At 57.2% G+C, this 134769-nt stretch overlaps 7 protein-coding genes across 16 annotated transcripts; 5 read left to right on the forward strand and 2 right to left on the reverse strand.

Moving 5' to 3' along the window:
- The first annotated feature begins 1962 nt into the window (after nucleotides 1–1962).
- Nucleotides 1963–9583, forward strand: SPDEF (SAM pointed domain containing ETS transcription factor). Its single transcript, XM_064732894.1, has 6 exons — nucleotides 1963–2234; nucleotides 6493–6966; nucleotides 7511–7708; nucleotides 7794–7841; nucleotides 8221–8361; nucleotides 8457–9583. The coding sequence occupies exons 2-6, from the start codon at nucleotides 6519–6521 to the stop codon at nucleotides 8633–8635; spliced, it is 1014 nt and encodes a 337-aa protein (XP_064588964.1). The 5' UTR covers nucleotides 1963–2234; nucleotides 6493–6518; the 3' UTR covers nucleotides 8636–9583.
- Nucleotides 9584–10202: 619 nt separating this feature from the next.
- Nucleotides 10203–24596, reverse strand: PACSIN1 (protein kinase C and casein kinase substrate in neurons 1). Of its 2 annotated transcripts, none has more exons than XM_064732893.1 (10): nucleotides 24458–24596; nucleotides 15378–15489; nucleotides 14913–15069; nucleotides 14560–14795; nucleotides 14240–14395; nucleotides 13747–13922; nucleotides 13424–13544; nucleotides 13217–13341; nucleotides 12223–12416; nucleotides 10203–11882 (listed from the first exon to the last, which is right to left on the reverse strand). In XM_064732893.1, the coding sequence occupies exons 2-10, from the start codon at nucleotides 15438–15440 to the stop codon at nucleotides 11773–11775; spliced, it is 1338 nt and encodes a 445-aa protein (XP_064588963.1). In that variant the 5' UTR covers nucleotides 15441–15489; nucleotides 24458–24596; the 3' UTR covers nucleotides 10203–11772. The 2 variants fall into 2 exon arrangements, with proteins under 2 accessions (XP_064588963.1, XP_064588962.1); XM_064732892.1 differs by lacking the exon at nucleotides 24458–24596 and adding an exon at nucleotides 20560–20678.
- On the forward strand, nucleotides 23184–29893 carry RPS10 (ribosomal protein S10). Of its 2 annotated transcripts, none has more exons than XM_064732897.1 (6): nucleotides 23184–23312; nucleotides 26032–26181; nucleotides 26547–26718; nucleotides 28983–29060; nucleotides 29365–29420; nucleotides 29805–29893. In XM_064732897.1, exons 2-6 carry the CDS (start codon nucleotides 26032–26034, stop codon nucleotides 29844–29846), a joined length of 498 nt encoding a protein of 165 aa, XP_064588967.1. In that variant the 5' UTR covers nucleotides 23184–23312; the 3' UTR covers nucleotides 29847–29893. The 2 variants fall into 2 exon arrangements, with proteins under 2 accessions (XP_064588967.1, XP_064588966.1); XM_064732896.1 differs by lacking the exon at nucleotides 23184–23312 and adding an exon at nucleotides 25318–25452.
- Nucleotides 29894–30953: 1060 nt separating this feature from the next.
- NUDT3 (nudix hydrolase 3) lies at nucleotides 30954–52435 on the forward strand. The gene is made up of 5 exons (XM_064732895.1): nucleotides 30954–31309; nucleotides 41768–41878; nucleotides 49544–49588; nucleotides 50166–50250; nucleotides 50917–52435. The coding sequence occupies exons 1-5, from the start codon at nucleotides 31211–31213 to the stop codon at nucleotides 51084–51086; spliced, it is 510 nt and encodes a 169-aa protein (XP_064588965.1). The 5' UTR covers nucleotides 30954–31210; the 3' UTR covers nucleotides 51087–52435.
- Nucleotides 52436–58439: 6004 nt separating this feature from the next.
- SMIM29 (small integral membrane protein 29) lies at nucleotides 58440–60162 on the forward strand. Its single transcript, XM_064732980.1, has 5 exons — nucleotides 58440–58493; nucleotides 59068–59241; nucleotides 59319–59344; nucleotides 59413–59518; nucleotides 59757–60162. The coding sequence occupies exons 2-5, from the start codon at nucleotides 59131–59133 to the stop codon at nucleotides 59817–59819; spliced, it is 306 nt and encodes a 101-aa protein (XP_064589050.1). The 5' UTR covers nucleotides 58440–58493; nucleotides 59068–59130; the 3' UTR covers nucleotides 59820–60162.
- Nucleotides 60163–60183: 21 nt separating this feature from the next.
- Nucleotides 60184–67855, reverse strand: HMGA1 (high mobility group AT-hook 1). 5 transcript variants are annotated; one of them, XM_064732975.1, is made up of 6 exons: nucleotides 67695–67855; nucleotides 67349–67461; nucleotides 63885–63989; nucleotides 63159–63239; nucleotides 62513–62563; nucleotides 60184–60576 (listed from the first exon to the last, which is right to left on the reverse strand). In XM_064732975.1, exons 3-6 carry the CDS (start codon nucleotides 63984–63986, stop codon nucleotides 60337–60339), a joined length of 474 nt encoding a protein of 157 aa, XP_064589045.1. In that variant the 5' UTR covers nucleotides 63987–63989; nucleotides 67349–67461; nucleotides 67695–67855; the 3' UTR covers nucleotides 60184–60336. The 5 variants fall into 5 exon arrangements, with proteins under 5 accessions (XP_064589045.1, XP_064589044.1, XP_064589048.1 ...); XM_064732974.1 differs by having other exon boundaries at nucleotides 63159–63242; XM_064732978.1 differs by having other exon boundaries at nucleotides 60346–60582; nucleotides 63159–63242.
- Nucleotides 67856–81934: 14079 nt separating this feature from the next.
- GRM4 (glutamate metabotropic receptor 4) lies at nucleotides 81935–116650 on the forward strand. Of its 4 annotated transcripts, none has more exons than XM_064733127.1 (11): nucleotides 81935–82081; nucleotides 87998–88774; nucleotides 94699–94915; nucleotides 101050–101185; nucleotides 103219–103373; nucleotides 103760–103900; nucleotides 107181–107381; nucleotides 108090–108226; nucleotides 108677–109612; nucleotides 114061–114307; nucleotides 115837–116650. In XM_064733127.1, the coding sequence occupies exons 2-11, from the start codon at nucleotides 88256–88258 to the stop codon at nucleotides 115884–115886; spliced, it is 2739 nt and encodes a 912-aa protein (XP_064589197.1). In that variant the 5' UTR covers nucleotides 81935–82081; nucleotides 87998–88255; the 3' UTR covers nucleotides 115887–116650. The 4 variants fall into 4 exon arrangements, with proteins under 4 accessions (XP_064589197.1, XP_064589199.1, XP_064589196.1 ...); XM_064733129.1 differs by lacking the exon at nucleotides 81935–82081 and adding an exon at nucleotides 82603–83025; XM_064733126.1 differs by lacking the exon at nucleotides 81935–82081 and adding an exon at nucleotides 83892–87150.
- Nucleotides 116651–134769: the final 18119 nt, after the last annotated feature.

Genomic DNA, 134769 nt, shown 5'->3' on the forward strand with positions numbered 1-134769 from the left:
TCTGTTATCGAGATCCCACTGTTACCGATAATGGAAGTGGGTAAAGCTCTTTCAGACTGAGGTGTGAGTTTGGCAGCAGGTCCCAGACAGCCCAGCATGACCCAGGTGTGGGATGCTCAGGGGATGCTCACTCCCCACTGCTTGGTGACACCTGACACTGTCCAGTGTCCCCAGTTGTGCTCTCTGACTCCTTCTGGAGCTCTGGCCTGGTGTTTGCTCTGGTGCAAAGTTGTAAAGGAGCCAAACAAACACGGGTGACCTGGCAGTGGTGTCACAGCAGATCCAGCCTGTGCAAACCCAGCCCTGCTCCCCAGACATCCCCCAAGGCACAGCCGGGCTGTGGGGCAGGAGCAGCACAGGAAGGGCGGGATGGCCACGGTGCTTTCCCAGCGTGGCTGGTGCCAGGCTGGTGCCCGATTTACACGTGACTCCGCTCTGCATCTGCACTTCCCACAGCCCCGACACTCGTGTTCCTGTCCCGCGGGGAAGGGATCTGTGGCTGGAGGGCTGCAGCCCCAGGGCTGAGCTGGGGTGCTCCTGCTCTGGGTGCCCTCGGGGGACCCTGAGGTGTCACACGGGAGCAGCTTTGGGCGCCTGTGGGGCCTTGTCCAAGGCAGTGGATGCTCTGAGTGGGCTGAGATTTCTGCTGTGGCTGCCAGGAGTGCTGGGAGGGCACTGGGGGCCTGGACCCCCCTCCTGGCTGTGCCACATCCCAACCAAACATTGCCCAACCCTTGGCAAAGCCCAGGCAGGGCTGGCGGCTTCCCAACACAGCTGCTTGTCCCGGGGTCCCCCCACGGCCACTTCCACGTGTCCCAGGCCCAGTTGTGTTTACCAAAACAGGGGAAAAGAACTCCCCTGGGACACGGGAGCCCTGGTCCAGGGGGAGCTTTCCCCAAGATAAGATAACATTGAGGCATTTCAAAGGGAGGCAGAAACTCCTGGCGCTGCCGATAGCAGCGAAGCCCTTTCCCAGTGCTCGCTCCGGGGTCTCCTTCCTCCAGGGCTTTCATTTCCCCAGGGCAAACATTTCCGATGGATGGCTTATCAGCTGTGCCTGCCCCGGGCCAGGGCAGCCAGGGATGCCAGCTCTGTCACCCTGTGTGGGCTGGGGACAGCCACGTGCCCGGGGACGTGGTGACGTGGGGCCAGCCCGTGGCTGTTTGCAGCGGGGTTTGGTCTGACGTGGGTTTTTAGGGCACTGGGGAGTTGGGTTTTGGCAGAGCTACGTGCGCAGGAGAACTGCCTGAACTGCCCTGCCTGCTTCATGTGCTAAAAAAAAGAGACAATAAATACCAGCTCGGTGTCTGTCTCGCTCAGAACGGCTTTTTCCTGCTCGTGCCGGTGGAGACAACCTGGGCCTGGAGTGTGGCACGTTCTGGCTGTGCCCCCGTGCCCCATCCTGCAGCCACAGACCCCTGGGCAGGGGACAGAGCTGTGTCCCTATGCTGGGAGGGTTTGGGTGCTGTCAGGGGATCCCTTCACCCCCAAAGTCTCTGTGCACCCTCATTTCTAGGCTCTATCCCTGGCTGCAGCATTGGGCAGGGGGTGGTTCTGGGGTTTGGGTCAGGGATGCTCCTGGCCCCAGCATGGCCCAGCTCTGGGAGTGGTGTCATGCCATGGACCTCACACACCTGACAGGTCTCTGAGCTGCAGCTCTGACTCCAGGAGGAGCCAGGTGTCTGTCTGCCCCTGTCCCTGTCCCTGTCCCTGTCTCATCCCATGTGAGGGTTGGAAGGGGTTAACAGTGCCCGGCTTTGCCCCATTCCCCTCCCAAGGCCCGTTCTGGTCCGATCCCGCCCTGGACGCACCTGCCAAGGGTTAACCTGGCCCGGGCTGTTCAAACACCTCGGCTGAGGTAAGCGCTGCTTGTTTGTTCAGGTAAATAAGGAAGGAATCGGATATAATGGGCAAAGGAGGCTCTGCCTGAGCCCTGACACTCGCTGCCGCCGCTGGCTCCGTCCCTGCGCTGCCCGCGGAGCCCCTCGGGGTGCCCGGTTCTGCTCGCTGTGCCCTCCCCGCCGGTGCCCACCGGGGCCGATGCGGCTCAGCTGAGCGGGGCTCGGTGCTGCCGGCCGGGGCTGGGACCCTCACTGGGGCTGGGACCCCTCACCGGGGCTGGGACCCTCACCCAGGGCCATGTCCCACACACACACCGTGCCCGGTGCCGCAGGGACGGCCGTGCCCAGCCTGCGCTGGCACCCATGTGGATTCTGAGCTCGCACACCCTCCAGGTAAGGCGCCCGTGCTGCCGCGACCCCCGGCTCCCCCAGCGCCCACCCAGCCCAGGGTCCTGCTCCTGGCACCAGTCTGGGCTGTCCCGTGTCACATTCCCACCCCACAGCACCTCCAGGGGCCCTCAGGGCTGAGCAGGGACAGGCTGTCTGTCCCTCGGTGTGAGGTTCTTGGCATTTCTTTGCATGGTGTCACCCAAAATGAAACGGGATTTGCTATCCTTGTGTCTTTGCAACCTCCTGATGCTCAAGCAGGGAGGGTGGGATGGAGCCAGGACTCCTGGGGCTGCTGCTCCTGAGCCCACCTGGTGACAGCTGTGACACCCAGGGTGCCACCAGCCCCTGTGCCAGGCAGGGGACAGTGAGCTTTGGGGCACCGTGGGGCAAAGCAGCAGCTGGGACCCTTTATGGAGCACCCTGGGGGGCTGTTGAGGAGCTGCCAGCTCTGGGGTGTCTCTGTGAAGCTGAGCCCCTTGTCCCAGCTGCTTTCCTGCTGGGGTGGTTTTTGTGTCAGCCCTGAAGTCACTTTGGTTTGGTTTTCGTGGTTCTGCTCGGTTGGTGAAACACAAACACCGTGAGGGTGCCAAATCCCCACAATAGCGGTGCTCTCTGGGGCTGGGAGCACGGGGGGGATGGTGCTGCTATAAATAGGGGCTCCCTGGCCCCAAATGGGGAACACCAAGCTCTGCTGCTCACCGGGGGCACAGCGAGCACCAGCCTTTGCCCGGGTCACTGGCGGGTGCTGCCTGTCCCTGTCACTGCTGTTTGCCTCCTGTGCTGATGGAGAGGGCAGCCTGACCCAGGGCGTGGGGACCTCTGGGGACACCTGGTCCCCGTGCCAGCAGCCATGCAGGTAATGGCAGGAGGAGCCAGGGCACCTCGGTGGTGCTGGAGCTGCTGGGGAGCTGAGAGTCCAAGCCCTCAGGGGTACATCAGAGTGAGCCTGGGGCTTGTCCTGGCCCCAGCCCTGTCACCACACAGCCCCTGGGCTGTCACCTCCCCAGCCCCTGCTCTGTCACCTCCCCAGCCCCCCAGGGCTGTCCCCAGTCCCTGCCCTGGCTGTGGGGAGGCTCTGACCAATCCTCCTTCCTCCACCCAGAGATAAGGAGGGTGCGTGGCACAGGGTTTGGCAGCAGGACGTGGCACAGCTGTCACTCTGGGGCTTGCATGGGACATGCTGGCAGGATCTCAAGTTGTCAGCAGCCTCTGAGCACCCACCTGGGTGCCGGCTGCAGCCCTGGCTTTGCTCTTTTCCTGCTTCACCCAGGCTGCTCTGGGACAGCGCTGGGTGTTGCACATCCCCAGCTCCTCCTGGGACAGCCCAGCCCATCCCTGTCCCCACCTGGGGCTGGAGGTGACCCTGGAGCTGGCCCTGCTCCTTCTCCCCCTGCCTGGGAAAGGCGTTCGGAAGTGCCCGGGGGTTTGGGATCCATCCCGGGCTCTGCGGGCAGCGCCCCTCCCGCGGCGGGGCCACCCTGCCGGTCCCACAGCGCTCCGGCACAACCTGTTCCACCGCTGATTGGATTTTAATTAACGGGCCCATTGTTCCAGGGTGGGGGGTGGGTGAATTTATTTTTTGGGGTTTTTTTTTCCTCTCGCTCTCAAGGGCCCATCCCAGCCTTCCACCCTGAGCCACGGTGGGCTGCACTTGCCAGAAGAGCTGGGGGTGGCACGGGGGTCCTTGTCTCCATCGTGTCCCCCTGGGCTGTGGGGTCTGTGTGGGGCTGAGCTGTGAGCCAGCAGCACCCACAGCCCCGGGCTCGGGCTGGCTCCGTGCCCTGGGAGTGCAGGAGCCCCATCCCAGCCCCAGCTCCCCATCCCAGCCCCAGCTCCCCATCCCAGCCCCAGCTCCCCATCCCAGCCCCAGCTCCCCATCCCAGCCCCAGCTCCCCATCCCAGCTCCCCATCCCAGCCCCTATCACCCCATCCCAGCCCCAGCTCCCCATCCCAGCCCCAGTTCCCCATCCCAGCCCCAGTCCCCATCCCAGCCCCAGCTCCCCATCCCAGCCCCAGCCCCAGCTCCCCATCGCAGCCCCAGCCCCAGTTCCCCATCCCAGCCCCAGCTCCCCATCCCAGCCCCAGTTCCCATCCCAGGCAGAATTCCCCCGGAGCAGCAGCCGGGGAGCTGCCAAGGCTGATGCAATGACCGGCTCAGCCTGGCTCAGCTCGGGCAGGGTTTTGGTGCCGTGTGTGCCCGTGCACCTGGGGCTGCCCCTCCAGCTCTCCTTTTCCAGGGAAATGCACAAAGGGGAAGGGGAAGAGGGGGGAAAGGGCCGCCTGAAGTGGCTTCTCAGTGCAAACAGGTCCCACCCAGCCCGGCCGCCCGCGTGCCACAGCGGGAGAAAGTCAAACAGCGGCCCCCGCCCAGGGAGGACAGCGCCCTTGGTGGGGCACAGCTCAGCCTTTTGGGGACACTTCCCCAGAAATTGGGTCTCTCTGGTCCCTGCTGGGAGGGGGAGAACAGGATGAGGGTGAAGGTGGGGCTGGGTTTGTCCATCCTGTGGCATTCCCAGGGATGGTTCCACAGCCCTGCTCCGCCATGGGTGAGGATGAACCGTGACCTCAGAACATCCCAGAGGCTTTGGGAATGAGGCACCTGTCCCCTCCCAGACACCCCCACGGCCGGCACTGAGCAGCAGCAGGAGCTGCACAAGCTGTTACCAGTTCCCTTTTGTGCTGGGAGCAGCGTGAGGCTGGATTTAGGGCTGATCTCCTAAAGCTCTTCTTTTAATCCCGAGCAAATCAAGGAGAGGTTTGGAAGCAGGCACCATCTCTCAGGGAAACTGTTTGGGGATGGTGGGGGCAGCCCCAGACCAGAAGAGGGTTTGGGTTCCCTTTCTCCCTCCTCCTCCTTGCTGCAGTGCCACCAAAACCACTCAGGGTTGTGGGCTCCAGCTCCTGAACCCACAATATCTCCCCAGTGCTATTTAGGTGTCCCTGGCTCTTCTACAGGTTTTTCTGAGCTCTTTGGGCTATTCCAAGGATGAAGTGATGAGCGTGCCCCAAGTGCAGGCAATGCAGAACTTCAAACCCATATTCCTGGGAGCACTGAACCCTCAGGAGCTGCATTATCTCCCCCCTGAGCATGGGACACAGGGCTGGGTCCCCACTGTCCCTCCTCCACTGACCACCCCGTGCTTGGGGGCTGTGTTCTGCCTGGTGGAACCCTGTGGGATCTTTTCCTCTCATTTCTTTTAAACCTTTCCCCCAGAGCTGGGGTTTGGAGCACAGGGCACCCCCTTTCCCTGGCCACTGCTCCCCTTCAGGGCTGCCTGGTGTCCTGAGGGGTTTCAAACTTTGCACACTCCTTTCCCAGTGCCTGCTCCATTGCTAAAGCTCCCTTTTCTGCCTTTAAACCACCAATTTGGGATGGTTCTTCTTCTTCTCCTTGTAAAATGCGGTGCTGAAGGTGGAGGAGCTGGGCAGTGCCCTGGCCATGCCCATCAGCAGCTTCTCCCTGGCAGGGGCCTCCCTTTCCCAAAGTCTCAGGATGGTTTTTGGGGAGGTTTCTCCATGGATGGAGGCATTCCTTGGTGTTGCTGTGGAAATTCAGCAGGTTCATCCTGTCCTCCATGGCCTCCAGGACTCCCAGGCTGATTTGGGGTAGTTTTTCTTGCTAGAGAGTGAAGGTTATTGCAATTGTCCTGTCTTACAAGGAAAGTTCTCATCTGGGGGTTGATAACAGCGACCAAGGGCTGGGTGCTGGGCTGGGTCCCACCCAGGGATTTGGGTCTGGGGGCTGCTGTGCCTCAGGTGGAAGCAGCAGAGGATGATTTCCACCCTCAGAAAGCTGTCCCTGCAGCTCAAGCATCCATTGTCACCCCAGGGCTGTCCTGGGGGAGTCCCCCCAGTGTCCCACAGTGCCTTCCACCCCTCGGCTCCACCTGGGACTGAGCTGCTGCCAGCCTGGGGTGCAGCCCTGGGGGGACCCTAAACACCCAGACCCCAAACACCCAAACCCTAAACACCCAAACCCCAAACACCCAGACCCTAAACACCCAGACCCAAAGCAGGGGTCAGATCCTGCTCATCTCCTCAGCTCCTTCTCCCTGCTGCCTGCTGCTGCTGTCCCAACCCGGAGCCAGCCCCCCCAGCCGTGTCTGACCCCGTATTCCCCGCAGGCTGCCGGGCACAGTGGGGCTCTTTGCCGGGTTTTTCCCCTCTAACAGGCTTAGTCCGTCCCTTTGTGCCTGGCTGCGGGGCGGGAAGGCAGCAGCGGTGCCGGGCTCAGCTCTGCCCCTCTCTCATCCCCGGGCAGGTTCGGAGCCGGCGCTGAGCAGAGGGATGGGCAGTGCCAGCCCCGGGCTGCCCGCTCTGCCCCCCGGCCGCCTCTCCTGGCCGGACCCCGCGCTGCTGCCGCCCCCCCGGGACCCCGACCCCCGGCGCTGGGGCTGCCCCGAGAGCCCCAGCCCCCCCGGGACCCCCGAGCAGCCCCTGCCAGCCTTCTGCCTGCACTACTTCGACATGCTCTACCCGGAGGACACGGCCTGGGCCGCCAAGGGCAGCGGGGAACCGGCCCCGGGCAGCGGGCAGGGCGGGCGGGAGGAGGCGAGGAAGGAGCCGGAGCAATGTCCCATCATCGACAGCCAGGGGCTGGGGCTGGGCACCGAGGGGGACCTGCAGGACAGCCTGCACCTGGAGGAGCACTCGCTGGAGCAGGTGCAGAGCATGGTGGTGGGCGAGGTGCTCAAGGACATCGAGACAGCCTGCAAGCTGCTCAACATCGCCGCAGGTGCGTGTCCCCGGGGCAGGGATGGGTGTGCGGGGTGGGAGCCAAAACCACGCTGAGTTTGGGGGGCTGCAGCTGCCTCTGGGGGTCTGGGGAGTGTGGCTGCCCCACATGGGAGGAGAGGATGGAGAGGATGGTTCCTGGGGGGCTGCAGCTGCCTCTGGGGGTGTCTGGGGAGTGTGGCTGCCCTACATGGGAGGAGAGGATGGAGAGAATGGTTCCTGGGGGGCTGTAGGGAGAGAGCAGGGGGGTCTGGGGGAGAGCAGCTGCTCCACACGGGAGGAGGGGATGGTTCCTGGGGGGCTGCAGCCATGTGTGGGGGTCTAGGGGAGTGTGGCTGCCCCACATGGGAGGAGAGGATGGAGAGAATGGTTCCTGGGGGGCTGCAGCTGCCTGTGGGGGTCTGGGGAGTGTGGCTGCCCCACACAGGAGGAGGGGATGGTTCCTGGGGGGCTGCAGCCATGTGTGGGGGTCTAGGGGAGTGTGGCTGCCCCACATGGGAGGAGGGCTCGGCTCCCTGGCCACACTCACCCCCCTCGGCCCCCAGACCCCATGGACTGGAGCCCCGGCAATGTGCAGAAGTGGATCCTGTGGACGGAGCACCAGTACCGGCTGCCGCAGATCGGGAAGTCCTTCCAGGAGCTGTCGGGAAAGGACCTGTGCGCCATGTCCGAGGAGCAGTTCTGCCAGCGCTCCCCCGCCTGCGGTGACATCCTGCACGCCCACCTCGACATCTGGAAGTCCGGTGGGTGCCGGGGAGGGAGCCGGGGAGGGTGGGCGAGGCTGTGCCGCGGGAGGTGCCCCCCTGATGCCCCGCTCCTCCCTTGCAGCCGCCTGGATGAAGGAGAAGGCTGCCCCCGGAGATGTCAGATACTGCGGTGAGTGCTGCTTTGGGCAGGTCCGGGGTGCCTGGGGGATCCCTCCCTGTTTAATTGCAATTACCCGGAGCTATGGGATCTGGGCGGTTCATTCCCTCTGCCCCAGAGCAGCCCCAGGGCTCTCTGCAAAACCCAGCGAAGGGGAAACGGCTCCATCCCCTCCCTAGCGCTGTCCCACAGCCCTGCACCCCTGCGGGCTGCACAGGGACAGCACTGAGCTGCTCTCCCTGCTCCAAGATGGGGAGAGGAAAGCAAATCTTCCATACCCAGAGCCGGGCTGAGTCTGGCTGGGAGCGGGGCTCCCTGATGAGGACTCGAGCAGCTCCCTGGGGTGATGCACAGTCCCTTCCCTCCTCTCACCCGTCCCTTCCCGTGGCAGGAGGTGACACCGGCTGGGCCGACAGCGAGGTGGACTCGTCCTGCGCCGGCCAACCCATCCACCTGTGGCAGTTCCTCAAGGAGCTGCTGCTGAAGCCGCACAACTACGGCCGCTTCATCCGCTGGCTCAACAAGGACAAAGGTGGGCGATGCGCTCCAGAGGCCCCGGGGAGGGCGCTGGGGGGCTGAGGCGAGGCAGGAGATGCTGTAACCCCCCGTGCCCCCTTCCCCTGCCAGGCATCTTCAAGATCGAGGACTCGGCGCAGGTGGCGCGGCTGTGGGGCATCCGCAAGAACCGCCCGGCCATGAACTACGACAAGCTGAGCCGCTCCATCCGGCAGTACTACAAGAAAGGGATCATCCGCAAGCCCGACATCTCCCAGCGCCTCGTCTACCAGTTCGTGCACCCGGTGTGAGCGGCGGCGGGACCGGGGAACCTTGGCTGCTCCCTCTGCCCCGGCCACGGAGAGCAGCAGGACCGTGCGAGGCTTCCCCTGCCAGGACCTGCTGGCACCGGACACAGGGACCCCCTCACCTCCAGCAGGCCCTGGTGTGGGGCAAGGACCGTGCAGAGAGCCCTTGTCCCCCACGGGAAGGGTGGGCACAGTGCCTGGGCTTGTCCCCCCTCCTCCCTCCCCAGTTGTGGCTGTAGGTGGCTTCACCCAGCCATTGTTCAGGGAGGAAAAAGCCTGGGGCATGAGCTGGGACAATGGCACCCACAGGGACACCCACAGGGACAGGGACATCCACTGCTGCTCATGGTGGGCTCCTGCCCCAGTCCCTGTGGGAGCAGCCTGGCACCTGCCAAGGGTGCTGCCTGCCATGGATCTGTGCCATTGGAACTTTGGGCACTCCTTGGGACAGGTGCATCCCCCCTTTGCTGTTCACTCCAGGACATGCTCAGCTGCTCCCCTTCACAGGGACTTGGGCCTGCACATGGGAGTTCTGTATCCATGGCCCCATCCTCGTGCACGGGGCCACCAGAGTCCTCCCAAGCCCCCAGGTTCTGTGCCCTGGCTCAAAGCTCTTCCCTTGATCTGGATTTTACTTGGACTGCCTGATTCTGGAGTTTGGGGAAATGGAGATGGCAGCTTTGCCATTTCCCTCTGGACGATAAATCCAGAGTGTGATCCGTCCAGGCTGGACTGGGGCAGAGCTGGGAATTGCTTCACCTGCTCATTGCACCAGAGTCAGAGTTACCTGGCAATGTTGATCTTTTATATTATAGGCTTTTTTTTATTTGGTTATTTGCTTTTCTGTTTTGGCTGGTGATGAGTTGTGGTTTAGGTTCAAATGCCGAGGGTGGCCTGGGCTTCCAGGGATGTTCTACAGGAGCTTAAAAGGAAAAAAACACCTGATTCTTGGTCTCTTGATTTTTTTTCCTTCAAAAATCCGCCGGTGCCAGCTACTGCCTTTCCTTTCTGTTCTTGCTCCGTGCTGTTCCCATCCTGGCAGGAGGGATGGAGGGCAGTGAGGAGCAGGGGAGGGACGAACATTGCCTTTGGAAAAGGGAGTGGAAAAACAAAAAAATGGGAGGGAAAAAGAGAAGCAAACTCTTTCTTGTGATTTGCTGAGAGCACCTGATGGCAGACGGTGCGGGGGCACTGTGAGGACGGGCTGGGGGTGCCAGTGGTGCCCCAGATCCTGTGTCCCCTCACCCTGGCATGGTGAGGGAGGGCAGCAGGTGACATCCCCCTGCTTTCACAGGCTCAGGAGAGCGCTGGGTCAGGGCTGGGGCTTGGAACAGCCCCAAATCTGCATCCCCTTGAGCCTCGCTGTGAGTGTCCCAAGGCTCTGTCCTGCAGTGGCACAGGGGTCCCCAAAGGCAGCGGCTGCTCCCTTTGTCCCCCCAGCAATGCATCCCCATCCTGCTGCACCCCAAAACCTTGGGGAAGGGGTGTCACTACCTGGGGGTCCACAACCACCTCAGCCACCCCCCCAGGGGTGGGACAGACGCACAGCAAAGGAGACCCCAGAGCCAAGGACGCTGACAGAGCTCGGTTATTTTCTCTTGCTGCTTTTTGTTGTTGTATCCACGGAAATACAATCACGAGAGATATATATATTATATATATACTTCTTAAATTACACAATCAATGTACAAAAACCGGGGTGCATTGCTGAGACAGGTGGTTGGTTGGGTCTTTTCTGACTTTGTGGGTTTTTTTTTCCTGTACCTGGCAGGGGCTGGATGGCTCCCGCCCACCGTGCCCAGCACACGGTGCTTCCCCTGCATCCACGAGAACACGGGATCCCTGGGGCCAAAAAATTCACGAACCAACGGAGGGGGCAGGAAAGGAGCAGGAAGAGCGTGCGGGAAGCCCATGGCATTGATGCTGCTAAGGGTGATGGTATGGAAAGAAATGAGAGATGATCTGTAGGGAAGAGCTGGGGATGGCAAACGCACCCGAGGCAGGGGGTGGGGTGGCGGCAGCAGCCGTGAGAGCTGCGGGGTTGGGGACAGAGCCCAGGGGAGGAGGGGTAGAGCTCGGTGGGGACAAGCAAAGGGCAGAGCCTGCGGCCATTCCCCTGCCTTGGCGCGCCTTGATTTCAGCTGTCTGCCTGGGCTGTATCCTGAGCCCTCCTCCTGGGCTGCAGCTCCTGCAAGGCCGGACGATGCTCATCCCCCGTCCCTGCTCTGCTCCTGCCTCGCTTCAGGAAGGGGAGGATGGGGGCCGTCCCCAGCAGTGCCCAGTCCTCGCTATCCCAGGCCGGGCATGAAGCTGCTCCCAGCAGCACCGGGCCCTGGCGGGTCCTTCTCCGGACAGCGCTGGATTTTAGGGCCATCTCATCTGGCTCTGGTGTGCGTTGGATTCCTGCCCACCCGAAGGGCGATGCTGCTCCCTGCAGGCAGCACAGACCGGGCATCGGCTCGGGAGCCTCCGCCGGCTCCGGTGTGCTGACAGCCCAGCCGGGAGGAGGAGGAGGAGGAGGAAGCTGAGGAGATGCCAGCAAGCTCCACGGCGGGGCTGGTCCCACCTCACCTGGGCATCTCAAGGATGGCCACGGGGCTGAAGGGGACATTCACCCCCTTCCTCGGGGCGGGAGGATGAACTGGGGAGAACATGGAAACACCAAAAAAAAAAAAAATCAACGGAGTCAGACTCCAATCCCTCTTGGTTTTCTGGGATGAATTTGGTTGGTCCCAGGAGCTTCGGCGCCGTGCGTTTCGGAACAGTTCCAGCCAATCAGAAGGCGGCTCATGATTTCAGTATCTTTAAAAACCAACCAGTCAGGAGCTCTCACTGGTTGGGCTTTAAGATCTTGAGGTATCGGCTTTTCGCTCAGAAAAAAAAAATAATAATTCAACTAACGTAGACGAACGGACAACGTCATCTTTCGCTTCACGTTATCTTAGAAGAAAGCGACTATGCAAAATACTCTTCGGAGACAACTCTTAAAAAAATAAAAGCTTGGTCGGAAAATATGTCTGAATCTCTAAGGGTGAGGAGTGAAGGACCAGACGGCAGAATGGCTGGTTGGCTGGTGGAGAGATGGAGACAACGGAGGGTGGATTTATCTGCTGACGGTGACGAGGAGCACACCACAAGACTTAGATTGCCTCCACGTAGTTGGCGGGGTACAGCCCCAGCTGCCCGTTGTCCAAGCGCCCTTTGCACCACCCCTGCTCGTCTTCCTCACCGAGTTTGGTTAGTTCATCACCTGGAGAGGAAGGTGGAAGGGAAGAGCTCATTGCAGGTGCTGGAAATTTTCCCACCCCCTTTTTCTCCCTGGGATGGAGCTGCTGGGGGTTTGCAGGACTCGTCCTGGGCACACCAGTTTGTAGGATAGAAAGGCAAGGGGTGACTCCTGAGCCCTCACGTGCCCTGCCCCTTCCCATTGCTCCTGTCCCTTCTCCCTTTGGGCTCAGCTTCTGCCTTCCCCTTTCTGACACCTCAGCTCTTTGAAGGGCTGGGCCAACTCAAAAATTATGGGAGGGATTTCACCCCCAGAGCTCCAGCAGACGAGCCCCATCCTACCTGGCACTGGCAAGGGACCGTACCTGCTTTGAAGCTGAGCTCATCCTGCTCCTGCCCGTCGTAGTCGTACAGAGCCCGCACCCTCACGCCCTTCCCCGCCGACTCCTCGTCGAAGGGGTTGGCGCCACCGTTGGCCTCGCTGGTGTTGAAGGAGTTGCTGCCCTCGTCATCGGACCACTCGGCGCTGTAGGTCTGCCCGCGGTCATGGCTGCTCACGCTGGGAGGGAGAGGAGAGGGAGGGGTAGCTGTCACTGGGGACATCCCTGATCCCCAAATGCTTGCACAGGCACAATGTGTGCCCCTCACAGGCCATGCCATTCACCGGCTGTGCCTCTCACCGGCCGTGCCCCTCACAGGCCATGCCCCTCACAGGCCGTGCCATTCACAGGCCGTGCCATTCACAGGCCGTGCCCCTCACAGGCCGTGCCCCTCACAGGCCGTGCCATTCACAGGCCGTGCCATTCACAGGCCATGCCCCTCACAGTCTGTGCCCCTCACAGGCCGTGCCCCTCACAGGCCGTGCCCCTCACACTCTGTGCCCCTCACAGGTCGTGCCCCTCACAGGTCATGCCCCTCACAGTCTGTGCGCCTCACAGGCCGTGCCATTCACAGGCCGTGCCATTCACAGGCCATGCCCCTCACAGTCTGTGCCCCTCACAGGCCGTGCCCCTCACAGGCCGTGCCCCTCACCGGCCATGCCCCTCACAGGCCATGCCCCTCACACTCTGTGCCCCTCACAGGTCGTGCCCCTCACAGGCCGTGCCCCTCACAGGCCGTGCCATTCACAGGCCGTGCCATTCACAGGCCATGCCCCTCACAGGCCGTGCCCCTCACAGGCCGTGCCCCTCACAGTCTGTGCCCCTCACAGTCTGTGCCCCTCACCAGCTGTGCCATTCACAGGCCGTGCCCCTCACAGGCTGTGCCCCTCACCAGCCATGCCATTCACAGGCCGTGCCCATCACAGGCCGTGCCCCTCACAGGCTGTGCCTCTCCTCTCCCCTTCACACCATCTCTCACCTCCCACGCTCGCCTGCCTGAGCCCCCGTGTCGCCCGCGCCGCCGGCGTTGGTCAGGGCCACCCCCTCGCCCTTCTTCTGCTTCTCCTTCCGCGTTATCGTGTGCGTCAGGTCCGGGTTCCACTCCTGCAAGCACAGAGTGACCAAGCCCTGAGTGCCCGGCTGCCCTGCAGGCCTGCCAGCACCCGGCCAGGGCGCCCAGCCTCACCTCAAACTGGGGCCAGTTCATGGGCATGCCGGGGCCGCTGGTGCTGCGGAACCACCGCAGGTCCTCCTGCGCGTCCGACATGCGGATGGTCTGCTCCAGCTCCCGGTACACGTTGGCGTAGCTGTGGGGAGAAACGTGTTTGGGGGGCTGTGGGTCAGGATGGAGCCCTGGGGACAGCGTGGGACAGGGACAGGCCCAGGCTGTGTCACCTGGGGACAGGTTGTGGGTCCTCCAAGCCACCAGGGGGTGACAGGCTCCTGCACAGCCTCCTGCCACTCCGGCACCTCTTGGTGACCAGCATGGCCAGAATCTGCTGCCCCTACCTGCTGCTCTCGGCCAGGTTCAGGTGCCTCTTGATGTCCAGCAGCATCTCCTTGAGGAAGTTGAGCCTCTTCTCCTCAAACTGCTGGCACTGCTCGAAGACCTGCTCCATGCTCTCGATGTACTGTGGGGTGCACTTGTTCAGCTCATCCAGCACCTTCTCGTACTTCTCCTGAGTCTGCAAAAACACAGGAGGGACCCTGGTAGTACCTCGAGCACCTCAGAGGCTGTTTCAGGGTGCTGAGAGGTCTGGTTTGGGGTCACCAGAGCTGGGGAGCCCAAACTGAGCCAGGAGCCTCAGTGGGTGGAATCAGCCCCCAAAAGTGGGGTAAATCCCAGCCCAGCTCACACTCCCCTGACCACTGCCTGCAAGTCTTTATCCTCCAGGGACACAGGGATGGGAAAATGGGAACTGATGGTGGAGAAAGCGATGTGGTGGCCATCTCCACTGATTTCCCTTGCCCAATGCATCCAGCACAGGGCAGTGCTTCACACCTTTTGCACGTCTTGCTTGCACTTTTCCACTTTGTCCTGGAGCTTCTTCTGCTGCTCAGGAGTGTTGGACTGATCCGCCTTGCTGTTGGCTTCGCGGGTCATCGCCAGCTTCTCCTCCTTGCACGCCAGGTGATAGGCTTTCTTGGCTGTCTCCAGCTGTGGGGAGGACAAGGAAGGGACATCAGAGTAAGCAGTCACAGCCCCCTGCCAACCCCTCTGCCTGTGGGGAAGTGCCACATGTCTCTCCCAGCCTGCACTGGGCACACAGAGTTGGACCAGGGGACACAGGGTTTCCCCAGGACAATCTGTGCTTCTCTCACCTCCTTGAGCTTCTTGGCCCAGGGCTTCTGGGCTTTCCGGAAGCCATCCTCAGCCTCCTTGGCCTCCTTGAAGCCCCCCATGATCTGCTTGTGGTAGGCGTCCTTCTGCCAGTTCTTGACCTTCTCAAAGTCGTCGTTCAGGAGGCTGTTCTTCACCTCCTGGTGCAGCTCGCTCACCTTGTCCGCCTCTGTCATGATCGCGGCCCACGCCTTCTCCAGGCTGCCATACTGGGGACCTGGAGGCCGAGAGAACACCTGGGGGTCACCCCACTGCCCTCACCCCCTCCATTTCTGCCAGGTGAAGCTGTGATTGCACACCCAGGGGAAAGCCTGCTGTGGGGAAGCCATGGTACCTTTCTCGATGAGCTGCCTCCACCTCTTGGACCAGTCGGTGAGCTGCTGGGCGTAGGACTTCTCAATCTTGGCCCGCTCATGCACGCAGTTCATGAGGTCATTGCAGAGCCGGTGCCCATCGTCGATCCGCTTCACCGTGCGCTTGTAGTTCCCCACCTGGCATGGCCACGGGGACAGGCAGCTGTGGGGGCTGCGGCCACCCCGCCTGGCTCAGCCCCAGCTGCCCTGGGGTGGCTACAGGGGAAGCACCAATTGGCAATTTGGGGGTGCAGGGATGGAGCTTTGGGTTGGGGCTGCTCAAACCCAACTCCCTCCAACCCCTTTGAGACCTTGGGCAGAGCCACCACAGCAGGAATGCTCTCAGGCAGAGGAGGGAGGGCAGCCCCCAGCCCAGGGGACACCGTGGGTGCAGTGACAGTGGCGGTGGGGTCTGTGGGAGGAGAGGATGGCTGGGACTCACTCACCTCCCAGAAGCTGTCGGTTGTCTCCTCGGCGGCCGATGCCGACTCGTCATAGGAACCCGACATGGCTCCCGCAGGCGCTGGGGCTTTCCTGGGCAAACACCAGCCTCATGCACTGAGGGGACAGGAGAGGGGAGTCACAGGAGGTGCAGGGGACCCCCATTCCTCCTGCCAACAGCTCTGTGGGACAAACATCCGGGTACAGGGGACAGTGCCCACTCCAGCTCTGGACCTACAGGCTCCTCTAGTGCCCACCACCCACTTGGTGCCATCCAAACACCCCCGAGCCAGCAGTGCTGGGAGGGAATCACGGGGAGCAGCACAGTGGGCACTCACTGGGCAGAGCCTGGCTCAGCACTGGGACCTGCTGGGTGAGGGGCCATGGCAGGGTCAGGAGATGCGCCGCCCAAGAAATTCTTGTCCTGCTATTCCACCCTAATCCGTCCTGATCTTCAGAAAAACGGCATCCCCAGAGCGCCACGTGGCCCTGCAGCGTGGCTTAACCCCTGAGAGCTGGGAGGGGGTCGGTGGCTGGGGGTGGCACTGCATGGGGACAGAGCAGGGACTGTGGTGGCTGTTTCCTAAGCGTTCTCCTCATCATCCCCATCCTGACCTGGATTTGGACGGTGTTTCCACAGGAAGGCACTGGGCCTATCCTGCATGGCATCTGCCACTGGGATGGGGACAAGATGGCCATGGACAGCTCAAATTTCCTCCTGCTCTGTCCCTAAAAGGGCTGAGAGGGATGTGGCCATGAACATCACACACCATCCCTTCCTTGGGGAGGTGGGATGGGCGGAGGAAGGCCTGTGCTCTGCCCTGTGGTGGGGTGGCAGGGCACAGCTGGAAGCACAGGGTCCCGTGGGGAGCACTGGTGAGTGCCCACGCTCTCCAGCTGTGCGCACAGCTGGCCCTGAGGTGTCCCCAGGCCAGGGCAGGGCACGGCCCCAGGAGGACGGGGACCTGAAACAGTTACTGGAGCGCAGCGCAGGGCTCGCTGTGCTGGAAGTAACAGGGCCCGGCAGGGATTTAGTGATATAACCAGGGAGGCACCAATCCCCTCCACCCTCCCCAGACGGTTAAAAATAAACGCGTGACTGTCCCTCGCTCCGCCGCCGAGACGCAGATGGGTGGGGGACAGCAGGGTCCCCCTGCAGCTGGCAGCACGCAGCGCCCGCGCCTGCCTGGCACCCACGGCGCCGCCACCGCCACTGCCTGGCACCCACAGCGCTGCCACCCCTCTTCTTAGCACCCACGGCACGGCCACTGTCCCTGCCTGGCACCCACAGGAGCACTGTGCCTGGCACCCACGGCAGCACCACCGCCACTGCCTGGCACCCTGAGCGCCAACACTACTGCTGCCTGGCACCCACAGCGCTGCCACCACCGTCCCCACCCCAGCAGGCTGCCCCGGTGCACCTGCAGTGGTGACAGAGCACCTGGTGGCACAGCCCCAAGGGACCCTGCAGGTGCTGCGTGCATCATCCCCCCTGAAAGCTGCAGGCACAGGGTGTTGTGCCCTGGGTTTTGCTGCATGGCATGGCATGGCATGGGCACCCTCAGGGTGACAGCCCCCGTGTGCCAGGGCTGGGATGGGGATGGCAGAGAGGGAGCACACTCATGGCTGGGTGTACCCCAGGACCCACGGGCACAGTGCCAGCCCCTGCTGCCCCAACGAGCCACTCATGCCAGGGGGCACTGCAGACATGGCTGCTGCAGCTCCCTCTCCGAGCCACTACCTGGTCCGAGCCGCAGCCTGGGGGTTATTTTTGGCTCTGCATCACTTCCCAGCCAACGCTGCTGCCTCGGCGCCACGATCCCGCCTGTGCCCCACGCACGACCATCCTTGCACGTGAGAGTGCCCACCGTGCCAGGCCGCCTCGGCTGCCTGTGCCACACGTGCCAGCCCCCTGCCAGCCCTGCCAGCCCCCGGCCCTGCCAGCACAGCCCATCACCTCGCATCAGGGCGGCCGGCGGTGATGCCTGGCGCCTGCAGAGCCGGCGGCCGAGCTGCGGCGTGGAGAGCTGCCAGCCCCAGCCAGGCGCTGCTGCTTGGGTACCCCGGGCCTGGGGGGCTCTGCTGCAGCCCCTCGCCTCCGCAGAGCTGCCAGGGAGAAGCCACAGAGCGTTTGGCATCAAGTGACAGCAGAGTTTGTCCCAGCTCCTGCTCCACGTGCCCTTGGGCTGCTGCTCCTGCAGAAGCGGCCCCGCTGCGTCTCTGCTGTCAGCACACTCGGTGCTGGGCACTGACACAGCTCTCCTCACCCTCCAGGCAGCTCCTGCTGCTGCAGGGGGGTCTCTGCCCTCTGTGGGGGCCGGGCTGTGGCCGTGGCCCTGCACAGGCTGGAGGCTGCTGCAATGCAGAGGCTGGTGCTGCTGACACCGCGGGCACGGCATGGGCAGCTGCCCGCACCCCCTGGCAGAGCCCTGGCTGGCAGAGCCCTGTCCCCAGCGAGGTGGGACAGTCCAGTCCTGCTGTCCCCTGTCCCCAGGCTGCTCTCTTCAGGTGTGTTTGTTGTCCCAGACCCAGCATCTCTCCTGCAGCCAAGATCAGGGCATGGGGATGTCACACTCCTGCCCCTGGGCACCTTGGCTGAGCCTGGTGGGGACCAAGGGCAGGAGTGGCTGCAGAGCCTCTGGGCCAGGTTCCTCTGCTGCCAAGAGCATCCAGGGCAGGGGGGAAGCCACACTGGGAGCTGCACTGGTCTGTGGGAATCCAAGCAAGTGGGCTGGGCCTCGGGCTTTTGGCCACAGGAAAGGTCATTTGCTCTCCTTTAGCACGGGGCTGCTTGAGGGTCCATTTTGGGGTGCAGAGCCACTGCCACCATGATGCACCACTGTGGCCATTGGTGGCAAAGACAAATGGATTCAGCTAAGGAGGTCAAGAGGAGCCTGGCAGCAGCATTTCCCACCGTGTGAGACACTGGAGCTGCTGTGCTGCATCCACCGTGGGTACCAGCACCCATGTTCTGCTCTCACTGCGGCCACACACAGGGGTTGAGGTGGCAGCACATGGAGGGTGAAGTGGCCACCTTTGGGGGCTGAAGTGGCCAAGGCACAGCAGCAGGTCCCAGGGAGAACCCGTGACACTGACGTGTGTCACAAGAGGCTTTGCAGCTGCAGGAGCTGTGCCTGGTTTGCTGCTCAGTGTGACCCAGCTGAGAGGCTGTGGGATTCCCACCCCAGGGCTGGTCTGTGTGTCCCATGGGGCTCCTGGGGCTGGCAGGGGTCGGAGCTCAGGGGGCCAGGGGGTGTGCAGAGGTTTGGCTGTGGCGTGGCTGAGGCGTGGCCCCCTCCAGAGCCCACGGGGACCCTGTGAGGAAAGGGTTAAGTGGGTGCTGCTGATTCACGCTGGCAGCTCCGCATCAGCAGTGCCCAGGGCTCAGGGCTGAGCAGCCTCAGCACCCATCCTGCCCCCTCATCATCACACCAAGCCCAGTGCCAGGCAGGTGGAGAGCCTGGGCCCTTCCAGGGTGCTGTCTCATGGAGCAGGCTTGTGTAGGGTCCCTCCTGCATTCCCTGGCAAAACCCCTTTGGCTGCAACATGAGCAGGGCTGGAGCCCTTGGGCAAAGAGCCAAACCCAGAATGGTGGGTGATTCCCCATGGGATTTCAGCCAGAGCAGCACCATGGGGCTGCCCAGGACCCAGCAGGGCATGAGGTGGCTGCAAGGGCAGCAGGACCCTGGAGGGGACACGTTGGTAATGCTGGGAAACTCCTGGGAGCCACTTTTCCAAGGAACCCTGGGTGGGATGTGCCTATGGCAGCCTCCTTGCTTCCATCAGGGTCATCTGCACTGATGGGGGATCTGAGGCCTGCTGGACCCTGCAGGGTCAGGGCTTGTGGGCTCCCCCAAACCAGAGAGGAGGTTCAGTGACCCAGGAGCAGCAGCAGGAGCCTCGTGTCCTGTGCACAGACGGGAGCCTGCTGGGGGCCAGGTGCTGCCAGGTTGCAGTAGCCAGGGGAGATGCGTTTGCTCCAAGCCCTGGCAGGGATCGGCTTCACAGCTCATGTGAGCTCTGCAGAGAGCTTCCCCTTCCCCCTGAGCTCCCAAAACCTCCCTGCTCAGGGCACCCTTTAATCTTCCAGGGATTTTAGGAGCCTCGTGCAAAAAATTTGGGAAGCTTGCTTGGCGTTTGCAGATAACGCAAGTGTCTCTCCAGGGGAGGCTGCAGCCCAGCTCAGGGACAGAGGATGTGCTGGGAATGCGGATGGGGAGCGTGGATGGGGATCCCTGGAGGGGCAGCAGCAGCCGGATTGCCAACACCCTGCATGTGCTCAGGCCCGGGGAAGGGACAGGGGGCTCAGCCTCAGCTGGGGGCTGCTCTGGCTGCCCAGCTCTGCAGCTCTGCCTCATCCTGCCGTGGTAAACAAGGCTGCTCGGACAGCGTGCAGGGATTTGTGCAGTCCCGGGAGCCGGGTTCAGGCAGAAATCCAAAGATGAGGTTTGCAATTAAAGGCAGAAGTGGCGAACAGGGATGGTGGAGGATACGGCGGTGCCATCCCCCCGCAGCAGGGAGGGGACACGGAGCGTCACGCGCTGCCACGGGGGTCCTGTCCCCTGAGCCTCGGGGAGATGGACCCGGGGCTGGCGGTGACAGGAGGCAAACGGGGCTGCTGGGAGCAGGGGACATGGAGGGACAGTGGAATTTCAGCTGTCTGTGGTGGGGAAGCAGACCTGGAGCCAGAGGGGAGATGGGGGGCAGCAAGGGAGAAGCTGGGGAGACACGGCTGAAAGGAGGGAGGTCAGTGATGGGTAAGGTGTTTATTTGGGCAGGGGGACAGCAATGACAGGGACAGCACAAGTTCAACCCGTTATTTGCAGATGGGGAAACTGAGGCACAAGCCCGGGAGTGCGGCAGCATTGCAGAGGGGGTGTCCCTGTCCCCAGCACCCCACTGGACACACGGAGGGGGTGAAGGTCATATACCCCCCCAACCTCCCTGGCTTGCAGAAGGGATCAGGGGACGCTGTGTGCTGCCGGGGGGTGCAAAGCCATGCCGTACTGCTCGGTCTTTGCACAGCAAGCCCCCCGCCATCCCCCCATCCCCGCAAGGGACCCGGGCATCCCTCACCCCATCCCGGCAAGGGACCCGGGCATCCCGCACCCATCCCCGCAAGGGACCGGGCGTCCCTCTCCTCGTCGCCGCAGCGCACCCGGCTGTCCCCGCGGGGGCCGCGCTCACCTGCCGGGGGCCGGGGGGGCCGGGGGCCCGAGGCCGGGGCCGGGGCTCCGCTCGCTCCGCTCCGCTCGCTCCGCTCCCGCCGGGCAGCGGCGGCGCGCACGGCCGCGGGCACGCGCCTGCCCGAGCCGCCCGTTGCCATGGCAACCGGGATGGAGCCGCTGCTGCGAAAATCATGCGGGGGGGCGGGGGGGGAACGGACCCCCCCCATCCCCGCGTCCGCGCCCACCCCGAGGTTCCGCACTGCCGCCGGCCCCCGCAGGACCCCCCGGCCCCAGACCCCCGCCCAGGGCACCCACCGGGGCCGCCCCGCTGCGGGGCCGCGGCCCCGGGGCACAGCCCCCACGGCAGAGCGATGGCGGGGTCGGGCCCCGGGCCCCGTTAGGGCCTAATCGGACTCGTTTTCCCCGGGCCATGAGGCGGGGGGGCTCTTTGGGGACCCCTCAGTGGTTCCTGTCCTGCTACCCCGGGGGTCGCTGTCCCTCCTGCACGGGACGGGACAGAGCCATGCCCTCCCTCCGCTGCTGCCCCGGCCTCCCTGTCACCCCCGCGGATGCAGGGGGGTTTTGGGGCTGAGCCACAGCTTTTGCGGGAACAAACACCCCAAAACGCCTTCGGAGAGGCAGCCGGTGCCGCCTCCTTGCCAAATGTGCCAGCTGGGAACAGGCTGGCAAGGGAATCTGGAACAGTCTTTTCCCCCCGGCAGGGCTGGGGATGGGGGTGAGGGTGCTGCACACCCCAATGCTTCTTGGAGGGGAGCAGGGCAGCTCCCCCTCACTGCCATCTGCCCATCTGCCTCCTCCCAAGCCCCGGGGCTCATGCTCGGGGTCACCAGGCTCGTGACAGGATGGGATTCCCGGGGGCAGAGGGGGCTGGAAGCGTCGGGAGGCAGGCAGGATGCGGGTGGGGGTGATGACAGGCTCCCCGACACTGCGCCTGCATCCCCCCGCTCGCGGGGGATGTCAGGGAAATTAAAAGCCAGCAGGAGACGAGAGCGTCCAGGCGAGTAACCGAAGCCGCTGCAGAAGCCGCAGTAATGAGGCTGCCGGGGCCGCTGCCGCCGGGATCGGGTTGCCCGGAGAATGCGACCCGGTCCCGGGGGGCTCTGCCGGCCTCCGACGCCGGCTCAGCTTTCCCCTGACGAGCGCCTCGGACTGCCTAATGAAGCTCGGTGGGGCTCTCCAGCCCGCCTGCCTTCCGGCTCCCGTGCCACCCGAGCCAGCACAGCTCATGGCCAACAGAGTGTCCCCGGGAAGGCTTCACACCCTGAGACCCCGGGGGTTCAATGTCCCCAGCCCCAAACAGGAGTGGGATGGATGGTGGTTCCTTCAGGAGCAGGGGATCTTTGCCTGCTGGTGTTTAAGGGTGAGGAACCAGAGCGTGCTGAATATCTGCTCATGGTCCTTTCAAGCTGTGAGTTGGCAGTTCTCAGCACAGGGTCACCACTGGGATGTCCCAGCTGCCACTTGCCCTGAGGGGAAAATGTCCTTGGCATTAAACATGAGGTGACAAACGCTCCCCAGGATGGTGGCAGGGGGACCTCAATGACTTGGGGATGTTCCCCAGTGCAAAGAGCCATTGCCACCAGCTCTGTGGGCTGTGCAGGTGGCACCAGCTCAGGTCTCCTTCCCTGCAGCTTGGGCTGTTCCACGCAGGGAGCAGGTGGGAGCTCTGCCTCCTCAGTTCCTTCACCAAAAACTCGGTCACGACAAACTTTTCCCCGGCTCTCACCATCCCACCGTTTACTGTTTGCAGTGGTAAGTCACTTCTCCTCCTCTAAATGAGTTTCCTTGTGGGAAGCAGCAGACGGTATTGGCAGGAAATAAGCCCTGATTTATGGGGCCACTTGCCTCTCTGGAATTACAGCTCCGTGAGCGCAAACGGAGGAGTCAGAGCACATGAGCCCACACCGTGATCCCGGCGAGGCAGAGCGGGCGGGAATGAAGAGATGCCACCAGGGATCAGCCGCCTGCCCATCAGCCAGGCAGGAGCGCCGGCCCTCGCACGAACGGGGGGGTTTGAGCACAGCCAGCCCCAGCAAGGAGGGGAAATGCGTTCCCTAAATCCCGATAGATCCCCGAGTTATGGGGCTCACTGTTTATGGGAGAGCCCACGGGCCGTCCAGGGAAGGCTGGTGTGGATGGGGGCAGAGGGCATGGAGGATCCTGAGCCCATTCCTGCCCTCCAGAGCCTCTTCCCAGGGCAGGGCAGAGCAGCAGCTGCGGTTTGGGGGCCGGATGGGGCCGGTGCCCCACGCCCGCCCCATGCCCGGGCTGCGCCGCCGCTGCGGATGTGCCGCCGGTCCCAGGAGCCCTCCGGGGAGCTGGGAGAATGCAAGCGCTACTTTGCATCTCTAATTAGCCGCGGAGGATAATTGGCGGCTCTGCGGCAGACAGGCAGCCATTGTGGAGGGCCCCGCGCGGGGCAGGTGCTCCCAGAAACCCAAATCCCACCGAAACAATTCCCTTCTTGTCTGCCTGCGACCGGCCGGGGCATCCTCCAAGCCCTTCCGGGGAAGGGGCTGGGGCAGGCACATAAAGGCTCCATTTTTCCTGGGAAACAGCGTGGGGCTGGCTGCAGGCAGCTGCCCAGGAGCCCGCACAATATCCCCGGGGCACAGCGCTGCTGCCCCCGGCCCCGCCTGCTGTGCCACGCCGGGGACAGACGGACACTGCCCGGCCGCCCCTGCGAGCTGCGGGCTGGATGCGGCCTCTCCTCCTCCTCCTCCTCCAGGAGCATCCGCGGGAGCTCAGCAGGTGCGGAGTTTGCCTTCGAGGCGTTGCACAAACTCCGGCCAGGTTGGCACCCCCGGGACAAAGTCTGTGCCCGGGCAGAGCCGTGCCAGGCTCCATCCCCGTGCCCGGGCAGGGAGCAGCACGGCTGGCACGGGGCATTCCCGGCGAGGGGGATCCCACACAGAGCCCAGCCCAGGCTGCGGGCTCAGGACGTGGCCCCGGTGGGGGCTGACACGCTTTGCTGATGTCCCTTCCCTTGTGCACGTCACTGTCGGTCCCTGCCGGTGCCTGGGCTCATTTCCCTCAATCCTCGCACGGTTCAACCCCGCTCCCGTCCTGCTGCAGCCCCTCCGGCGGCCGCACACCACGGGAGGAGGAAGAGGAGGAAGAGGAGGGAGAGAAAGCGGCCAGGGGGGCACAGATCAGGGCGGACCCTGGGGCAGGGCAGCACCTCCAGCTCCGGCCGAGCCGCTGCCGGGTGAATTCCCCGGTTTTCTCTGCGCTCCTGCAAAGGGAGCACAAAACCCCAGGAGGGGGAAAGGACCCTCGGGGTTTTGGGGTCAGGGAGCCGCAGTGCCTGATCTCTGCTTGGCTTAGGGCTGTGGTTTGCCCGGGGAAGGCGACGCGGGGGCCGAGGGATGCGGGAGCAGCCGGGGAGGCTGCCGGGAGAGCTCTAATCCGTTTAGCAAGGCACTTGCTTTGCCATTTCCGAGGCGGGAGGTGCAGGAGCTGTGATCTGCTGCAGCACAGGCACGGACAGCGACAGCGACAGCGCCCGCAGCGTGTCCGGGCAGCAGGGACAGCTCCTGCCCCGCGGGACGGGCCGGGGCCATGCCGCGATTGTCGCAGCATCCTTGGGGTCACCCCGCGGAGCTTCGCCCCACCTCCGGCCATGGTGGCCCCGAAAGGAAGAACGGAGGGGGTGACACGGCAGCAAAGCCCCGGGATGGCACCGGGCAGCTCACGGCGCATCCCTCGATCCCTCCCGTTCCCCGCCCGGCACGAGTTGGGAATCACTTAAACCGGGTCGGGCGCGGAGCCGGCTCAAACAGCGGCGGGGACAGCGCTGTGACAGCGCCCCGGTGCCCGGCACCCCTGCGCCCCCCGGGACACCCCTGCGACCCCCGGGACAGCCCCGCGCCCCCGGCCCGCCCCGCCGGCCGTACCTCGGGGCCGCGGGGACAGCGGCGGAGCCTCTCCCGGGGCCGGCGCTGCGCATCGCGGGCAGGTCGCGGCAGATGGGGCGGAGGGAGGGGGTAAAGATCAGCTCGGAGATTAGGGCGGCATTTTTAGCCGACCAATCCCCGGCCCGGCGCGGCGGCTCCTCGGCCGTGCAAGGTGACAGCGCTCCTGCCGCGGGGACGGCGATGGGCACCGGGGCACCGGGGGTCCCTGCGCCCGCCAAGGGGACGGCGATGGGCACCGGGGCACCGGGGGTCCCCCCGCCCCTCCTGCTGCCCCCGGCCCTGCTCCGGGGTGCCCGGTGCCCGCCGTGTTCATTCAGGACGTGTCCCTCTCCACCGGAGCCGCTCCGTTTGCTCCCGGGGGTTCGAACCCCCAAACCAGGCGGGGCAGAACGGACCGAGAGGACACGGCTGCAGTGAAAACCTTTGGGAACGAGAGCCCCGCTCGGGGATCGGGGAAATCGCGGCTGCCGGGCCGGTGAGGGGAGCGGAGCGCTCCGGTGCTCCGGGAGCCCCGAGCCCTCAGCCCGGGGTGAGACCCGCGGCTCTCCGGGATCCCGGGCAGGGCGTCACAGCCCCGCTCCGAGGGGCACCGGGCACGGCTGGGGATGTGCGGGGATGGCACGGCTAGTGTTGACACGGGGATGTCACGGCTGGGGTTGACACGGGGATGGGGCAGGGATGTCACAGCTGGGGACATGTGGGGATGGCATGGCTAGGGGTGACACGGGGATGTCACGGCTGGGGACATGTGGGGATGTCACGGCTGGAGGTGACACGGGAGGGGAGGGAGCGGGTGTCGCCCGCTGTCCCCATCAGGCACCGCAGCGGGCCGCCCGTTCCCAGGCGGGAGGGCGCCTGCGCTCTGCACAGGCAGTGCCGAGGCCACCCTCGCCGCCGGGGGCCTTGGCGCGGCGGAAGCGGCGGTCCGGCGCACGCGCAGTCCTTTCCGGTTGGGCCCCGCCGCCGCCGCCACGGTGAGGCCGCGCTCGGGCCATCGGCCGCGCATCGCCGCCATCCCGGGGCCTGGGCCCCCTTGTGGGGCATCTCCGTGATCGGGGCTCCAGCCCGGCCGTGCGGGGAGGGAGGGATTGGGGGCGCCGTGACGCGGGGCGGTGCGGGATATCCGGCGGTGGCACCGGGGCCTCCCGGCCCGTGCGGTGCCGCGGGGGTGGTCCGTGATCCGCGGGGGGTCAGTCATGCCGAGCACGGAGAGCCCCGGGCCCGGCTGGTCTGGGAGCACCGCCCGTAGCCGATTTCCCGTGCTGGGGGCGCTGCCGGGATCGGTTCCGGCTCCCGGAGGGGCGAGAGGCTCCCACGGCTCCCGGTTCCCGCCTTCGGTTTGACTTAACGGCGGCACCAACAGCATCCATGGTGGGGCTGCCCGAACCGCGGCCCTGCCCCCGCTGTGCCCGGGATGGTTTAAGGAGCCAAAGCTGGGAGTGCTCGGTTTTCCCTCCCGGGAAGCTCCGCTCGGGGGACACCGCCATCGCTGTCCCCGGTGCAGCTGTTGGTGCCCGAATGTCAGCGAGCCCCGTTTGCTGTGCCCTGTGCAGATGTTGATGCCCAAGAAGAACCGAATCGCCATCTATGAGCTGCTGTTCAAGGAGGGCGTGATGGTGGCCAAGAAGGACGTGCACATGCCCAAGCACCCCGAGCTGGTGGACAAGAACGTGCCCAACCTGCACGTCATGAAAGCCATGCAGGTGGGAGGGCACGGGAGTGGCACAGAGCAGGGATTGTCCAGAGAATGAATCCGTTTTGGTTTAGGGGAAATGGACATCCTTGAGTTAGAAAACAGCTGTTTAGTCTGCCTGTGCCTGTTCTGGTGAAAAGCCTGTGCTCAGAGAAGCTGCTGCAGTGAAGGGTTGAGATAAGGGGGGGAGACAGGGGCGTGGGAGTGAGGGTCCCTGGGGTGGTGCTGCCTGCATGAGAATTGTCCCTGTCCCCTCTCCCTGTCCCCCTCTGCCCTGCTGACCCCGGTGTGTGTGAGGAGCTGGGAGAGGCTGGAAATGGAAGTGACTGGGATGCACTGGGATTGACTGGGAGTAACTGGGGGCTGTCCCCACAGTCCCTCAAGTCCCGGGGCTACGTGAAGGAGCAGTTTGCCTGGAGACACTTCTACTGGTACCTGACCAACGAGGGCATCCAGTACCTGCGGGATTACCTGCACCTGCCCCCCGAGATCGTCCCGGCCACGCTGCGCCGCAGCCGCCCCGAGACCGGCCGGCCCCGGCCCAAAGGTCAGCTCAGGGGGGCACGGGGGGCTGGGCAGTCAGGGCACTGCCAGATCTGTGCGATTGGGTGTGAAATTGTGAGCAGAGCAAGGAAATGTGGATTTTTCAGTTGGAAGTGGAGTGGTGCTCACTGAGAGGGATGAGGGGAGCTGGGACACACAGGGAGGTGCCCTGAGTGGGAATTGGCCATCCCCAGGGACTGGGATTGCTGGGACACACAGGGACATGCCCTGAGTGGGAATTGGCCATCCCCAGGGACTGGGATTGCTGGGACACACAGGGACATGCCCTGAGTGGGAATTGGCCACCCCCAGGGACTGGGATTGCTGGGACACACAGGGAGGTGCCCTGAGTGGGAATTGGCCATCCCCAGGGACTGGGATTGCTGGGACACACAGGGAGTGCCCTGTGGGAATGTGTCATTCCGCAGGGACTGGATTGCTGGGACACACAGGCAAAAATGCCTGAGTGGGATGGGTCATCCCCAGGGACTGGGATTGCTGGGAGCACACCTGGGAGGTGGGAGTGTGGAGGAGATGCTGTCCAGGGCTGGTGAGCCCCACCTGGCATCACCTGTGGCCAGGTTGGGTGTCACCTGTGTTGGGTGTCCCCACTCTGGGACACTGAATGTGCTTCTTCTGGAGCAGGGCTTGTTGCTAATGGTAACAGCAAACTCCTGCTGGAGGAGCAGCAGAGCCCACAAAGATGCTGAGGGGTTTGGGGCATCTCTGTGAGGAGAGACTGAGGGAGCTGGGTCTGGTTAGGATGGAGGAGAGGACACAAATACCCGCAGAAATGCCCAGGGGATGCTGCCAGACTCTGCTCACTGGTGCCCCATGGCAGGACAAGGAGCAGTGGCCAGAAACTGAAATACAGCAAGTTCCACCTCAACATGAGGAAGAACTTTCCATGTGGGTGGGAGAGCACTGGAACAGCTGCCCAGGGAGGGTGTGGGGTCTCCCTCTCCAGACCCATTCTTGTGTCACCTGCTCTCAGTGGCCCTGCCTGGAGAGGGGTTGGACTGAGTGATCTCCAGATGAGCCCCAGCTGCTCTGTGATTCTCTGTGTTGGACTTGCAGCTCTGATTTTCCCTTGGTGGGCTTTCACACCCCCAGGTGCAGGGGTGCAGCCAGATGTGCTCTGGTTTTGGAGGATCACATGGGTTGTGCTTTTTTGCTTCTGAGGCCAGGGATGCTGGCAGTTCACCCCCAGCTGCTGCAATTTGTATCTGAGCCAAACAAAACGGGAGCATCACCTGCTTCAAAGGAAGGAATTGCAGAAAAACTGGGAATTTGCTGCTTTCTTTGATCTCTGAGTTGCTTGGATGTTCCAAGATTTGTTCTTTAGATGCTGTATTTATCCAGTGAGCTTAAGGGAGCTGCATCCCTGCTGGGAGGGAGGGAGGGGTGGCAGCTTATGGCTGGGGTTTGTGCAGGAGGAGCTGTGTGTGGTGTCACAGGGTTGTCCTGCTGCTGGAAGCCTCCTCAGCCCCATCTGGGCAGGGATTTTTGGAAGGATTGCACTTGGTGCTTTTTTTTGTTGTGGATGACCTGCTTGAGGCAGCAGCAGTCTGGGAGCCACAGAGGTGGTGGAGTAAAAGAATTATTGCAAGAATTGGGTTTTTTTATGGCCAAACCAATGCATGGGGATGTGCAGGAGGGCACTGGGGTGTGCCTGGCACAGCTGGGTCCTGTCTGGGTGGGCAGACCCCAGCCTGGGCTCCAGGGACACATCCCAGCCCCTGAGACAAGGTGGTCCCACCACAGCTGGGTGTTCCTGCAGCAGTTTTGTCTGGTTTTAATCTGAGATCCCATAAATAATCTGCTTTTACTGTCCTGAACATGTTCTGTGGGGGATTTGGGGTACTGACAGTGGGTCTGTTTCAGGTTGGGGTCAGAATTCCATCCTGCAGTTTGGGACTCAGCTGTGCTCAGGCTTGTCAGCCATGGCAGATTCCCAGTATTTCTGGGATTTTTACCAACAATAACATTCAGCCCTAGCTTGATGACCAGAAGACTGTTGAGATGATGCTGTAAACCCACTTCTCACATTATTTAACTTCCACCCTGCCACAAGCTGGGACACTTGAGCAGATTTCACCCTTCAAGTGAAGTTCCCTTTAGTAAATCACCGCTCTCCTTAGGTGTATTCTCCCGAGCTGCCCCAGGTGCAGCCCTGCTGTCAGACCCAGTGCTGTTCTGCACTTTGGGCTGCAGGAGGTTTGTGTTTGAGCCCTGGCAGAGCAGGGTTTGAGCTGTGCTCTGTTGCAGGTCTGGAGGGCGAGCGGCCGGCGCGGCTGACGCGGGGCGAGGCTGACCGGGACACGTACCGCCGCAGCGCCGTGCCACGTGAGTGTGCCCCCTGTGCCCCTCCCAGGGACTATTGCCCCAGCTCCAGGGCTCCTCTCAGACAGAAAAGGGGAAGATGAGACTCTTGGCATAGTTTAGAGTCTGTATGTGAGGGTGGCTGGGAGGTGTGCTGGAGTTTTGTCCGGCTGAGCTGTTTTCCCTGGGGTTGGTTCAGTAACTCAAACACGCTCAGTTACAGCTGTTGCTTTGCTGTGTTTAGCCCCAGTTTTAGTTCTGTGGGGTGGTTAAAGCTTTGCTCCCAGTCAGGGGGTTCTGTGGGCACTGACTGCTTCTCTTTCTGCAGCTGGTGCTGACAAGAAGGCTGAGGCTGGTGCTGGAGCAGCCACGGAATTCCAGTTTGTGAGTGTTTGCATTTGAGCTTTGCTTCCTTTTTTGAAGGCTTTGGTGGGAGAAGCTGGAAGGTCCTGCCTATGGGATTCTGAGGGTGTCAGAGGGGCTGGAAACTGTCACCCTTCACAGGCAGCTTGCTTGCTGTGGGGAAAGGATGTGGTGGGACAGAGGCCAGTGACAAGTTTGAGAGCAAGCTGAGCTCTTTGGAGATCCATGGTTTTATAGTTCAAAAATAACAGTATTTTAGATGTGATCCACAGAGCAGGCTGGAGTGGGTTGATGTTGGTGGCACTCACCTGGCTAACCTGTGCCATCAGAGAGCTTTGATGATGTTTGTTTTTGCTGTCATTACTTGGCACTGTGATTTCTAACACTCTTCTTTTGCTGTTGCAGAGAGGTGGATTCGGTCGTGGACGTGGTCAGCCCCCGCAGTAGAACTTTGTGCTCATGTTTTGTGTATAATAAAAGAGGTGAAAATGCCACTGGGTTCATGCCTGTGTCTGTGTGAAGTGCACAAACAGAGCTCACGAAGCACAGAGTGACTCACATCTTTGGCATCTGGAGCAGCACTTTGGGAGTGACTAAATGCAGGTTCTAGTGCAGGAACTGTGCAGGTTTAGGGGGTGTGGAGGTGAGTCCTGCAGGAATGCAGGAGCATTTCCCATCTGCCCAGGGCCATGCTGATTTCCGGCCGTGCAGCAGCGCTGGGCTGGGGCTGAGCTGTGCTGCAGATGGAAAACTCAGCTGTGCCAGCCCGTGTCCCTCTGATGGGGACACAGCCCGCGTGGGCGGCTCCGCGTGTCCTGCCCCGCTGCGCTGTCACCTGGGCTGTCACCTGGGGGGGACCGAGGGCGGGGTTGGCGGCAGCACCGGGAGGGGGGCGAGTGGCGCTGTGGCCGCCGCCCGCCGCCAGATGTCGCTCGGCAGCCGGTGACTAATCGGTAACGGGCCCGGGATGGCCGCGGTGTCACCGGGCAGGGGAGCGACATTTGGGAACCGACTCGCGGTGTCAGCGGACACACGGACAGCGACCCGCGGTGTCACCGGCAGGGGAATGGACACCAGGCGGGTGTCACCGGAGGGGGAATGGACATCGACTCGCAGTGTCAGAGCGGGGGGATGAACAAACACACACACCCGGGATGTCACCGGGGAACGGACCCGGCCCCGCGGTGTCACCGGGGGGTGGGACTGGCGCGGTGCCTGCAGCGCCCCCGCGCGGCGCAGGGCGGGCGCTGCGCTCCCCGCGGAGCCGCTGTCACAGCGGGGCCACGTGCGCGCGGCCGGCCCGGCCCCTGCGCCGTTCGCGTAAGGCCGAGCGCCCGCCGCCGCCGCTCTGCGCCGCCCGCCCTATTCCCGAACGCGGCGTGCGCCACTGGCGCAGAGCGCGCGAGCCGGGGCGGGGGCGTGGCGGCGCCGCCGGCGAGGGGGGAGCGATTCTGGAAGCCGCGCTGCGCACTTGACGTAGCGGGCGCGCCGCGAGGCCGCAGGGGCAGCGCCGCCTCCCCGCCCGGCGGCGCTACGCCGTTTGCGTAGCGAGCCCCAAGATGGCGGCGCGGTCGTCGTCGGCGGTGGCCGGAGCGCGGGCGGTGGCGGCGGCGCGGCCGGGAGCGAGGGCAGGGGTGAGGCGGGCGAAGGGAGGCAGCGCGTAGCGAGACCCACGAAGCGAGACCCAGAAAGAGACTGTCGCGGGCAGGCGGTCCCTCCGCGCCCCCCCGTCCTTCGCCGCCCGGTGGGTCCCGCCCGCCCCCGCCCTCCGGGCCGCGCGTCCTCCGGCCCCGCCGCCCCCGGAGCGGAGGATGATGAAGCTCAAGTCCAACCAGACGCGCACCTACGACGGGGACGGCTACAAGAAGCGGGCGGCCTGCCTGTGCTTCCGCAGCGAGAGCGAGGAGGAGGTGAGGGGCGAGGCCGGGCCCGGGACCCCCGAGCGACCGGGGTGGGGGGACTCGGTGCCGGCGGTGTTTTATTTTTAACAGGCGTCTTTCAGCGCCGCTGGGAGAGTTGGTGCTTCCCACTGGGCTCCTGCTCTCCGCCGGAGCCGGGGAGATGCCCGGTGGGCGGCGGGACGGGCTGAGGGGAGCGCGGGAGGGGGTTTGGCAGTGTTGGGGACCCACCACGCTGGCAGAACTTCAGTCCAGCACATCACATGAGATGGGAGAGGAAACCTGACCTTGGATTTATAAAAAGAAACTGGGATAAAAGGGGACTGATGGAGTGCCAGAAGTTGCTGTCCAGAGAGTTTGGGAGGAAGTGGGAATTAAAGGTGGATTGGTTGGTTTGAGAGCGGCCGCGTTGCTAAGGGGCTGCATTGTCCGGGAAGTTACAGTGAGAAACTTCGCTCCGACGTGCGATTTTACACCGCTCTTTGTTGACACCTCCCGAAGGTGGGCTCGGGGTGCTCAGGGCAGCAAGGCTGCTGGTCTGCCTTCTGTGCTGCTGCTGGAGTCAGGCGTACACACTCCACTGCATTTGCTGTGCCCGGGTGGCTGTGCTAAAGTCTTTGTTCTCCTGATTATCATATTTGTAGCTACAGGAAATCGGAAGGGAATGCAGACAGTTCACTGGAGGAAAGGCAATTAGCATACATCCAGTTATTATTTAACGTGAAGGAGACTGCACAAGCCCTTTGTAGCTGTGCTGGCGTGATGAGGAGTGTCAGCATTTCAGCAGAAATGGTCTGAAATGACAGCAGTGTGGCTGGTGCAGCGTTCAGTGTAACTGATCCTTCCCACGGACTTCCAGGAATTTTATGGACTGACCGTGAAGAAGACCATCATTGTTTTGTGTGGTGATGCTGGGGATGCTCAGCATGGGTGGGTGAGGGCTTTGGAGCGCCCTGATGAATTGTACACAATTAGCGGGACACTTTGCAGGCTCTTCTCCAGCGGTAGAGGCTTGGCCATGTGTGACCGCAGGGTGGTTTAGGGTAGAAAAGTACTTTTAACAGGTGCCTGAGGCAATCAGCATGTGACTGGTTGTGAGTTTTATTTTAACACACCTCAGGCTGCAGTGTTGCACAGGCTCCAGGTGATCCTTCCAGCCTGTGGCAGAGCCCTCATGGTGCTGGGGACACCGAGGTGTGCTCATGACAGGGATCAGAGCCCTCATGGTGCTGGGGACACCGAGGTGTGTTCATGACAGGGGTCAGAGCCCTCCCTGTGCTGGGACACCAGGCTGTGTGGCAGTGTCACAGTGCTGACCCAAGAGGTCCAAGGAGGAAAATGAACTCGTTCCCGAGGCACGCAGGCGTGGGATGGATGCTTCCAGCAGGCTCAGCTGTCAGGTTGGTGTAAGGCTGAGATTTAAAACCACTTTTGTATCACTTGTGTCTCTGCTGTGGTCTCCACCTACAGTGGATTGAATTTAAATCCTTCAGGCTCTGGTTTCCAGGTAAGAGCTGGAGTAGAACGATCTGTGTGCTGCAGGTGAGGAGCGAGGCAGGGAAGGACGGGTCTGATCTCAGAGCCTTTGAGGGGCTGTGTGTGGTACCTGAGAGCTGAACCCTGGGCTGAAGCTGCATCCTCTGTTCCCACCTGTTAGAGCCCTGCTGCAGGAGCTGCCCAGGAAGGGGGCTTGGCACAAATCCATCTGGGAAAGTTCTTAGCCAATCCCATGGAATTAACCCACTGGGATGGACTCTGTGCCCAGATCCTGCACTTGGCCCTGGCCAAAAGGCATTGAAGTTAAACTTGAGTCAATGAGTGAAATCAGCAAGCAGGGCACCTTATTAACTTTCCTTTCTAATTATTTCTTGGGTTCATTCTCATTTGTTGGCTTTTAAATAAACTTTGAGAGAAGCTGACTGGTGTCTGCTCACTGCTACTTGCACTTTGTTTACAGCAAGGAAGGTGTTACCTGTACAGATTTAAGCACAGAGTATAAAATGGCTGTGATATATTTCTTGGTTTGCTCTTGGACAATAATACTTTTTAATGTTACTGACGTATTTTATTATTGATTGCTTCTATTTAAGTGCAAATTGAGATCTCTTTACAAGGTCTCTCCAGGGAGGGGAGAAAGAGCCAGAGCCAAAGTATGTACATTAAAGAGCTATTAAAAGCTTAGTGTTTGAAAAGAAGAGAGAAGAAAAGAAGCATGTTTTGATAAATAAATTAAACTTTCTGTATTAAAGTTGGATTTTTCCTCGGACTGGCTGTTTCTCATTACTGTTCCTTTTAAGTGCTTAAGAAATAGTAGAACTTTGGTCTTGCCTTTCTTCTTAATTTCCTGCTATGAATTCAAAAATCTCATTTTTTTTCCTGTTTTTAACGCCTCATTAGTTCTTGAATTAAAAAAGTTTGTCAGTGGACAAGAAGAAATAAGAGAATTCTGTTTACTCTTACAGAGGAGGCTGCTTTCTTCTGTTTAGGTGTTTCCCCTCTTCAGTTCACTGATACATTTTTCATTGAAATCTTTGCAATCCCTGGAGATTGATAAAACACCATATCCTTGGTTTGGTGTTACATTTGCAAATAAAGAGGCTTAACAGAAAAATACTTTGTTCTTTTTTAGTTTTTAAATGATTTATTTTTTCCTTATGCTGCTGGAGGTCATACATTGTCTCTGCATTGCATTTGGAGGCCGCTGCTTTTGGGCATGAAAAAAGCTCTGGAACGGTTTTTGGAAGACCAAGCATTGGCTGAAAAGATGCCTTTGTTACATATTCCTTTAAAAAGCAGCACAGGGAGAATTCATTTCCACGTGAATCTCAAATGGAGAAAAAAAATTTACATTTTTTGGGCATTGTGGAAAGCCCCCAAATTGTGTGTGGTTTCCCAAACCACCATCCACATCCTCGGGCAACAGGGAGAGCTGGGGCAGCATCAGGATTAATTCAGAGAGTGGGAACTGACTTCAAAGTTCCTTCCAGCAGCCAGACACCAGGACTTTGCTATTCCCATCTTTTCACACGGACTGAACTCCTGGAATATTTGCAGAGCTGTGGAAGGAGAGTGCAGAGGGAGAGCTCCCAAATCCTGTGGTACCTCTGGAGTCACTTCATTGCTTGGGGTGTCCCTGCCCCTCAGCATCACCACCAGGGTGTTGTTTTTACATAACACACATATTTTATGTGTGGACCAGCTGTTCCATGAGGAAACATCCGAAAAAATGTTCCTCGTGCCCCAGCAGCTGGAGCCCTGCTCGGGTGGTGTTTGACAGGACAAAGAGGCACCGCTGGGCCCTGGGTCTGTGCTGGGACAGCAGCAGGTTTCAACATGCCCACATTGTGTCTGTGAAAGGACAAGCTGCTCGTTAACCACGGGCGTTTTTAAAGACTTTATTTTTTTTTTTTTTTTGAGAAAATGCCTCGGGAAGAATCTTTTCTGAGCGGTGAATGAGGCCTGAATGGAGCTGGGAGAAGAGAGGCTTCACCCAGGGCCGGTGCCCTGGCACGGGCTGAGCCTCGCTGGTCACGGTGGTCACGGGGAGAGCTGGGCAGGGTGGCCCCTGGGAAAGCCATTGGAATGCAAACGAACCTTTTTTCTTCTCCTTCTTTCTGGCCTCTCCCCTCCCGGTTTTCCTCTCCAGCTGTGATGTAACCCAGCAGAGCTGGGATTGGAACCCCCGAGTGTGGTGGGGATCACGAGGTGCTCCTGGGCTGTCCCCTGTGCCTTGGCTCCCGTGTAAACCAGCAACAGCTAAACCACTGCGGTGTAAGTGAGCCCAGCATCATATGATCATCCTGCTTTCCGTGGAATAGGCTCAGAATCCCTGTTCTGGTGGCTGGGCTTGGCTGGGTGCTCCCATCTGCTGAATAAAAGGGTTGTGGTTGGACCCAAGTGAAGTTCTCCTGGTGTGTTGCTAACGTGTTACCACATCTCCAGGGGGATAAGGGCCAGCTTGGAAGTGGATCTCTTTCTTGCCTTTCTCCTGTCCCTCGCAGCCCTGTAGATTGTGTACAATCTGTAGGTTGTGTTCTCCGAGAGCAGGAGCATGGATAAACCTCTGCAAAACCTGGCTTTCATCTTGAAAAGTGTTTTGCCTTCCCACAAAAGCAGCTGTCACTAAACAGTTTTACAAGCAATTCCATGGTCTCTTGTACGTTTCCAGACAACAAAAGAATGAAAATTGTTAAATTTTCACTTCATTTGCTGGAAGCTCAGCGAGCTGTTGTGAAACTGAAGAACTGAGTCAGTTTTGTTCTGCTGCAGCTCAGGGAAAAGTGATGACTGTGGAAGGAGGGTGTGCTCCACCCTGGCTCTGTGGACAAGGACCCAACAGTGGTGGCTGTGTCTGTTCTGTGCAGAACACTGCTTTGGAATCTCTTCCACCTCAGATCCATTTAGTGCTTGACTAGGAGCTGCTTTTCCTACCTTTTTCTCCCCACCCTGTGTGTTCTGTACCCCCTCTTTTTTAAAAAACCCACACCCAGCTGCCTGACTGGGTTCATCTCAGCACCCTTCAGATAAACTCCTGCAGTGTGGAGACAGGTACCAGCATTTGGGGGTGCACCCAGCAGGGACTGCTGCCAGGGAACTTTATCTTTCCATGGATGTTCTCTCACAATCTGGAAAAACAACTCTTTCCCTTCTTATTAAAAAAAAAAAAAACAGAAAACAACCAGTTGTGTGGACTTTTATGTTCTTTTAAAATAAGGAGGGTTCTCATGGTTTGCTTGGATAGAGCAAAATTAGCAAACTCAGTTCTACCTTAGAAATAGCAAACATCCATGTGGGAGTGCTGTAGGTGACATCCAGTGGTTGGGAAACAGGGCCTCTGTTAGTTTAAACACTTTTCTTTTTCAACCCAGCTGAAGGGCTGACTGCACAGACCAGTCAAAGATCTCTCAAATTTTGTGTGTGTTTGTTTCAGCATTCCTGTCCCTGCCACTGCATGTGGCACACTGACTCTTTGTTCTCAGCAATTTCACGTTGACCTGTGAAATTCGGAGGGGTACAATTACCTGCTGGGTGGATTTTTGTCAGATGTTTCAGGGGTTATTTCTCCTCCTGCAGGTGACATATATTGATGCTGTGTGTAGGATTAACTACTAATATTTGAGCAGCTTCCCAAGAGTTTGTGAGTGCTGTATGTCCTGAGTGGGGGGGTTAATCAGAGCAGAGCTGCTGACAGCCAGAGTCATTTGGGCTCTGTAAAAACCCCAAATACCTCCTCATTGCTTTTTCTCCTCCTTTACTCAAAAAGGCTCTTTACAAGCCAGCCTTTCTCCTGGAAAAGGTGCGCCTGGACAAGTTGTGTAAGCACTGAGTGGTCACCAGACTGGTTCTGACAGGCAGAAATAGGTCCTGGGGTTTGGGGTCTCTCTGGGAGTGCCCCTTATCAGCCCTCTGAAAGCAGCGGCTGCTGCTGCAGGCGGTTCAGCTGCTCCTCAGGCATGGGAAGGCACGTTGCAGATAATTTCTGTGGTTATCTAAACCATAATTTCGCTGGAGGGGGAGGACTTGGGATTGTGTTCCTCCCTGCTAGGAGCAGGCAGTGGCTCTGAAGCAGCAGGAGCGCTGCAGTAGCAGTAACAGGACCTGTGGAGCTCTGGAGCCAGAGCAGCAGCACGGTGATTTATTATTGTTATTCTAACCAGCAGCCTAAAAACCAACAGAATCTGCTGTATTTTTTCCTCTCTGGTTATAGGACTGTAGGTGCGATCCAAGCACTTGAAATGACTTGAACTCTTTCCAGTTCACCTCTTGCTCCCGTTCCAAAACTTGTGCTTTACTTTTGTCAAGTTCTCTAGTACGAATCCCTTCCCTTTTGCGCCGTCCTGTCGTGAATTTCCCACCTCCAGCTCCTGGATCCCTCGTTATCAGTTAAATCCCATTATCCCACGGAGCCTGGTGCAGGTGCATGTGCAAAAATAACACTTGTCTAAGGAAACGTATCCTGTTGAGGAGCTGGAATGCTGCTGGCAGGACAGGCTGTTATGGGCAGGGAGGGATTTCTGGTGAGAGTGTGTGTTGTGGTCCCAGCTGCTGACCCTGGCAGGTGCAGGGCGGGCTGCAGCCCTGCTGGATTCACTCCTACCATGTGCGAGCTCCAGAACGTGCCTGGAATAGCAAGAGGGTGGGAGAAGCCCTCCCGTGAGCCCTGGCGTGCACCCTGGGGCAAATTGCCCTTGCAGTTTGGCAAAACACGTGATTTGTTGGGGAGTCATGGAGGCTGTGCTGCTGCCAGGGAAATGAGATTAATTTTGCACAGCTTTGGTGACAGCAGTGTCCCTCTTCTCCCCCTACTCCTCCAGTTCTCACCCCTTGCTGATCATAGAGCTTAAAGGTGATTTGGTGTGGTCAGATGAACATCCCACTTTTGTCAGGTAGAAAAGCATTACAGCACTGATATTTGGGAACTGGGAGAATTTTGTTAATTTTGAATGAAGCATCCAAGGTGTTTGTTATGCTGGACACAGCAGCAGCTCTGGGATCTGCCTGGCCATGGGGCACATGGCAGCACAGCTCAGCTCCTGAGAACACGCTGGTTTTAAACTGAAACTTTAAACAAAGGCAGATTGAACAGCAAAAGCCTTGCAGTCAGCCATCTTCTCCTCCCAGCTCCTGCAGCCTCTGCGGCAGCAGAGTTTCCTTGCAGGCTGAGCTCTGATAAATGATGCTGGAGTGGGAAATGAGGTGCAGTGCCGGGAGGTTTGTGCTTCAGTCGCTGTGCAAACCGTGTGATTTATAGCTTAATGTTGATACAGAGCACGACAGTATTGATAGAAAGCATGTCAATACTGAGGGAAAGCCTGAAAATATTGAGGGGAAGCTTGTAAGGCAGTGTCAGGAGCCAGCAGCTATGGATCAGCTCCTGGCAGCAGGAGGCTGCTGGGCCAGACCCTGGATTTAACATCTTGCCTGCTGTTCCCTGTGCTGGCTGCCAGCTTGCCTGGCACAGGTGGGTAGCACTGGCTTTTCCTGCAAGTCTGGAAGGTTCTCAGCTCGTTTTCCACCCATGCTGTGGCCCAGCTCCTCGCAGGGCTGTGGCCCTTTCTGTCTGCTCGAGTGCTGCTGTGGAGCCTCTTTCGAGGAATCGTGTTCTTGTTTTATTAATAGGTGGTGGATGTTGTTTAAATCCACCCTAGCATGGAAGAACCTGGGAATCTCTGTTCCACAAATGGGGAGTTAATTCTCTGCCTGGTCCTGGTTGCCCAGTTCTTGCTTTGCAGAGCCCCATTGTTCCTGTGAAAAGAAGACAGGAAAACCCCTCCATGTGGACACAGTGTCAGTTATTTTAAAGTGTTGTGTGTGAGGGATGCCCATATTCATCCCAGGGACAAACTCTTTACCCCTTTTCCCATGGAGCTCCTTATTCCATGTGGCAGTTTGGGCAGCCTTAGATGTCTTGGTGTGTTTCCTGTCTCCTCCAGGCAGGGTTAGCACTGCTCAGGTTTGTTTGGGTTTGTTTGTTGTGTGCAGCTTTGAACGTTCTTGCCTTGAGGCTCTGCTTCGAGCCCCTGCTGCACACTTCAAACTTGGCTTATTTTTCTAAACTTTCTCTTTTGTGGGGGATTGTGTGGGAGAGTTTCAGCAGGGCCACCTCCTGCCTTGCCAGAGAGGCTTGTGTTGCTCATTTCCCTGCTTTGAAATGACATCATTGTCTTTGAAATCCTGGAAAACACAACTTGGCCATGTGACATGTGTATTACCTGCAAATGCTTTTCCAAAAAGTCTGCAGGACGTGGCTCCAAAATCCAACTCCAAAATTCCTGGCAGGCCGAGAGTCTCAGTAGCCATTTTAGACACAGTTGCCTGGCAAGGATTAAATGGAAACATCTGACCTTCCTACGTGTTCTAGCCTGATTTAAAAACATAACTAAATTTTGGTTTATTTTTTGATGGCTGTTTAGATTGAATTAAGTACTTTAGAATGTATTAAAATAAAAGTTATTTATGTAATAAAGAAGTTAATGAGCTAAAAAGGCAGCTGTACCCTGGGCTGATCTACTGGAAGGTGGTAGGGAATGAGATGGGCTTCAAGGTCCCTTCCAACCCAAACCTTTTTGGAATTTGGATGATGACAAGTTTTTCCTTGATCCCTCTGAATGCATTGCATGTATCTGGATCCAGGGCTGGTGTTGGAAGTGTGGGTTTTTTCCAACACAGCAATGTCTCCCCCTCCTTTGGAACTCAGCCCCTTTGTCTTGGGAGAGCTCATTGGTAGCAATATCCTGTTTGAAGTTGTTTTAAAAGAATGACCTTGTAGGGCTTGTTTCCTGCACTCTCTTGATGGGATTTCCTTTTTATTAAACAGGAAATAGTCTGATTACATAAAAGTGTGAGAATGACAGGTTTTTCCTTCCCACCAAGGGTTGTTCATGTTAATTCTATTCAGAAAATGCTCAACTGCCAGAGCAGCTGAAGTTAATTTACTTTGCCTCAAACCATTGTTTGCACCCAGAAGTTCCTCCTGGTGTGTTGCTGAGGCATTGTCTCAGCCTGAGCAGGTTTCCTGGAGCAGTCTGTGTCCAGGGTTCTGTAGCAGATCCTTGTTCTCACGCCTGGAAGGTGGCAGGAGTTCAGGGCTGTGAGATGTGCTCTGCTGAGTTTCAAAGATCTGGTTCTTTGGAGGTTTTTTAATATTTTTTCTGGGTTTTTGTCCCCTTGAGCTGGAGCTCTGAATTTCAACAGGAAGTGGCAGAGCTGGTGCTTCCTCACCTGGCAGCAAAGGTGCACTTGAAATGGCTGTTCCTGCTCTTTAGCTTTGTCCTCAGAACCACCAGCTGACCTGGAGTGAGGAGATTGAGTCCAAGCTCTTTTGGATGATGAGTGGGGATGGAGTAGAAGTCAAGTGCTGTGCTAGGAGGAGGCACAGTGGCAAACTGAGGTGCCTGGGGAGCCTGGCAGGGACTGGCTGCTCTCCCAAGGGCTCTGAGGATGAATGAAGTTTACATTCCCTATTTAGGCATGGCTTTCTGGTGGAGTTTTACATGGACTGGATGCCTGGAGGAAAGGAATTCTGCCTTCCTCTTGGAGAGGGCCAAACACTTGGGATGTCACTGCAAAGCAAGCCCTGTTCTGTCACAGCCTGGCCAGAGGATGGGGCAGGCACCAGCCCACTTGGAATTGTGGAACTGAGGTGGCTCATGCACCTTCATTTGTTTCCAGTATGAGTTTGGTCAGAGAATTTTCAAGATAAACCAACTGAAAAATCCTGGAAATCTTGTGCTTGTTTTTGTTTTGGCAGTTTGAGTTCTGTAGGTAGATTCCTTTGGGTAATTAGTGCAAATCTTTTCATATCCTACTGGCAAGTCACTGTTTCCCCAGTAAAGCCTGGGATTTCAGTGTCTCCACAGTGTAACTCCCAAATGTCTGACACTGTTACAGCTGGCCTGGAACCTAATTGGACTGGTATGTTGGAAAGTTTCTGGAGCAAGTCGCTTTGGCTCTGAGCTTTGTGCCCGTGAAATGATGAAGTACAGCAGGATGACTCTAATGAACGAGCTTTGTTTAGAGAGCTGGACAACAGTATCAGTGTTGTTTTAAGTTTCCATCTCTGCTCATGGGTGTATTGCAAGTAGATTTAATAAGCACAGCGTCTCGCTGTTCTTTGGGACAGTCTGTAGTCAGTTGAGAGTGTTAGTTAGAGTTTGTCTTGCTGGGAGGTGGCAAATCAGAACCTGAACTTCTCCAGAGCAGGATTACCCTGGAATAAAAAATACTGTTTCAAGAAAACCTGCCCCAAAGCATGTGTATGGTAAATCCCTCCTGGGAAGAGGGTTGAACCATTTTTCTCATTCACAAAAGTCTGTCCTTCCTGCAGCCCTTTCCTAGGGGGTTTTAAGTTTAATAGGTTTAATGTAGGCTTTTATTTTGCTTTTACCTCATTAAACAACCTCCTCTAAACCAAAAGTATCCAAGTGCTGGCTCCAGAGCTGAATCCTCAGTGCCTACTGCAAAAGAAGTGACAAACAGTGGGGCTGAGAATCTGTGCTCAGACAATTGCACATAAATAGTGCAGTGGGAGTTCCTGGACGTGTATTGTTGTTAGTGACAGAACTGCAGGGACAGGCAAGGCCAAAGGCACCAGGAGAATTAAATCAAGGTACTTCTGCAAAGGGTGGGGGTGCTGAGCAGCATCTGTGCATTTGTGTTGTTACCTGAGGTGTATCCCGAGCTGTGGGGACTCTGCAGTGCACTCACACTGTGGGTGATGCTGTGCCCAGTGCCAGTGAGTGTTTTGGTGTGCAAGGACAGTTTCTCCTGCAGTGCATCAGAGCAGGGAGAGGCATGGCTGGGGTACCACAGCGTGTGGGAGCGCCTCGGTGTCACTGCCGCTGCAATTTCCATGGCTGAGGGAGAAGCGAGCGGCGGCAAGGCCCTGCCTTGGGTGGGTGGTGTCTGGGGGTGTGTGAGGCACAGAGACAATCCCTGCGGGTGCCCCATCAGCTGTCTCTCTCCCCACAGGTGCTGCTGGTGAGCAGTAGTCGCCATCCAGACCGATGGATTGTCCCCGGGGGTGGCATGGAGCCCGAGGAGGAGCCCGGCGTGGCCGCCGTGCGCGAGGTCTGTGAGGAGGTGAGTGCCTTCACCCTGCCCTGTCTGCCCAGCGTCTCTGGGCTTGTTTTCATCACTCTTCCTTCTCCTCGAGGTGGAGAGGCAGACAGGGTCACTGGTGATATCCCCATCCCACGTGGGAGGAAAGCAGAGTCCTAAATAAGAGAACATGGGAATGTAATTAAACCTCTCAGTTGGAATGAGCTTGTCCTTGCCTGATACCTTTAACTGAAAATAAAGTTCAGCTCTAGTCACTTCAGTGTATATATAGTCTCTGCTTCATTTTCTCTGTAAGAGAGCTTCAAAATTCAGCTGTGCCTTTGTGGACCTGTCTAGTACTTGGCTACAAGGTAGAAATAAACCCCTAGGAGCCACTAAAAGCAATCAAAATAGGGACCTAGGTATGTTTTTGGTTTAGAATACACAGTGAGGTTTATGTGAATAAGTGAAATTGGCCATAAATTACCAGCAGCAGTTCCTATAGTGTACATGGGTTGGTTGGTTTCTTTTCTCTTTTTTGCTTGAACCTCTTTCAGGTAGGAGATCAAACAGCAGATCAAACACAGATCAATGGGCTGTAGGGAGAGGGCACATTTTTCTCTTAAAGCTGCTGGAAGAACAAATTTTTTATTCATAAGAAGTGTAAAGGCAGTAAATAGCAGTTGACTGCAGTGTATGTAAAACATGTCTTTAGAATTTGCTTCTGAATATTAAGCAACTGGGGAGATGCTTAGGTTCAGAAATGACTGCATGATTATAGATGGAAGGGCCAAGTAGGTTCACAGTTACATAAGACAGGATTAAAAATGCTTTTGAGAGGGTTATAAATCTTTGGGCTCTGTGCAGAACAGAAAGCAAGAGCTAATTGATGGGACTTGGGAAGAAGCTTCTCCTGTAGCTGCTTTTTTGAATTGTCTGGTCTGTGCAGGTTTTTTCCTGAATTATTTGGAAGTACATGCTGCTGTCTAACACAACTCTGAATATTCAGACTGTTGGACTAACCAAATGTGGCAGATCTGGAGTTGCATGTTTCTCTTTGGATGCTTTAATAATCTAGCAGTTTATCAGAAAGAGATTATACAGTCAAAGTTTATTTTTTTAAGTCTCTTTACGTCCCTCTAATACTGGGAATTACTGCTTGCAAATTTTATTTCCAGCTTGTAACCCAGCTCCTGCTTTTCCAGTAACTCGGCAACCTTTCAACAGCTTTACAAGCCAAAGCGAGTGTAACCAGAACAATAGAAATATTTTTAGCTGCAGACTCCTGCTTTTCAGCCCAAGCATTATTAATAACGAGGCGATTGGATAGAGAAGTGCAGGGTTCATTCAGGAGGTGCAGAGCTTTGCCTCTCAGCCCTTAAAATAACCGTGCAGGGGCAGTCCCCGCGCGGGCAGCGGCGCCCTGGGAGAGCCGCGCTCTTTCCATGACAGCGCTGCTGGAAGGGAGCCCTGGCACGGCTGCGGCCGCGCAGGAACTGGTTTGGGCTGGCTGAGATAATCCCGCTCCTCGGCTGGTGTTCCCTGCTCACGTGGAGCCCTGCCTGCTGCCAGTGGAGCCCAAGCCCTGGCAGCCTGGCAGGGCTGAGCTCTGCCCAGCCAGGCACCTCTGCCTGGCTGATTGCAGAAAGGAACGGCTCGGAGCACCGGGAGCACCTGGCAATCAGCTGGGCACCTCTGGCTCACCTGGCACCCACTGGCCACCCTGGCTCACGTGGCACCCCCAGCTCACTGAGCACCCTTGGCTCACCCTGGTCACCTGGGCACCTCTGGCTCAGCTGGGCACCCCCAGCTCACTTGGGCACCCCTGGCTCACTCCTGGCTCACCTGGGCACCCCTGGTCACCAGGTGCCTCCAGCTCACTTGAGCACCCTGGCTCACCCCTGGCTCACTTGAGCACCCTTGGCTCACCCCCAGCTCGCCTGGGCACCCCTGGCTGACTTGAGCACCCCTTGCTCACCTGGGCACCCCTGGCTCACCCTCAGCTCACTTGGGCACCCCTGGCTCACTCCCTTGGGCACCCCTGGCTCACTCCTGGCTGACTTGAGCACCCCTTGCTCACCTGGGCACCCCTGGCTCACCCCCAGCTCACTTGGGCACCCCTGGCTCACTCCTGGCTCACCTGGGCACCCCCAGCTCACTTGAGCACCCCTTGCTCACCTGGGTACCCTTGGCTCACTTGGGCACCCCTGGCTCACCCCCAGCTCACCTGGGCACCCCCAGCCTTGGGTGCTGCAGGTGCAGGAGCTGACACGGAGCTGTCTGACATGAGCACAGTGCCAGTGGTGCTGGCAGAGTTTTAGGGGTGTGATGCCTTCCCCCTTCGAGCTGTGCTCATGTGCTGCTGCTGAGGGGCTGCACACAGAATTATCCCCACATCCCTGGCCCCAAGCTGTTTGGAGCTGTTTGGGAAAGACAGGAGCATCCACTTTCCCAGTTCATGCTGTCAGTTTGGCAGGAAGGGTTTCAGGAGGCTGCTGGGAGCCCTTGCTCTCCCTTCCATGTCAATCCAGGGGTTCTGGGGTTGTTTGGAGCTGAGGCTGATTTCTGAGTAGCTTTGGGGTCCTTGCTTCTCTCCTGGAACAGCCATTCATGGGGACACAGGTTAGCTGAGCAGCTCCAGTTTGTTGCTCGAGGTGGGAGAGGGAAAATCCAGTTTTCCCCCATGGCAGTGAGCAATGCTGCTCCAAGCTGTGGAAGAAATGTGTGGGGTTTCTTTCCTTGACTTTGGTATGCCTTTTCCAATTTTTAGTAAGAGCCAGTTGGAAGAGCTCTAAGAACTTGTGGCCCTTCCTGTTGCTTGTGGCTTTTGAGGATGACAATAGACTGTCTCTTCCCAATTCATTCTCTTTTGCATGGTGTGCTTTTTTATTCCCAAAACATGTTTCCCTAAACGAACATTTTAACTTCTGCATTCACTGTTTTAATTTTACTCTGTGTGTTTGGGTTTATCCATGTTATTGCAGAAAGAATTGCCATCTAAAGTTACCTAACTTTTCCCTCTTTCTGTTCCAAAAATGAAATGTTGATTCTGAGTGAAGGCTGTGATCCCTCTGTCCCAGTTTGAGTTCAAGTCCTTGTCCTAGTTTGAGGTAGTCCTTATCTCTATTAGTCTGTACCAGCACAAGTATTAAAGTAGACAGGTACCCACACTTGTCATGCTCCCTGTTGTCTGCATGAAATTGGAAGTGACTGCAGTTGTTGGGCATTGTTTGTGCAGAGTGACAGCAGACACACAGCAGCTCTGGGTCACAGCAGCCTCTTCAGAAGAAACCTCTAATTTTTGACAGGTTGCTGTAGTCAGTCTTACCGAGCTGGGGACTCCACGTGTGTTCTAAAGTTCACCTTGTGGAAGGTGTGTGCCCTTTGCAAACAGGTCGTGGTGCTCATGGAGTGTGTTCTTTGCTTAGGAATAAGAGGTTTTTATGGGTGTGAGCAACTGGTGAACATCATGGTTTAGAAATAGATGCCTTAAACTTATTATAGAGTGACTTTGAAAAAAGCTCCACACTCATCTGTGACACTCAGCACCAGTTCCTTTTTCACTTAGAGCATTCTTCACATCCTGACCTTTAAATACTTAGTAAATGTCAAATTTTATACCACTGCAGGAGCGTTGGTTGTTCTTTTTTCATGGGAGCCAAAAGCCAGATAATCTGTGCTTGATCTGTGATCAAACAGGCAATTGGTGCCAATATCAAGAATAGTCCATCACAGCAGTACTTTGATCTGTTTGCTGGAACTTTTTTCCCCCCTCTTCTAAACATGCTTTATAGATAATCTTTCCTGTTTCATGTATTTTGTTAGTGATTTAGAACACAGATATTGATATCTTTCAGTGCTAAAATAGGAAGATGTTTTTTAAGTACTGCAGGCCCCACATATGAATGATGAGATTGTGGCCTTTGAACCCCTCCTGGCTGGACATACCCAGTGCAAGAGGTGGCTCAAAGTCACTGTCCCTTACCCTGTGTACTCAGACTTTGCAAAAATGATAGCACTATCTGAAAGTTCTTCATTCTGATAGGGAATTTCATTTCTATTTCACAAGTGTGGAAGCAAATAAAGGTGTCATGCAGTACCAAATTAGATGAATGAATCTGACCCTCTCTGAGACAGCAGAGTTTGCCCAGCTGGCCTGGAATCAGCATCCTCCAAACATGTCCACAGCCCTCCTGGGTGGGATTTGCACCTCCAGTAGTGCAGCTCTTAGAGCAAAGATTTGGGTGTTCCACCACAGTTCTCTTGCCCAGCAGTAATCTGTAGTAGATGCAGGCTTTGAGCCTAATAGAGCAAAGTAAAATAGCTGAAATTCCAACCCACATTTTCCTTAGCTCAGATGGAAGGAAATAAAAGCTGTCCCGAGGAACAGATGGTGTTGCTGCAGGCTGCTTTTTGCATCTGACCCCAACTTATTTTCAGCTTTGAAACCTGAACCTGCTGTTCTTGGATGGCTTCAGTAATTTTTCTTTATTAAAACAAGTTGTTCCATGAGCAGCAGAACTAGTAAAGCTTCATTTCCTGCAGGTTTTTGTTCCTTGTCCTGAGCTGCCAGCCCAGCCCTCTGGGTGCTCTGGGGGTCTGAAGTGTGTGCTGGGCAGGCAGCTGGCTCTGGCAGTGCCCCTGGCTGATGTGCTCTTGCCAGAGCTGCCTTTTCCTCCTCCTCTGAACCCTGGATGCTGATTTAGATCAGCAGAGCTGGGGAAAAGCTCATTTTGCCAGCTCTTTGTGTGTCCTCTTGTATCAAAGTGTGCCTTTCCCAGGGAATCCTGTCCTGTGATTGCCTTGCTTTGTTTCCACACCTGCAGTTGGTGCTGGTGCTCTTCTACTCCTGCTGATGGGTTCAGAACCATCCTCCTGGGATTCTCCATGTGCCTGGAGGATTGCAGCACTTCCAGAGCTAGAGGGGCACAAAATCAATTGTGCTGCCTCTGCCTCACTCACTGTCTCAGCCATTCATTTACTGTCCAGGAGAAAATTCCTGAGTCATCTGCTGCAAATTAAGGTTCAGACCCTGCTGCAGTCCTGGGTGAGCCTGGGACTGTGATTTAACTCTTCAAGAAAATTTTCTTGCCCATGTGAAGGAGGAGATGGGGAGCTTGCCCAGAGAGGAGCCTGGCAGTTCCCTTGCTGGTTACCAAGCTTGACTTGTCAGTGGTAGCAGCTGTAAGTTATTTTTTAGGTGTCTTGGGCAGCTTCTATGTTAGAAATTTGTGTGAGACTGTGAATTCCACTATTCTTGTTTGTGCCATTGTACAGAGATCAGCTCTCCTGTTGGTGTGGGAATTTAGTGCTCCATCAAAAACAGGTACATGACAATCCTGTTGGTGTTGGGTGTCCTGTATGTTGTCTTTAAAATCCACTGGAAAACAATCTGAGAGAGGCACTGGCCCCCAGGAGCAGTGGCTGATGTGTTTTGCAGCCTTTGGTAAGAATTTGCTTTATAAAATCAACCTGATGTTTTTTTTGAACCAAACCATTCTTTTATGTCGCCATTTACAACTGCACATGGGAAGTTTGTGTGTGAAGCAAAGCTTAGAGCTTTCTCCAGTTGTGTGATGATAATTCAACATGATTTCTCTACAAGACATGTTTGTCTTGGCATCGCTTTTTGTGCCTTTTTGGGCAAATAAGACCAGGCAGGGCGGAGCAGGAGGATCCTGGTTTGAAGACAGCATTATTTCCATCATCTCTCTTTACCAGCACAGAAGGAAGGGCTCCTCACCTCCCTCTGCTGCTTCCAGCACAGTTCTAGAGCTGGGATAAACTGCCTGGGAGGCTGCTTGAGCAGAATTCATCCTTCGTCTCCAGGTTGGCCAGTTGCCTGGAGATAAATTTATTTCTAGTCAGACTTGAGAGTTCACTAAACCATCACAACAAAATCCCTGCCTTCTGATTCAGTGCCCACAGGTAGGGAGAGCAGAAATTCAACAACCTTTTCCAGAAACCAGTGAAACATTGGTTTAAGACAGTTATTTTCCAGAAATATTTGATTCTTCTTCACCTTTTAATGCGTTCATGTCCGTATGTTGTGAAGGTGGAAGCCTCCAGTTCCTCGCTGTGTTTCTGCTGCCTGTTGAACACGGCTGAGCTAAAAATAAACCCCAGTGCTGAAGGAGTTCCTTGAGGGAAATGCATTTGAAGCATTTACATTCCAGATGCCTTGGGAGAGGGCTGAGGCCAGGTCAGCAGGGTTGGCAGAGGAGGTGGAATCCTCAAAGGTCAGCAGGCACCGACCTGCATGGAATTGCTGCTCCTCCATGGGGCTGCTGCTCCCTCCAGAAATAGCCCCAGAGTCACAGGCACTGAGGCACCTCTGGGCCCAGCAGGATGTCACAAATGCTGGTGAGACAACAAAGCTTGTGTCCAAAAAAGAAATGGGAGATTCGGTTGATTCACTTCCTAGAAAAAGGGTTTCTGGATTTCTGTGGCTGCTTAGTGAGGGAGCTCCAAACCCTTTGCTCCTGGGGCAGTTCCACATCAGCTCGCTGGCAGCAGGGGTGAGGTGTTCTCTGGCTGGAGTCTCTGGTACCTGTTCATGCAGTAGGCTGGAACTTCACCAGGAAAATTGTCTCATTAAAGAAAATTCTTCCTTTCTGACAGCATGAGACTGTACATCAGCTGGTCAGTAGGACAGAGAATTTGTCTTAGCATTAATGAGACTCAAACACTTTTTGTTTTAAAAAAAGAAGCCTGGCATAATCATATCTCTGTATCTCATCTGCAAGAGGCACAATTTCCCTGGGCTGCTCATGGGATGTGTTCCAGCTGCTGGAAATGGAGCTGACTCTGCCTCCCAGTTGTGGCTGGGTCGTGTGCCAGGCTGTGTGGGTTGGTTCAGACCTGTTAAATCATGGAGCAAGATCTCATCTTGTCTGTAGCACTTGAGTTCCAACCATTTACAGTCATAAAACAGAGGGAATAGAAAGCAAGGGCAGGAGAGTGGGCTGGGATTTTGCACAGAGAGCTGAGCAGGGTGGGGAGGGAGCCAGCAGAGAGGTGCCAAAAGGGACACGGAATGTGATGGAGTGCTACATCCTCAGTAGTATTCAAACAGACAAAACTGTTGCTTAGATCTCTTGATTTGTGTCTCTGCTTGATTCAAGAGCTTTATTGCAGTGTGCATCTGCCCTTTGTGTCATATCCAAACCTCTGTAGTTCCTGCTGCCAGGGCCACATCACAGCATTTTGTGTTTATATTGGATTGTGTCAGGTGTGTGCAGGACACCCCTGAAATACCTGGGAGCTGTCACATCACTCTTGGGGTGTAAGTGAATGTATTACACATACTTTATTTCCTTCAACTCTGATTTTGAAGGGGTAAAGCTGCCAAACCCCAAAGCCAATGTTCCCCTTGCTCAGGCTGTAATAACCTTCAGAGGAGATTCTGGTCACGAGGACTGTATTGGTATGCAAGGAGTAACTCCTCAAATATTTCTTCTTCCCCCACATTGAATTCAAAATTGTTTGAATGTAGGAAAACAAGAGAAAAAAAGCCCTGGGAATGCTTGGATGTTGAGCACTCAGGATACATTTCTGTGTTTTGCCTTGTGACTGTGTTGGTTTAAGACAAGCAGAATTTTAGAGCATTTGCTTCCTGTCCTAAAGGAACTGGTCCTGCACAACAAGTAGGAAACACGTACTGAGCTGTTGTTAAAGCATGTTTCTTTTCTCTTTGAACTTCCCTAGGCTGGAGTGAAAGGGACGTTAGGAAGATTAGTGGGAATTTTTGAGGTAAGTTTCAGACACGGACACTGTGAAATTTTGTTGCAAAAAATCATCTTGGAGTAACAATGGCTCTGCAGGGTTGTGGAGTGAGCCTTGCTGGTAAATACAAACACAGCTGCTCAGCAATTCTGATCTTTGCAGTGGGCAAAATCACTGGTGATAAGTGGTGTGGCTGAATATTCTTGGTGCTGCCAAAAGCTGGGGAGTGGGGTGCCCCCTTCATGTGTGGCACTCACCTGGCACAGTGGGCAGGTACCAGACACAGCAATTGCTGTTGTTCTGGCACTGACTCCTTCAAACTCATGTGAAATAGGTCAAAACCTTCCCAGCTGAAGAACTAATTTGTAAGCACATCAGTCCACACACCGCTGCTCTACAGATGAGGAACTCCACTTTAGGTGTCCCTATCAACACTTTCAGACCTCTCTGATTTAAAACACAGCAGTTTTTAGTAGCTAAGAATGAGCTGTGCTGTGGGAGGAGCTGCACCAAGGTGGGCAGTTTTGCAGCCCAGTGCCCTCCTGCCTGGACAGGTTTGCTGTTGCTGTTGCTTGGTGGTTACTCTGTCCCCTTTGCTTTCCAGAACCGGGACAGGAAGCACAGGACTTATGTTTACGTACTCATCGTCACCGAAGTGTTGGAGGACTGGGAGGACTCTGTCAATATTGGTAAGCTTGGTGCATGCTGCAGTAACTGATGGAAGCAACCCACAGGTCAGCTCAGCATCCCTCTGGGACCTGGAGCCTGTGGGAGTGGCATTGGGAAAAGTTGCAGTGGTGTGTCCTTTGGTTGCTTGGGAAAAAATTGAGGTGAAATTGATGGTTTGTCACCTCTGTGGCCCAGGAGAAGCCAAGTGAGTGTCCAGCTGCCTCTGCAGCAATTTTGTGTTTAATTCTTGCACTGCATGGTGCCAAGCAAAGATGAAGAACTGTCCTGTCTGAGACTAGAGGAAATACATGTGGGTTAATCATTCCCTGTTACCTTTGAAACCCTTGTGTTTCAATTGGATTCCCAAGTGGAAATGAACCTGTTGTTGCCACAAGGTTTGTGACTGCACTGCAGCAAATGGAACGTGACTCCCCTCAGGCTCTTTATGGAAAGAGTAAGAACTGAGAGCTGTCCACAGGAAACTGAAGTCCATTTGCAAAGTGATGGAAATTGTGTGTTGTGAATTGTCTTAAAATGAGCATCTGGCTTGACTAGAAATTGCAGAAGTAGCAAAAAGCACCTGTCCCTGGGGATGGGGAGCTGTCAGTGTGGGGTTGGAGGGGGAGGCCCTTGAGATCAGAAAACATCATTCTGTTGCATCTACTGATTTCTCTCTTTGCCCCCAGGAAGAAAAAGGGAATGGTTTAAGATAGAGGATGCCATAAAAGTTCTGCAGTATCATAAACCAGTGCAGGCCTCGTACTTTGAGACCTTGAGGCAAGGCTGTCTGGCCAACAACGGCACCCCGGTGATGAGCACGCCGTACTCCGAGGGCTCCGTGTCCGACATCAGATGACTGACGAGGTCCCTGCCAGAGCAATTCCCTAAAGCAGACTGAGACCTGGATTTCCCTCCCCTCCCCGTTCCCATGCCTCCTCCCTCACACCAGGCATGGGGCAGAGCAAGTGTTCAGAGTGCTGCGATTTAGTGCAAGGTGGGATGATTTTTTTTTTTCGTTGTTGTTGGCTTTTTTTGCTTTTTTTTTTTTTTTCTTTTTTTTTGGATCTGTATTTTGTAAAATACATTTTGTGCATGAAGTGCCCCTTTCCCGGTACTCCGCTCCACGGCCTGGAGGCTGCCAGCCCCGCATCTGCCTTGTGCTCTGAAGTGTCCCAAGTGTCCCCTTCGTGTCACCCCAGCCAGAGCCACTTTTTTTTTTTTTTTTTTTTTTTTAATTAAAAGACTTCCAATGTGAGATCAGCTCTTCAAGTCTTAGTCTGTACTGTAAGGTGCTGCTCAGACCCATGTGGGGATTGCTCGCAGCACATCTGTATAAACTTTTTTTTAGATGGAGGATCTAACAGTTTAATTTTGCAGGAGTTTTTTTTTTTTAATCCTGGTCTGCTTCTGAAAAGAAGGGTTCATAATTAATCTGTTTGCCTTTTGTTCTGTTTTTTAAAAACACACATTCTGTGACAGTGCTAGTGGCTGGGCCAGTTTACTCCCCAACCAGTATCTCCCGATTTAGTGCAGTGACACTTGAAGTTGAGGGCAGAGTTCGGATCACCTGCAGACATCCCTGCAGACATCCCTGCAGACAGACATCCCCGCGGCTTTTCCGGCAGCTTCCACCGACGTTTCTGCATTTCCATCCGAGGGAAACCGCACGGAGCCGGTCTGGAGCCGCTGGCCAAAACCAAACAGCCTCAGCAGCGCTGCCACAGCGCCCGGTGGGATCGGGGCTGCGGGGGGGTCGGACGGACGGACGGACAGACAAACTGCAGCGAGGCTCAGCAGCGCTGCCCCTGCTCCCGCTGCGTCCTGCTCGTGTCTCTCTTGTCCACATGCCTTACGCCGTGCTGAACTGGACACTCGGGGTTTGTGCTGAGCGCCGGACCGCGCTCGCCGAGAAGAGAAACCGCGCGCGCGTCCCTGAAGGGAAATCCCGGGGGGAAAATTCAGGTGTTGAGTCTCTTGTCCTGTGGTTCTGCAGCACTTACGGTCGCACCGTGGAGCGTGCTTGAGGTGTGCCCTCCGTGAAAGGTACAGCTGCCTGTGCAGGCGGCACTCCCGGGGGAGCAGCACAGCAGAGCTCCCCATGCGCCGGCACACTTCACTTGGGGGTTTGTTGTTTTATTGCTGTAAGTTTCATGCTGTCTTGATTTGCCAACAGTGTTGTCTAGTTGGGAAATAAAATGGGAAGGGTTGGGGTTGGGGGGGGTGGGTTGGGACAGGTACAAGTTTTGGGAGGGGCATTAATTAATCCCTGGCTTGGGACAAGAAGTGGTTGCTGAGTTCAGTAACTTCTCCTTTGTCAGAGCAGAGCCAAGATGTGAAATTAAATCTGCAGTACTTTTTTTTTCCTTTTTTTTTTTTTTTTTCCTGCTCTTTATTTAACAAAAAAATATTCTAATAAACACTCACTGTTCTGGAGTTTTCTCTCTTCCTGAGAAGCGCTTACAATATGAAAATCTGATAGAAATATCCATGGAGCCTGGGACAAGGGGGAATGGTATCCTTGCTGGTTTGGCAAGAAGCTGTTCATTTTAAGATCCTTTTCTGTTCCTTTCCTTGTTCTCCCTGCTTTCATCGGTGTGGAGTAGCAAGGCCAAAAGCAGTGCCAGTGATCGCTGACATGGAAAACCACGCGTAAGGAACAGCCCATTATTCAAGGAGTAGCTCAAACCCAAGCGTCTGGAATTGAGCCCAAATTACACCAGTTCAGCTCACTTCAACTTAGAGACGAATGTACAATCCTTTCTCACTATGTGCTGGTCAGCCTGAACCAAACTCTCAAAAGGGCTTGAATATTCTATCTGGAAGTGTCCAAGAAATTCCCAGAGTCGCTGTCCCCGTGCCCTGCGAGGCACCTGACACAGCCATCTACTGCCTTCAACGAGTCTTGGTCTCTACTGTACAGATTAGTATGTTGGAAATGCTTTGCAACAAAACAGCTGGTACTCCTGAAAGAGTAACTGCAGTTTTAATATCAGCAGCATGCACACTTTTGTTTTTAAACTAAAAAATGTTTTTACAGGGCTGTTAAACTGACAATTTAGGGTAGAATATTGTTAATGACTTGCTAATGGCTTATTTGTTTGGGTCAGAAAAAATAAATTGTGCCAAGAAAGTGTTTTAATGTGGCATGGATTGATGCTGTTACCACGGAGTGGCTGATGTAACTGGAAATGGCTCCTGGGGCAGAAATAGCCTTGATGGAAGAGATGCAGATTTCAGTCCAGGCCTGAGCCCTGTGCACCACACAATTCCCATCTTCCTCAGCATCTGAGGTTCTCTCTAGAGCTCGTCCAGCTGCACCCCCAGCAGCTGGAGTGGTTTTATCTATTTTAGTTGGTTTGGGACGAGCATTGCCCTGTGTGTGAGAGGCCCGGGGGAGCTGTGGGAGGGTGGCTCTGGTTCTGCAGCCCGGTCAGTGCTGCTCAGTCTCTGCTGGGGCCACTGAGCCCCAGGGGATGAGCCTGGGGCTCCCAGCTGTGCTGAAACTGGTGCTGTTCCAAGCTGGTTTCTTACCTCAGCCAGCCTGAGCCTTGTGTGAGTGTCACTGTGTGTGTCAGCATCCCCTGGGAGCAGCGCTCAGCTGGCTCTCAGCCTGGCTGTGCTCTCTGGGTGTGACAAGGGTGTCCCCAGGCACCCAGCGAGGAGCAGCAGCCCTGGCAGGTCCTGAGTGCTGCTTTGGGGTGTGAGGTGAGGAGGGGCTGCTCTTCATCACCCAGCTGATGGAAGGGGGCAGAGCCTGAGGGCTGCATGTCAGGGTGCCTCACCCATGGGTGCTGGGCAGGCAGCACCCAAACCTGTCTGCCCTGGTGCCTGGGGGAAGGTGGGAGCTGGGTTTGGGGCTGCAAGGAGCAGCAGGATCAGCATTGCCACCAGCTCTGTTCCTGTGTAGGTGGATGCTGTGAGCTCTTCCCTGCTCTCCTGTGGAGCACTGAGGCAGCTCGTTCAGCCTGAGCTGGAATGTGCCTTAAAGCAAACTCTGTAAAGGGAAAAATTGAAAAGGGGTTGGAATCTGCAAGTGTTGCTTTTTCCCTTGTGTGGCCACAAAGTATTCAGTGGCTAAAAATGTGGGTAGGGAATGTCAGGAATCCTCAGTTCCCTTCCCGGATCCAGCAGAGGCTTTGGGCCTTTGCCTCAGCTTTTCCATGCAGAAGTTGTGTTCAGCATTCCACAGCGAGCAGGGATCAGAATCCTGGAGGCTGCACAGGTCCAGCGAGTGCCCCTTGTAGCAGAGCTGTGGGTTTTCCTGCCTGTTCTCTCTGTTTCATCCCAAATTAACCTCTTGGTGTTTTCACACAGCCGGATGCAGCATCCATCCCTGTGCAGAGCATACAGGAACCCTGGGGCTTGGTGAGGGGCTGGTTTGGGGTTTGATCCCCCCAAGTGGAGCCTGTGCTGGTGGGGATGGAGCTGCATCTTCAGCCAGACCTGCCCCAGGCAGTGACTGTGGCACTGTGAGGAGCTTTGGAGCTTCTCCCTCTGCCTGCTCTGCTCTGGCCCCCAGGCTGGGTTTTCCCTCCTGGCTCTGTTCTCCTCAGTAATGGCATCATCTGGTGGCTGCAGCCCTTCAGGGACGTGGTGACCTCATGGCTGGGGTGTCCCTCAGCTGAGCCCCTGACACACACAGGGTGTGATCCTCATTTTCCTAACCCTGGAATGAACTAATCCAGCTGCTCTGGGCTCTGGAGATCCTGAGTGCTGTGCTGGGGTAGTGGCAGGTCTGTACAGAACTAAAGTGTAGCTGGTGAAAAACTGAACTGGACTGAAGTTGTATTTAGGAGATTTATAAATCTCTCTCTGGTGCTAGTCCATAGAAGTTTTTTTGTTTGGTTTTGGTTTTGGTTTGTTTTTTTTTTTGATGGGAAGATGGGAATTTTGATGTTATACTTGATGAATTTGCTCTAGAATTGCCTCAGAAACCTGGGGAGCTCTGAGAGTGTTTGTTGAATTTCCTGTGTGTCCTATTTTATATTTATTAAATCAGAAAATCTGGAATGATCACTTTGCATTTGCTGCTCAGTCCTTCCATGAGCTCTGTGTACGTGGGGGGCTCCTGGCAGTCCCCCCAAATCAGGAGAAGGGGACCCCAGACCCAGCTGAGGGATGAATGCCCAGGGTCCATTGTCCAGCCTCGTGTCCACAGTTGTGTTTGCCTGGGGTTTCTCCATTCCTCCCCAAAACAAGGACTCTCCTTGACTGGTCAGAGCTGTGGGGGTTTGTCTGGTTTGTGTCTGAGCTGGTACCTTCGACCTCACCCCCACTGCAGGACATCCCCACACGATTCTGACCTCTCATCTGTGGTGTCTCCAGAAAGTTTGGAGGGCTCTCAGTGTGTGAAGCCGGGTGGTGCAGTGGGGTCCTGTCATGAGGGGTTTCCTCTGTTGAGTTGTGTGTGAGAGGGAGGCCGTCACTGTCGTTAAAAGAGTGAAAAATTGAAAAAATAAAATCGCTGGGTGCCAGTTTGCCGAGAGCGTGGGCTGTAATCTAGTGCCAACCAATAAACACGCCAGTATTTCACACGGCTCTGCCTCCTGCCTGGTCTCTCCATCGTGGCTGAACTCGGAGATTGGCCAAGTGTCACCCAAGGAGAAACTCTGCCTGTGGTGGCTTGGGACAGCCACGGCCTGGAAGAGGAACTGGAGGGATGTCACTGACAGCCTGGTGTTGGGATGGGCTCTGATGGGGCATGGAAGAGGAAATGGAGGGATGTCACTGACAGCCTGGTGTTGGGATGGGCTCTGATGGGGCCTGGAAGAGGAACTGGAGGGGTGTCACTGACAGCCTGGTGTTGGGATGGGCTCTGATGGGGCATGCACCCTGCAATAAAAGGGGCATTTTAAGGAGAGAGCCTCGGGGAGCCTCTGAATGTGCTCCCACCTCTTTCACCAAATCCTTCCCACAATATAAATGGGGCAGAGGCTGGGGCCTGCACCGAGAGCAGCAGCACTGCGTGGTGTCACTGCGGCTGCCTGCCTGCCCACAGAACAGCGCATTTCCCTGCCAAGCAAACCTGTCCTGGTGCGGATTCCCACCCCTAAGCCAGCCTGTACAAATTCCCTTGGGGATCTGGCTGTGTCCCGGCTCCTCCCTGAGCACACACGGGGCTGGTGCTCCCCGCAGCTGCGGCGGGAGCCCAGGGCAGAATTAATCCGGGCTGACGGCGGCGTTAATGCCTGAGCGGGCAGAGCCGGGCCGGCTGCGCCCCCGCGGGCACCGGGCACCCCCGCCCCGGCCTTTCCGGGCGGATGAGCAGCCGCAGGGATGCGCTGCCTGGAAATCCGGCCACTCGCGCTCAGCTGCTTAAACGGGAGCTTAGCGGCTCAGCAAAGCTGTCCCCAATTATGTGCTGGGGGCCGAGGAGCGCAGCGGAGGGGGGTGATGGCTCACAGCGGGGTTTGGGGCAGAAATAAATGCCCTGTGTTGCTATTCCGGCTTTGTCCCCCTGGCTGACACCCCGGTCACAAAGGTGCCTTGTCCCCAGGATGGGTGGCGATGCTGCTGCCCTCAGCCCTCCTGACATCCTTCCCCACCCCAAGGTTAGCAAGGGGAGATTTCTCCAGGGATGAGCAGGTCCTGTGCTGCCCCAGCTTTGACTCCCCTTTTTCCCTCATCTGGTTGCTCTGGGAAGCAGTGGATTGGTAAAAATAAATGTCCACGTGGATTGAGAAAAAAAAAAAACAAAAACCTGGGGATGCTGCAGGTGTCCTGGGCTGGCTGTGGCCATGTGGAGGGGCTTGGTGGCCCCCGGTCTCCTCCCAAGGATGCTGCTTCCCCTGGAGCACGCATGCTCCTCCTGGCCATGTGCTCCCACTCGCTCATGCTCTCCAAGGAGCTTTCCTAGAAATTGATGGATTTATTTTTAGCCCTGGCGCAGCAGGGCTCAGCTGGGAGGGGATGGGCAGCGGTGGATGGTGGCAGCATGGAAGGCTCCCGAGGTGTCAGTGCTGGGCTGGGGGGTCTGGGGGTGCTGTCCCACTCTGTGGTTCCCCCATTGCAGCGGGGAACAGGGGCTGGGGCTGGTTTGGGAGGGGTCTCTGAGGCAGGGGGAGTCAACACAGACAGGGAAACCAATGCTGCCGCTGGGGAGAGTGGGGTCAGTGTGGGCTGGTGGGGTCAGTGGGACCCCTGGGGACAATGGGACCCCAGGAACAACAGCAGTTGGCCACTCTTGGGAGAACTGGTGCCCTTTTCTGGTTTGGAGAGGGGAAAATAACCCTGCATGGGCTGGGCAGGAGGTGAGGCAGCAGTGCAGGGACTGGTATAGGCAGAGGTGCAGGCAGGGTACATGGCTGTGCCATGGGCACGTTCATCCCAGAGGCTGCAGAGCAGCTGCTGCTCTTCCCCACCAGCTCAGCAGGCTCTGGATGCTCCACAGGGCTGAGCCCTGCCCTGCTGCCAGCCCAGGGCTGTGTCCCCCCAACCCTGCCATGTGCAGGCCCCTCTTTCACCCCATTCCCCCGATGATTATACTTTGTCGCTGTTGGGAAGCGCAGTGGGGCCCGGCGCTCTCTGGTGTCCCCCGCTCCTGCCTGACCCACTTAGCGGCACCATCTGGTCCCCGAGGGCAAAGCGGATTAGCCCTGTGCCGGGATCAGGGCTGGGGCGCTGCCACCCTGTGGGTGACACTGCCGGCACTGTCACAGCCCCTGCCAAAGTCCCCACGGGCCCAGCCTGGGAGAGAGCGGCCACGGCAGGAGCCCCACAGCAGCCCCCAGTGTGGGGGACCCTGCCTGTGCTGCTGGCACCCCTGAAACCCGGCCATCCCAAACCCTGTGGGATGGTTGTCTCCCACCACAACTACATATCCATCCTTCCATCCATCCATCCATCCATCCGCCTCTCTCTCTTCTCTCACCCACACCCCCAGCTGGGCCAGATGTTCAATTCCCCCATCCCTCCCTCCATCTATCTGCCCACTCCTCTGTTCGCCTTCCTTGTGCCCCCCACAAAAGGGGTCTTTTCTTCCTTTCTCCCGATTTTTTGACCCGTTTTTCCCTTCCTAGCTCTCCCGGTTCCCATTTTTCCGTTTTCCCCGCGTTTCTCGGCCCTGTTTCCTTTCTCCACTCACGCGGTTTCCCGCCCCCCCCGCCCGGTCTTTGCCGCCCCCTGCCGGCCGCGCGCCGCCACCGCCCCGCCCACAAGCCCCGCCCATTACCCCATTGCCCCGCCCCCCTGCCGCGCGCGCGCTCGGCCCCGCCCCGCGCCCGTCACGCGCCGCGCGGGTTCCGGGTGCGGGCGGCGCGCGCAGGTGGGCGGGGCGGGGCGTGGCGCGCGCGCGGGGATCCCCGGAGTGGGGGGGGGGGAAAGAGGGGGGGACCTCGGGGCATCCCGAACCGGAGCAGGAGGAAAGGGGGGAATTGGGGTGGGGTCCGGGGTCCGAGGGTGTCCCGGGCACAGCCCCGGTGCGGGCGTCCCTCCGGTCCTGCCGCTGGTGAAGGCGGAACCCCCCCAGCCACAGCTCTGCAGAGAGGGGGTGCGGAGTGCCCCTACCGGCACGGGGTGATACCGGGAGGGGGATCATTACCGGGTAGTTGGTTATTGCCGGGCGGGAGGTGGGTTATTTACCTGTGCCCTGGTCATTCCGGGGCGGTGAATTCCCGGGGTGCGGGTCATTACCGGCGGTGGGTTATTCCCGGGCAGTGGGTTCCCGGGTTGGGGTCATTCCCGGGTGGTGAATTCCCGAAGTGGGGGTCATTTCCGGGAGGTGAGTCATTCCCGGGCAGTGAATTTGCGGGGTGCGGGTCATTCCCGAGCGGTGAATTCCCGGGGTGCGGGTCATTCCCGGGGTGCGGGTCACTCCCAAGGCCGCCTGTGGCTTGCAGAGCTCCCGTGGTGGGGCCGGCCGGGCGCGTCCCCCCGATGCGGGCAGGAGCCGGCGCTGGGCCATGAGCAACGCCACGGCGCCCACGGCCCCGGGCGCGGCGGGGGACTCGCTGGTGGGCTCCGTGCTGGGGCCCTTCCTCCTCCTCACCCTCCTCGGCGCCCTCCTGGCCGCGGTGAGTGCTGGGGCTGGGGGCTCCGGGGGTGCCGAGCCCAGCGCGGAGCCCCGCGCCGCTGATGCCTCTCCCCGCAGGTGATGTACGTGAAGAAGAAGCGCAGGTGAGCGGGGCCGCGGGGCCGGGGGCTGCGGGGGTGCGGGGGCAGCGCTCACCGGAGACCCCCGGCAGGTCCGACCGGCTGCGGCACCGGCTGCTGCCCATGTACAGCTACGACCCGGCTGAGGAGCCGCCCGAGTCCGAGCAGGAGCTGCTGGTGGAGGCTGAGGAGGCTCAGGTGAGTCGCTGTGCTGGGAATTGGCCTTTATCCAATTTTTCCATGGAAAATTCAAGGAGCAGCAGCAGCAAGTGAGGTGCCTGTCCCGAGGGAACTCTGGGAATCATTGAGGTTGGGAAAGGCCGCCAAGAAGGCTGAGTGGGGCTTTGGGTGTAAAGCAGAGGTTTTTGGGAGGGTTGGGCTGCGTGGGCAGTGCATTCCCCGCCCTGGGCTGCAGGTGTGTCCCTCTGTGTTGCAGGTGGTGCCCGGCTGGGGGGGACCCGCGCCCCCTTGGCCCCCGCGCCGGGACTGGAGGGCCTGACCCTGCGTGGAGCACCGGGACCGGATCCTGCCCGCGGGAGGGAAGGGAGCACGGGGGCAGCACTGGTTCCATCACCCAGAACGGGCAGGACCTGCCCACAGTGGTGCCATGATGCCACAGCCGCTGCCCCCACCTCTGAGCACTGACCAGGATGGGACATCTCCTACCTCAGTGCCTGGTTTTGCCATTTTTGGGTGGTTTTTTTGCTTGAACTGCTCCAGCAGCCCCTTGGAAAGCCCAGGAGGGCCCACTGGGGCTGGCAGACTGGCAGGGAGCAGCAGGTTCTGCTGGCACGGGATGCCTGGGGGAAAATGGGGTAAATAAACGTGTTTCTGCCTTGGTCCCGGGGCTCCGAGTGGGGCTGGGGGTTCCCGGCCTTGGGTGGGAGTTTGGGGGCAGCAGGGCTCTGCCTGGTTGTGTTTCCATCCCCGTGAATGGCTGGATGTCCCTGTGGAGGAGATGCCCCGGGAGGAGCCAGCCCTGCCCCACCCAGCCAGGGCCCGGGGACAGAGGCCGGTCACAAACATCCATAAAATGTTTTATTCAAGTAACTGCAAATAGGAACCCAAAAGGTCGTTAACAGTGAACCAAAAAAAAACCCAAACCAAACCCCGATTCTCTCCCGCCGGGGCCGCCCGGCACCGACCTCCGGTCCCGCTGCAGCCGTCGTGCCGGGGCAGAGGGGCAGGGGGAGCATCCCATGGTCCTCCCACACCTCTGCCCTGCCAGCCTCGATCCCTTGAAGCAGCAGAGCAAACTAGACCTCAAAATAACAATTAAAAAAAAAAGAAAAATGAAGCCCAAAAAAAAGGGGAAAAAAAAAAATACCCCACAGCCCCCAGCAACACCCCGAAAACAGGAACCACCGAGCCCACGGTGCCCTGGCAGTGCAGCAGCACGCCTGTGAGTTCAGAGAGTGGAACTTAAATATCCAGAGGTAGTTGTGAATGAAAGGAAAAAAAGTACTCAACAAAAAAATATATATATACCAGAACCTATGAGGAGAGGGCTGCCCAGAGCCAGCCGTGCCCGGGCACCCCTGGGGGACTGGCACCCCTCGGGGTGGGCACCCCAGGGATGGGCTCCCTTGCTGTGGGAGCTGCTCCCACGCACAGTGCAGTCACCCAGGACTGGGGGGACCAAGGGGGTTGCCCGGGGTAGCAGCAGGCCAGAGCAAAGGTCTAATGCATTTTGGGGGGGGGGGGGTCTCATCTTCACTGCCCCCCCATCTCTTCCCTGCAGAGGCCCCAGGGCAGAGCCCAGTGCTGGGGGGGGCAGCCAGCCCCCACCTAGGCGGGGTGAGATCACTGCATGGGGGGCAGCGAAGGTGGGGGGTGCCAGCCCCGGCTCTGTGCCACGATCCCCCTTTCCAGTGGGGCTGCCCTGAACCCCAGGGCTGGGGAGGGGGAGCTGGGGCAGGTGCCCCCCCCGGGCGGGGGCTGCGGGGGCCGCCCGGGTTGGGCCATTTTCCAGTGCTGCCGTTGTCTGAGGGTGAGGAGGGAGCGGAGGAGGGAGGAGGAGGAGGAGGAAGCCGGGGCGGCACAGTGGGTCTCTCCCCACCCCCCTCCCCCGGCCGCTGCGGGGCCGTCGGGCGATGAGGTAGCGCCGGCTCGGGAGGTGTCACTGCTCCTCCTCGGATGACTCCTGGGAAATGTTCACCTCCTCCTCGTCCTGCTGCTGCAAGGCAAGGGAGCGTGGCCGGGGGGTGTCAGGGGGGGCAGTGCTCCAGTGCCCCTGCACCGAGGGCTGGCCGGGCACAGCACACAACAGGGGAAACTCAGCTGGGCCAGGGACTGTGCCTGAGCCCGGCTCGGAGGGAAATCCCAGGTGAGAAGCGCCTGGGTGGGCTCACAGTGAGGAGGGGAGACATTCCTCAAAACACCTCTGAGTGTGGGACTGTGGTCACCAGCGGGGTGGTGGCAGCCCTGGGTGTCCCTGTCCAGCCCTGGGTGTCCCTGTCCAGCCCCCAGGCCGGGGTGGGAGGCTGTGACCGGTGACTCAGGGCTGAGTGAGCCTGACTCACAGCAGCCCCCGCTTCCTCCCGCTCCATTCACAAAAACGCCACCGCGCCTGCCAGAGCGGGACAGCGCGTCCCGTGTCCCGGCACGGCCCCGCTGCTGGCACGGGACAGGCTCCTCCCACACCCCCCTGCACAGCCCGGGGTCACCAAACAGCTCCTGGCACCGTGACACCGGCACGGGAGACCCCAGGGTGGCAGCTCGGGTTTGCAGCCCTGGCTGGCATCAAGCCCTCGGCTCTGCCAGGAATTTCAGTGGGAAAAGGAAATGAAACTCTCCGAGTACCTGGCACCCGTTTGAACCGAGGGGAAAAGGAGGAAAAATGGGATGGAGGAGGGAAGCTGAAGGAAGGAAGGGGGTGGCTGCACCCGTGGGCTGCAGGAATGCTGTGCAGGGACCCGGGCAGGCGTGTGCCAGCACGTCCCCAGGGCAGGACCAGCCAGCCAGCGCTGCTCTGGGGCCCGTGGGGAGGTGAGGTGGGCAGGATTCCTCAAACCCACACCTCTGGAGGCTTCAGAGCCCACCCAGTGCAGTGTCCTGCTGGCTCAGCTGCTCGGAGCTTCTCCAACCCAACAGCCTCCACCGTGCACTCCTGGGGCTCTCTGGGGAGCTGCTGTGCCCCCCAAGTGCCCAGCGCCCTGCCAGGGTGGATGGGGAAGGGAAAAGCCTGCTCACCGATTTTTTGGGTCGCCCTCGAGGTTTCCTCCCTGGTGTGACTGCAGCTTTCTGAGCCAGGACAACAAAAAGCCATTTTGGTCAGGCTGTCCCCAGGATGCTGGTGGGGGTGGGCAGTGTTCCCCGCCCTCCCACCGTGATTCATCACCCCAGTGGCATCTCTGGGGTGCTGCTGCCAGCCCCCCGAGCCCCCCCAGCCCCGGGATGCCCCTGAGTCACGAGGTGGGTGCAGGATGTGAGTCGCACGTTTTGCAAACAGCTTTATCTCGGGTGTCCTGCTGCTGACACACGGCCCCCAGCTCCCCCACCCTCCTCCTTGGGCCAGATTCCTCCCTCCATCCCCACCTCTGAGGCAGATCTGCCCTGAATTGTCCATAACTGAGCTCACACAGGACCAGATCTGCCCTGAACTGTCCACAACTGAGCTCAAACATCTGCCTGAACTGTCCATAACTGAGCTCAAATGGGATCAGATCTGCCCTGAATTGTCCATAACCGAGCTCAAACAGGACCAGATCTGCCCTGAATTGTCCATAACAAAGCTCAAATAGGATCAGATCTGGCCTGAATTGTCCATAACTGAGCTCAAACAGGACCTGCTGTGGTGCCAGCCCCCAGCTGGAGCAGCCCCATCCCAGGTACCTACCCTGCCCTTTGTGGTGGCCTTGTTTTTACTGCCCTTCGGCCGTCCACGGGGTCTCTTGGGGGTCGGGGCCTCGCTGGGCTCCTGCTGGAGGGAGAGCACAGGGGGTTTGCATGCCCACAGTGGCTCCCAGTGCAGCCTGGGGGTCCCTGCAGACCCTGCCGGGGCAGGGATGCTCCCATGTGGTACTGGGAGCACTGGTCACACTGGGATTGGTGATCAGACACCAGGCCCAAGCTCCTGCATGTCCTTCAGCTGGGCATAGGTGACCTTTTCCACCCCCAGCATCACCCACTCAGCCCAGCTGGACAATCCCCACGGCCCCTCAGACCAGACCCTGCTCAGCAGCCAAGGAGTGTCATGGAAGGCACAAATCACCTTTTTTGCAGGAAAACTATGTGCACAAACCCCACCTGCCTGGGGGTAGGGGGAGCTGAGCGGGTTTGGTACTATAAAGGCTCGAGCAGCATCTTATCTCTCTGAGCAGCTTTTGCTAATGGGGCTTTAATTAGCCTGTCTGCAGAGGCAGGTTCAGCAGGGCCTGGGGAGGGGCAGGAGAGCCCCCAGCCAGGGCCAGGAGCTCTGGGGGGCTCTGGAGACCCCCAGGAAGGGGTTACAGGGCTGGACTGGAGGTGTCTCCAGCCTGGGGTGTAGGTGGGGGGGGTTTCCTGCTGCCCCACACCCTGGGGGTGCCCAGTGCCCCCTTTTCTCACAGGGGACCCCACGTACCTGCGGCTTCTTCCTGGGCCGCCCTCGGCCCCTCTTCTCCGCCACGTCTTTCTCCCCTTTGGAGGCCAGGGGCTGGCTGGATTTGGCGCTGGATTCACTCATCGTCTGTCCCAGCAGGGTGAGGAGGAGTGGGAGGGAGGAAGGACAGTCAGGCACGGCTCTGGCTTGCTGTGACACCCCCCAGCCCTCACCCTGGGGCAGGAGAGATGCCCCCTGCATGCTCCTGGCACGGGCTGGGCAGCAAAATGCCCTGGCTGCATTTTGAGCCCATGGCACAGCCACCCACAGCCAGTGCCCAGCTCCTGGGGTCCCCTCAGGCTTTTGGGGAGCAGCAGCTTGGCCAGCCCATCCTGCATTGCCTGGCCCCTTTCCTCGAGGAGAGGAGAGGCTCCAGATTTAATGTGGAATCCCAGATGTGCTGCTGGCACTGGTGAGTTGAGGCAGGGTGAGTGGTGGCATTGGGGACTTTGGGTGTCCCCAGAGGGGTGCCAAGGCCATGGAGGGGGGCTCAGGGTCCCACAGCCCTGCTCCCCACCCTCAGCACTGCTGCACTCCTGCCCCTGCTGCCTAGCTGGGGTTAGGGACAGGCACCTGACCTGAGGACACTGGGCTGTCACCTCCCCTGTGCACGTCCCCAAGGGCTGGGCAGCTCTCCCTTTGCTCTTGGAGCAATTCCACCCAGGAAAAGGCTCCATCTTCCCCTCTCCACCTCGCTGCTTCCCAGGGCCACAGGGAAAACCTGCTTTTCCAGAGCTGTGGGGTGGCTCCGTGCCCGGGCTGGCGGCAGGAGGGACTCGGGGTGGGAAGGAGCAGGTTTGCTGCCACAGCCCCGGTGATTGCGGTGACCCCACACAGGTGGGGTGACCACGGCCATGCTGGGGACACCTGCCCAAGATGAGGCTTCCCAGAGCCTGTGTGTGCTGATGGAGGCACCCTCCTACCCCTGGGATAACAATGCTCAGTTTTGAGGAGCTGCTCCCCATTTGATGGTGTTGGAGCAGCTGAGACAGCAGGGCTGTGGGGGCAGAGGGTGCTGAGCCCCCTGGGACACTGAGCCTCACTGGGGAGGGTGTGGGCAGCACATGCAGCCCGAGGAGCCACTCTCAGACCTCTGAGCCTTTTGAAAAAACAGGCGTCAGCTCCTGCTCCCCTCTGGAAGTGACTCATGAGTGCAAAACAACAACAACAAAAACCACCCTCGGAGTCTTTTTTTTTTTTTGGGAGACAGAAACCATGCTGTAGTGTAAACACCCCGAAAATATTACTCACAGCATCCCAGAGCCCTTCAAGGAGTCTCTTAGGAAAAAAAAGAAGTATGGTTTAGATTTAGGCCAGCAAAGGGCCGGCTGCTGCTCGGGCTGGGATGGGGATTTTGTCTCTTTTTAAGTCAATTTCTGTCAGAGGCAGAGCAGCCTCGAGCTGCTCCGTGCCCCCTCCTGCAGCTGCAAACAGATGGGCCCAGCATGGCCCCCACCCTGCTGGGCTCTCCTGCCCTGGAGGAGGGAGCAGAGCCCACACAGCTCCAGCTGGGAATGCCAAGGGGACCCTCCATGGCACGGGGGTGCTGCTGGGTCTTCCTCCATCCCCCCCAAAAGCAGCAGCAGCTGCTGCAAAGTTGTTGGTGCTGGGGGAAAGCACGTGCAGCTCCCACCCACCCATCCATCCCTCCTCATCCCACCCACCCATCTCTCCTCATCCCACCCTTCCCTCCTGAACCTCCGAGCTCTCTGCAGGGGCTCCAGAGCTCAGGGGACTCAGGCAGAGGGGTTGGGAAGGAGGATGCTGGAAATGGGGGATGCTTCTCTGCCATCCCAGCACCTCCCCAGCCAAGCCCCGATCCCGAGGGCAGCCCCAGCTCTCTGTGATAGCCCCGGGTTTGGCAGCACCTGCCCCGGGTGTGCTCTCAGCCTTGTGGGACCGTGCCGGGCACATGGCGGGAGCAGCCCCGGCCCTGCTCACACGCATCAGAGCCACGCAGGGAGGGAGGGAGCAGCTGGGTTGCCATGGAGGAGAGGAAGCAGCTGAGGGAGAAACCTTTCCAGGCAGCGAGGAATCAGTGGGGGGACGCGGGCAGGGCCTGCCGGGCTCCCCGCGGCCGGGGGCGGGGGGAACATCTCCGCACGGTTCGGAGGTGGAGGGGCCACATCTGCCTCTCGACGGAGGGAAGGAAAAACCTCCTCCCCTCTCCATCCCTGTGGATGCTGAGGCGCCGGGCCCTCCTCCCCCAGGCTGATCGCTCCCTCCGCTCCGCACAGCGTGAGCTGGGCTGTCCTCAGCAGCCACCTCTGGGTTGCACAAGGGCCAACCTGAACCCTGGGATGCTCCCGCCCGCTCTCGGGCCTGCTCCCGCCTTGCCAGCCGCCTGCGCTGGCTTATGCTGCTCTGTGCTGATAACCCCATAAATCCCCCGCTCCTGCCACCTACTCTTAGATTAAACAAACTGGCCCAGGAGAAGCGGGGAGATAGGCGGGGGCCTTAGATGTTAAAAAAAATATATAAATATAAATATATATATATATAAGCTCTTCACGCCCAGAAAATCCAGCCCGATGGCAGCTGGAGAAGGATCCCAGCCGCACCTCCTGGCAGAGGGATGGGGAAGGAGGAGGGGAAGGAATCGTGGAGCAGAAGTTGAAGAGCCTGTTGGGCAGGGGTGCGGGCCGGGAGCGATGTGCGGGCTCCTCCTCAGCACAGACCCGCCGTGGGGCTGCTCTGAACCCCACCCCGGGGCTGCCATTGAGCAAAGTCCCCCCCTTCCTTCCTGGGATGCATAATAAAAGGAAGTGATAAAGGAAAGGAAGGAGGGAGGTGGAGGAGAAAGAAAAGAGGCAGGAAGGGCACCATCAGGGCTTTGTGAAGCCCCTGTCCTGTGGTGGGGGGGGGATGGTGTAATAAAACCCCTCGTGGAGCCGGCGCTGCGGGCGGCCTGCGGGGCTGGCGGGGTGCGGGGGCACCATCCGGGGGGCGGCCGAGCCCCAGCACCGCAACTTCGCCCCGAGCCGCGTGTGCTCGATCGCCGAGCGCCGGCCTCGGCCTCGCCGCGGGCCCGCGCACCTCCCGCCGCCCCGGCCTCAGCGCCGGGCCCCGCTCGCACCGCCGGGCCCCGCTCGCACCGCCCGCGGCCCCGCGCACCTTGCACGGTGCCGGCCGTACCGGGGCCGTGTGGGCCCCCCCGGGCTCGGTGCGGGCCTTTCGCACCACCCACAGCCGAGTTAGTGCAGCAAAGTCGCGACCCCCGCCCGCCCCCCCCCCCCACCCCCGGCTCGGCCGCGGCCCGCCAGGTGCATCACGCCGCTATTAACAATAATTAATTAATAGCCATAATAAAGCGAAGCACGGCGAGCCGCGCACGCAGCCGCGTCCCTGCAAAGCCCCACACGCCGGGGCCGATCGTGCCCCGCATGCGGCGAGGGGAAGCGGAGCCCCGGCCCCCTGCAGCAAAGGAAGAGGAAGGTGGCACTCACAGTCAGCTTGATCGCGTTCGCCGTGGGTTTCGGGGCCGCTCGGATGGTTTTGTTTTTCCCGGCGGGTCTGTGTTGCGGAGCGAAGGGACCCCCCGCCCGCGGCGACTGCGGATCTGCAAGGAGAAGAGAAGAGGCTGCGGCTCAGCCCCGCATCCCCGGCCCCGCCAGGCCCCGCGTATTTATATAAATAATAAAGAGAGAGAGAGAGGAAAAAAAATTGCTCCAGGAGGAAGGAAGCTGGGTCAAAATCATTTGCAGGGAACGAGGGGAAAAAAATAAAATAGGAGGGGGGATAAAGGGGGGAGAGGGGGGAAAAAAAAAAAACGGAGCGAGCTCCTAGCCTTACTGGAGGGGATCCAGCTGCTAAAAATAGCAAAATCACACTCGAAATTAAATAAGGGCAAACAGGCGAAGGGAGCTCCCAGCGCCGGCGGAGCGGGGGAGGCGGAGCCGGGGCCGCATCACGGCGGGGGCGGCGCGGGGCGGCGCGGCCGGGAGCGATAGGGCCGTTCAAAGGGCTGCGGCGGCGGCTGCGCCCCTGGCCCGGCCCGCCCCGGGCTCCCCGCGGGCGGAGGGAGCGTCCCCTGCGAGGCCCGGGGGGATTGAGGCACCCTCGTGTTCCCGCGCTGGGAATGCTCCCGCCTGGGGCCGTACGGGGGGATGGTGGTGGTGAGCCCACTATGCGTGATCCCCCATCGTTTTTCCCCCTCTCTGTATTTTGGGCTGGCGTGGGGGGTTTGGTGTCCCTGTGGGGGCAATCACCATGTGCCGATGGCCAGAGCACGATGCTCCTTCTGTTTGCTGCCTCCTCACCAGGTCAATCCCCACAAAAGCTTCTGGTTCCCATGTGGAGGCAGCAGCAGTGGGGGCTCCATCCCCGGGGCGCCCAGGCCGCCTGGAGGGTGCTGTGATGTCAATTTAATGTGTGATATTAATTTAATGTGTGATATGAATTTAATTAATGTGTTACTGCAGCACCAGTGCTGAAAGGTGAGGCTGCTGTGGGAGCAGGTTCTGCTCGCTGCACAGAGGGGTTTGGGGGTCGTGGGTGGCCCCAAGGCTCTCCTGGGCTTTAGGCAGCTGCTGGGCTCAGTCTGCAGTGGAGAGCTTCCATCAGAATTCCTCTGGTCTGTTCGGAAGGGGTTTGGGTCAGTCTGGAGTCAGCTGAGATCAGCTCTCCAGTGAGGTACCCCAAAATCCAGGTCTCCACTGTGTCACGGCAGTTTCTAACACAAGTTGAGCATTTGGGGTCTTGTGGTGCTTTTCCTTGATGGGATACCAGGAAATCCAGAGCTCAGCATCCCGTTGTGCACAATTTCTGCAAACCCCTGAGAAAACAACAATCACAAGTCTCATGGAAACTGATTTAGGTGCTTTTGACCATCCTGACTCTAAGGGTTGAACTCTGACGTGAAGATCTGAACTTCAGACTGCTGCATTTAAGTTTCAGTTTCAGAAAAGTTTTTATTAAAAGATTTAAAGAAAAAAGAGACCCTTAAAAAGATGAAATGTGAAAGAATCAATATCTGCCTGTGCAAAACTGCTCTGGCAGGGAATGTTTGTGAAGAAAAACAAACCAAAACCAGCCAGGCTTGGGGCACTTCTTTCTGCTAACTGTTATTTGGATTTTTCAAATCCCCTACAAATTCCCCTGCCTAAAACACAATCGGAGCAGTGCCCCCTTATCACAATTAAAAAATGAAACAAAGATGGGGGGAAACCCTCCTGCAAAAGGGTTCCTGCTCCCAAACACCTGCAGGAAGAGCAGCACACCCTGCCTGCACCCTGTGCAGCTCCTGATCCAAGCTCTGCTGGGTCTCCCTGTCCCAGGGCCTTGTGTCCATCCAGGGGTTGTTTGCAGACCCAAAATACCCATTTTTTGTGGTTAAAATCAACGTTTTTCCACCTGCAGGCAGCCCTGCTTGGGTTTGGATGTGCCAGAGTGCTTTTTACCCCAACGCTGCTGCTCAGGCTTCCCCTTTGCCGTGAGCCCAATGAGGAACTTGGTTTGTGTGCTGGCAGAGGCTCATTGTTATTAATATCCCTCGTTATTTACTGTGCACTGCCCGTGAATGGCAGCAGCCCGAGTTCTGAAAGCAACCGGGGCTGCTCTGCTTTAATCCCTCAAAGTTTGGGCAGCTCCCCACTCCCTGAGCCCACGCTGGAGCCCCCCACACCGGGCTCACCCGTGGGGTGACCATTTGGTTGTAAAAGAAAACCAGAGCTGCAGGGGTGCCCCAGAACTAGAGAGAGGTGGGGAGATGGCCTAGCAGGCAGGTACAGGCACACAGCCACGTGCAAGGAGGGCAAAACAGCGAAAAAACCGGGCTGGAGCAGAGCCCAGGGCTGGGCCTAGGGCTGCACTCCGGGACGAACATTTTCACTTTTGTTTCTGCACTTGGGTTCCTGATTTACAGCTCGCGGCCGAGTGGGTTTGGGAGCAGGGCTGGGCGAGCTCCCCCATCCTGCCGTTGAGCTCTGCAGCCACAGAGGAAGCTGAAAATGGCCTGAAACGGGGAAACAAATGATTTATTATCCCCCCATGGCAGCTGAGCCCAACGTGGGGCACGGCAGAGCAGCCTGTGCCGGGTCGGGTGGCATCGCATGGAGCCCGGGTGGGATGAACATGCTGGGAACCCCCCGGGATGGGAACGGGGATGTCCCAGAGCCCCGAACACGCTGGGAACCCCCCGGGATGGGAACGGGGATGTCCCGGTCCCGGTGCTCGCAGTTTGGCCGGCCATGGCGAGGGAGGACAGGGACAGGGACGTGGCCTTTGTTTCCCCTCCCGGCTTTGTTTCCCCGATGGCCCCATTGATGAAGCCCCATGCGGCCAAACAGCCCCGGACCCAGCCCAAACCAGGCCTGGTAATTTCATTAAATGGCTCATTCCTCCTTCTCACCCCTGGAGCAGATTAAGCTCTCACCAGGGCAGCGTTTTGCTGCAGCCCCATTCTGGGGACAAATTCCTAAATCACCTGATAACTTACAGGCTTAAAGCGCCGATTTGAGCCCGGGGTTTGCAGGGCACAGCCCCAGGCCAGCCCCATGGAGTGCACGAGGAGCTGCAAATGGGGCGTGCACATGTGAATGAGCTCCTATCTCGATTTATTTAGCCGATATTTCAAGCCCGGGAGGTGAAATGGGTGCTCGATGCTTGCGAAAGCTGCACCACTGGAAAGTGCCCTGAAAAAAGGCGCCTGAAATCACCCCCAGCTCCCTGGGCTCCTCAGAACCGCAGGTGCTGATCAGGTGTCCCCAAAAGCACCCAGGGGGCACATGGGGGACCAGAGGGTGGCCCTGGGTGGCACGCATCTTATCCTGCCCTGCCCCGCGCCCTGGCACTGCCACCGAGCCCCGCAAAGCTGCGTTTGGGATTTGGGCGCCTAATTCCTGCTAATTTCCCTGGGAAAGGGGAAACCCGATCCTCTGAGTCAGCTCAGGTTGTTGGGTGATTAGAAAGGCCACCTGGCTAATTACGAGCGGGTGTCTTTGTCACCTGCAGAGCCTCTGGAGCTGCGGTTGATGGGGCGCGGCGGGAGCTGGGGGTTCGGAGGAGGATTTGGGGGGGTGGGAGCAGGAGAAGGAGCTGGAGGCGCTCCCTGCCCTGCTCCGGAGCGCTTGGGGCTGCAACAAGCGCAGCCCCCGCACAGGGAAATGCACATAAATAACTCCCTGTACCCTGATGATCCCGAGACAGCACAGGCTGATCCATGGCGGCCGCAGGGTGAGCAGGATCAGCCGGTGGGGCTGGAAAGCGGCTCAGGCTCAGCCACCCCTCACCTGCACGTCCTGACCTGCGGGGACGTGTCCCTGCCCGTCACCCCTACTCGGTGCCAGCAGGGTCTGGTTCAGTGCCACCCCTGTCCCCTGGCATGGAGAGGATGCATTTTGGGTGCTGCTGTTGGTGGGATGGGGATGGGCCGTGTGTGGGGTGCTCTGGCTCGGGCACTGTGTTCTGGAGCATCTCATAGGTTTTGGGGAGCTGCTCAGCATCTCGTGAGTGTTGGGGAGCCTGCGGGCTCCTCCTCCACCGGCTGTGCCACTCCTGGGCCTGGCGTGGCTGCCGGCTCTGGCAGGAGCGGGATGCTCCGGGGCTGCAGCCATGGCTGCGCGGCTGCACAATGGCCTTTTGTCTGCGGGGCTGCCCCGGGAACATCCCGCCATCCCAGTTTCCCAGTAACATGAAACCTCCTCGGGGCTGCGTGCCGGGAGCACAAAGCCTGGGGCTGCTGCGGGGGGCAGCGCTGGCCCCGCTCCCGGCTCCCCCCACACTCTGTGTGCCCCGAGCGTGTGGGGCTCAGGTGGGTGGGGGGCGGCTGCCAGCCCGGCCGGGGTCCCCCGTGGCACCAAGGAGGTGGCAGCAATGGGGACAGCACCAGGAATGGGGCCCTGTGCCATTCCCCAGTGCTGTGCCATGCCGGGGGTGGTGGCAGCTCCCTCAGCTCTGGTGTCCCCACGCAGGGAATGTGCCAGGGGTGAGAAAATCCCTGCGGGCGCTCCCTGGAGCCCCTTCCCCTCTGCTCTGGCCTGCAGGAGGGAGGGGAGAGGCTGTAAATCATTAACGGGGACGCGGCGGAGGGGAATGCGAGGGGTCATTAATCGAGGGCTCTCTGGCGGGCTCGCAGTGGGGTCTGGCCGCCTGGTATTTTTTTAATAAAGGTGTTTTATTGCACATCAGATCTGATCAGGGCAGCGAAGGGAGGTCATGGCTGCTGGCAGCATCCAAGGAGGGGTGGGGGGATGCACTGCAAGGCGCTTGCAGGGGGCTGGAGGACACGCAGTACAAGGATAGGGGATGTTTTTCCTGCTTTTCCCAGCCATTCCCAGCTCCTCCATGCCCTGGAATCTCTCTGTGTGATAGGGAAGGAGCTCCCCCACTCCCTGGCCAGGGGACGCACCAGGGGCTCCAAGAAAACACTTTCCCCAGCCACATTCCTTGCCACTTTCCCGTTTACTCAGCTCCGGTTGGAAAAGCACCGAGGACCGGGGGACTTCCCTCGTGCCGGTGACTCAGGTGCCGGTCACCGGCGTGACTCAGCTGCTGGCAGAGCCCCGGCTCCGGAGGCACGGGAGCCCTGGGGTGACACAGAGGCAGGGGAATGGGAACGGGAGGCGATGCCGGAGGTGACGGGACGGGGGATGGGGCCAGGCTGGCTGCTGGTGAAAGGGAGGGAGCCAGAGCAGCCCTGCTCGTGTCCCCTCCACGGCCTGGGGGTTTGGCCGAAGCGCTTTGGGAGGACACGGGTCAGGGCGGCCAGAGGGTCACCTAATGGCCAGGGAATGACCCGGGGCGGCAGGGCGGGATGGAGGAGCGTCCTCGGATGGAACCCGCAGGTTTTCCTGCGGGGGACGCGCTCTCAAACGTCGCCAGAATAGCAGAATTATGGAATAATTTAGGTCGGAAAAGCCAACGCTGCGGTTTCCTGCTGCCACCTAACGGGGAGAGGCTCCGGCTGCGGAGCGGGATGGAGGGAGGGCTCCGTGGCCTCCCCCCGTCGCCCCGGGTGAGTCCCAGCATCCTCACCGGGAGCAGCGCGGTGTGGATGGGCTGGGGGCAAAACGGGGCAGGGCTGAGGCACATTCCCATCTCTACTCCAGCAGTGCCCTTGGGGAGGTGTTCGGTCCCCTGGGGAGGGACATTCGGGACCCGGCGGCAGGGCTGAGCCCTCCACGTGCTGCTCTCTTTGTCCCCGGAGCTCAGGGACAGCGGGTTTGTCCCTGTCGGGGACCCCCAGATACACGGCATGCCCCTGCAGCTCTCCGTTCCCCCGGGAATGTGACACCCAGCCGGGCCGGGATTAGGGCCGGCTATAACGGGATGGGCCGGGGTCAGCGCTCCCTCCCGGCTCCGGTTACTCCGTGCCTGGCCCGGCTCTGCCAGGGGCTCATCTTTCAAATGGCAGGGACAGGCTGGCAGGAGGGCACCAAGGGGCTGGGAGAGGGGATCTGCGAGGCTGGAAGGCACCATGGGGCTGAGCACCCCAGCCCTCTGTGCCCCCAAACCCACGGAGGTGGGAGCAGGCTGTGGTTATCCCCATGGCCCCTGCCCAGGAAAATCACCGTCCCCACCTTCAAAGGCTTCACTGAGGTGCAGGGTGTTCCTCATGGAATGGATGCCCCCAATCCTTCATGAGAGCAGCCAGGTGGGACTTTGCTGCGGTTATCCCCAAGGCCCCTGCTCAGGAAAATGACCTTCCCCACCTTCAAGGCTTTACTGAGGTGCAGGGTGTTCCTCATGGAATGGATGCCCCCAATCCTTCATGAGAGCAGCCAGGTGGGACTTTGCTGTGGTTATCCCCAAGGCCCCTGCTCAGGAAAATGACCTTCCCCACCTTCAAGGCTTCACTGATGGGCAGGGTGTGTTCCTCACGTGCCCTGGTACCCTCCATCCATCACGAGAGCAGCCAGGTGGGGCTTTGCTGTGGTTATCCCCATGGCCCCTGCCCCTCTCCCACCTTCAAGGCTTCACTGACGGGCAGGGTGTTCCTCATGGGATGGATGCCCCATCCATCACGAGAGCAGCCAGGTGGGCCTTTGCCAGGCTGTCACCCACCCTCCCAGGCAGCTCGGGGCCCGGGGAGCGGCTCCCTTGGCAACGGCTGCTCGGTGCGTGGGAGCGGAGCCGCACGCGTGGCTCCCCTCGAGGGGAGCGTCACGACACGACACGGTGGCGGCTGCGGGCTGGGGGGCGGCTCCCGTGACTCGGAGCTGGGGGAGGACAGCGCTGTTCCCGGCCCTGACGAGCGGTCCCAGGGTCCCTGCGGGGTGGGGGAGAACACCCCCGAACGAGCCCACCTGGCACCCTTAAATAGAAGGATGTGGCTTCTTGCAGGGTCCCTGCTCCCCCAGTGGAAGGGGCTGGAGCAGGGATCTGCTCTGGAGATTTAGGGAAGGGTCCTGAGGGGGCTGGGGAGGTGTAACCTGTGTTTCACCTGCTGCACGAGCAGATGGGAGGCCAATGCACGGGAGCTGCTTGCTCAGTGTGAAAAACGCCAATCACTTGTTTTTTAAAATTTTAAAAGTAATAAAATGCTTATAAAAATAGTAATACAATTAGAGTAATAATAATTCGGACAATTTGAATTAGGACAATATGAGACAACAAATACAAGGAGTTACAGACGTCCGGGTACCTTTTTCTGGGCAGCACGAGCCCGAAAAAGGGCCCACATTAACAAAGAATTAACCCTTAAAAGCAACAGCCTGTTGCATATTCATACACTTCATACACGGGGCATAAATTCCATTCAAATACAGGATTCTGTCTGGTCATCGTCAGCTTCTTCCTCTGAATCCTGACAGCGCCTTCGAGGTGGGAAGAAGTTCGTTTCTTCTGATAAGAGGGCAATAAATTCTCTTTCTCTGAAAGATTCAGGTGTCCTGTGGCTGCTATCTCACTGCGAGTCCTTTCTTTAACAAAAGTATCCTACATAGCATCGTTTCTATTTTAACATTTTTTATAACCTAAAGCTATATTTAACACACTACTTAAGAGAATTAATACAGCACCACTTTCTAACACAACACATATAACATTCATTTGAATATTTGCCAAAAACCAATCATAAAATACATGCATTTTTCACACTCAGGCTGTGCCACACCTGGGGGCTGGAGGGGACAGTCCCCACCGCAGCCCTGTGTGGTGTATTTAGGATAATGTTTGCTCCACACACCTTGTCCCCATCCCCTGGGCCGCAGGGATGCCCGAGCCGGGTCCCTTCTGCTGCACGGCTGCAATGAGTGTGGCTTCCACAGGAAGGCACTGCTGCCCCTAATCTCACCCTAAAAACCATCCCCGGAGAAAACCACCCTAAAAACCACCCCTACCCGGGCAGAGAGTGGACAGTGGAGGTTGGGGACAATGTCGGGGGGTTTGGGGTGACACCCTCACCCTGACTCTGACCCTACCCCTAAACATAACCCTAAGCAAAAAACAGCAGCCTGGGGCTAAGGCTGGTTCCAAAGAAAAAGCTGAGGAGGAAGGCATGTTGTGGCAGTTTTGTGTTCCCCTTTTGCAGCTGCTGTGTGCCTGGAGCTCAGGGCTTTGTGGTTTAAAAAACCCTAACTCTAGGTGGAACCCTAGGCAGTAAACCCAGCCATTTGCCTGGGGCTTGGGGAGCTGTGGGAGAGAGAAAAAGCAAAAAAACCCCAATTATAATAATAATAAAGGGTTTGAATATTGTGCAGTGAAGTGGGGCTGGAGCCTCTGCTGAGCTCTGCAAAAGCGGGGAAATAGGAAGGAGCTCCGGATGGACTGACAGCATCTAAAGTGGGAGCAGAAAGGAGCTGGGGGGACTGCAGGGGTTTGGGGGGTGGCTGCTGGCAGGTGCATGGGCCTGTGGTGTGTGTGAGGGGTGGTGGATGTGACTGGGATGGACCTGGATGGGATCCAGGCTGGTGCTGGGCGAGCTGCTCCCTCCTGGGACGGCTTTGCTGGCGCAGAGATGCGGCCACGAGGATGGGGAACCCCTTGGGATGCTGCTGCACGGTGTGGGATCCCTCCTCCCTCTCCCTAAACCCTTTTGTGACTTTCCCAAAAGCCACTTTCTGCCGTGGGAAGAGGGGCACTGGCTGGGGGCCCCTCCCGGCACAGCCCCTCACTGCGGCACCGATCGATGACCAACGTAATTACTCCTGCAAAGGCAAATCCGTGCTGGCCTCGGCTGCTTGGTAGCACTCCAAGGAAGACAGAGTTTCCTTGCAAGGATGAGGCCATGAATATTTTATGTCCGAGGAGGATATTTCTTTCAGGAGGTTGTTGCATGAATTATGGAGAAGTTGGGAGGAGGAGACGGGCGCTGCTCGCTGGGGTGGGCTCCGGGCTTTACCCCGGGTTCCTTTCCCTTTCCAAGGTGTGCCCCTCACTGCCCAGCACAGCAGCAATCAGGGCATGCTGGAGGAGCCTCTGGTGCAAATCCATCCCAGTTTGGGGCGGTTTGCTCTCCGGCAGAGCAGGTTGGTGCGCGCAGAGTGAACGGGGCAGTTTTGGCGCGGGTTGGTGTGGGATGGGTGCTCAGCTGCCAGGCTGGAGCTGTGTGAGGGGGGTACAGCAGCTTCCCTGCACACCTGGAGGGGACAGGCAAGGAGGGGAGCCCATCCCTGCTTTCCCCATCTCCTTGTGCCTGGATGGGTGCTGGAGATGCTGGTGCTTGGTGCTGGGCCCACCCAGCATCCCGTGGCCTTCCAGTCCCAGTCCCTCACCAGAGTTGGTGCTGCTGCTCTCCTCTCCCTTCTGCCCTGTCCCCTGCCCATGTCCTGCAGCCCAGGTGCTGCTGCAACCTTGCTCCAGCACAGCTGGTTGGGAAAAACAAGGGGATTGTCTTCCATGCCATCCCTGCCTTCTGTGTTAGTTAATGTGTAAAGATTTTCCTCTAATTGTCCTGTGGGTGCAGAGGGAGTGTGTGCTGCCTGGCCGTCACAGTTAATTTTACCAGCAAATGTTCTCTCTCCTTCCCCATTCTCCTTTTTTTCTTTTTTTTTTTTTTTTTTTTGAGATTTAAAGAAAACATTTCCAGCTGCTCATGATCCCTGTGGGTGGATAAAAAACCCCTCCTGCACCGAAATGGAAATGCAGACAGAGCTGTCTGTCCTTGTTTCCTTTCCCAATGCCGGGTTTGAGGGACAGGGTTGTGCCTTTGGTGTGTTGCATTGGGGACAGGGGGACACCTCTGGCTTTAAAAACAAAACTGGTGGCAGAACAGGAAGGTTGGTTCATAGGAGCAGGGTGGCACCACTGGGACCCTGATGCTGGTTTGGGGGCACGTCCTGCTCTCTCTGAAGCATCAGCACAAAAAGCTGCTGATGGTGCAGGACAAGGGATTTCCAGGAGAACATTGTGCCTCAGCTTTTCATGTTTCTGTATTGTTTAAACCCCAAATTTGGGGTAATCACTGCCCAAAATAACCTCTGGCCACTCAGCACGCCCTGGGCCTGAGCCCTTCCCTCCTTTTCTATAAAGTGACAGCTTCTAACTGGGATGGGAGCAGCTCACCAGCTGCACTGAGTGGATCAGACTGGAGGGCACATCCAGCAGGAGCCCCCGTGTTTTCCTGTGAGCAGCAGAGTGGGGTGCAGGGCTGGGCTCCAAGGCTCCCAAATCCCCTGTTCCTGCCCCATGCTGGAGCAGCAGCTGCAGGAGGGATGCAGGACATGCCCCAGAGCACGGAGCTGACAGAACTCCCCGTTTTTGGAGATGCTGGAACCACCTCATGGGTCAGTGCAGGGGCAAAGCAGCAGCTTTTCCTTCCTGGGGGCTGAGGCTGGCAGGGTCCATCACTGTGCTGAGCTATGCTGCCTCTGCTCTGCTCCTGGGGTGTCCCCTGTGGGTCTGCCCTGGGCTGGCTCTCTCCTCAGCAGCTCTCTCACCATTAGGTGGAACTGTTGTAGAGCAGAAGAGCGATGGTGCTGCCCGACTTCGGGCTCCCAGAGCCAGGCACGGGCTCTTTGTCCTCGTGTCACGGCAGCAGGGAGGCACAGAGGGGCATTTTTAGGCTGGAGACACCCAAGAAAGAGGAATAACCCCCCGAGAAGAGGCTCTGAGGCTGCAGCAAGAGGAGCTTTGGAGAGAGAGGCATTGCCCAACTCCCCAGTGCACTCCATCCCCTCGTTGCTGCCATGGGGGAAAAGCCCAAAAGCCCAGAAATGTCCCCTTGGTGGCCTCTGAGAGGCAGAGCTGGTTCCTGGGGTTTCTCTGGGGGTCCCACATCAGCTGGGGGCTCTGGGTGCCTGGCAGGACCCTGGGCTGCAGGAAAGCCTCTGGTGGGAGCTCGACAGCCCCCAAAGCAGGTGAAAGGCTGCCAGGGAGCTGGCACAGGTACAGGAGCCTTCCTCACGAGGAGGAGGAGGAGGAGTTGTCATCACTCCCAGCCTGCAGCCGAATCATCCCTCGTTCATTGCTAATTCCTCCCCGCAAGCCCGGATGGGTTTTTTCTTTTTTTTCTTTTTTTTTTTTTCTTTTTTTCCCCGCATTTCTTTAAAATGCAACTTTTCCCATCAAGATCTGTTAGTCATGAGGCGTATAATGAGTTTTATATATATTTAAGTGGTCTGACATTCGGCATGCCATTATCCCCACTCCTCGAGAGAGGCACGGACCCGATGTGTGAATGTCAAGCCCATGCGAGCACAGGCAGTGCTGCTCCCGAAAGATCCAGATCTATTACCCACCTTCATGTGCTGAGGCTGTGTGGGAGTCTCTTTCTTCAGGAAAGAAATCCAAGGCTGCTTTTTTTTTATTTTTTTTCCCTCCTTGGCCTATTATTGAGGTGTTTTTGGAGGGGCTGAGCTGAGTTATTCTGTTGGTTTTGTTTTGCGGTTTTGTTTGTCCCTTCGGTGGCTGCCCAGCTCAGGGTGAGCTGATGGCTTTTTTGCAAGCAGCTTGTGCAATTCCTGCTGGAAAACGTGGGGGCTGAGCTGGGGTCACCCCCCTCATTCCCTGCCAACTTCCACAGACACTTTTCCCATCCCTGTCCTCTTGCTACGGCTCGGCTCTGCCTGACGTCAGTGAAAATCTTCCCTTTGCTACAAAATCCCCGAGGAGCAGGACAAAACTGTCATCATCTTTCTTTCTTTTGCTCCTCAAATCCTTCCTCTGTGTTTTTCTTTTCTTCTGACCTCTCCTTTTATTTCTTCCTGTCCCACCAGCACTGCAGGACCTGTGTCCCTGTGCTGCTGCTCCTCCTGGCCACGTTTCTCCCTCAGACAATTGGGACACTGGAAAAGCATCCCCAGCCACCCCCCATCCCTTACCCTGCAAACTTATTTTTCTTTAAATACACACGAAAATAGCTCTTGCCGGGCCTCCTGCTTTTTAATTGTGTAGATATTACAGCTAATTACAGTTCTATTAATATTTCACTTTGAATTAAAGATTTATTTTCTGCACCCTTCTATCCAGGAGGGAATTCACACCCCAGGCAATTGCAGGCACTGGCAATGCGGGCCCCCAGATGAAAAGGGCTGGGTGTGATTCCTGAGCCTCCATCTCTTTGACAGGAGTGACCCACGAGGAGGAAGGAGGAGGTGGTGGCTCAGCCATAAATTATTCAGAGCCCTTTTGCAGAGCTGAGCCGGAATGTCCAGTCCATAAGATGCGGTTTCAAGTTTTCCTATATTAAAAAAAAAAAAAAAAAAAATCAAATTGCAAGCAGTTGTGTCTCCTGGATGGCGCTTGGTGGCCTCAGCAGTGGACACGGTGACCTTCCTGGCTGGCTGGGGGCCAGGGCAGCGAGAGGCTGGGGCTGAGAGCCCAGAGCTGTGCCTGCCTGGGGCAGCTGTGGGACGAGTGGGGTCAGGGCACCCAGAGCATCCTGCACGGAGCCTGGGAGTCCAGGGAGAGGCTGCTGGGGGCCCTGGAGGTGCTGGGGCAGCCTGGATGGACAGGAGAACAGAGCTGGAACAGGCTTGGCCCCAGCACTGCCCTCGGGATGAGGAACTCGCTCAGCTCCCCTGGCTCCGTGCCTGCAGAGCTGACATCGATCCTGGCGGATTTCTCCGTGTCCATTTGCTGATGGCATCGAACTCTCCTGGAGGATTTGGTCAGCTCTGACCCCGGCGCTGAGCAGGAGCCCTCGCAGAGACCTCTGTGGGGTTTGCTGAGCTGCTCTCGGGGTAACCCCACCCCTGCAATCACTGGGGTGTCTCCCATGCTCTCAGCCCCACGCCGTGGCCTTTCCTGTTGTGCCGGGGGAATCATGGGCCTCAGCTGGATTTCCAAATGTTAATTGGGCTCTGATGTTCCTGGTGGTGACACGAGGCTGTGCTGGTATTTTGGGTTCTGGCTGGCAGGGGCTGTGAGCAGGGGAGACGTGCAGGCCGTGAGGTTGGGAGAGGAGAAGAGAGGCACTGCCAGCTCAGCCGTGGTGGGAAGAGCACCCTGCAGTCCCTGGGATTCAGGGGGTTGAATCTTTGGGAGGGTTGGGTTATGATTTTCCACTGGAGCCAGGGCAGCGGTGTGGCACTCCTGAATGAGCCGGAGCAGCTCAGGTGGTGCCTTGGCCAAAATCCTCCACAATTTATCCCAAACACCTTGCCTCAGGGATTCTTTGGGACTGGGAAGGTCAGAGCAGGGTGGCCTGGAATCCTCATGACCCCAGGCTGTGAGCAGAGCACCCTTGTTTCTCCTTGAAGGCAAACACGTGTCTTAGAAATCCCCAGGAGCTGAGGGCTTCACCCGATTTGGAGCAGGGGCTTTGACCTTAGGGTGCCTCTAAAAGCTACTTTTGGCAAGGGATTTGTGCCTGGCTTATCCTGTGGTGTCTGGAGTCCCCTCAGCCCTGGCCTGGGCCAGGCAGGGGGTCCTGTCCTCCCAGGGGCTTGGTCTTTGTGTCCCCTCCCCACTGAGCACAGTGCAGATTTCCTTTGGGTTCAGCTTCTGGCATCAGCGCTGCCGTGGCTGGGGATGCTCACACAGGGGGTCGTGGGGCTGTGCCCCCTCCTCTGTCCCACTAAAGCAGAGTAACAGCAAACACCACTCTTGCTCCTGCTGTAAACAAAACCACTGCAACAGCCTGCTGGCTCTGCAGCTCTGAGCACCTGGATCCACGGGAATGTTCCAGTGGCAGGAGGGTGGCTGGGCAGCTTTTCAGGAGCTGCATCTCCCTGGGGAGGCCAGGGCTCTTTCAAATCCCAGCACTGACACTGGGCAATTCCCAGTGCTTCGGCAAAACGGGCTCCTCCCCACCCTCCTAACCAGGATTTGGGTGAAAAGGAGCCTTTTCCGAGGGGAACCAGCCCGCCTGGGCGCTGGCTGACCCTCGCCAGGGCTGCGATTTCGCAGAGCAGCACAAGTCACCCCTCGGGGAAGATGGGGCTGGAATTGTGCGTTTGTGGTCCGTGCTCGGTTCTTTGGTGCTGGGAGAGGGCAGAGCCCCCTCCCCACAGCCAGACCCCGCGGGTGGGTCCCGCAGGAGGGGCTGGGAGCTCCGGGAGCCCCGCGTGCCCGCCGGTGAGCGCCGGGGTGTGCCCTAATTGCTCCGGTGACCGAGCAATCACCGCCGTGTCATTACCGTGATGGATCGCAGCAGTTAATGTGTCAATGGCCATTACCGGGGGCTTGTGTTTTCGCTGGATTAATGAATCGACACCGCACGCCGGGCTCCTCGGGGCCGCGGGGCCAAGCGGGGGGGACAGACGGGGAAAGCGGGCGGGGGGTTGGCAGCGTTTGATGGGAGGGAGAAGAGAAGGGCAAAGCTTGGGGTGACAGCATCCTCCCTGTCGCTGCTTGCGGGAGCTGCTCCCACCTGGAGAAGGGAACTGGAGGATGGCTGTCGCTGCAGGGAGCAGGAGACCCTCAGCATCCTGGTGGGGAGACCCCTCCCCCAGGAGCCGGGGGTCCGCCAGGGCGGGGGTCCCCGCGCTGCGCTAGTGCTTTAAGAGGCTGGCAAAGCCGGCGGCGGGCTTCCCAGCTCCTCTTCATGCAAAACTTCCCCGGCCCCGGCTCTCCTCCTCCTCCCCCTTTTCCCCCTCCTCCTCCCCCTTCTCCACCTCTTCCTCCTCCTCCTCCTCCTCCTCGCCGCGGCTGCGGTGCGCGGAGCGCGGCGGGTCCCGCCCGGCTGCGGCTCGCTCGGCTCCCGGGCCGGGCCGGGGCTGGGGGGGCCGGGGCCGCCCCCGCCGCACGCCGCAGGGCCCCCCCGGGCTGCCCGCGCCCCCGGGCCGGGGGCGGATCGCGGCACCGGGCACCGGGCGGAGACGGGGCCGGCGGCGCCGCCAACTTGGCACTGCCCGCGGGTAAGTGCGGGCGGCGCGGGGGGCGCATCCCGGTGTCCCCGCACCTTCCCCCGCGGCTGGAGTGCCCCCCGCTCCCCCTCCCCGCAGCCTCGCCGCTGCCCCCCTCCACAACGCTCTGGAGAATTTTCCGCCTTTCCTTCTATTTTTGGGCTGGGGGGGCTGCGACAGCGGGGGCTGCAGCCCGGAACCCCCAGCGCTCCCCCCGCTCCCACTCATCGCGTTATTCATCGCTGGGCACTGCGGAGCGCTGCCCCCTCCTCGCCCCGCTGCTCCCCCCCGCCAGGGGCACGGAGGGCACCCCCTGCCCCGGTCCCCAACCTGCCACCTTTGTCCCCAGAGGCGCCCACTGCCCGGCGAGGGCTCCGGGAGGGGAGCCGGGGGGCTGGTCCGGCCGGAGGGGGCTGGCAGGGGTCGGGGCAGGAGCAGCGGGCAGGGCGGGTGGCCGTGACCGGGGGCTGCCCTCGCCTCGCCGCAGCGGGCAGCGCCCGCAGAGCCGCCGCAGGGCAGGGCAGGGGGGACGGCAGAGCGGCGAGGGGCTGAGGGCGCTTCCCCTGTCGGCTCCGAGGGGCTGTGGGGGTACGACCCTTCCTCGGCGCCGGAGCGACCCCTCGGAGCCCCCCTTGGTCGGGCAGAGCCCCGCTCCGGCACGGGGCCGGTTCCTCTCCCGAGCGTTCTCCCGCTCCTTGGCGCTCTCCGGGCGAGCGGATCTGAGGCGTCGGGAGCCGCTGGGGAAGTTGGCAACCGTGAGAAAAAAGCGGAGAACTCTCCCACTGCGTGCCCGGGTGCAGCCCCGCCAGCCCTCCTCCTCCTCCACCACCTCCTCCTCCTCCCCTCGGTGTGATGAGTTTTGCCGTGCTTTGCCAGCCGGGTGATTTTCCGTGGGCTGCTCCGGCGCTGGGGGATGCCCGCTGCCTTCGGCGGCGGCTGCGACGGAGAGGCTGCGGGTGAGTCACCGCCTTTGCCATCGCCATCGCGCTGCAGGTGACCTGTGGCTCGGGGCTCGGCGGGGGTGGCACCAGGCAGGGCTGGCGGTCACCGCAGGAACCCACGGGCAGTGGCCGTGTGCCCCGGGCAGGGCTCGGAGAGGGGCGGAGGGATGGAAGGATGGAAGAGAAGGAGCAGAGCTGATCTGTTGAATGCAGCGAGGAGCTCGGGAAAACACCACGAGAACTGCCAAAAGAAAAAGCTCGTTTCCTTCCCCGCGTTTGTGCCCTGTAAGCGGCGTTTATCTGCATCAGTCAGCTGGGGATGCTCTGGGGATGTGCCGGGCTAGGCTGTGAGGGGAGAGCTGGGACAAGACCCTTTCCCCGGTGACCTGCCACCTCTGTGCTGGGGGGCTCGGTCCGATGGGATGTGCAGAGATCCCTCCTGATTGTGGCCAGCCTGGCCGGGCTGGAGGGACAGTGCTCATAGTGGGGGTGGTCCCTCTGTGATGGCAGAGGGTCCCCATGGGCAGTGGTGGCTCCAGCTGCAGGCAAAGCCCTTCTGAGGATGCCATCAGGCACTGGCTTAGGGGTGCTGAGCTGCACCCCGGGGTGTCAGAGCAGCATCCAGGGGATTTTCCCATGGGATTCCAAGCTTGAGTGGAGCCGTGGCCTGGCCCCACATGCCAGGGGCCGGCATCGCCCTGCGGAGCAGCCGAACGGCTCCCCGAAAAAGAGCATCACGTGCTTCAACTTTGGCATCAGGCAGGAGGAGGATGGATTTGTCAGCTCAGCCACCCCCTTCCAGCTCTTCCCAGAAAGGCAACGGCTTGAAGAAGTGGCAGGTCCTAATTATAACATACGTGAACCCGTGCCCGCCGCCCTCCCCGGCTTCGTGCCCGCTGCGGGCACCGGCTCTTCCTCCCGGGCACTGCATCTCACGGAGGCTTTTCCTCCCTGCAGTTCCCTGGATGGCCCTGCACAGAGCCCGGCTGAGGATGGGGGTCTCTGGAGTCACCGCCGGGGGGGTGTGGGCAGGGGCTGGCACTGCCAGACCGCAGTGTCGGGGCGTGGGTGTGATGGGGAGCGGGGACACCGCGCGCTGCCGCGGGCACTGCCGGGCACTCAGGCCGCGCTCTCGCTCAGAGCCAGCGCCGTCCCAAATTGCAGATGGCGATAAAAAATTAATTGCGGGATTCTGCTGCACGTGGCAGGAGCGGGGACCAGCGGCGGCTCCTTCCCTCCCTCCCTCCTTCCCTGCCAGCCGCTGGAGCTCTGCACTGGCTGCCCGCGGACACCTCGCGCTCCTGCCCGCAAGGTGAGCTGTGAGCTGCTGCTGCTCTCTCTCCGCTTGCTCCGGGGCTGGATCCTGCTCGCCTTCCCCCCCTGCCGCGCCATCCCATCCTTCAAAGTGAGGGATTAGCCCTGACCTGCTTGGCAGCGGGAGGGAGGCGGAAGGAGAGGGCTTGCTGCAGTTAAGGACGTGTATAAATATGGGGTGATGAATGTTCCCTGGGTCTCGTCTGCGCCCTGTGGCAGCACTTTGGGTTGGACTTCAGCATCCTTCAGGAGATGCTCCGGGGCACTGAGGTGGGTGGTCATACCCAGCTTTTCCCCACCACGGGGCTCTGAGCTGGGTGCTGGCAGGACCTGGTTGCAGAGAGGACGAGTTGGCACTTTGATGATCTCAGGCTTGTGCGAGCATTGTGCTATCGGTTCATGCATCGATTGAGGGGTTGCTGGGGCAGGGGCTGTGTTTTGGAGCTCACTGGGGGATTTGGATGGCACAATCTGGGGTCTCTGCTCTCTGCTGCCTGCTGAGCCGTGGCCTTGCTTCTCCGAGCGGACTCCGGGGTACTGGACCTGAATACTTAAGGTTTTGCCTGTCGGGAGAGAACTTAACCTGGCATCCCCTCCCTCTGTCCACGTCTCAATTCTGCTCTACTTCATGGAGCTTTTGCAATTAAAAAGACCAGGAGCCAAGCAAAGTACCCTGTAGCTGCTTGCAAGCGGGAAGAGTGAGTGTACACTAATTGGGATATTGTGCTGCCTGCTGGCTGGCCCTGCTTGCTGGAGGAAGAGCAGGTGGGGAAAGAAATAGCCTTGATTTTCAAAAAGATGCTGTGGAGCTGGTAGGAACCAGCGTGGCTTAAGCTGGCACAGCCCTCCCAGTGCCAGGGCTGGGCTGGAATCTCTGGTGCTGGTGGAGCTGGGCTCGTTGGCAGCTGGGGATGGGTGCAGGTGAGTGCTGGGTGCTCTTGGCCGATTATTGCTGCATCTCCTGGGCTGTGACCAGCTCAGCTGCTGCTGGGTTTAACGAGCCCCAGAAAATGCTCTGGCTTTGAGCTGGGAGATGATGGATCCTGCTGCAGGCAGAGCTCTGGGGAGTGGGGTCTGTCCCGAGTGTGTCCCCCACAGTCCAGCCCGGGCAGTGCTGCAGGGATGTGCAGGAGGAGCTGTGTGAAGGAGCCACAGAGGGGATGCCTGGGGTGGCTGGTTGCTCCTCCAGGCACTGGAGAGGGTTTTGCAGCAGGAGATCTCTGTGATGTGGGGGAATTTTTAATCGGAGTTTGATTTAATGGAATCACAGAATGGTTCGGGCTGGAAGGGACCTTAACGCTCACCCAGTTCCAGCCCTTGAAATGGGCACGGACACTTTCCACTAGACCAGGTCGCCCAAGAGGGGCTGGCCTGCCCAGCTGAGCCCTCTCCTGTTCCTTGCAGGGCCCTCGGTGGCTGACGGTGCCGGTGGCCCGGTGGCCACCACTAGAGGGGAGCAGGATGCCACCGTGCTGCCCGGCCCGTGTCCGGGGCGCCGGGACCCGCAGGGCTCTGCCTGTCCTGGGGCAGCAGCACCGGCTCCCTCTGCCCTGGCACTGCCCAGCCCACCCTGGCTCGGGCAGGGGATGACCCACACCCGGGAGATCTCGGTTTGCTTGGTGCTTGTGCCACCTCCCAGGCCGGGCTGCGGCACAGCTGGGATGAGGGCGATGGGAGGGCTCTGTCCTCACTGATGCTGTGCTGGTGGAAGTAGGAGAAAGCAGAATTTCTCCTTCCTTCAGGCTGGGGTAAGCACCATGGTGAGTGGTGATCCCACCCTGTTGTTGCCACCCTCGTGGTGCCCCTGTGGAGCCGTGCAGGTGGAACAGGAGGGTGGCTGTGGCCCCTTGCAGCCCAGTGTGTGTGGGTAAGGATGTTCCCTGCTCCGTGAGCACCTGCTGTGGGCAGGTGTCTTCCTCCAGATGTGCACCTCCCTCCAGATGTGCCCCTGGTGGAGCAGCTGCTTTGGGGAGGCTCAGGCATGGTGGAACCAAGGTCTGGGCTGTGTGGGAGCAGTGAGCTGTGTGTGGCTGAGGAGCTGCTGGGGACAGGTGGGGGGGACAGGGGTGCTCATCTGTCACCCCTTGGAGCAGGGGCTCATCGGGTAACTCCGGCTCCATCTCCCCCGTGAGGGATCCGAACCAGCTCCCTCCTCCTCTCCCCATTATTTGTGCTTTCTTCTTGCCTGCCGTGATATTTTTACCTTCAGTTCGTTCAGATTATATGATCAAAGGAGCCACAAAGGGGAGAGAACAGAGAGGGAAAACGCTTAAAAGAAGAAAGGGAAAGGCAGTGGGCTCTGGGGGCACTGCCAGCTCTGCGGGAGCTGCCGTGGGCTCTGAGGGTTTTCCTGGGAGCAGCTCCATGGTGTGAGCATCCCACCTTTGATGGGCAGAAGTGTTGCAGCTCCAGGGATGAGGGTGGGAGAGCTGACCTGCTTTTGCCTGGTGCGGGGCTCTGTGGTGTCTGAGCATCCCTTCATCTCCCCATCCTCCTCCTCAGCACGGGCAGAGCCTGACCCGCTCCCAGACCGTGCAGGAGCCTCATTCCCCTGCTCTGTGCCCACTGGTGATGCGTGGTGTGGTCCTTGCAGGGGAACAGAACCATGCAGAGGTCTGATCCCTGTCCCTGATCCCCATCCGAGCTGGGCTCTCCCGGCAGGCTGGGGCGGGGGTTTTGCTGCAGCATTCCCAACCTCCTGCCTTTGGAAGCACGGAGCCGGGCACCGGGTAATTCTGGTTCCTTAAAAGCCCCGGCTGTCAGAATCGCTTTGGAGATGGGCCTTCAAGCAGCTGCGGCGGGCGGGGAGGTGCATAATTTATGGAGGTGAGTTGAAGCCTGGGTCCTCCTGGCTGGGATGGCTGCGGAACAACGGGAGCACCTTGGGGCTGGTGAGACTCTGTCCAGCTTGGGTGCCGGCTCTGGGCTTGAGCTGAGATTAATTTAAGCTGTTTCCTTGGTCTCGCTGTTGCTGCTCGTCCTGCCTGGGGAATGCATTTGCCTGCTCGGCTCCTCGCTGCTTTTGGTGCCTGCATTAATCATGCGCTGCCCTCAGCATCCATCAGCGGCTGCTGGGAGACGACGGCGGGGATGGGCATGAGGGCGAGCCTGCCTCGAGGGGAAACTGAGGCAGGGGCTGTGCTGCTGGGACAGGGACAGCTCAGGTACTGTCGATATCTGCTGCTGGAAGCCGTCGATAACGGAAGCAGCTGCTGGTGCAGGAATCAGTGCCCTGAAGGGAGAGCGGCAGGAGCGCGGGGCTTTGGGTTGTGACTCGGATCTGGAACGCTCGGTTTCGGCACAGCCTGGCTCTAGCTGAGGATGCAGACCTCAGTCTGTGGGCTCCGGACAAGTGGAAGGTGACTGAAACACCAGCTGGGAAAAGTAGGGGTGTTTTAGGATAGTCAGGGAGCAGGGCTGGGGGTGTGTGTGGGGTTTGCTGCACTCTGAGCGCTTTCCTTGGACACCCTCTCAGTTCCCTTAAGAAGGGACAGGGCCCCCTCTGAGCTGGTCACTGACCTGTGCTGCTCTGTGGGGCAATGTCCCCGAGGCCCCAAATCTATTTTTTGCAATAATCCCCAGTGCTTATTTCCTCTGATGAAAGCCTGGAACAGCCAATGTCCTTTTCCTGCTCCTGCCTAATTTTCTCTCCCCTTTTCCCCATCCCTCCAAGGTCTCCGGAGGAAGGACCCGAAGCTTTGCGTGGGCTCGTGGCTCTGCTGCTGCCTCTCCTTTCCGGTGTAGCCATGCAGACCCCAGCACCCTCCTGCATCCCGGCCTCCCGCTGCTCCCCCGGGGCCGGCAGCAGCGTGGGGCGCCGCTGACGGAGCGGGAGCGGGATCCCTCCGGAGCCATGCCGCCCGCCCAGCCCAGCCCGGCCCCCTGAGCGCCGCCTTCCCGGCCCGAGCTCTGCCCCAGCACGGCCTTGGCGATGAGCGGGGGTCACTTTTGCATGGAGCGTTTGTCCTTCTGCCTCCTCCTGAGTGCCTGGAGCTGGGGGTGGGCGCCCGGCGGTGCTGCCAAGCCCAAAGGCCAGGGCTACCCGCACATGAACTCCATCCGCATCGACGGCGACATCACGCTCGGGGGGCTCTTCCCCGTGCACGGCCGGGGCGCCGAGGGCAAAGCCTGCGGGGAGCTGAAGAAGGAGAAGGGCATCCATCGCCTGGAGGCCATGCTCTTCGCCCTGGACCGCATCAACAACGACCCCGACCTGCTGCCCAACATCACGCTGGGCGCGCGCATCCTGGACACGTGCTCGCGGGACACGCACGCCCTGGAGCAGTCGCTGACCTTCGTGCAGGCCCTCATTGAGAAGGACAGCACCGAGGTGCGCTGTGTCAGCGGGGGACCCCCCATCATCACCAAGCCCGAGCGGGTGGTGGGCGTCATCGGCGCCTCGGGCAGCTCCGTGTCCATCATGGTGGCCAACATCCTGCGGCTCTTCAAGGTAGGGCTCGGCCAGGTGAAGGGAAGCCCTCGGCAAAACCCCCGCGGGTGCTTTGGCAGCGTTTCTCCACGTGTGCCTCTTTCTCCACAGCTGGGGGGAGGCAGAGCTGGCGCTGTTAAAATGCTTCTCCTGCCTCCCCCGGGTCCCTGGGGATCCCTTCCTCCATCCCTCTCCGGTGACGACACTCGGAGCAGGAGGATTTTTGTCTCATCTCCCCCGGTTTTGTGGCGCTGGTGCTCCCGCTCTGTGGTGGGGGCTGGATGGGAGGTGGGCTGAGGGTGGGTGTGGAGCTGGTTCTGGGGGATGCTCCTTTGGGGGTGTGGGTTATACCCCAAAATGTAAATCCCACCTGAGCCAGAGGGCTGGAGGCAGTGATGGCCGATGGCAAGGGGCAGCTGGGGCTGCTCTGCTCCAGTGCAAGGGGACATCAACCAGGCTGGGGACATTTGTCCTCTGCCACCAGCCCCAGAGGTGCTCAGGCTGTGGTGGGATGAGTAGGGCTCTTCCTCTTGCTCTGTGCCAGCTGCAGGAATGCTGAGGAGTTGTTAATTCCTTTCCCCCTTGCTGTACATTCATTTATCCACAACCACGTCCCTGGGCTGCAGAGTGCGTGAACAAGGGTCCCTCTGCAGAAATGAGGGAGAAATGTAAATATTCTGCACCTCCAGTGGCAATGGGGGCCCCATCCCATCTTGGCCTTCTCCCAGCACCTTTAAACTCCTCTGTTCTGCAGGATTGGTGCTGTTTCCCCCTGTCTTTCCCCTCCTCTTCCTCTGCCAGCCCAGCGTGCTGAGAGCTGGGTCCCCTCCTGGGAGGGCTGGGAGCTGTTAAGTGAGGACGGAAGAACCAGATCGCTGATGGAGTTTGATTTTTCTGGGTCCCTTTTTTTAAAAACGTGTTAATGTTCCAGGCGACGAGTGAGAGGGCTATTCAATAATTAAAATAATATAAATTAGAGGGAGTGGGAGGAACTTAAAAGCTATTTGCCAAGACAAAAAAGATTGAATACTTGTTCTGGAGAGGAGGAGGGAGGCTGGAAGTGGGGAAGGAGGTAGGAGAGTGACAGTCAGAATAGTCGGGGGCAATTGAAGTCTTTCTAGGTTCTTTTGTTTTTTTCCCTCAACCTTCTCCTCCAGTTTTGGTCCTTGGGCAAAGAGGTGTGACCTGTTCAGAAGGATGTCACTGATCTCAGGTGCAGCCCTGCCCCAGCTGAGCAGCCAGGCACTGGTGCTGCTGCTGGTGCATCCTGAGCACTCAGAACTTTAATCCAGAGCTGATCCCAGCTCAGTGGGGCAGGGAAGAAATGCAAATGGGAGGATAACCAGGTAGAGGATGGCAAATTCAAAATCCCTTGGGAGAGGAGAATAAGGAAAATCTCAGCCCTTCCTAGACAGCAGGGAATCCTCGTGGAGGGGTTGGTGCCCTCCTCAGTGGTCCCAGCACAGGGACACCATTCCCATGGGATTGGGGTCATGTCTGGGCACAGCCATTCCTGCAGCAGGCAGGGGCTGGGGGTTTGGGGGTTCTGGAGGCTCTTCCCCCCACCACGACCCGAGTGCTGCTGCTGCTCTTTGTTATTCAAACACTGCTTTTATGGCAGGGACATGCTTAAAATGAGAATAAGGCGACTTCCATTTCACGCCGCAGCTGACCTTTAAGCACGGGTGACTCTGCTCCGAGGTTCAGCAAAGCACTGACTGCCTCGGGCACAGGCAGCTGCCTCTGGGGCATGGCACTTGCTGGAGCTCTGCTCCCGCTTGGCCCTGTGTTGCTGTGTCCCTCCCGTCCCTCTCGGTGCTCCCCCAGGATGGGGACATTGACAGAAAGTGCTGGGAGCTGGCACAGAGGGACCCTCCCTGCGGGGTGTTCCAAATGCCCTCTGAGTGCTCTGGTTTCTGGAGAGCTCAGGTGGTTCTTGGGGAAAGCTTCAGCTCATCTGGGAAGGCTCTAGCACATCTGGAAGGGCCCCAGGATATCCAGCAAGCAGCATAGAGTGAATCAGAGTCTACCAAGGTGAGGAGCCCAATCAAGTCCAGCACAGCAGCCCTCCCAGTTTCCCCCTTCTCTCCTGTGGCCATGAGCACTCTGCAGGTGCTGTTCCTGTCTCAGAATGATGCTCTCCCTGCTGTTGTCCCATCCCACACTCCCTCCTGTGCACCTCTCCCTGCTCCATCCCCTGCACAGCCCTCCCTGCTAGGCTGGCCTTGCTCCTCCCTGCCAGGGCTTTTGTCGCTCCTGCACTACATAAATAAATAACGGGTCCTTCGTTAGCTGCCGCCTCCTAATTAAAGCTGTACATCAGTGGAACAACTTGCAGATGCGGCATCCTCTGTCCAAGCTGGTTTCATCACTCCTCGTCGCTTTGCCTGCAGAAAATCCTCTCCCTAAATCCGTGCTCTGGGCTCTGTGTGATAGCATCTCCCTGGCGTCACTGCCGGAGTGCTCTGGCACCTTCCAGCTCCTTCCCACCCCTTGCTGCTGCCTCTCCAGCCCCAGCTCTACCCACTGGCTGCTGAACCACCACAGCAGGGATGGTGTCAAGGAATCCAGCCCCTTCTCCTCCAAATGGGATCCCCTAAAAGGGATCTGAGGCGCGTTTTCCCTCCCCATCCAGAAAGAGCTGTGACAAGCTGGAGCGCGAGCGCTCAGCGTGGGGTGAGCAGCCAGAGGATGGCTTTGACACGTGCCAGGCACTTTGAGGCGGCTGTTTCCTCTCCGTGGCAGCAAGTGCAGGCGCTCTCTGCAGCGCAGGGCTGTTGTACAACATGAATAATTCACCTGAGGACGGCGCTGCCCGCGCTGCAGCCGGGCACTCAGCACCCGCAGCCCCGCGAGGCTGCGCTGCCTGGGCTGCCAGGTGCAGAGCTGGGTCAGGCCCTGGCTCTGAGCCCCTCCTGGCAGTGCTGAGCCCCCTGGCAGTGCTGAGCCCCCTGGCTCGTGGCAGGGTGCCCCGAGGCTGTGGGGCAGTGGGGTGGATGGATTCAGGGCATCCCCACTTAGCAGGTAAATAACGTTCACCGAGCGGGAAGGGGGACACTCCAATTAATCACCCGCCGCTGCCACTTCATTTCCTTGCTCTTCACTGAGCTTATTGAAACAAATCGCAGCTGCCTGGCTCCCCTGGGCTGCCCCCAGCCCTGAGGGGTCCCTGGGCACAGCTTGTTGAGGAGGAGTGGGACAGGTGGTGGCAGGGATCAGGGACAGCATCCTCCTGCGCCTGCTGTGCTGCCTGGAGTTTTAGCTCTGCCTTTTCCCTTTTCCTCTCCCTCTGCCTGCATCCTGGGCCTGACCCTGTGCCCAGGGAAGGGGCAGCAGGATGGGGCTGCAGCTCCTTCCATCCCAGCACTGAGTTCCGAGCAGCCCCTCCCTGCCCCAGCCCCTGCGGTGCTTTACGCTCTCCCTAATTAAAAGCTGCCATCCAAATGGCTCGATGATGGAAATTCTAATTAAATCAATTCCATCTTGTCGGCGAAGCAGGGCTTTGCATAAGATATGCATGAAATTAATAATTATGGGGAGGGAATTAGCTGCTCCTGACCCTGTATCTGGCATGGGGGGGTTGGTGCAGGAGCCCCTGCTTGTGGGGCGCTCCTGACCAGTGTGCTCAGCTCTGGCTCTGCAGTGGTTTTTGGTTGGTTTTTGGTTGGTTTTTGGTTGGTTTTTGGTTGGTTTTTGGTTGGTTTTTGGTTCTTCCTGCCTGCTCAGGCTGATGTTGGCATCAATGGTTTACGCCTGAGCTGGGATGTGCTGAAATCACCACCTTTGCCTAATTCTTCCCAACCTGGGAGGATTCTGTCTTTTCCTGGTAGAGGAAACACCACAGCATCTCCTGAGCGCCATTAATGATGGTGATAACGGAGGGCACCAAATGCAGCTTTCCCAGTGCATTTGAGCTCAGTCACACCAGTCCATTGACCCTGGAGGAGCAGGATGACATCTCCAGCCCCAGCTCCCACCATCCCAAGGGATGCTTCTCCAGTCTCAGGGTGCTTTGGGTGATGATTTTTGACTCAAAACAAGAGAAGGAAGGAGGTTTGCCCCCTGCCCTGGGATCGCTCCCTACTCTTGGTGGGACAAGGAACTCTTGGGATGCAGGAGAGCTGGTCCTACTAATTTCCTCGACCTGGTCCTACTAATTTCCTCCACACAGGAATGTTTGTCCCAGGCTGGAGATGAGCCAGACAAGGGACCACCAGTGCAGCAAATTTGCAGTTGAGAGATGTTTCCAGCTCCCTCTTCCACTGCATCCTTCTTTCTAAGAACCTTGAATTCCCTGCCTGCATTTTTCTTTTATGTACCTAAAAGGACTTTTGTCTTTTATCTGAGAAAATAGCTGGTGCCAGGAGTTGGGCTATCAAAAAGGCAGAGGGGGGAAAAGGCAGAAGAAATCTATGAAATGGCCATTTGGGAACTGGTATTTTATTTTCACTTTCATCCAAGGCAGAGGAGCGAGGGGAAAAAGCCCTTTCCTTTTGTTTATTAAAATACAGCTTCCACTCCATAGCCTGTGGATCAACAGGTATATTCTGGGCTTTGCTTTCCAGCTGAGGCTGGAGCAGGATGGGCAGGCCAGGGGTTAATCCAGGCTGTTGGATCTTGGGTGGGATGGCAGTGGCGTGGGGAATAGCTGGGACCTCTCCATCTCCAGGAGCTGGGACCTCTCCATCTCCTTCCACAGTGCTCTGTGGAAGAGGTGAAACCAAAACACTTGGCAGGTGAAAAATCCTTGGGAAAGGAGCCTCTGGAAGGGCAGGGGTGCATCCCTGCCCCCAAATCACCTTTGATGTGGGCACTGCCTCCATCCCGAGCCCACGTCCCTCCTGCGGGCTGGGCAGGGAAGGGAAGGGGTTGTGCTGGGAGCAGCCCCCCTGCTCCCCCCGGGATGAGCCATTGCCAGGCGAGCTCCTCACCTGCTGAGCAGAATTTTAATGGAGGCTCATGCACCGGCTCCAGCCAGAGATCCCCAATGAGCAGATCAGAGCCCCTCGGAACGGAGCACAAAGCAGATTGTCACGGGGAGTAATCCTATTTGTGCCTTGATAAAGATTCCTTCCTCTCCCTCTCCCACTCCTGCTTCATCTCTCCCTTTTTTTCATCTCCTGTTTTGCAGGCAGGTAGAAGGGTGGCTGCTCCTTTCCAGGGGCCTTTTAGCATTCAGGTGGAGTCGTGGGTTTATAACACCAGATTCGCATTTAATAGAGAGAGGCAGGAGTGGGAGAGGGGAAATCACAGAGAAACAAAGGAGAAACTGGGAGATGCAGGACTGGAGGGGAATGGAGTGGGGCCAGGAGGGTTGGGACACCCAGCCCTGGTGCACACCTCATCCCTGGGCTGCAGCTCCCAGCTGGGCTCCCAGTGAGGTGGCTGGGGCTTATTACACCAGCTCGGATTCCAGCAGCTGGTGGGGAGAACCTGGGCTTGATAATTTAATAAGCCTTTTCCATCTTTAAGATAAATGAGGATGTGTGGTGCGTTTTGGAAATGGAAAGTGCTGTGTAAGTGTTAAACATCGCCTGATCCCACGGTGCTAAATCATTCCAGTGTGCTGGGAGAGGTGCAGTGGCTCTGGTTAATTAAAGGGGCTTATTTAGGGCTGGCAGGGGCAGGATGGGTTGGATATGTCCCTTCTGGGGAAGAAGCCAAAGGGAGACCCTGGCAGTGCTGGCCAGGGCAGAATTATGGTTTTTTTCTTTGGTCTCTCCTGCACTGGATTCTCCAGAAACCCTTTTGGGGTCCTGCTGGATGTTCCTGAGCTGCAGGTGTTCCCCAAGCCCCTGGAGCACCTGATGGTGGCACATACCCACCTACCCCATGCTCATCCTCAGTTCTCTGCTCCAGAGCAAGGCTTTGGGACCGTGGGCACGGCTGTGGGGTGGAGATCATCACCTCCCTGCCCTGATTCTGTGCCTTTCCCTCCATCCCAGATCCCTCAGATCAGCTACGCCTCCACGGCGCCGGACCTGAGCGACAACAGCCGCTACGACTTCTTCTCGCGCGTCGTCCCCTCGGACACCTACCAGGCCCAGGCCATGGTGGACATCGTCAAAGCCCTCAAGTGGAATTACGTCTCCACCTTGGCCTCCGAGGGCAGCTACGGTGAAAGCGGGGTGGAGGCCTTCATCCAGAAGTCCAGGGAGGATGGTGAGTGGATCTCTCCCGGGATGGGAGCAGATGAGACAGGAGGAGGAAAGGATGGGACTGGCTGGGCTCCTTGGGCTGAGCTGGGAAGGATGCTGTGCTTTGGGGGATGGCCCTGGAGCAATGTGGGTTCTGGGGCTGCCCAAACAAGGATCCAGGTTTTCCAGCAAGGCTTGGGACCAGCAATCCTGGGCTGCCTCCAGCCCTGCAGGCTGCTTTGGGGAAGCATCTCGAGATCCCACTCTTTGCTCCCCAGCTCTGCCAAGCTGGTCTCACCCCTCCCTCTGTGCCTGAGCCACTGCGCTGGGCGCCTTCCAGAAGACAAGGTTTTTACAAATACTCCCAGGTTTTAACAGAAAATCAAGTTGGCACCAGCACGAGCTGCGCCCAATTTTAGTGGAATTATCCCCCAGGGCAGGTGCTTTAATTTGTCTATGGGCTTTGGACAGGCAGAAAGTCCGTGCTCAGCAAAACTCTTTGGGAGGATTTGTCTGGAGGCAGAAAGCGTTTTGCTGACGGGAGCTCTGGGATGCTTAGGGGGGATTAGCAGCCTTGGGAGCAGCGCAGGAGCTTGTGGGGAGCTGAACACCAACCCCAGGATGGGTGAGGAGCCCTGGGAATCGCTGCTGTGGGTGCTGCTACCACAAACCAGAGGTGCCCAGGGACCCCACGGAGGGGCTGGCGCAGCACTGGGGTCCCTCCTGGCTCTGGCATCACCTCAGCCCCCCAGCACGGGGTGGGATGGGAGCTAAAGGGTGTTTTTTGAGACAGTTAAACCCCTGCAGGGCGCAGGCTGCTGCTTATTACAGGCTTAAGTGTGTCTGAATGGCACATTAGGTTCTGGCAAAGTCAGTGGGACACCGGCCTATCCAGAGCCAGTCAAACTGCGTTATGGCCTTATAAATGGATAAAGGGAATAAAAACTTGGAGGTGACGAGCTCCTAATCAAAGCCCTATAAATAGGAGCAGCGTTAATTCCGTCTGTCGCGCGCGCGCCCTGGCACCGGAGCCGGCTGTGCTTTTAGCATGCAGAGGAACCCATCTGGGGATCCAGCCCGGGAGCTGCTCTTCAGGATTCTCACTTGAGAAGTGGAATATTTTTCATGGGGCTGTGGCTTCTCGAGGAGCAGCGCGTGGGGATGCTCTGGAGCGGTGGCTGCAGGGGATGCGTGGGGCTGCAGGTGCAAAGGGGCTGTGCTGGCAGGTTTGGGGAGGGGCTGGGGATGCTCTGCTGCCCCATCCATGGCTGCAGCCCCCCCCCAGGGGATCTGTGGGACAGCTGAGGGTCTGCACAGATTCAAACCCATGCTTCTCCTCCACTAAGCACCAGCAAGGAGTGGTGGTTGTGACTGGTGGTCCTGCTGCGGCGTGAGCTCCTCTCCTTTGAGGTACCTGTGGTTACCACGAGCTCCTCTAGCCAGATGTTAACGATCTGACAGCGTAATTGCAGAGTAAAGGAGCGCACAGGGAGCCAGAGCAGCCACGTGTTAATCCGGGGCTGCTGCAGTCCTGTAATTTGGGTATCCACATAACCTGGCGATTATGTGCATTAGTGATAATTTAGTTATCAAAAAGCAGATTTCCACGGTGCCTGCAGTGTGAGGGCAGCCCGTGTGGTGCCAGCGGTGATGCTGCAGCCCTGACACGCTGCAGGAATGTGAAGATTTGTGGGAGCTGTCTGTGGGGCTCTGGGTGGGCTCTGAGCTGCTCCCTGGAACATCTCCCTTGGGAGTGAGTGTGGGGTGTCAGCCACGCTGCTTTGCCCATGGAAATAGAGCCACAGCCATGAATAATGGTGAGGCTGGACCAAAACTGTGCTTTTTCTTTTTTTTTCTGCTTTATTTTATGTATTTAACCCCCCCAAGCCATGCCATCTGTGGTGGCAATGCCAGGCTGGAGGAAGAGCAGGCTCTGCCCACTTCACCTCTCTGTCTCCCCCTGTGCAAAGGGCTCTGCTGGCACCAGACCCTTTACACAAGCACAGATCCATTGGGAGGGGGGTGAAGGATCTCTGGGATATTCCTGGCTCTCAGTTCCATTTCTCCAGCAGCCTAAAGGACCCTGTGATTTGTCACAGCTCCCAGGGGCCTGTCAGAGGGACGGACAGGGCTGCCAGCTGAGCGAGGATCTGGCCTGTGCCAGGCTCTGTCAAGTGCTGGAGATTCCCGTGGGGGTGTTTATGCCAGGGGAACAACCCCAGCCCTGTTCCCAGCCCTCCACACTGGCTGTGCCCAGGGGTCCTTCACCCACTGGGCTCAGGGTGAGCAGCTCCCGCTCTCCTCCCCACAGCGCTCTGCTTCATTTCTCATGCCGAGCCCGAGCCTTCAGAGTCGGGTTTTATTTCCATCAGGCAATAATGCTCATTGCTGTCGTTAGCAGCTCGCACTCAAGCTGTTTGCTTTCTGATGCATTATCAACTTGACCTTCAGTTTCAATTTTTAGCAGAGCCTCGCGTTGAAGCTTCGCAGCGCGGTGGAAAGCGGTTCTGCTTGAGGCACAAAGCGACCTCCGACAGCGATGCGGGGAGGAAACTCGCCCTGGAGATGGGTTATTCTTGCAGCTGGGGCTGGCCCTGGGCTACCACAACACACTGACCTGGGTGGCTGTTACATCTTTATTCATTTATCTTTTTATCTTTATCCGTGTTTGCGGTCGCTCTGGTGATGATGCTGTTGGCCCCTGGTGGTTGCTGGTGGCTGTGCTGGTGGCTGGAGAGTCCTTATTCACCAGAGCACTGCTTTTTGGGTTTTTAGCATTGCAGAGATGTTCAGTCTGCAAAGGATGTGTTTTCTTCAGCCATTTTAAAGTGTTTTGAGCGCATTCTGCTCCCAGTATCCATCCTACTCCCCCAGAGCATCCTGCACTGGCAGTGGCTGTCAGCTGGATGGCAGGGCCAGCATTGGGGTGTCCCTGGTGTCCTCAGCTCCAGCCCCTCTGTCCAGCATTTCCCCACGCCCCTGACCTGTGGCATCACTTTGGTGCTCAGACCCACACAGGACCCTCTGGCTCTGCGTTGTTGAGGTCTCTGCTGTCTCCAAGCCCTTGGAGATGAGGGCTGGGATGGATGCCTGTGTAATGGAGCTGACCTGTGCCACACCTTGGGTCTGGGAAGAGGGGAATATTCCCAGCCCAACTCCTTAGTCACGTCCCTGGATCAATTTTGCTGCCATTTCCCCCCCTCTATTGTTTCATCCTTCACTAAGTTTTCTATATTTCTAGTGAGGAGCCTGATGTACATTTGTGATGCGTTTGCTCATCCCCATGTGACATCCCTGGCTGTCTCTCTCTGGTTCCAGCCGGGCTCATTACTCGCGGTGGCTGCACCAGGAGGTCGCCCCCAAAAAGCCACTCCCAAATCTTGAGGCAGGAGCTTTGAGCTCAGCATTTCGGTCTGCAGCAGAGGGCCCTGATGGCTTCTTCTGTGATCCTTTGCTTCCTGGAGGCTTTGAAGTGACACAGACAATGAGTCCTGGGGCAGGGGAGCAGTGAACCGCTCCCAGTGAATCGGAATTTCATGGGAAGGCTGGAGTTAGGAGGGAGCTGGGAGTGGGAATGCCATCACTGCTGGGCTGATCCCTCCCTGGGGTGCCCAGGACTGCCCAGGGCGGGGGGAACATCCAACATCCACATCTGCACGGCTGAGCCAGTCCCTGCTTTAGCCCCTGAGCCAGGTCCCTGCTTGCTGCAAGCTTGGCAGGCTCTGCTGGCAGAGCCCCCTGAGCCAGGAGCTAATTAAGCACCGGCAATCAAGAGGAGAAGCCGGAGTGGCTGCGCTCCCACCGAGCTTTAATGGTGGAGATTAAACCCTGACCCGTGTTTGACAACAGGCGTTCCCAGGAGAGTCCCTGCGGCCCCGGGGGAGGACTGGGGGGATTGAGGATGGCACAGGCAGCTGGGAAGGGGAGGTTTGGAAGTGGCCTCAGGCCGGGTTTTCCAGGCTGTTTTTTGCCCCGTGTCCTGTGGCACCAGTGATGAAACTCACGGGATCTCACCTGAGCATCCTGCGACTGCCTGACGCCAAACTGCCTCCAGCAGCTGCCTGTGGGGTGTTCCCCCCATCCCCAATATTCCTGCTCCTCTTTGGTCCTTTCCCAAGCTGGGGGAGGAGGAGAGGGGTCCCCATGCCTCTCCTGCTGCCTTCGCCCAGCATCGCCCCTTGTCCCAAGTGAGGGAGAATGCTGTGCCACCCTGCTGGAGAAGGGAGAGTGATCACCTCCTCGCCATTGCTGCCACTCCTCACTTAGATTTCTGGCTTTAGAGGAGCGTTTTGACTAAATGGATTTTTGTGCAAAGACAGTGGGAGCATCACTGGGCAAATCCCCTTCCCAAACCACGCAGCCACTGCCCCCCTGACACCCTGGACTTCTTGCTGTTGGTGATTACATTTTCATTAATTAAGGAGATGAAAACATTGTCAGCATCTGCTGTGGGAAGCAGGGGCTCTCTGGCCCTGCAGGCTGTCACCTGGAGGAGCTGTGTTCCTCGTTAGTTTGATTTAACGAAGCAGCCGAGTAACATCACGGTCATTTCTGAACTGCCATCGATTTAACCTCTTGTTTATTTATGGTTCCATCTCCTCTGCCACGTGTGCAGGGAGATGTTCCCTAGCACAAGAGGCTGGTGGCACTCAGGTGTGCGCCTGTGCCAGTCCCCAGCTGCCACTCCTGCGTGCACGCTCCTGCCTGGCCGTGCCAGGGCTTTTGGAAGGCTCTCGGTGTTTGCAAACTGCTGCTTTTGTTGGATTTTCTCCACTGATTGCCATGGAAACTGTAATTAAGCTGCCTGGTGGCCCCTGGCAGTGTGCTGTGACACCCTGGCCTGGCTGGGGGCTCTGTGGTGGCCAGGGTGAGTGTCCCCAGGCTGGGACGTTCCTGTCCTGCTGGCGCTGCCGGCTGCTGCCCGCCTCGCCTGGCTGATCTGTCTGTTTATCCAACTCCCTCCTCTCCATCCATCTGGCTCCCCATATGGGAAACAAGCAGCAAATTGGCCCAATTTCTTACCACAGGAAAACAAACCCCCAGAAAACCCCTGGAAAGCCCCAGCCAGGTGAGGGATGCTGTGCCCCTACCCTGCAGCTCTCCCTGCCTGCTCAGCACCCAGCATGTCGCCCTTCTCTTGGGTTTTGGCTGAAAGGGGCCAAATTTTCCCCGTTTTCCTGCAGCCCCAGGAGGCAGTGAAGTCCTCTGGAGCCTGTCCCCACCCTGTCCTGTCCTGCTCCTCTCCAGGGCCCTGCTCTGGGAGTCTCTCCCAGCCACAGTGGTAATTATGCTGACCTTTGCTTGAGCTGCGATCTGTTAGTGGCAGGAGGCATCAGCCGTGTCATTTACTATGCAAATTGAGCCCATCAATTACATCCAGAAGGTCCCACAATGTTTAATTCTCTCTCCCATCTCTCTCTTTATTGGCATCTGCAGAAATGCAGGAGCAGGAGGGCTCTGGCTTTTAGGAGCTGGAGGTTGGGAGCCCAGCTGTGAAGTGTGGGGGCTCTTCCAATTGTCTCTTTTAAATTTAATTACCTGCTTTTGGATTGGGCTCCTTGGAAAGCTGGTCTGGAACTTGGCCAGTGCCACAGGGATGGAACAAACCCTTCTGCAGGGCCTGGCTGCTCAGTGGTGAAGGGCTTGTCTGCTCTTCCAATGGGGTGGTTTTGCCAGGGTTTGACCATTCTGTGTGCAGAACCCTTTGCAAACCCTGGGCTGGGGAGGGACTGGTGCTTGGAAATGGCTGGAAAATCCTCATTGAGCTGCTGGGATGGACTGTGTGTCTGTCCTGGGGACATCTGGAGTGTGATGTGGTGGTGGCTGAAGGTGACAGATACCAGAGGAGCAGGTGGGAGGCAGAGAGGAGCTGTAGAGATACAGGGTGGGAGGGAATGTGGTGCAGAAGGGCTGAGCTGGGGGAAGAGGAGGGGTGAAGGCAGTGACCTGTGAGAGGAGGGCTCAGGGCAGGGCTGGGGGACATGTCCCAGAGGGCTGGGTGGTGCCCAGGAGGTGGTGAAGTGCTCAGCCCCTCAGTGGGAGCGCTGGAGAGCCCCAGCTCGGCCTGCTGGGCTGAGGAGCCCTGGATGGTGAGAGGGGCCATCCCCAGGGGACAGGGACTCGTGGCATGCCTCAGTGCCAGGGCTCTCTCTGCCACAGGCGGGGTCTGCGTGGCCCAGTCCGTGAAGATCCCGAGGGAGCCCAAGCCGGGGGAGTTTGACAAGATCATCCGCCGGCTCCTGGAGACCTCGCACGCCCGCGCCGTCATCATCTTCGCCAACGAGGACGACATCAGGTGTGCAGGGGCTCTGGGCAGGGATGCGCTGGGATGGACTGGGATGTGCCTGCAGTGGGGACAGGATGCACTGGGGTGTGCCTGCAGTGGGACAGGATGCACTGGGATGTGTCTGCAGTGGGACAGGATGCACTGGGATGGACTGGGATGTGTCTGCAGTGGGACAGGATGCACTGGGATGGACTGGGATGTGCCTGCAGTGGGGACAGGATGCACTGGGATGGACTGGGATGTGCCTGCAGTGGGACAGGATGGACTGGGATGTGTCTGCAGTTGCAGTGGGGACAGGATGCACTGTGTGGTGTAGCTGGGAATGTCTGCAGTAGGGACCCACTCACACCTGGCGAGTGGCTGCCATCCAACCACAGCCACACAGAGCCAGCAGAGGAAAATCCCTCTTCCCATCGGTTTTGGCAGCCCTGGATATCATGAGCTGCTGCTCACACCACGCAGGGGCTGCTCCCAGCTGGCCAGGGCAGGACCCAGGCACTGGTTCTGCTTTGCAGAGCAGCCCCAACCCCGGCGTGGCAGAGGAACAGACCTGGGGGACCTTTGAGGGACCTTTTGGGGACGTCCCCAGCACTCTGTGCCCAGCAGGGCCGGGGACGTGGCCGCACTCAGGGTGATGAGCTGCTCTGCAGGCGAAGCGGCGGCTGCAGCTCTGTTGTTTATGGAGGAGAATGATTCACATGGAGCTACCCCTGATTTCCTAAGTGTCTAATTTATTAATCAGCAAACATTATGTAAATGTGGGTAAACTGCAAGTTTAAATCAGTTTACATCAGATGTGCAAACTCTCCCAGTTTCTTTTTTCCTTCCTTAATAGAAATGTCTGTGGAGCTGACATCGGGTGGGGGTGAGAGGGAAAAGGGATTTACCTTGCAGGATAAATGGCAGGTCCTGTTATCAGGGCTCTGGAAACATCCAGATGGGATTGCAGCTCTGGGCAGGGGGTTCTGCAGCCTCCTTGAGCCCAGGAGTGGGGTTCTCCATGATCCTGACCCTGCATTGTGGAGCCTGGAAGACGGGAAGGACAGATTGGGAGGGTTCTAGTTGGAATTCTTGCCTGGATCAGTTTTCATGGGAATTTCTTGGGTTTGCCCTGCGGAGATCTGCTCTGCACAGGGAGCAGGGGCAGCTGGAAGTGCTGCTGTCACAGAGTGGGACAGGGGCTGTGGCTGTCCTGGGGATGGATGTGCCCAGAGCAGCCCAGGGTGAGCTCGGAGCAGCCTGCACAGCTCCCACTGCACGCCTGCCTCTTCCCATCTCTGCACTCTGCTGGATTTCTGTGGGCTTTTTTCCCTTATTACACGTTTCAAACACCATCTGGACTTGAAATGATCAGCTCCGACGTGGGGGCTGAGTCACAACCTGCCTTGGCTCTGCACGGGGAGATGGAGCTGCCCTGGGCCCTGCTCCCACATGGCTGGGGACCCACAGGAGCCCCCGAGGGGACAGCGAGCCCTGGGAGACAGAGCCCACAGGGTCAGATGCAGGAACAGCTCGGTTCCCATCCTCACAACGAGTTCCTGGCCTGGCTGGCACTGGAGGAGTGTCTGGCACCAGGAGGGATGCTCAGCAGGACCGATGGCATCTCTGCTCCCAGTTTAGCTCAGCAGAGCCCAGTTTAGCTCAGCAGAGCCCAGTTTAGCTCCATGCTGGGCACTGGCAGCACTGGCTGCCCCTCTCCCAGGTCTATCCATGCTGTAAGCATGTGCTCTCCATGCTGCTGCTTTCCCTGCCTGCTGCGGCATAACCTGATTCTTTTCCTTTTTTTTTTTTCGTTTCTTAATGTTGGGTAATTAAGGGGAAATTCAATTACCAGTCAGCAAATATGCAAATGAAGTGAGAGAAGCAGCCTGTGTGCCCGGGCTGGGAGGACAGAGGGTGTGGGAGCTGAGTGGCACTGCTGGATTTCGTGTGTCCATGTACACTGGGTTGTGCCTGGAGCAGGAGATGCCACCAGCACTGTGCCACTATCCTGGGCCCAGACAAGGAGTTGGTGGCCCAGCTTCTGCTGCTTCTCTCCACAGAAGGGTGCTGGAGGCGGCCAAGAGGGCGAACCAGACGGGGCACTTCATCTGGATGGGCTCAGACAGCTGGGGCTCCAAAATTGCCCCCGTCCTGCACCTGGAGGAGGTGGCCGAGGGCTCTGTCACCATCCTGCCCAAGAGGGTCTCAGTCAGAGGTGAGATTGCCCTCCTGAACTGCAGGTTTTGGCTATGAAACCACTGTGGACTTTAAAGACCTCCTGGTTTGCCCACCAGTCACCTCCTTATTTTCCACATGTTGTGTTTTCCCTGCTCTCCCTTTATCACCAACGTACCTAGAGAGGCATTTCTTGTTCCTCTCAGAGTCCCAGAAAGTCTCTGCTTTGCAGAGGATCTTCCCTGAGTGGACTTTCCACTTGCATCTCAGCACAAGTGACACTTTGGACACAACCCCACCACACTTTGATGTCTCCATTGCTCACATAAACTCCCTTCTCCTCTGCCTGGGGAATTTGGGAGTGTGTGATGCATCTCCCTGTCATCCCTGGCATTTATCCCCTCCATCCCCTTTCTCACCGGGCAGGTTTCGACCGCTACTTCTCCAGCAGGACCCTGGACAACAACCGCAGGAACATCTGGTTTGCCGAGTTCTGGGAGGAGAATTTCCACTGCAAGCTGAGCCGGCACGCGCTGAGGAAGGGCAGCAGCATCAAGAAATGCACCAGTGAGAGCTGGGGGGCTGCTCTGGGAGGCTGGGGGCTCACAGGGGGTGTGTGGTTCTGCTCGTGAGCATGGAGTTTTTCTGATCCTGGTGGGGATCCCCATTCCAGGTTCCTAACTGCTCCCTCAAGCCCCAGTGTGCATTTTGAGTCATTTCCAGCCAAAAGAGGCTTTGGGGACTGGTGCAGTAAACAAGGCAGCCGGGGATCTGTCTTGCTGACAGCGCTGCTGTCAGGTGATGGTTGGAGGCTCGGGGAGGTGACATGTTTACTGAGAGATGGGAGAGATTTACTGCCTGCCTGGCACCGCCTGAAGACAGATGACGGCGCCGTGGCTCGCGGGCTGCGATGTGGCAGGGCTTGGGGACATTGGCACGTCCTTTGTCCCCTTGGGAGGGATGTCTTGCAAGCCATCAGACAGAGGGACCTGGCTGTGCCTGCGAAGCTGGGTGGTGAAGGTTTCCTTTTCCCCCTGCTTTCACCACTGAGGATGAGTGAGTGGTGCTTCCACACCCCTGTCCTTGCAGGCATTCCCTAAGGGTTCATCTGATGATCTGGATGATGCTTCCACACCCCTGTCCTTGCAGGCATTCCCCAAGGGTTCAGCTGATGATCTGGGTGGGTGGGAGCTGAGCAAGCAGCAAGGGCACACCAGAAAACTGGCTTGTGGCCATGGCCTTGGGTAGCCAAGAGCTCCTCATCCTTCTCCAGAGCATCACGGAACCCTCGGCCCCAGGAGATGCATGAGCAGGCCCTGTGAACGCTGATCTCCTCATCCCCACCGTGATGTAGCTTCTAAACAGGTGATATTTCAGGGCCATGGTGTCAGTGGAAGCAGCTGAAACTACGATGTGGCAAATGTCCTAGGAGCTGTCTGTAAATCATCGGAATTTGTCAGCAAATAAACCATCTCCCGAGTGATTGCTTGGCAGATAGAGCAGGGAGCTAACGCCTGGTGAAGCAAATCACCTGCCCCTGCAGATCCACGAGCTCCTGCCTTGCAGAGCTGATGCAAATGCCCAGTTTGGGGCTGTTTCCCTCAGGTTTGGGTAGAGCCAAACATTGGCTAGTTTACTCCACCCCAAAAACCAAACCGAAGGATCCCACTCTGAACCAGACAGTTCCTGGCTCCCTTTCCTGGATGGGAGGGCTGTGAGGAAGGCTGAGCTGATGGAATTCCTGATGATTACCCCTGGGACCAGCCCTAGCACCCATCAGATGTTTGCCACAAACCTCCCATATGGAGGGACCATCCCTGCTCCTGGATGGGCTCACCCAGCCCAAAAACACGGCAAGGGGTGCTGGGTGCTGCCACCAGCACCCACAAAATTTGGAGATTCTCCGTCCCCAGCTGCCCACAGATGTGCTGGGAGTGATTTTGATTAAGTCCTGCCAAAAAGTGGTGTGCTGGGAATTGATTCTGATCCCGTCTCATCCGCCGCTGGGCAAGAGCCGCGTCCCTCCTCTGAGGGGGCCGCCGAGCCTCGTCACGCTCTTGAAAATTAATTACCAGCCCTGCAGAACGATGCACGACCCTGCTATTATAATCAGCAGGTCACCTCCCTTCCGTGGCCCTCGTCTATTGGAGCTTGGCAGAGATTTATTGTCTCCAGGTTGGGAACAAGCCTCGTCTGTCTGCTCCACATTGCCCCTCTGTGCACCGGCCTAATTCCCGTCTGGAAAAAAGCAGCTGGGGCCGGGGGCAAGGTGCTGACAGACAGAGAGACAGCCCCAGGGATGGCTCCTTATCTGCACTGCTCAGCCTTGGCACAGGGATGAAAATGCAGCCTCCACAGCCTGTGCTATTGCGGTGGTTGGAGTTTGGGATGCGTGCAGGATTGAGGTGACTGAGGGAAGCTGAGGAGCTGTAAGGACAAGCCCCAGGTCCTGTGTGTGCCCTGGGCAGCACAGTGCTGGGGATGGTGGCAGGGCTGTGACATCCCTGTGGGCTCAGCTCCCTGGACAGTCTATTACAGCTCTTCTTTTAATGGGTAATTATCTTGACAAGACAGAGTGGCCTGTCTGCGCCTTTGGAGATGAATATGGGGAAGGGCCTGAAGTTGAGGGAGAAGATTAATGGCTCCTGTCAATAATGTGGAAGGAGGGATCACCTGCTGGGCTTTGCATGAGTAATCTCCACATTCCAAAAGCGTTTTTATAACTTTGAAGGATGGGCTATGAATTCACCTCCCCGATATCATCTTTTCCTGTCGGTCAGTTCCTTATCAGTTTGCTTTAGTGTCATGTCAGTGGCACAGGTCCCGGCACAGGGACCTCCAGCACAGCTCACAGGGCCATCCCCTCTCACTGGAGCTCATCCCACTCCCCCACAGCAGGGAAGGAATGTCAGCACACGGTGCTTGGTCCCCTGCAGTCCCTGTGAATCCCACCTCGCATCTGGGCGCATCCCTGCGTGGTGGAGCTGGAGTTAATTTTGGGCACCCTGGCGCGGCTTTCTAGGATGTGCCACCTCTCCAGAGGAGGGAGGTGGTGCCCTCGGCTCCCTGACAAACCCTCCTTCCCACTGGAGGTCTGGCAGGATGCCTGGCCATGCCTCGGGGCAGGGATGGAGGGGCAGAGGCCAAGGCTCTCCATAGCGGTGCCCCTTGGGAGACGCTCTCTTAGCTGTAATTAACAGCGTGCTGCGTTAATCGGTGTCTTCTGCTAAGTGATTAACATGTTTGTGGTCCCATTAGGGGCGGTTCTGACAGGGGGGAAGGCAGCTGTCACTGGTAATTGCCAGATCCCTGCAGGATCCTGCCAGCCAGGGAGGCTGTGGGGTCAGCAAGGCAGGGGGGTGGCAGGGGGTGACGAGGGGAATGGGGTGACAGGAGTGAGATGGGGACAGGCAGGCAGTGATGGATGCTCCCTGGGCGGTCCTTGACACCACTGCTGGAGCCTGAGCTGCTGGAAACTCCCGGGAGATGAGGGAGGGATGAAACATGCTGGGGTGAGGGTGGGATGTGAGTCACAGCCCAGCCTGCATCCTGTTGGGGATCTGGGAGTTGAGATGTCCCATGGCACAGGGACGTGACACCCCCAGGACTCTTGGAAGCACAGCAGGGTGCAGCACCCACATTTCCAGAACCTCCCAACGAGGAGGTTGGCTGGGTGCTCCCCAGGGAATGTTCCTTTGCTGCGTGTGCAGGTTTGGGAGTGGGGTTGGAATTTCCAGCTGCTCCACTCCAGGGTGGGCTTGTTTGCAAGGCTTTGGGTGCAGCAGACACATCCTGAGGGGCATGGCTGGGGCACAGGAGGTGGAACCCCCTTCCCCTGTCCCCGCAGACCGGGAGAGGATCGGCCAGGACTCCTCGTATGAGCAGGAGGGGAAGGTGCAGTTCGTCATCGACGCCGTCTACGCCATGGGACACGCCCTGCACAACATGCACAAGAACCTGTGCCCCGGCAAGGTGGGGCTGTGCCCCCGCATGGACCCCGTGGACGGCGTGGAGCTGCTCAAGTACATCCGCAACGTCAACTTCTCAGGTCTGCTGTGCCCTGGGGCGGTGGCAGGAGCGGCCCTGGGGTCTCTGCTTGTCCCCAGTGTGGGTCACACAGCAGCAGCCACAGTTTATTTGTGGTACCATCTGGCAGCTGCTGCCCTGTGAGTGCAGGGTGGAGGGAGGGTGGCAGATCAGCAGGTGAGGAGGTCTGAGCTTCCACATCTCCTGAGAGCTTTTGGAGCGTAAATCCAGCAGCAATCCTGCCCTCACCTGCTGCCCTGCCCTCACCTGCCATTCTGCCCTCACCCTGCCCTCATCCCGCCCTCACCCTCTGTCCTGCCCAGCCTCTCCCCGTGCCAGCTCCTCCCTCCCAGCTGGCACAGGTCCCACTGCCTCCTGCTGCTCTGCCCTTGTCTGTCTCAGATCTCCTCTGGAATCACATCTTTTCCTCTGCCCTTTCTCCTTAATAAACATTTTCTGTCTGGTCCCCTTATTATTTCTATTTATCTCCACCCTCTGATCTCCTCCACAGTGTCTCTTTTATTTATTTTCCCCTCTTGATTCTTCTCTTCCTTCTTTTCATTACCGTTTATCTCCAGAATTCACTTGATTTAGCTTTTAAAGCTGCTTTTACCCCTTTCTTAGAAGAAGCAGTGAGGGGGGAGCATCAATCCAGAGCCCCCCTGGACCCCAGGGAGCAGGGTGGGGGTGCTGGGGGTGCTGTGGGTGCTGAGCCCCCCCTTTCCCACAGGCATTGCTGGGACTCCTGTGACATTCAATGAGAACGGAGATGCTCCAGGGCGTTACGACATCTACCAGTACCAGATCAGGAACTCCACCCCTGAGTACAAAGTCATCGGGCAGTGGACAGACCACCTGCACCTCAAGGTAAGGGTGTGGCCCAGGGGGAAGGTCCTGCAGGTTTCTCTTCTCACCACGGAGAGTCTGGGAGCCCCTGGGAGCAAAGCCAGGCAGCCAAAGGTGTGGGGGCAGAGGGGAAGGTGTCCCCCAGGTACACACCTGTGCTTCAGCATGTGTGACCACACCCTAGGGACTCTGGGTGTGGGACAGGAGACAGGAGCCAGACCAGAGCAGATGCGGTTTCCTCAGGGAAAGAGGGGCTTCATTTTGAGTTGCTGTTGTTGAATCTTCCCAAAAGGCCAATGGAGAGCTTTACCACCTCCCTGACCCCATGCCAGGCTGGGCTGGGACCCTTTTTGGGATGTGCTGATGGGTTGAGAGTCCACATCCAAGCAGGACAGGGCATCCCCCGTGCCCAGGCGTGCCCAGCACGTGCCCGCAGTGCCCTCAGCATGGCTGGTGCCATCTACCCCACAGGTGGAGAACATGCTGTGGCCGGGGGGCGGGAGCCAGCAGCCCAGCTCCATCTGCAGCCTGCCCTGCAAGCCGGGAGAGAGGAAGAAGCTGGTGAAGGGCATCCCCTGCTGCTGGCACTGCGAGCGCTGCGACGGCTACCAGTACCAGCTGGACGAGTTCCACTGCAAGCGCTGCCACTTCAACGAGCGGCCCAACGAGAACCACACCAGCTGCACGCCCATCCCCATCATCAAGCTGGAGTGGAGCTCGCCCTGGGCCGTGGTGCCCGTGTTCATCGCCATCGTGGGCATCATCGCCACGCTGTTCGTGGTGATCACCTTCGTGCGCTACAACGACACGCCCATCGTCAAGGCGTCGGGGCGGGAGCTCAGCTACGTCCTGCTCACGGGCATCTTCCTGTGCTACGCCACCACCTTCCTGATGATCGCCGAGCCCGACCTCAGCACCTGCTCGCTGCGCCGCATCTTCCTGGGGCTGGGCATGAGCATCAGCTACGCCGCGCTGCTCACCAAGACCAACCGCATCTACCGCATCTTCGAGCAGGGCAAGAAGTCGGTGAGCGCCCCGCGCTTCATCAGCCCCGCCTCGCAGCTGGTCATCACCTTCAGCCTCATCTCCCTGCAGCTCGTCGGCGTCTGCATCTGGTTCATCGTGGACCCGTCCCACTCTGTCATTGACTACGAGGACCAGCGGACTACAAACCCCCACTTTGCCCGGGGCATCCTCAAATGTGACATTTCGGACCTGTCCCTCATCTGTTTGCTCGGGTACAGCATGCTCCTCATGGTCACCTGCACTGTGTACGCCATTAAGACCCGCGGGGTCCCGGAGACCTTTAACGAAGCCAAGCCCATTGGGTTCACCATGTACACGACTTGCATTGTGTGGTTAGCCTTCATCCCGATATTTTTTGGGACGTCGCAGTCGGCGGAAAAGGTAAGGGAGGAAGGGAGAGCCTGGCTGGTGTCTGGTGTGCAGGGCTGGGAGAGGCTGTGGTGTCTTGAGCAAGAGGAGAACTTCCCTGCAGCGTGGTCAGCTTGGGAATTAGGGTGGGAAGTTTTCCATGTTGGCCCCACTGCCCCTCGTGGGCTGGGGGAGGATGAGCCCCTAGGGCAGGTCCAGGGTGTCATGGGCACAATTTCTGCATGGAAAGGGACCCGGTGCTGCCCAGCTGGCCCCAGTTCCCAGTGCTGAGTTCCCATGGGACCGAGGCCAGCCTGGATGAGGCTCCGTGCTCAAGTGCGAGGGATTAAGAACAAAGAATAAAAATCTCATGAATGAGACCCAAATCCCTTTGCCTGCCAGCCAAAACAGGAATCATCGCGTTTCTGTCGAACGCAAACAGCTCCCGCTTGCCAGCCCAGCGCTGCTCTGATGAACAAACCTTGGAGCTGCTGTTCCCTGGAAATCCCTGGGGTGTCCCAGCACCCAGATTCCTCTCTGGATCCCCCCAGTGTGTCCCCATGCTGCTGACACCATGGCTTTAGGACACACCTGTTGCAAAGGTTTGCTGAGGGAGCTTTTGCTGAGTTGGTCGTGCCCTGGAGCATCTCTTCTCAGACCATCCATCCCTCCAGGAGGCTGAGTCTGCCCAGCCACCTCTGACCTTGGCTCAACCAGAAAGTCCCACCAGGCCTTCTCTGGCTGGAAGTGTGAAGGAGAATTAAAGGAAATAAATGGAGCCTTTTGCAGCATTTCCATTTTGATGAGATGGCAGGGGAGATACTAACAAGAAAGCAGGTTTTTAAAGAAATTATTGCAAAACAAAAGCTCCCTGAAAGCCTCCTTAATGTGCTTGGCATACTGTGGGTAATAAAGATGGAAATGATAATGATTGTAGATTATGCGCAAGGTTGCTCACCTCTTCACTGCAGCTTGTCACGGGATAATTTAGGGCTGCTGAACGCTGCCTGTCAGGCAGCAGCTCCACAATAGGCTGTGCCTCTCGTTGGGGGTTGTAATGCTCAGGCCTGCTCTGTTATTAGGCTGCTAACAAGCTGATTAGAGGCGGAAAAAGTGATGTTCCCAACTCCCCTTGGACAGACGCGGAGCTCTGTCTCACAGCCCGGCCCTGCCTCGAGCCTGCTGAGCCAACCCTCCAGGGGCTTGGGGATTCCAGGCTGGAGTTCTGCTCTGCCAGTGTGGGAATGGGCTCTGAGTGTCCCCAGGCTGTGGGAATGGGCTCTGAGTGTCCCCAGGCTGTGGGAATGGGCTCTGAGTGTCCCCAGGCTGTGGGAATGGGCTCTGAGTGTCCCCAGGCTGTGGGAATGGGCTCTGAGTGTCCCTGCGCCACAGCTGAGGGATGGTGGATGTGCTCAGATGAGGCTGGAGGGAGCAGCAGGTGTCTGGGGCTCCCTCAGTGCTTTAGTTGTTGGTTTGCACTCCTGGGGAGAAAAAGGTGGAGAAGAAGCTGTTACACAGCCTGCACAGAGGGTATGGCTTTGAGGGTGGCAGCTGGGGGCACTGGTGTTGGCATCACCCCCGTGGTGCTCTGGGATGCTCCAGGGGTACCCCCAGCTCACTGTGGGCAGGGATCCCATCCCCTTCACGCCACTGCTGCTGGGACTGAGGGCCTCCTGGGCTCTGTGGGGCTTCTGCACCCTTGGGAACAGGAAATCCAGGAATGTCATCTGGGCTGTTCTCTCATGGCTGAGGTCGTGAGGATGCCACAGGGCAAACCCACACCCATGAACCCCTGGCACTTCTGCCCTGACCTCAGCTGCAGGGCTGCAGCAAAGGCTTCCCCGTGGTGTGGAGGAGTTGGATTACAATCCCCATTTTTACTTTTATTTGCTTTACCTCGTGCCCACAGCTTTGCATGGAGGTGGCACATTATTGTAACAAGTCCCCCAAGCCTTTTCTGAGCAGAGCCTCTCATCCCCGCCGATCCCGGCGGATTACAGGAATAGCAATAACAGAGCATCTAAAGAAAGAGACAATTTCCTGCACTGATAAGGTGGCAGCAGAACAGTGGAGTCATTGTCTGCTTCCCTGTTTATCACATTCGCTTTTAGCCAGGGAAAAGAGAGAAGGGAAGGAGTGAGAGGGACTGTCCTGTGGTGTTCAGAATGCTGAGCAGGTTTGCCCTTCCCCAGCACCCACCACGGTGCAAAACCCCTTGGAGTGGGGCCAGGTGTGGATTTAGAGTGGGGGCAGCTTCCCATTATCATGCAGGATTATTGCTTATATGGGGATTGCTGGGACAGCCACAAGCCTGGGCTGCTGCCTTGGGCAGGATGAGCTCACCCAAAGCTGAACATAGCACAGATCTGGGGGCTGCTGTGGGGTCATTTTGGGTTATTGCTGTCCCTCAGCGTCATCGCCCTGAGCCAGGGCTGCCTGGGCTCTTTGATCCAGCCCTGGAGGCAGCAGGAGCTGGAACTTGCTCAATGAGCACAGCTCACACTCCCAGGGCTCCGGAGGAAGCTCCAGCGTCGTTAACGGAGGGGCAAAGCGAGGTCCTGGGCTGGAAGCCAATTAAGAGAGTGGGAAGTGAAACTGTGAGAAATGGTCATTTTTTTGCAGTGGCAAGAGGTTAACTGAGCAGAGCTGCACGGCTCTGTGGAGGCTCCAGGCTAAAAATATTCCTGTCTGAGCTGGTGAGGGGTTTGCTTGGCGAGACGCGGCTGCGGGGGCTGGAGTGGGCAGAAAACGCTTCCTGCAAACGAATAATGGGGGAGAGGTTGCCACAGTGGCCCTTGTGAGACCCCAAAAGTGGTGCAGGAGGCAGAGAGTGGGGTGGGGAGCTGGGGCGGGGGGTCTCAGCACAGGGGATCCCTGGTAGCACTGGGAGAACTGGTGCAGGAGCAAGGGAGGAGAACACATGGAGACGTCTGAGCACAGCTCAGGTCAGCTCAGCTCAGCTTGGCTCAGCTCAGCTTGGCTCAGCTGCTCTCTCCCTCCTCGCTGAAACGCCCCCAAGGCACAGGGATGGGGGACTCTCTGCAGAGACACAAAATATGGAAATGGCTGGGTTGGCCGAGGAGGTGACGGTGCTGAGCTGAGCTGTGCCCCACCACGGTCACACTGGGCTGGTTCCCAAGCAGGGCTTGGGGTGCCTGGAGTTGGGCTCTCAGTGCTTCCCTCATTCCTGGCTCATCCAGGATGCCCGTGGCAGACTCTGGAGAGTTGGAGTAGATTAAAAAAAAAAAGGAAGAAATAAAAAAGCGCACATATTCTGGCACAGAGATGTGTTTTGACTTTGCTTGATGAAATGACATTTTTATTTCCAAAAACTGCCTAGAGAGAGAAGGTGGAACAAACAAACCGGCGCGTGTGACAGCAGGAGGTTTTATTCTGGGGACAAACCAAAGTTTTTCAGTTGACTCAGAACCAGCTTGGTGGCATTTTCCCTCCAGGGCTGAGTCTGAACGCTCTGGGCTCTGGGCCAGGTGCTGGTTGGCATTACAGGGTCACAAGTGGGTCCTGGGGGGGTCCTGGAGCAGCTGTGTCCCACCAGCTCTCACTCTTGGGAGCTGTGCAGAGCCTCTGCCTTGCGTGTGCTCTCCATCACCTTTACTCTTCAGAAACCCTCAGGTGTGCCCCTGGGGACATGGGGACGCTGCTCTGGCTGCTGCTGCAGCCCCCAGGCTTCCCTGGCTCCTCCAGGTGCTGTCTCCTGAGAGGACATTAAATCCCAGCTGTGGAACACCTGGGGAACCCCTGGATATTGAAGTTCAGGAACTGCTTTAAGGCTCCTTTCAAAGCCTTGAGGGTGACCTGCACAGGTGTGTGCAAAGGCATCTGGAGACCCAGAGCCCCCTCCCTGCTCATCCCCAGAGCCTGGTAGAGAAGGGGATGCAGGAGAGGAAGGAGCCAGATGCTGGCAGAGCAGGGATGCCCACGGAGCAGGGACCTGTCCTCCTGGCCTCCCCAAGAGGTGGGATGGGCAGAGGGAGGGGGTCTCTGCTTCCAGTTGCCACCTGCTTCAGATGCCCCGGCTTGAGAGGAGCCTGCCAACTGCTCTCCATAGAAAAATGGATTATTCTACAGTCAGATTAATGGGCTTTCATTTTGCAAAACATCTGTCACTGTTAGTCCTGGACAGTGAGCGTGAAATTAGTTTTGACTGCAAAAAGGCAGCGTCGGTGTGTAATATGTGACTGACATGACAAGAGCCCAGGAGTCAGCTGGGGAATGGGAATTACCTGTTGGAGGGAGAAGGGCAGTGGGGCGAGCCCTGGGACCAGGTGTCCTTGCTGTGCCTTGCAGCTCCTGCCCTGAGGCTGCTGGAGCATCAAACCTCACCTTGAACACCATTCCAGCACTGCCTCCCCACTCCTTTCATTTAACCCCAACTTTCCCTCATTTCGCCATTCCCTCCTTTCCCTTTTGGATCCCGCAGAGGCTTTGGGCTCTCAGCTTGGTGGCCTTGTGTCTTGCAGATGTACATCCAGACCACGACGCTGACCATCTCGGTGAGTCTGAGTGCCTCGGTGTCCCTGGGCATGCTCTACATGCCCAAGGTGTACATCATCCTCTTCCACCCGGAGCAGAACGTCCCCAAGCGCAAGAGGAGCCTCAAGGCCGTGGTGACAGCGGCCACCATGTCCAACAAGTTCTCCCAGAAGGGAGGGTTCCGCCCCAACGGAGAGGCCAAGTCGGAGCTCTGCGAGAACCTGGAGACGCAAGGTGAGGTGGCTCCACAGGGATCATAAATGGGAATGGGGGGAGATCATAAATGGGGAATGGGAGAGATCATAAATGGGGAGAGATCATAAATGGGAATGGGAGAGATCATAAATGGGAATGGGGAGAGATCATAAATGGGGATGGGGAGAGATCATAAATGGGAATGGGGAGAGATCATAAATGGGGAATGGGAGAGATCATAAATGGGAATGGGGAGAGATCATAAATGGGGAATGGGAGAGATCATGGGAATGGGGAGAGCTGAGCTCCATCTGCACACCCCAGGCTCCAGAGGGCTGGGGGAGCTGGCACTGAGCAGGGCTGGCAGCTCCTGTGGTGCCCAGGAGGGAATGGGCACTGCAGGGAGCTGCCAACTGTGGGAGAGGGGAGCTTGGCACTTCCCTGGCACAGGGCACTGGGGCAGCTTTGGGGTGGAAAGGGCTGATTCCTCTTCGTTTTCTCTTCTTGTGCTGGGGGTGTGAGGCGCAGGGGACGTCAGCGCGGCACCAAGGGGACATTTTTCACTCTGTCACTGCCGGGTCACGTAGCCTTAAATAAACAACAGAATAAATAATTCACGGGGCTTTGATACGGGCAGATCAGCTAGGAAAACATCGCGGCTAACAAATAGCTCTGTCAGCTCCAATTCCTTCTGCTCTATCTAATTGTTATCTGGGAACACCAGTTGGAGACCTGCAGCAAGGTTCCACTGCCAGCCAGGCACTGTGAGCTGCTGGTGTCCCCTCCCTGTGGGGACACCTTAGTGCTGCTCAGAGTGTCCCAGGCTGTGCCATCTGTGCCAGCACCTGCCCGTGCCCTTGGCTGGAGGGTGTCCCTGTGCCTGCTGACCCTGTGCTACCTGGGGACCTCATGGGGACATCAGCAGAGCATTGTCCCCACTGAGGGCAGTGGCACAGCTCTGCAGGGATTGGGGGAATTCATTGCTCTGTGGCTTCTGCTGTGCCCCCAGTGCCACCCTGGGACGTGTGGTGGCTTTGGAGCCATCGCTGCCTCCTCTCCTGGTGCATCTGAGGGCTGGGGATGCTGGGGTGGCAGCAGGGTTGTGTCCCTGCAGCACCCTGTGCATGAGGGGACAGCCAGGGTGGTAGATTTTGTGGCCTGCTGCTGCTGTGGAGTGGGGACCAGGGGTGTGGGACCCCAAAACCTCTTGGGACCCCACGATTTGTGCCAGGCAGGGCTGGCTGGGACAGGCTGAGCTTTGGGGAGCTGCAGCACCTCTGGGTCTGTCTGTAGGAGGTGGCTGTGGGAGGTGGATGGGAGCCTGAGACCACATCCCCGCTGCTCACAGCACAGCCTGGGGGCTGTTTTTGGGGCGAAGTGTCCTTGAGGAGCACCCACAGCTGCTGTGGGGCTCAGGGAAGGAGCCCAAGTGCCAGCACTGCCCAGATCCCTGCGCAAACCCTCTCACATCCCTGCTGGCACGATGGCTGGATCAGGGGCTGGGACAGGAGCCTGGAGGGGAAGGTGGCTCTGCTGATGACCCACGTGAGCTCTGTGTCTCCTTCCAGCACTGGCCACCAAGCAGACCTACGTCAGCTACAGCAACCACGCCATTTAGCTCCAGGAGCAGCAAACAGGAGGGAGCTGAGCCTGGCAGGGACAGCACCACAGGACAGGCAGGTGGCAGCCAGGGGACACACCCCAGGGCAGAATCCTGGGGGAAAACGCCATCAACAGCAGCAAAAAAATCCATAAAGAAACACAAAAACTCTTCCAGCGCCCACGGTGGCGATGCATGGCTCCCACGGAGGGGGGACGGAGCACGGGCAAGAGGGCACGGACTTCAGCAAGTCTTTGGGTTTTGTTTTTTTCCTGTATTTTGGCAAAAAAGAGGAAAAAAAAAATAAGAGCCCCAGCATTTTCCCTTTTCTGGAATTTGTGAGATTGTTTGTGGTTGTGCAGAGCCTTCTGTTTTCTCTTTTTATTTTTTTTTAATCCTCCTTTTTCTTTCGTTCCTGTCTTCCTCCGTCCCTCTTCACTCTCTACCCCCCATATCCTACCAAATTCTATATGTTGCAAAAAGGAAAAATAAATAAAAATACTTAAAATTTACATTAAAAAAAAGACAGACAGCAAAATAAAATAAAATAAAACCTAGACTGTGTTCAAAGTGCTGATTTCTATAGGTGGTTCCTTAATGTATGTGATGACCATATGGATTGAAATATGTCTGCTTTATGTACTGACCAGTCAAAAAACAAAAACACACAAAAAAACAAAGTTCAGTGCCTGGATGTTTATGAATTATTCGATGACTGTGTAGAGCATGATCATTTTTATACGAGGAGAATTTCTAATAAAAGACCCTGGTTTTGCACTCGGCGTTTGCTGTCTCTTGGTGACTTGGTTTCAGGAGGTGCCAGGGGAGGTTTTGGTGGGAAGCTTTGTTTCAATAAAAAGCCCAATAATATATATAGCCCAAAGCTTCTGCACAGGCTTTGTTTCAATAAAAAGCCCAATAAATGCTGGAGCTGGACCTGGCCTGGGATGGGGTGCTGGGATGGCTCCCTGTCCCTTTGTGCCTGTTCCCCCAGCCCAAAATTCTGCTATTTCCCCCTCTCTGAGCCTGTGTGATGTCAGCCCTGTATTTTGCACATTTCCAGAGCTGTTTGTGTCTTAATCCCAGCCCTGCTCTCCCCCTGGGCTGTTTGGGGGGCACCTGAGCCCCACGGGAGCCCCAGCCAGGAATTGGTGCCAGAGGGAAATGCACAGAGGACAGAGCCTGCCTTGAAGGCAGGAGTTAAAAAAGGAGGAATAAAGCAGCGTAATGAAAAGCCGGGAACTTTGATAAGATCATACTTGTCAAAAGAGCTTCTCAGGAGGAAAAACTGCTCCGCTCCCAGCGCATCCATCACTGTCGGGCGGGATGTGAGGCCCTGCCTGGTTCAGAGGGCTCTGAGGAAACCCGAGCTGATGGCTCTGCTGCAGCTCCTGCCTCAGGATTCTGCTCTCAGGGTGTCACCAGCAGCTCTCACCCTGAATTCTGCCTGATAATGAGTGGAAAGGCTGATTCTGACTGAATTCCAGCCTCCACCTGCCTCCCCTCGCCGTGCCTGTGAGGAGGTGCTCCAAACCCTGCAGAAATGCCCCATTTTTGTCACCCCAAACCTGAGCTGCTGTCCCTCCCAAGCCATTCCAGTGACCTCCCAGCACAGCTGGTTGGTTTTATCCTGTTTAATTCTAAACACCTCTTTGATGATGAGGAGTTAATTCAAAGGGAGCAGCCTGTGAGCCGTGGAGGTGGATGGGGATCCAGCCAGGCTCTGCCGTGGATGCTGCAGGAGGGGCCTGTGAGGATCCACATTCTGCTTTTCTGCTTTGCTTCGTATTTTTGGGGAGACGAGCAGAGTGGATACTGATTCCTGGATATCACATTCCTAGTTTTGGGTATTTTGGGTATTGTTTTTTTGAAATGAGGTATCTGGAAATTGTTGCCATCGTTCCTCCTCCTCCTCACCTCCCTCAGAGCTTTAAAAGCCCTTGTGTGATTTTCCTCTTATTCCTGTGAAGGGCTGTTGAATTTAAACAACGATAATTGCCTGAGTTCCCTGAGTGCTTGACCTGCAGATTTTTCACTTTTTTCCTGGGACTTTGAGGAGCAGTGAGGAAAAAACCTGGGCTGGTGCCAGCCCCCTCCATGCCCTGCCCGTGTCTTCCTCCCTCCTGGAACTTTCTGTTGTCCTTGGCTGCTGCTCCCAATGGCCAGCTCTCCTCCCGAGCTCCCTTCTCCAGGGACAAACAGGAATTTTCGGGGTCCCAGGGCACAGCTGGGGGCTGCAGTGGGAGCTGTGCCCCCGCCTGGAGCAGCAGCAGCCTGGAACCAGTCATTAACTCTCTTCTGTGAGAGGCAAATTACAGACTTCGGTGGCATAATTAGGCCAGCTCGATGGGAAATGGAAAAACAAGATAATTTCCCTGTGAATTCTCCAGCCTGCCTGCCACCTCGTGCCTCCCTTCCTGTGTCTTGGGGAGAATCAGCCCCTCTGGGTTTGGAGAGATCTCCTGATCCTGCTTGGGGAGGAAACCTGGAGGAAGGGATGGGGAGAGCAGGGTTAGAGCAGAGAATGGTTTGGACAGGACAGGGCTCCATCCATTCACCTCCTCTCTCACAGGAGAGCCCCAAGGACCCATTTTCACCCATTTCCACCCATTTTCACCCCAGGAGAGCAGAGTGGTGCTCGGAGCAAGGTGGGACTCGGGCTCAGAGCTGCTGTGGCTCCATCCATGGTGCAGGAGCAGCTCTGGGAACAAACTGGAGTTGGTTTCTCTGCTCCAAAGCGTTGGAGGAGCTGTGATGAGCCCCTCAGTGCTGCTGGAAGGTGGGAAATGCCTCTGAGGGGACAGTGGAGGGAGGTGACAGCACCCTGGGGAAGGTCCAGCAGCTGTGGAGCCTTTGGAGCTCCCTTTGGAGCAATCCCTGTGTCTGGAGCCACGGATGGAGGCACGAGTTGTGTATCTGAGAGCTTCTCCCCAGCCCCAATGTTCTCTTGTAGGGCCCAGTGAGTCAATGGTGGTCTGTGTTGAAATCTCACTTCAGCGGTGAAAGCTGCAATTAGCATTTAATGAAGCTTCTTGCTTTTATTTTTAGGTAACCTCCGATTCCCTGACTGTGTAATTTAGTCCTCCATTGCTTGGAGATAATTAAAGTATGTCACTATAATTTGCTTTTTTTAAAAGCCTGTAATTATGTTTTTATTGAGAATAAAAAATGGGGGGGGGGGAACGAAAACAATGTTAGGGGAGGAGAAAGCTTTGGACGGGCAAGGGGACTTCTTCCAGCTTGATGGGTTTGGAGCTCCAGGATGCTGGGTAGGCTGGGGACAGAGGAAAAACTCCTGGTTTGAGAGGGAAATATTGAGGTGAGGTGTTTGAAGTGAAGGGCTGAGAACTCGGGGGCTCCAGCTTGATTTGGGGCTCGTTCCAGGATGCTGGGTAGGCTGGGGACAGAGGAGAAGCTCCTGGTTTGAGTCAGGTGAGGTGTTTAAAGTGAAGGACTGAGAACTCTGGGGCTCCTCAAGCCCTGAGCATGGTGGGGCTGCAGGAAGGACCAGCTCTGCTCCCTGGCATCCCTCACCTGCCCCCCAAGCGCTCAGCTCTGCTGCCTGAGCCTGGGGCAGCACAGCCGAGGTCTCATCCCTGCCCTCCCCGTTCCCAAATTTGCCCTTCCCAGCGCAGCAAACATCTGGAGCACTCAGGGCTCCGTCCAGCTGGGGCAGCTGTGCCCTCCCTGCGCAGCCACCAATTAACAGCCAGGAATTAAACATCTCTTCTTCCCAGGCCTGGCAGCGCTGCGCAGCCCTCGGGGGATGCTCGGGCTCGATTTGCATCTCCCAACGCGGCTCTGGATGTCAAACAGCCGCTGTCCCTCCATCCCTGCGGGGCTGTGTGACACCGAATGTGCCAGCCCCAGTGTCCTGCCTGGCTGGTGGCTCCGGGCCAGGCGATGCTCCTGGGCAGCCCAGCGGAACCAGTGGAACCAGTGGAACCAGTGGAACCAGAGAACTGGGCTGGCAGGAGAGCGCAGGAGCCGCTCACCTGCAATTCACAGCCTGGAAATTGGCTGTCGGAGGGAAGTTGAATAACGAATAAATTCGAGATAATTGATTGGCCTGTGGCCAGTTCACAGCCGGGGAGAGCTGGAATGAGTTGGATTGTTGGCTTTTTCTTTAAGTTAGCCTCACTCAAAAATGCGAGCGCTAAGAGGTTACATTTAGTTTGGAATATATTTAATTCATTAAAATGTTGATCTCTGCCGCAGAGTTCAGATCTGATTCCAGGCTTTATTCCTTATCTAAATGCAAAGGTTTCTCGCCAGAAATACAAAGCAGAAAAGAAACCTCGGTGCTTGGGAAAAGTGACATGATGGAAGGAGCCGGGGCTGGACTGCGCCGCACTGCGGGGAACCCGCTGGCACTGGAGCTGCCACCCTCACCTGGCCATCCTGCATTCCTCCATTTGGGGTCCCATCCTGCAGTGTCGCCATGTCCCTGGGGTGCTGCGGGTGTCACCCAGAGCAGCCAGTGTCCCCTCAGGGCTCTGGGATGCTGCGGGATTTGCTGCAGTGCCCTGCAAAACTTCCCTCCCCTCCTCACCGAGCCGAGGCCAAAGTGACTCAGGAAAGTTTGGATAGAGCAGTTCCAGGCCAGGGATTTCTCCTCAAGCCCCAGATTCCTGCTCCCCTCTGCGATACCTGAGCTGGTGGCACTGGGAGCGGGCTCAGCCCCCTGCCACTGTCGCAGCTGGTTTGTCCCCCACCCTTGGTGTGCAGAAATGTCCCTCCCCAGCCCGCTGTCCCCGCACCTTCATTGCAGAGCCTTTGTGATGACAAAGGGAAGGAACAGCACTTCAAACCCCCCTAAAATCCACACACCATCACCAGCTTTTGTACCGGTTGCTATGGGAACCCCATACGTGCACCGGAAACGCCGGAGTATGCAAATGAGCTTCTTAATTAGTTCTCCTCAGCCTTTCATGCTCGCGGTGCGGCAATTCGATCATTAGATGAACATGCCACTTCATTATCGGCAGCTTAACCAAACACGAGCTGCGGTGACCTTTGGGGAGGGCAGGGTGCCTTGGGAGCCGGCTGAGGACAGGGATGGAGGGGTCCAGCAGCCGCAGGCATCTGGGAACCTTCTCCAGCAGCTTCCAGAGCGGTGGGAGCCGCTGGTGTGGGTCCTGCTGCCTTTGGAGAGGAGCAGGGATGCGGGGGCTGTGTCTCCAGACAGGGAGATGGGAAGGGATGCTCGGCTGGAGCTGCAGGACTGAGCGCTGAGAGGAGGCACAGCTGGAAAAGCCAACCCTGAGCACCCCCTGAGCCCTGTGGGGACAATATCGGTGTCACCCTGCCCTGCTGGCCTTGGGGACAGGCGCTGTCCCCAGCCCCACGTGCTGGAGATGCCAGCCGGCTGCACACGCTGTAAATGCTATGAGTTTTTCACCCAACAAGCTTCATTAATCGTCTAATAACCGGATTAATTAAGGACACTGAAAGTAAACAGCAAGAATGTAATTTGCCTCTGATTGCCGTGTAATTGCGGGAGTACGGTCCTATTTGCATATGCAGAAAATGTTGTTGACAGCGGTGCTGGGACCGGGACAACAATGGACCGAGGGCAAACGCGTCCTTGGGGTGGCCAGGTCCCCTCAGCCGTGCTCTTCCCTGCCTCTGGTGCTGCCTGCGTGAGTTTTGCTCTGTGCTTCTCTGCCTTCTTCCCAATTAACCAGCCCTCCTGCTATTTGTGGAGCTTTCCGAGCTATTTGCTTAGGCTAACATTGGTGCTCCAAATAGACCGGCAGATCCGTTTGGGAGCACTCCTGTGTCCTGGGAGACAGCAGGGATATCTGGGGAGGAGCCCCTCTCTGCCTGTCCTGGCTGGGGTTGGGACACTTCTCCCTTTTACCCTGGGGGGATTTTGGTTGTGCTGGCAAGAATTTGCCCTTGGCAAAGCCCAGAGAGCTTCGGGTGCCCCAGAGGAGCTGGAGGTGAATCAGGACACGCAGAGAGGGAGGCAGAGGCTGTGTGGATTTGGGGCAGAGCCAAAGACTGATTCCATCAGAGTCCCACACCGTCCTGCGTCTCTGCTGTCCTCCATCCCTTGTCAGCTGGTTCATTTGCCAGGAAACGTGGATCTCTCTGCATGGTGACTAATCTTCCAACTCTCTGCCTCCCGTTAGCCCAGGGTGAGTTCTCCTCTTGCTGCTGACCTTGTCAGCACCAGCTGTACCCGCGGAGGAGCACACGGCGCTCGCCAAGGTGACAACAGCACTCCCTCCGAGCACACGTGCCTGTGCCCACAGGGGAGAATTCTGAGCTCTAATTCCATCTTGGAGAGCCCCAGGCCTGTGTTTCTCTCTCTCTCTCTGACAGCCAAGACTTGGATTAAACCCACAATGAGGAGAGATGTGACCTTTCAGGAGCAGCTCGGGGTGTCCGTGGCAGGCAGGATTTTGAAGTGGATCCATTTGTTTTCCTGGTGGTAGTGATGAGTTCTGTAGGCTCCAGCTCTTCCCCCCTGTTCTCCACGTGCAGATGGACTTGGATTAAACCCTTGTGCTCTGCTGGCTCCAGACAGGCACCTGCTGCTCACTTGTGTGTGTCTGTGCTCAGGCAGGATAACGAACGGCGAGGACAATCCTTGGAGCTGTTTTGGAGCAGAGCTGGCAGGCAGGATGGACGGGGCCCTGTTTGCCAGCAGAACGCTGCTGACAGATCTCTGTGAAGAAAAACGGGGGCTTGGGACCCCCCTGCCTGCCTGTGGGCATCCTTCCCATCAGCTCTTTTTGTTTCCTGAACGTTTTGGGCCGGTTTCCCACGGCTTGAAGTGCCGTACCTGTCCCCACCAGCTGCCAACCCCCATTCATCACAGGCAGCGTTTTGTTTTTCCTCTTCTGGAAACTTGAAACGTTCAGAAAGGAGAAATCAAGTTTTCCCTTGGAAATCCAGGTGGGAGAGGGGTGGAAGGCAGGTAGCCTCCTGTTTGTTTTGCACTGCCTTTCTCTAAGCTGCTATAAACAACCTGTCAGCGTTCCTCCAGTGAGGCTGCTGAACAGGCTCCCCTGGAGCTGGGCTTGGTTCCTTGCCATGCAGGGTCTCGTTAGAGGTGCTGTTTGCTGCTGCTTAGCCATGGACTCCCTCGGAGCTTGAAGAGCAAGACAGGGAAACAGCAACGATTATGATTAGGGTTTTATTTGGAGCTCCTGAACGCTCCGTTCCCCGCGGTGAACAACATCCTCCAGCGGCTGGAGGCTGGGCCCCGCCGGTGCTGCACGGTGGATTTTTTTTCTGAGGTAAACAAGGGAAGCAATCAGCCCCTCTGGAATGCTGAGGGGTGTGGGTGGTGCTGCCTGCTGTGCCTTTGAGACCTCTCCCGTTGTCACTTCAGGAGCCGAGGCCAATTCGAGGGCTCTGCCCCTGCTGCTGCCAGGTTGAAGCTGTGTCTGAGCATCTCCAGAGCTTCCATGGAAGAACCTGGGCTTGCTCCTGGAGAAAAACTCTTGTTCCCATCTTGGCTGAGCCATTGCCCCCCCAGTTTTGAGCTTCAGCCTTTCTCCTTCTGCATCTTGGCTCCTGAACATCCAGTGTTTGGTGGGTCCTGACGAGCATCAGTTGCTCTTTGAGGCTCTTCCCCCATGTCCCTCCTAACCCTTGCTCTGGAGTAGGTGTGAGGCAGCTGCTGAGCCCCAAGGGATGGATGTGCAGCCAGATCCCTGTGGCCTGGCTGGAGCAGCCTCTGCCTTTGAGGATTCTGAGATTCCAATTCCATTCCCACGTGTCCTTGGCACCAGCAATTAATCTTCCCCTATCTCACCCTGAGATCCCTCTCCTTCCAAGCAGGCTCTGTATTCCAGTGCTGTTTTTCAAGGCTGATGGGGAAGCTGCCTCTGCTCTCATTGTCAGTGCTGCTGTTTTTCTATTATTTTCCAGATGCCTTGTGTTTTGGGGGAAAAAATAAAAAGTCCCAAACTCTGCTTTGTGATTTTTCTCTTCTCTTCTCTGTAATTAGATGGAGCAGTGATCAAAATATGTTGCATTGCACTGCAAGCTTCTCCAGGCAGATGTTTCATCACCGGAGGAGAGATGACTTCCTCATTTACATTTGGGGAAAATTAAAGGAGAGGAAGAAAGAAGAAGGCGAAGGGGAATGTTGGATTTCCTGTTGTGTGAATACATCTTGCAAGGCTTCGGGAGAGTGACGTGTGTGAGAGAAGAACCAGGGCCAGGAGGGAGAGAGAGGCCAGATTATTTTTTTTTTTACCCTGCTGACATTCAGATCTTGAGCTGTGCACCCCTTGGTGTTTATTTTGCTGCAAACCCCAGGGATGCTGGCTGGGGCTCATCCTGCAGCTTCCTTGGAGAAGGGTTCTGAGCCCAAGGCTGTGTGTTCACCCCACATTTGGGCTTTGTGGGATGCACAGAGCTCCTCAGCTGCTTACAAAGGAGCTTTCAGAGCTGCTGGGGGGGTACAGGGTGACACCACATCCACCTTCTGTCCTTACCTGGAGCACTTTGGTGCGCAGGGCTTTGTGTTGGTGGTCAGAATGGATTAACTCCCCAAATGTGACCAGTGAGGGAAGGTGAAGCAGGGGACAAGATGGGAAAATGCCCATTTTTGGGGGATTCTGGTACCAAACATCACCAGCTCTGGGGCAGAGAGTTGGACCTGTCTGCAGAGAGGCTGAGGGAGCAGGGGAAGCCTCCCCCACACTGGGAACACGGAACACAATTCCTCACACTCAGCTCAATGAGAGAGCCATCAAAAGTAAAAATGACAGCAATTCTGCAGTCAATATAATGTGGCTGCGGGTTAAATAAATAATGTTTGAATGATAATAATTGCAAAATGATACTATTTCATCCACCACAAACATGTGGTTAAGCTCTCATTAGCTGAGGCTGGAGCTTTGCGGGAAGCAGAGGCTCTTTGAAAGCAGATCTTTGGATTATGCTGCTATAGAAATTCCTGGACTGCTCCTGCAAGTGTTTAATAAGGCCTGTGAGTTCGTTCATGGGATTGAGAGGAGGATTGGGAAAGCTGGCACCCCAAAGTGAAGCTGGATTTGTAATTATTTATTGGAGGGTTCTCAGGGGGGGTGAAAACGATGGGTTTTTAATTAACAGGGTCTGTTACAATCCCTGAGCTCTGTGGGGGGAAAATGTATTTATTTTTATATGAATTTTTTAATATATGGAGGGTTTTATTTATAAATATGTGTGTACAGGCAAGTCCTCCCACATCTGACAGAGTTTTATCTGAACTTCAAATTCAGATAAAGTCAAAAACTGCTCTGTCCTGTCCCACCTCCCTCCTCCATCCCCATCCTGGGGTAATGCTGGGAATTCCTCCCAGAGATGGTACTAAACCCCAAACTGGGGAAACTGGTGTGCCCAGCACCTCGCCAGACAGGGCTGATTTCAAACTTGGCTGCAATATTGATCCTCACTTAACATAGTAATGAGAATCTGCGTCGCTAATCAGCGAGGGAAAAATCTTATTTTCCAGCGGCTGGAAGGAAATGAGCTTGGTTGGTTTGTGGTGGCAGTGGGGTGGCACAGGGAGGGGATGGCACTGCCTGGGCTTCACCACAGCACTGTGGCTCGTGTGTCCTTCTCTCTTGGCTCCCCTTGTGCACCCCAGAATTTGGGGACAGCACCCATTGTGCTTCCCCATAAGCTCTGCTTGGGTTTTTGGGATGAAACCCACCGAAATTTCTCCTTGAATTTCTCCTCTTTCTCACCCCGCTCCTTTCCAGCCATGGATCCCACAAGCAGCCATGTCCATGCCAGTTCCTCACCTGCCTCACCTTCCTGATCCAGGGCATTTTTGGGGAGGAAAAGCCGGATTTCCCCATGGTTCCCGTGTCGGATCTCCAACCTGCGGGCTGCTCCTGTCCGCGCTCCTCTCCGGGCCGTCTGGCTGACGGCAAATTGTTTTCTGATGGCTGGCTCGGTATAACTGAACTCAATTTGCCTTTCAAAAGCAGCTAATAGTCGCATTAAAAAATCCATTTTCACTTGTGATTGAATTTGACGGCGGCTCAATCAATAAGCGAATGGAGTGTTTCACCGGCGGTACCCAGCGCCCGTCGCCATGGGAACGCTGGAAGCCGCGCTGGTGGCTCCTCTCCATCGCTGTCACCTGGAGCTGTCACCCTGAGCGGGTGCCCTGCTGCCAAGGGACGCCCTCACGGCCCTCCTGGAAGTGATGCTGGCGGAATTTTATTCCTTCTGCTCCTCGTTGGGTGGGATGAGCTCGTCCCCCCAGCTCCAGCCTGGCAGAGGTGGCACTTTGGTGGCACCGGGAATGGTGGCCCTGGAATGTCCCTTTCCTTCCCAAACCTCTCAGTCTGGGGAGGAAGGGGGAAGAGAAGAAGCCTGAGCAGGTCTGAGGGTGGGAAGGAGATGCAATGAGCTGTCCTGAGGGTCTGGGGTTATTTGGGGGGGAGACAACGATCTGAGAAAATATTTACATATCTTATATACATATTCATTCATACATACATACATACATATATATAATATTTAGATATAATTTATAATATATATAATTTATAATTGTCCTGGTTTAATAAGGAAGTGAGTCTTTTGGGAGGTTGTGGTCAAACCAATCGGTGCTCAGATTTGAATATATATATATATAATATATATATATATATATTTATATTTAAATTTTTAAAATTGACTTCACCCACGTTAGATGAAAAACGAGCCTGGTGGCACTTTGCCTCCCCACAATCAGGCTGCTTCCTCTCAGCCATTGTTTGCTCTCTTCCTATTGTGGTGCAAAATGGAAATGAAACACTCAGGCAGGAACTTTGCAATTGAGATATGGTCGGGGTTTTTTTCCTAATTGTTTTTTTTTCTTTAAATTATTTCTTTCTGAAGCAGCTGAGTTTTTTTATTAGAAACACTCCCCTTACACGCTCTGCTGACAAGGTAGGTGAGCTCACCTGCAGGTCGAGGCTGTGGTGGTGATGCCAGTGTGGGGCAATGCCCACCTGCCCTCACCTCAGCCCGACGGGGTCCAAAATAAAAGGAAAAATCTGTTTTACACCACACTGGTGTTTTCTCTGCAGGGAGCTTGCCTGGGGCTCCAGGATGCCTTGATTTCCTTAAACTGCATCTCTAAGCGTATTCCAACACTGTGCCCGTATTGGAGCTCATTTCCATGGGTTGATCCATGCTGGCACTGGAGCTGGTTTGGGAGCAGGGAGGGAGCTGCCACAGACCGGCCTTGTGCCCTGTGGGTGACAGGGACCTGCTGTGCCCCTCTGCTCAGCAGCCACAGCCAAACCGCTGTGCCCAGCTCTGCTGCCTCTGCACCATCCCCTCAGGGACTGTGTCTTTGTGCCCAGCCTTGCTGCCCTGCACCATCCCCTCAGGGATGCTCCCCTTGTGCCCAACCTTGGTGCTCTGCCACCATCCCCTCAGGGATTGTGTCTTTGTGCCCAGCCTTGCTGCCCTGCACCATCCCCTCAGGGATTGTCTCCTTGTGCCCAGCCCTGCTGCTCCTCCACCATCCCCTCAGGGACTGTCTCTTTGTGCCCAGCCTTGCTGTCCCTGCACCATCCCCTCAGGGATGCTCCCCTTGTGCCCAGCCCTGCTGCTCCTGCACCATCCCCTCAGGGATTGTGTCTTTGTGCCCAACCCTGCTGTCCCTGCACCATCCCCTCAGGGATGCTCCCCTTGTGCCCAGCCTTGCTGCCCTGCACCATCCCCTCAGGGATGCTCCCCTTGTACTCAGCCTTGCTGCCCCTGCACCATCCCCTCAGGGATGTTCCCCTTGGGGTCTCCAGGGTAAGGAGATTCTCTCATTCTTCCCACACCTCCCTGAAAGCTGAGGATGTAACCTCGCCCCCCCAAATCCTTCTGTTCCCCTAAACTGCTGGCACACCGTGCCAGGGGGTGCTGGGCAGAGGCTGCTGACCCCACTCACGCTCCTGCTGCACACCTGCCTTTTCTCCTGGCAATAAAAACCTCCTTTTCCTGCAAAGCTGCCAGAGCAGAGCCTGAGTGTCCTGCTGCGATATCAGCGGGCTCCTGCCCTGCCCGCGCAGAGCCCCGGGCTGATAAGGAGCCCCTGACAATGCGGGCCCGTGTTTATCTCAGCTCCCTGCTCTCGGAGCCCTGCTCCAGACGGGTTCGCGGCGCTTCTTTCTCGCTGGCACAAAGCTGCCGAGGTGCGATGAGCCGGGGGAAGGCGATAAGCGGCGGGGTCAGCGCCGCGTGCGGCGGCAGCACGTGTGGGGTGCGTGTGTGTGTGTGTGTGTGTGTGTGTGTGTGTGTGTGTGTGTGTCTGTGTGTGTGTGTGTGTGTGTGTGTGTCTCTGTGTGTGTGTGTGTGTGTGTGTGTGTGTGTGTGTGTGTGTGTGTGTGTGTGTGTGTGTGTGTGCTTGCTTCCGGGACAGCGCCGGGAACGGAACGGATCCTCCCTGGGGAGCAGGGACAGCGGCTGCATCTCCATCAGGGGATCCCTTTTGGGGGGGTACCTAAAAACAGAGAACAGATAAAATTAGGAAAATGAAAAGTGGTGATTTATTGTATTTTTAATATTTTTATTTTTATTTTTATTTTTATTTTTATTTTTATTTTTATTTTTATTTTCATTTATATTTTTATTTCTAATTAATTTTTATTTTATTTTTAATTATTTTTATTTTTGTTTTATTTTAAATTTAATTTTATTATTTTTATTATTATATTGCTAATTTATTATCATTATTATATCTATTATTATATTTATTTTAAAATTATTATTATGAATTGTTATAATTATTATATATTATTCCTTATTCGTTATTCATTATTAATTATTAATTTCTAATAATAACTATAAAAAATTATTATATTATATTAAATATAATATAAATATAATATAAATATAAATATAAATATAAATATAAATATAAATTATATAATATAAATATAAATATAAATATAAAAATATATATTTATATTAATATATAAATATATAAATAGGAATATATAATATATAATATATAATATATAATATATAATATAAAATATAAAATATAAAATATAAAATATAAAATATAAAATATAAAATATATAAAATATAAAATATAAAATATATATATTTATCCCTTGTCACACAGCTCCTCTGCAGAGCTCAACAGCAGTGCTGGGACCACTCAGGCCCAGGAGCAAAGTCTCGTTAAGTGGACTTAATTTTTATATAATAATTATAATAATAATAATAATGGGAAAGCAGCAGCTGACACTGTACATGGAGTTTAGAGTTATACACTGAAGAATTACAGGATTACAAATATATGAAAAATATAAAAGCTAAAATCATAAGGCATCAATGGCTGGGCCCCATCTGTGTGGTTCGGGAGCCCCAGTGCCAGGCACTAAATCTGGGGTTGGTTTTTATCTGGGGATTGGGAAACAGAGGAGGAGCAATGATCCCTTGGAGGGCTCGAGGAACAGAGATTAAATGATTTGCTGGAGCCCTGCAGAGATCTCCCAACGCTTGGGTGGCGAGCTCGGGGCAGTGCTGGAACTCAGCATTGAGCTTTACAGTTTGTGATGAGCCTTAACAAGCTGGGCTGGAAGGGCTCAGAGCAAGGGAACGGCGTGGCAGAGGGTGCGAGCGCGCAGCTCTGAACTAAATCCAGCCAGACTGGGCTGTGCCACGCTCTGGGCCACGCCAGGCCAGGCCAGAGGCTGCTGGAGCTGAGAGCTGGCCCAGGCCTGCTGAATCCATTAACGAGGCTTTGCTGCTGGGCCTGAGTGTTCCCAGCGCTGCTGTGGAGCTCTGCAGAGGAGCTCTGTGACAAGGGATAAATCTTCCCTGATGCCAGCTGGCATCCCTCCATCAAAGTCAGCCAGGATAAGGGATGTTCTTCCCAGAGCACAGGCTCCAGCAGCCGTGGCTGGGGCTCTCTGGAATACCTGTCTCCCACCTCTGGCATCCGTCCTGCAGCCAATTGATTTGTGTGTGTTTACATGATCAAAATGAGCCTCAGGACCTGATGTGGGAAATGATTTCCTGTCTTACACGGCCGTGGGATAACTTCCAGATCTTTCCCCTTTGCAGTTGCTTGGAGAGAAGTTAACTCATGGGTCTGGCAGTAATACAGCAATAAATTAAATAAATTAACGTGGGAGGAGTGGGAAAGGTTGGGCAGCGCTGGCATTGGGATTAATTAGCGGTCAGCTGCTGCTGTGTGTGACAGGGAGCTGTCCCCTGAATGCTGATGCAGGGAAGGCCTGGGACAAGGTGCCAGTGGAACAGGAAAGCATCAATCCCTGCAGGCATTTTCCTTCTGCCTTCCTCACTGCCACCCCCTGCCTGGGGTTTATCTGTGTGCCAAAAGGCTCCTTGTCCATTAATGGAGCTTCCAGGAGCAATGAGACCCTGGTGATTGCATTCCTTCCATCTCCCCTGCCCTTTCCACCCTGTAATCTCCTAATGCATTAGCCAATTTGAGCCACAATTGAGGAAAGAATCTTGGGAATGTGCTGTGGGTAACTCAGCCCGGTCTTTCTGTTGACAGCAGAGAAAGGGGAGTTGATCTCCGAGGTCACTGGGCCAGGAGCAGTTTCCCTGGTTTGGAATTGTTCCACAGCCAGGGATAAGGAGTGGAAGATATCTGCTGATATCCACGGCCACATCTCAAAGCAATTGATAGCAAAGGGCTAAGAAATAAGATAATCTAGAAATTAAGGGTGTTTTCCCCTGTCTTTTTTCTTAGAAAGCTCTCTCCAGAGAAATGCTGCCACAATCCTTCCAACCCAAATCTGCCGACAGCTCCTGACCAGAAAACCTTTTGCCCCCGTGTTTGTAGGATGAATGCCTGGCTCCAGAGCCCCTCTCCCTGGAGCTGCAGCCTGTCCTTTTGCCAGCAGAGCCCTCAGAAAAACCCCAAAAAACCCATATTTCTGGCAATTCCTTCAGGACATCCTTGCTGAGGAGGAAGAGCTGTTCCTAAGGGTGTCTGATTCCTCCCTGGAACGCGTCAGCCTTAGCAAGTGGGCTGCAGATGACGTCTGGATGCTGAGGAGCAGCAAGCACACATGGGGACTGCTCCTTCCCTGCATGCCCAGCTCTCAGGGACGTGCCAGGCTCTGGCAGGGCTCTGAGCCTGTGACTCAAGGCTTTGGCACCTGCCTCCTGCTCCAAGCCTGGCTGCAGAGCCATGCCCGGCTGGCAGGGAGGACGAGCTTGGAGAGGAGACCTTGACAGAGGAGGAAGGGAGACATCTCTGGTGAGGGATGCTCAGGGCCTGCAGGCTCTCCCACAGCCAGGCAGCTGAGCCAGGAGAGCTCTTGCACTTTCTGACCTGTTTCTTTGGCCTTTTGTGGCTGCTGTCCGTGGGGTTGGTGAGATCAGAAATGTTTTCCTGGGACAGGGCAAAGCCTGGTGCTGACTGACATTTCTGGACAGGCAGACAGATTTTGCTGCCCTATTACCCAAACCCCAATAAACTGGGGGAGTTTCAGACAGGAGACCCACACAGATGTTTGCCAGCTGTGTTACAGCACCACAGCTCCTGGGTTTAGCTGGTGGCTGGCTGCAGGGCTGTGCAAGTGTCTGCTGCTGGTGCCTGCTGTGCCTTTGCCTTCTGTTTGCTGCACGAGTGCTGGGAAAGGAGCAGGGATGGGCTGAGGATGGAGGGTTTTGTGTGGGGAGAGCCGGCTGAGGCCCCACAGCTCTAATTGTGCTGTTAATGGTGAGGGAAGGAAAACATTGTGGGGAGCTTTTCACTAAAATAAACACGGGAGAATTTATCTCTGCCACTAAATGCCTTAAACCATGTCTGGGGGAGGAGGAAGAGGAGGAGGAGGAGGCAGCAGGGCAGTTCCAAATGGCAATGCTGGCACGTCCAGCTGCTGGCTGGGAGCGTGGCTGGGGCTGTGGCACAGCTTCAGATGATGTTCTGCACTGCAGCCTTGGCTGAGCAGCTCTGAGCCATTCATGAAGCTCTGCTGGCTGCTGTCTGTGCCGGTATAAACCCTCCCCAGGGGCAGCAGAGTGTGTTTGAACGCCTTGTTGTGATAGGGCCTCGCTGCCGGGTTTAGCATGCACAGAGCCACAGCCTGGGATCTGCCTTTGTGCCACATCAAGAGACCGAACCAGCCTCTTTTGTGAGCTCCAGGAAAACAGGCCTGCCTTGTTTAGTGCCTCTGTGTGTGGGAAGGGATTGTTGTTATTTTTATTTACTATCCCTGGTTAAGCACCGGTCAAAGATCTGGTGCTTTTTTCGCATGCTTACTCCTAATTACAGCACGGGCACGTTTGTTTTCTGTGAGAGGCTAAGCTCTAAAGCAATTTTCATCTGTGCCTTTGTTTTCATCACCCTGCAATGTGAGAGATCTGAGCAGCCGTCTCGGGTGTTTTGCTCAAAGTGAAGAACAAGCCCTAGTGAGAAGGGCAGCTGGAAAGAGAGATTAATTAACCTGGCCTTGCTTGGCCTTGTAAACAGGGGGAGAAATCTCTCTCAAACTGCTTGTTGCTTATTTAGCTTGTAAAAAGCTGCCTGATCTCACACTCGGTCTTAATCCAATCCTCCTTCCCACCAAGCTAATTGCCAGGAATGTGCAGCACATCTCTGGTGTCCTTCTCCTCCTGGCCAGCTTTGCCAGCTGTGGGCCAAGGTGACGGAGAAATCCCCGTGTCCTTTCCTTGGCTGCAGAACAGACAGCAAAACTCTGCTTGTCAAGGCCATTTATCCTGATAATCCCAGGAAGATAGTGGTGCAAAACTGGGGAGAGGAGCACGAGGCAGAGCTGGTGGCGGTGGAGAATGTCCCCGCTCTGCTCCCGCCGGATTTACAGCGTGATGTAATTAAACGAAGGCTGGCTGGTCAGAGCCATTGATTTTCATCAGAGGCAACCTTGCTGTGTTATCAGAAGTGAGTAATCCCTCCTCTGGAGAGCAGACATTGATAGATCAATAGGAGAGAACATGCTGTACCTCCTGGCAGCTCCATCAACCTTGGAGCCAGAGCTATCAAGGGCACCAGCATTCCTGTTCTCCTGCTCCCAAAGCCTCATCCCTTCCTTCCCTGCAGCTCCTGCACCTTCTCCACCCTTTGTCTGAGGTTCTCATCAGCCCCAGCCTGAGATTCCTCCTCTCCCTAGAAGTTCTGGTGTTTCCTTCCTACCCCATGGGACAATCTGCCATAAAATAATCTCCCTGTTGGTCTGACTGGAGTAATTACTGTGCTGGATCTCTTTCCAAGGGCCTGGCACAGGAGAGTTCCATCTAGGCTTGGACAGGCTTTATAAAGCAGGTGCTTGGCTTTTTGGACAAGACCCATGGAAAAAAGGAGGGAGGACCTCAGGAGGGGCATGGACCAGGATGTTTTACCCATGGAAAGACTTTGGTGACAGTGGAGGGCATGGATTTTGTGCATGGTTTGAGCATATTCTGGCATCCCCAGGGCTCTGGATGCTTGGCTGAGACTGAAGGCTTGTAGGACAGCGAGCTGAGATGGTTATTGATTTTGATTTTTAGTAAACAAACCTAAAGAGCAGGTTTTTATCTAAAGATGGGAGTCAGCACAAGTTTTAATGCCATTAAGTGCTGGATACACAACTTGGCTGCCACAACGCTCAGCCACATCTCCCAGAGGAAGGCACTTGGGACAGGAGGGGAAGGCGGTGGGGTGAGAAGAATTAAAGACTATCAAGGCTGTTACAACCCCCTCCGAGCTCTGCTGTTGAGACTTGTGATAACAAGAGTTGTTTTTGAAGATTTCATGCAAAGCTGCTCCTGGCTGGGGAGTGAGAAGATGCTACGCTGGCTGCAAATTGTCTTGATGGAAAATAGTGGTACTTTGGCCATTAGCTGCATGAACAACCACTTTGTTCTGCTCTCTAATCGCTTTGCCTATACATAATTTGGTGCCTAACACACCACTGCAAATACTGTGATTATTCTTAACAGTCATATACAGTACATATAATTTGAGGGTGAATGTGGGAGCTGTCAGAAGGAAGTGTCTGGGCTGTGAGCAGCTGAAGGTCATGTCGCTGCAGTGGTAACTCTTCCTTGTGCTGGGTGTTGGAAATGAGAGCAAATCCTCTGTGCCAGGAGGTCTTGATCCATGTGGGGGAAACGGGAGAACGTGTGGCAGGAGCTGTGGGATGTGTCTGCTTCCATCTGTGTCTGCTTTGGAGGAAGTTTTGTGCTAGGAAATGTCAGCTCTGGCTCCCTGGCACGATGTGTTTGACCAGGACAGCTCTGTCCCCGTCGTGGGTGGCATTTCCCTGGCACAGCCCTGTCCCACTGTGCTTCCAGCGTGGGATTCTGTCACGAGTGTGGGCAGCTGGAGCTTCCCTCTGCCACAGGAGCAGAGAAGCTGTTTGAGCCTCGCCTGAAAGTAAAACTTGACAAAGAATCGTCACAAAAAAGGTTGAAAAGAACCTCCAAGATCACTGAGTAAACCTTGAGTTCCTAGGACACTGTGTTCCCTCTCTGTGTGACAACAGGTCCTCAAAACATCACCCATGACGTAACAGAGCTGTGCCAAGGAAGAAATATCCCCACATCTCCATGCACCCCTCTCCTCCCCTCGTCATTCTGGCTGTCCCTTGTTCCCAGGAGAGCTTTGCAGGCAAAGCCCTTCCTGTGCTGAGGTTGTGAATTCCTCCCTGGCCCCACTGAGCAGGGTGAATTCTGGATCAAACTGTTCTTCAGCATCAGGTGTGCCTGTGAAGGTGAGATCTGGGAAGGGTGGATGTGGGCAGTGAGTAATTGGAGGCCAAGAGGCAAAAAAGTGTCTGACAGAACAGGATTGATTTGAAGCTTTTCACTGGAACACTTGCAAAAAAAAAAAAATCAATGCTTATTCCCTGGACTTGAGAGTGTGTTTACTGTATTCAGCAGCCAGCATTAAAAGTGAATTCCAGCAATTGCAATTACAGCTTTCTCCTTCGTTGCCATCCCCACTCTCCCCCCAATCCCTTTC

This window comes from Zonotrichia leucophrys, chromosome 26 (assembly GCF_028769735.1).
Source record: "Zonotrichia leucophrys gambelii isolate GWCS_2022_RI chromosome 26, RI_Zleu_2.0, whole genome shotgun sequence".
NCBI classification, from domain to species: domain Eukaryota; kingdom Metazoa; phylum Chordata; class Aves; order Passeriformes; family Passerellidae; genus Zonotrichia; species Zonotrichia leucophrys.

What these genes read in the sequence shown, in the direction of transcription:
- SPDEF (XM_064732894.1), top strand. Translation starts at nt 6,519, where the DNA reads ATGGGCAGTGCCAGCCCCGGGCTGCCCGCTCTGCCCCCCGGCCGCCTC. An exon ending in CGGAGATGTCAGATACTGCG is followed by an intron (nt 7,842 to 8,220) that starts GTGAGTGCTGCT and finishes TTCCCGTGGCAG; the next exon opens with GAGGTGACACCGGCTGGGCC. An exon ending in CTGGCTCAACAAGGACAAAG is followed by an intron (nt 8,362 to 8,456) that starts GTGGGCGATGCG and finishes TTCCCCTGCCAG; the next exon opens with GCATCTTCAAGATCGAGGAC.
- PACSIN1 (XM_064732893.1), bottom strand. Translation starts at nt 15,440, where the DNA reads ATGTCGGGTTCCTATGACGAGTCGGCATCGGCCGCCGAGGAGACAACC. An exon ending in GGGCCAAGAAGCTCAAGGAG is followed by an intron (nt 14,396 to 14,559) that starts GTGAGAGAAGCA and finishes TCCTCCCCACAG; the next exon opens with CTGGAGACAGCCAAGAAAGC. An exon ending in CAGGCAGGCGAGCGTGGGAG is followed by an intron (nt 12,417 to 13,216) that starts GTGAGAGATGGT and finishes TCTCCCTCCCAG; the next exon opens with CGTGAGCAGCCATGACCGCG.
- RPS10 (XM_064732897.1), top strand. Translation starts at nt 26,032, where the DNA reads ATGTTGATGCCCAAGAAGAACCGAATCGCCATCTATGAGCTGCTGTTC. An exon ending in ACGTCATGAAAGCCATGCAG is followed by an intron (nt 26,182 to 26,546) that starts GTGGGAGGGCAC and finishes CTGTCCCCACAG; the next exon opens with TCCCTCAAGTCCCGGGGCTA. An exon ending in CCGCCGCAGCGCCGTGCCAC is followed by an intron (nt 29,061 to 29,364) that starts GTGAGTGTGCCC and finishes CTCTTTCTGCAG; the next exon opens with CTGGTGCTGACAAGAAGGCT.
- NUDT3 (XM_064732895.1), top strand. Translation starts at nt 31,211, where the DNA reads ATGATGAAGCTCAAGTCCAACCAGACGCGCACCTACGACGGGGACGGC. An exon ending in TGCGCGAGGTCTGTGAGGAG is followed by an intron (nt 41,879 to 49,543) that starts GTGAGTGCCTTC and finishes GAACTTCCCTAG; the next exon opens with GCTGGAGTGAAAGGGACGTT. An exon ending in GGAGGACTCTGTCAATATTG is followed by an intron (nt 50,251 to 50,916) that starts GTAAGCTTGGTG and finishes CTTTGCCCCCAG; the next exon opens with GAAGAAAAAGGGAATGGTTT.
- SMIM29 (XM_064732980.1), top strand. Translation starts at nt 59,131, where the DNA reads ATGAGCAACGCCACGGCGCCCACGGCCCCGGGCGCGGCGGGGGACTCG. An exon ending in TCGGCGCCCTCCTGGCCGCG is followed by an intron (nt 59,242 to 59,318) that starts GTGAGTGCTGGG and finishes CTCTCCCCGCAG; the next exon opens with GTGATGTACGTGAAGAAGAA. An exon ending in TACGTGAAGAAGAAGCGCAG is followed by an intron (nt 59,345 to 59,412) that starts GTGAGCGGGGCC and finishes GACCCCCGGCAG; the next exon opens with GTCCGACCGGCTGCGGCACC.
- HMGA1 (XM_064732974.1), bottom strand. Translation starts at nt 63,986, where the DNA reads ATGAGTGAATCCAGCGCCAAATCCAGCCAGCCCCTGGCCTCCAAAGGG. An exon ending in GGCCCAGGAAGAAGCCGCAG is followed by an intron (nt 63,243 to 63,884) that starts GTACGTGGGGTC and finishes CTCTCCCTCCAG; the next exon opens with CAGGAGCCCAGCGAGGCCCC. An exon ending in AGGCCACCACAAAGGGCAGG is followed by an intron (nt 62,564 to 63,158) that starts GTAGGTACCTGG and finishes GTCCTGGCTCAG; the next exon opens with AAAGCTGCAGTCACACCAGG.
- GRM4 (XM_064733127.1), top strand. Translation starts at nt 88,256, where the DNA reads ATGAGCGGGGGTCACTTTTGCATGGAGCGTTTGTCCTTCTGCCTCCTC. An exon ending in ACATCCTGCGGCTCTTCAAG is followed by an intron (nt 88,775 to 94,698) that starts GTAGGGCTCGGC and finishes CCTCCATCCCAG; the next exon opens with ATCCCTCAGATCAGCTACGC. An exon ending in CAGCATCAAGAAATGCACCA is followed by an intron (nt 103,901 to 107,180) that starts GTGAGAGCTGGG and finishes CTGTCCCCGCAG; the next exon opens with ACCGGGAGAGGATCGGCCAG.